Source organism: Chiloscyllium plagiosum, unplaced genomic scaffold, assembly GCF_037043375.1.
Source record: "Chiloscyllium plagiosum isolate Xiang-an unplaced genomic scaffold, Cpla_swu_hap1 HiC_scaffold_32, whole genome shotgun sequence".
NCBI classification, from domain to species: domain Eukaryota; kingdom Metazoa; phylum Chordata; class Chondrichthyes; order Orectolobiformes; family Hemiscylliidae; genus Chiloscyllium; species Chiloscyllium plagiosum.
In genome coordinates this window covers 2,457,221-2,601,399 of record NW_028270170.1, presented here as the reverse complement: position 1 = coordinate 2,601,399, position 144,179 = coordinate 2,457,221, and the positions used below count along the sequence as shown (strand labels likewise).

Genomic DNA, 144,179 nt, shown 5'->3' with positions numbered 1-144,179 from the left:
CAGAACAGTCCAAATTTGCTGGTGCTCCAGCCTCCATCACTGCCAAAGGCACATCAACTGGTTATTCATCTGGTACTGAATGTGGGATCTTGCTGTGTATTAAACAGCTGCCATATGTTCCTCAGAACAACATTCTGTGAGAAATTCTAAGGTTTTTCTGAGAAATTACAAAGTATGGGCATAAATGAAATAGTTCCAGCTAATTAAATAGCTGAAAAACCACCACGGCTTTAAATCACCTGATTTAAAAATAAAAGTAATCATGGGGTGTGGACAACACTAGTTCAAATTTCCTGCCCATCCCGAAGATATTTGTTTACTGCCGACCTGGCTGCTTCTCCCTGATACACAGACTAATCTTTGTTCCACTACAGAAGCATAGAAATAGGAGAAGTAGGCCAGTTGGCCCTTTGAGCTCACCCTGCCATTCAATACGATCATGATTGGTCATCCAACTCAGTCCCCTGTTGCTGCTTTCTCCCAAAACCCTTTGCTACCAGATGGCATACAGTGAAACCATGGGGTAATTAAATTCAGGGATTGTTGGGGTGGGGGTAGAAATAAGCGGGTTGGGGAATGCAGATGCATGGCTGAGGTTGGGATAGGGTTGTAGAGTGAGGGAGGTGGGAGGCTGGAGGGAACAGGGTTGCACAATGCGAGTGGAGAGGGTGGTGATGAGTACATTGGAATGTGGGCTATAGGGAGGTGGGGGGATGGTGATGAGCAGGTTTGGGTGGAGTTATGGAGGTGGGGGTGGTGCAGAGGTGATGATGAGTGAGTTTGAAGGTGGGGTTATGGGAGTGAGGGAGGTGGGGAGTTGGGGTTGCGGGCAGAGGTTGGGGTTACGGGTGTGGGGAGTTGGGGTCTGGGGAGTGGTGGGGTTATGGGGGTTGGGGTGGAGGGGGTGGTAATGAGTGGGTGGGAGGGTGGGGTGATGGGAGTGGTTGTAGTTGTATGGGGATGGGACTGGGCAGTAAGGGCATGTTTCTATGTGCAAGATGGACAGTCAGTGTGAATTCTTTTTCATTATAACATTAGGGCAGTGAAGAAGGCTTTGGCACACTGGCCTTCATCAGTCAGGGCACTGATCATAGAAGTTGAGAAGTTATGTTGCAATTGCACAGGACGTTGGTGAGGCTGCACTTGGAGGATTGTGTTCTGTTTTGGTCATGCTGCTATTGGAAGGATGTTATTAAACTGGAAAGGGTGCAGAAGAAATTTATAAGCATGTTGCCAGGGCTCAAGGGTCTGAATTATAAGGAGAGGTTGGACAAGCAGGAGACTGAGAGGGGGATCTTATAGAAGTGTTTAACATCATGAGAGGCATGGATAGGGTGAGTGCACTCAGTCTTTTTTCCCAGGGTCAGGGAATAGTGGATTTGAGGGCATCAGTTTAAGGTTAGAGAGGAAAGAATGAAAAGCAACCTGAGGGGCAACTTTTTTACTCAGAGGGTGGTACGGATCTGGAATAAATTGCCAGCGGAAGTGGTACATTAACAACATTTAAAAGGAATTTGGACAAATACATGGATAGGAAAGGGTTAGAAGGAAAGGGGCTAAGTGCAGGGAAATGGGGTTAGTGTGGATGGACATTTTGGTCGGCATAGACCGGTTTGGGCCAAAGGGCCTGTCTCTGCGCTGTAGGACTCTATGACTCTATCAGAGGCTGATTAGCTCTCCATGGCAGTACGTATGGTCCTCCCTAGGTATAGCTCCATAGGAGACTGCAACTGCCTGCTATTTACAGCAGAAGACAGTCGTTCATGCAAGAGTCTGGACATTGAGGAATAAGAGACTAGTTGGCAATGAGAGCTATTGCATCCTTGGCACTGTCCTTCCTCTGTTGTTCAAACCTGCAGAATTCTAGAAGGGAGAGCACTTGGCAGCAATTAGAGCTGAGAACCTAAATCTGGAGCTAAATCATCTTCACTGAATTCTCATAGCAACAGTAGGAGGCTACTCAGCCCTTTTCATTAACCAATCAGATCATGGCTGGTGTGAATCCTAATTTCATCCACACACTTATGTTCCACAATATTTATTACCCCTAAAATATCTACAAATCTCTCTTTTATTGAAACTTCCAATTGATACCCAGCCTTAATAGTTTTTTGGACATGAGATTTCCAGATTTTATTTCCCATTGAACAATAAAAATGATTGCTCTGTGACAGTGTCCAGGCTCTGTGCAGATTGCAATGGCCTGATTTTTAACTTAGTGTAAGTTAGTGACTACACAATGGAGTGGTATCATACACAGTAACATGGCTGCAAGGCAAATACACAAATCGCTTTATGGTTCAGGACCAAGTAAAAGCAGGCTCCAGTGAGGTATTGCCACAAATCATCATTTCCAACATGAGGGAGTTTTAAACATGAATAAGAATTGGCTGGTAAATCAGATGCACCGAGAGGATGAATTTTGATCTGTGAAGCTTTTGATTCCACAGACTGTTAACATTCCCAGTCACATGCTGAGACTCAGGAATTGAGATAATTGATACAAATCCAAGACATGGACTACGCAGGAGCAAATTACTGCAGATGTTGGAATCTGTACCGAAAACAAAAAATGCTGGGGGTCATAGCAGGTCAGGCAGCATCCACGGAGAGAAAGGAAGCTTAACGTTTCAAGTCTAGATGACTCTTCAGAGCTTGCTCTCTCTCTCTGTGGATGCTGTGATCTCCAGCCTTTTTTGTTTTTAGTGTGGACTATGCATGTGGGTAAGTAAACTGTGTTAGACTGTTAGCTGTAGTTTGTTTCATTATATAACAAGATTTAATCATTGTCAGAATCATTTCCCAGTTGAAACAATTGCAAAACATGTCTATAATTAACTTTTTCCCTTTTGTTTTCTGTTCTCTGTGTCCAAGGGACTGAGGTAAGAATAGCTGTCCAGTGTCACGCCTGGATCACAAGTTCAGGGTAAATGGAAATGAAACAGAGAAAAGATTAATAGGATATCATAGACAGAGCTTTACTCTGTATCAATCCGTGTGCTGTCCCTTTCATGGGAGTATTTGATGGGGACAGATCTAGAGGTAGCTTTACTCTGTATCTAACTCTGTGCTGTCCCTGTTCCAAGAAAGTTTGATGGGAACAGTGTTGAGGGTGCTTTACTCTGTATCTAACCTGTGCTGTCTCTGTTTTGGGAATGTTTGATGGGGACACTGCAGAGGGAACTTCATTTTGTATCTAACTCTGTGCTATCCCTGTCCTGGCGGTGTCTGAGGGTGAATCGTATAGAAATTTACTGTGAAGTCAAACTAATCTGAGCGTTTGACATGGTCCTAGGATGACATTTGTGGCTTAATTTACTGTAACAAACACCAGATGGAGATGAATAAATCACAACCAGATTTCTCCTTTAGGAGCCAGACTCAGCCAATCAATGTGCATTTTGGAGAAAACTCAGAGGTGCTTCCTAATACAAAAGTGAATATTTCTCAATGAATCATGACCAGGATTGAAACCCTGTTTCCCATGGTCCCATTCAGCACAGCGTGAATCTCAGAGTGCTCTCACTGGGAACAGATCCTGAAAGGCTGTGACTGGAAGCTCCAGGATCAATCTTTGGGATGCTATTATTGTCCATCTGGTGGAACGGACATCCAGATTCTAACCTTGCTTTTCTTGCACATCTGCTTGCAATGGGTATAATGTAATGCAAATCTGAATTCTATTGTATTGTTCAATTGTAATGTCTTATTGTTATTGCAATGGAAATGAAATACAGTTGTTGAGATGTGGAATCTATATTTATTAATATAATGTTGAATTACAAAATAAAAGTTATATTGTTTCTATGGTTTCTTGTGACAATTCAACAATATTGGCTGTGAACATTCCTCTCGTTTCTCTGATTCTTATCCTCCTCCAGTGGAAATTAAGCACAGTTCTGGATGTAGGTTTGCTTGCTGAGATAGAAAGTTCATTTTCAGATGCTTCATCACCATACTTGGTAACATCTTCAGTGAGCCTCCAGATGGAGCACTGGTGGTATGGCCCACTTTTTATTTATGTGTAAATAAATAAATAACGGGCCATACCACCAGTGTTTCATCCAGAGGCTCACCTTTGATGTTACCCAGTATGGTGATGAAACATCTGGAAATGAACCTTCCAGCTCAGCGAGCAAACCTACATCCAGAACGTCAACCTGAGCTACAAATCTTCTCAAAACTCTTTGAACACGATGCCTGAATTGAGGATTGGGCTCAGTTCTGGTGCTCTCATGCCTTAGACTGGAAGCGAAGGGTTCAAACTCCATTTCAGTCAGTCTGGCAAGTGCAGACTTGAACATAGTTTTGAAAATAAACATTGATGTGGATGGCCACCTGGTTCAGACAGAGTAAGCACTGAACCAGAGGTGGCATTCCCAACATAACCCTGTCTGAACCCTAAGCTCAGACAGCGTGCGAGCGCAAAGCAAGCAGCTGCAAATGAATGCAGGATGGCACCATCAGGGCATCCAGGGTGGGGGTTAATTTTCAGTCTGATAGGTTTAGGTGCTCCTTCCCCACTCTCCTGCTGTAAATGGTGGAAATGCTCTTTAGCCTTGGTCACATCTCATGGAAAAGGCATATACCAGCAGCAAAGAAAGGCTCCATATGATCAGCTTTACAGAAAAGGTAGAAGTGGGTACAGCAGATGCTGGAGATTAGAGTCAAGATTAGAGTGGTGCTGGAAAAGCACAGCAGGTCCAGCAGCTTCAGAGCAAACAGTCTCATGATAGCCATGACATTGACTTCCAGAAAAACATTGTTTGAAATCTGATTTTCCAGTTATTACAGTCAGGATGAAATATCATTTTATTATGAGTCACATTAATCTCTTGCACGATCTTGTGATAGACAGCTATGTTCATTTAAGGAGTTAAGGAGGTGCCAAAGCCATTGACAAAAGGGCAAAGCTTGAAGAATATGTTTTATGAATTAGCATCTCAACACCTAGTGTGGACACAAAGAACTGTCAGGAAATTGCTACTGCTTGTGGAATTATGTCCTTTATCAAATTAATCACATGTGGAATTGGATTTGCTTTTCTCACAAGCTGTGTTAGGGGTTCGTGTTTTTAAAAGGACTTTAAATGTTTTTGAAGCATTGTTACTTTTCAAAGGCATGGAAAACACACAGGAAAATTTGAGCATAATTCCTAGCAGAAGTGAAATCATGACCAGATTGAGATGTTCCTAAAGTGTTGTTGGTTGAAGAATAAGGTTTGGTCAGGCCACTGGGAAGAACTCCCTAGTTTTTCTTTCATCACAGGAATGTTTACTTCTACTGGGAATTAAGACAAACTAGATTACACGGTCATAGCCGTATGGTTCACACGTAAGGAGGATATTGTGACTAACATGAAATTTACACTTCCGTTTCAACATAGCATTATGTTTTTGAATTTTCCAATCTTCAATCTGAAGCTAATGTTTAAGCATTTAATTCTAAACATTGAAGTGCTTTTTTTTGTTTCCCGAATTTAAGTATGCCAGCCTTCCTTACAAAATACTCTCCCTGAAGTAGTTTAAACAGCTGCTTTGGCGTTGACAATTGCCATTGAACTTTTAAAAGTCATCAGTTGCTTCAGTCTTGGTTAGAACTTGTTTAGTGACTACATTTGTTTAAGTGTCAGAGCCAAGAAATAATGTGTTTTTGCTAACTCTCTCACACTGGTTTCCCTGGAGGGAAATTGAGAGAGAACAAGAGAACTGAGACATAAGGGCACAGTATTACCACAATGAACGTAATCAAGACAGCTGCATAAGTTGCATAACTTTGTTTGATATTGTGCTAGTTAGTTTATTGTTGAACTCTCTGATATAATTCATTTGTAAACAGTGTAAAATCTCCATGAATGCGAGGGCAATGTAATACATGTTTTTAATTCTTTGTGTAAAAGAATATTTAAGGATGGAGCAATGAATACTAGTTAGCCAGTGACACCAATATCCAAATTAAAAATACAGCAGAAACTGAGCTTATCACAGAAACATCATTATTAAGACTGGCCCGATCCATCACCAGAGGCAAACCTGATTTAAAATCACTAAAAATGACTCAAAAATGATAAAGAACCATTTACTAGTTTTATTAGATCACAGTCAGTAGTGTCTCCTGATAGCCTGCAATGGTAGTCATGCTGCTAATCCCCAGAACTGTCCATTCTCTAATCTCTCCTCACCCCCAACCCTGAACAACGTGGATGACATCCCCATGTGATGACTGACCAGATACCCGACCACTCTCTGTGAAGATCCCTAACTGATGAACTGTGAATCTCTGACTGTTTTTACTGGAGCTGCAGGACTAACTATGGCGCACTCCCTGGACCGTAGTGAGACTGAACTCTGATCCTGACTGCCCCAGGGGTGACTGATTATGCTCAAGACCCTGGACTGAGATCATTCACTGCTCCTGGCTGATTGTACCAGGCCCCTGACTGACAACAACACCCCTCCACCCCCAACTCTACAGAGAGCTAATCCCCATCAGATTTGAGATATGGCCATTTGATTGAAGCACAAGCAGTGTGTTTGCTGGCACACACTATGGATATGAGACTGACATAGTACGGTGCAGCATTACAACAATCACAGCAAGGCAAGGCAGAAGTACCATGACCTTTAAAGCATGGCTGAAGGGACAAAGACTAAAAGACAAGGCAAAGTATAGTAAAGCAAGGCAAGGCAAAGCAGGGATTCTGTGAGCATCTGGGCAGGCTCTGAGTGAATGAGTGTGAAGAGAGCAATGGGGCAGTCTGCAGATGCAGCCTGATGCCATTCATGAGCCTGATGCCTAGATGGTCAATCTTAGTGTTAGTGTTGATAACTGATTGCAATCTCAGCTCCGAGTCAAAGATGGACCTATTTACAAAGACGGTGGTTCAGCTCTAGATAGTTCACATACTGATTGTAGCTAAGATCTAAGACAGTGCCCACAGCCTTTCCAAAACCATTCACACCACTTAAGCACCAAGCAATGACATTCTCCAACAAGACAGATTCCAAAAACCGCATTCAATGGCATTACCGTCACTAAATCCCCACTCATCCTGGGGTTACTATTGAGCAGAAATGGAACTGGACTAGTCATATAAATACTTTGGCTACAAGAGGAGATCGGAGGCTAGGAATCGTGCAGCAAGTAACTCACCTCTGGACTCCTATGCCTTCCATCACCTACAAGGCATAGTCAGGAGTGTGATGGAATACTCCACACTTGCCCAGACGAATGCAGTTTCAACAACACTCAAGAAGCTTGACACCACCCAGGACAAAGCAGCCATTTGACTGGCGCCCCATCTACCATCTCCAATATTCATTCCGTTTGCCAATGATACAATGGCTATCATTTACATTTACATCACATACTATCTACTAATGCACTGCACCAACTCATTTGTGGACGTGAATGTCACTGGCTGGTCAGATTTATTGCCCATCTCTAAAGTGGTGAGCTGCCTTCTTGAACTGCTGCAGTCCACCTGCTTTGGGTTGACGCACAATGTCCTCAGGATTTTGACCCCACACACTGAAGGAATGGCAATATACTTCCAAGTAGGATGGAATGTGGCTTTGAGGGGAAAGTAAGGGTCCTCTGACAGCGTCTTCCAAACCCACGCCTCTGCCATGCAGGACAATGGAGCAGATACATGGAAATATGTGCAGTGTTTTCTATAGACCCCTCAATAGCTGTAGAGAGATAGAATATAGAAAATAGCATGTTACAGCGCAGTACAGGCCCTTCGGCCCTTGATGTTGCGCCGATCTGTGAAAATAATCTGATGCCAATCTAACCTACACCGTTCCATTATTATCCATATGTATGTCTAATGCCCATTTAAATGCCCTTAATGTCGGCGAGTCTACTACTGCTACAGGCAGGCCATTCCACACCCTACTAATCTCTGAGTGAAGAAACTACCCCTAATATCTATCCTAAATCTATCACCCCTCAACTTAAAGCTATGTCCCCTTGTGTTAGCCTTCACCATCCGAGGAAAAAGGCTCTCATTATCCATCCTATCTAACCCTCTGATTATCTTATATGTCTCGATTAAGTCACCTCTCAAACTTCTTCTCTCCAACGAAAACAGCCTCAGTTCCCTCAGCATTTCCTTGTAAGACCTTCCTTCCATACCAGGCAATATCCTAGTAAGTCTCCTCTGAACTCTTTCCAAAGCTTCCACATCCTTCCTATAATGCGGTGACCAGAACTGCATGCAGTACTCCAGGTGCGGCCTTACCAATGACTTGTACAGCTGGAGCATGACCTCATGGCCCCTAAACTCAATGCCCATACCAGTAAACGCCAACGCACCGTATGCCTTTTTAACAACCTATCAACTTGGGTGGCCACTTTCAGGGATTTATGCACCTGGACACTGAGATCTCTCTGCTCGTCTACACTGCCAAGAATTTTACCATTAGCTCAGTAGTCTGCATTCCTGTTATTTCTTTTGAAGTGAACTACCTCACATTTTTCTGCATTACACTCCATTTGCCACTTCTCAGCCCAGCTCTGCATCTTATCTATGTCCCTCTGTAACCCACAACATCCTTCAGCACTATCCACAATTCCGCCTACCTTAGTGTCATCCGCAAATTTACTAACCCATTCTTCTATGCCCACATCCAGATCATTTATAAAAATGTCAAACAGCAGTGGCCCCAAAACAGATTCTTGTGGCACACCACTAGTAATTGAACTCCAGGATGAACATTTCCCATCAACCACCACCCGCTGTCTTCTTTCAGCTCGCCAATTTATTATCCAAACTGCTAAATCACCTTCAATCCAGAAACTGTATTTTCTGCAGAGCTTTAGCCATTGGAGACACCTAGTTAGGGGGACAGATAGGAAGTTTTGTGGGAATGAGAGAGACTCACGATTGGTTTGTTGCCTCCCAGGTGCCAGGGTTTGTGATGTCTGTGATCCTTGAGGGGCAGGGGGCGCAGTACCAAGTCGTGGTCCACATAGGCACCAATGACATAGGTAGGAAGAAAGGTGGGGATCTAAGGCAGAAATTCAGGGAGCGAGGGTGGAAGTTTAGAGCTAGAACAAACAGAGTTGTTATCTTTGGTTTGTTGCTGGAACCACGTGCTGGTGAAGCAAGGAACAGGGAGAGCGCGGACATGAACACGTGGCTGCAGGGGTGCTGTAGGAGGGAGGGCTTTGGATTCTTGGATAATTGGAGCTCTTTCTGGGCAAGGTGGGGCCTCTATAACCAGCACAGTCTTCACCTGTAGGGTGAAGACTCTGCACCAGAGACCTGTGGCAAAAGTGAGGAAATCAGAGTCTAGATTACAGTGGTGCTGTAAAAGCACAGCAGGTCAGGCGGCATCCAAGGAGCAGGAAAATCGACGTTTCGGGCAAAAGCCCTACCTCAGGAATGAAGTGCCCATTGCTTACCCCCGGTAAGCTCCTCCTCCCCCCCCCATACTATCCAAAATGGTCTACTTGTCGTTGAGGGGAGCCACCACAGGAGATCCCTGCACTGCCTGCCAGTTCCCTTTCCTACCCCTGAAGGTAACCCAGCTACCTTCTTCACGTGGCTGTGGAGTAACTATCTCCCTGTAACTCTTCTCAATAACCCCGTCTGCCTCCTCAATGATCCGAAGTTCATCCAGCTCCAACTCCAGATCCCTAACACGGTTCTCAAGGAGCTGGGGTTGGGTGCAATTCCCACAAATGAAGTCAGCAGGGATACTAGAGGTGACCGTTACATCCCACACACTGCAGGAGGAACATTCAACTGCCCTAACTTCCATTCTCACTATTCTAAATTCCCAAAGAGACCGCTGAAAAAATGAAACACAAAGGAAAACACTTATCACTTACCAACCGACGCACAGAACTTTTGTTTAGTTAGAGAAGGAGGATGGGTGAGAGACCCGAGTAGTGTTTCGGTTAAAGCAACCATCCAAATATGTGAATTCATGGCCTCTCGACAGCCTCCTGCGCGACACTCCCACACTTCCTGCTGCTGAAACAACAGATTGGACAGCAGATCTTGAAAAGGTGCAGATGTAGCAGAGTTGTTGTTATGGGTGACTCCAACTTTCCCAGCTTGATTGGAATCTCTTTAGCGCAAATGGTCTAGATGGAGCCGATTTTGTCAGGTATGTCCAGGAGGGATTTCTGACTCAGTATGTAGATAGGCCAACTAGGGCTGAGGCCATACTGGGTTTCCTGCTAGACAACGAGCCAGGCCAGGTGTCAGATCTCTCGGCGGGAGAGCATTTCGTAACAATGACCATAACTGCCTCACCTTTACCATAGCCACGGAGAGGGATAGGAGCAGACAGTATGGGAAGGTATTTAATTGGGGGAGGGGAAATTATACTGCTATTAGACAGGAACTGTGGAGGAGAAACTGGGAACAATCATTCTACGGGAAATGCACAACAGAAATGTGGAGGCTGTTTAAGGAGCACTTGTTGCAAGTGTTGGATAACATTGTCCCACTAAGACAGGCAAGGAATGGGAAGGTGAAGGAACCTCGGATGACAAGAGGAGCTTCTCGTCAACAGGAAGAAGGAAACTGACTTCAGGTTGAGGAAGCAAGGATCTGGCACAGCTTTAGAGGATTACAGGGTAGGTCGGAAATAGACTGAGGGGAGCTCGGACGGGGCAGACAAAAACCTTGTCGAGAAGGATTAGGGAAAACCCAAAGGTGTGCTGCATTTACGTGAGGAATAAGAGAATGATCAGAGAGAGGATACAACCGATCAGGGATAGTGGAGGGAACTTGTGCCTGGAGTCTGAAGAGATAAGGGAGGGCCTAAATGAGTTTTTTGCTTCAGTATTCACTAGAGAGAGGGACCTTGTTCATAGTGAGAACACAGTGGACCAGGTTAATTAGCTTGAACAGATTGATATTAAAAAAGGAGGATGTGCTAGAAATTCTGGTAAGCATCAAGATAGATATAATCCTCTAAAGCTGTGCCAGATCCTTGCTTCCCCAGGGCCAGACCAGATATATCCAAGGTTACTACGGGAAGTGAGGAATGAGATTGCTGAGCCTCTGGCAATGATCTTTGCATCCTCACTCTCCGCGGGAGTAGTACCGGATGATTGGAGGGAGGCGAATGTTGTTCCTTTGTTCAAGAAAGGGAATAGGGAAATCCCTGGGAATTACAGACCAGTCAGTCTTATGTCTGTGGTAAGCATGGTACTGGAACGGATTCTGAGAGACAGGATCTATAACTATTTAGATAAACATAGTTTGATTAAAGATAGCATGGCTTTGTGAGGGGCAGGTCATGCCTCATAAGCCTTATTGAGTTCTTTGAGGATGTGACGAGACAAGTTGACAAAGGTCGACCAGTGGATGTGGTGTATATGGAGTCAGTAAGGCATTTGATAAGGGTCCCCATCATAGGCAAAAGTGAGGACTGCAGATGCTGGAAACCAGAGTTTAGATCAGAGGGGTACTGGAAAAGCACAGCAGGTCAGGCAGCATCTGAGGAGCAGGAAAATCGATGTTTCGGGAAAAAGACCTTCGTCGGGAATAAGTTAGAAGGTATGGGATACAGGGAAATTTGGCTGTCTAGATACAGAATCGGTTGGCTGAAAGAAGACAGCAAGTGGTAGTGGATGGGAAGTATTCCGCCTGGAGGCCGGTGACCAGTGGTGTCCTGCAGGGATCTCTTGTTGGGCCTCTGCTGTTTGTAGTTTTTATAAATGACTTGGATGAAGAAGTGGAAGGGTGGGTTGTAAATTTGCCGATGACACAAAGGTCGGTGGTGTAGCTAGTGTTAAGGGCTATTGCAGGATACAACAAGACATTGACAGGATGCAGAGCTGGGCTGAGATGAGGCAGATGGATTTCAACTTGGTTAAATATTATGTGATTCATTTTGGAAGGTTGAATTTGAATGCTGAATACAGGGTTAAAGACAGGATTCTTGGCAGTGTGGAGGAACAGCGGGATCTTGGAGTCCACGTACATAGATCCCTCAAAGTTGCCACCCAAGTTGATAAGGTTTTTAAGAAGGCGTATGGTGTTTTGGCTTTCATTAACGGGGGATTGAGTTTAAGAGCCGCAAGGTTTTGCTGCAGCTCTATAAAACCCTGGTTAGACCACATTTGGAATATTGTGTCCAGTTCTGGTCACCTCATTATAGGAAGGATGTAGATGTTTTAGAGAGGGTGCAGAGGAAATATACCAGGATGCTGCCTGAATTGGAGGGCTTGTCTTATGAAGAGAGGTTGAGTGAACTTGGGATTTTGACACTGGAGAGAAGAAAGAAGAGAAGTGACTTGATAAAGGTGTACAAGATAATGAGAGGCATAGAGAGAGTAGATAGCCAAGGACTTTTTCTCCAGGGCAGAAATGGCTGTCATGAGGGGTCATCATTTTAAGGTGATTGGAGGAAGGTATAGGAGAGATGTCAGAGGTAGGTTAGTACACAGAGAGTGGTGGGTGCGTGGAATGCACTGTCAGCCCTGATAGTACAGTCATTTAAGTAACTGCTGGACAAGCACATGTACGGTAGTAAATTGAGGGGTGTTTAGGTTAGGTTGATCTTAGATTAAGGTACTGTAAATGCTCGGCACAACATTGTGGACCAAAGGGCCTGTACTGTACTTTTCTATATCACTGTCCTTCAGGGTCACTGGGTCAAAAAACAGGAATTCCATCCTAAAGGGGATTGTGGGTGTATCCACAGCATATGGCTACAGCAGTTCAAGAAGGCAGCTCACCACGACCTTCTGTACTGAATTTAGAGAAGACTAATAAATGCTGACCCACCATTTAAAAGGATAAAATTTAACACTGTTACATCTTGTACAAAAAAAATGTCAAATTGTCTATCCTCTCTAGCCCCATCGTGCTCAGTGTTCCTGTTGCTATTCCACTGGAAAGCAAGGAGGAGATGCGTTGGGGGCTTATTCAGTGATAGCTCCCACAGTGCACTCGCCTATTGCACTCAGTACCCAGGTTAACTATGGAGATGGATGATTGGGGTGAGGTCTGTCACTGCAGGTGTTAATGCTGCAGGTGAAGAAATGAGAGAGAAACACAATACTGTAATCAAACTCCTGATGGAAAAGTAAGGTGTGTTTCCGTGGGTGGAATCTGGCAAAATGTAACTCCACTTTAGGAGATAAGATTAATTCGAGATGTACTGCCAACATGCTCAGGCAATGCTTTTCACATTCTTCACACAGCAATGCCCTTTAAAAAGGCACCTGATTTTTAGGTTCAGTATACAAACAAACAGTCCCCATTGAACCTGGGCATGTTGAAGATTCTTGTACAACTTTCCTGCTGTATAGCTTCAATCTGTTAATCTTGCAGCCAACAACAGGTTACATTTATACACTACTTTCCACCCCGGGAAACTTTACAGAAGCAATATCCAACCAAATTTGACAATGAGCCACGTAAGGAGGTATTAGTAGGTGATCAAAGGCTTGTTGAAAGAAGTAGGTTTTTTAAGCGGTGTCTTAAAAGGAGGAGAGAGAAGTAGAGAGCCCAAGAGCCTGGGGAAAGAATTCCAGAGCTAAGCACCCAGGCAGCTGAAGCCACGGCTGCCAATAGTGGAACAACTCAAAACAAGGATGCACTGGACTGGAGAAATGTCAGGGGGATTCATGGACATTGTTGTGGTAGGAAGGACAATGACATGGATGGATTTGATAATAAAGATAAGACTTCTAAACTCGAGGCCCAGGTGCCAATATAGAGTGTGTGACCACAGGATGGATGAATGAATGGGATGAGGTGCGAGCTATATGATAGATGTCAGGATTTTTCTGTTGGTTCATGAGACTTGAGTGTCAAAAGTGGGGCTAATGTTTGTTGCCTATTTCTAGTTGCCCTTGAGCATGTGGTGGTGAACTGCGTTGAGCCAGTAAATGCTGTATCATGGGTGGTTTAAGTATGCTCACGTACCATCAGGAAGAAAATTCCAGGATTTTGACCCAGTGAAACTGAAGGAACATTGATATATTTCTGAGTCAGTACGGTGAGTGACTTGAAGTGGAAGTTGTAGATGGTGGTGTTCCTATGTATGTGCTGCCCTTGTTTTTCTAGATAGTAGTGGTTGTGGACTTTGAAGTGAGTTTCTTAGCACAGAATTCCCAGTCTCTGACCTGCTCTTGTAACCACTATATTTATATGGCTGGTCCGGTCCGTTGTTGGTCAATGGTAATCCCAGATGGAAATGTGTTGCTGGAGAAGCGCAGCAGGTCAGGCAGCATCTAGGGAACAGGAGAATCGACGTTTCGGGCAAGGGCTAATGCCCGAAACGTCGATTCTCCTGTTCCCTAGATGCTGCCTGACCTGCTGCGCTTCTCCAGCAACACATTTCCATCTCTGATCTCCAGCATCTGCAGACCTCATTTTCTCTTCAATGGTAATCCCAGACTGTTGACAGTGGTGAGTTCAGAAATGGTAATGCCATTGAATTTAAAGGGGAGGTGGCTACATACTCTCTGATTGGAAAAGGTAATTGCCAGGCACTTGTGTGGCATGTTACTTGCTACTTATCAGCCCAAACCTGGATATTGTTTGGATGTTTGTGCAGTGGAGATGGACTGCTTCAGTATCTGAGGAGTAGCAAATGGTGCTGAACATTGTATAATCATCGGTGAACATCCCCACTTCTGACGTTATGATGAAGCAATTGGGCTTAGGACACCATCCTGACGAATGCCTACAGAGATGTTCTGGAGCTGAAATGACTGACCCCAAACAACTATAACCATCTTCTTTTGTTTCAGCAGAGAATTTTCACGCTGCTTCCCATTCTCTCCAGTTTTGCTCGGGCTCCTTTGCTCCTTAATGCAGCAGTCTGCAAACTGCTGCCTTGCTGTCAAAGGCAGTCCTTCTCCCTTCACTTTTTTTCCCAGATGAGTTCAGTAACATAGTGCTGATAGCTGCTGCTCAAATCTGGAAACTTCTTAAATATGCCAGCTTCAGTAAATCCTGTATCAACTCCCTAGTTATCAGTATAACAGAGAGTACTACTGCTCAGAGAGTTATTTTGTAAGAGAAGACTGGAGAAAGTTGATTTATTCAAACTACATCAACAATTGTTCTGAGGAAGAGTCATTGGACATGAAACATTAACTCTGATTTCACTTCTCAGGTGCTGTCACACATGCTGAGCAATTTCTGTTTTTATTTTCTAATTTCCAGTGTCCGCAATTCTTTCGATTTTTTTTCAACCTAAAGTGACATGATTGCCGTGACCCCACAGAAGTACATAAGATAGTAACTGTAGACACAGAAACCGACTTCAAACTAAATTGCCACGGCAACAACACAGTAAATTAATAAATGGCAATTTTTAAAACTATTATTAAAGAGGTTTTGGTAACATAATGAATATATGCGCCAATGATTCTTTCACAACAGATTTAACATCTGCAAAACAATCGAACAAAAGTCTTGTATAATTATGAGGCAAACTTTAATTGTCAGTAATTTATCAGTGTAAGCCTGCCAAAATCCAATCTACCTTTGGAATCTTTTTTAGATAGACTGGCCCTCTGAGGTTCTGAGCCATTAATGATAGCTTATTCCCAGCTGGAGTCAGGAGAATTTGGAGCACAAAACAGGCCATCCAACCCAACAAGTTAATGCCCCAGGGGACAATGAGCATAATATGATTGAATTCACACTGCAGTTTAAGAGGGAGAACCTGGAATCAGATGTAACAGCATTACAATTGAGTAAAGGTCACTACAAAAACATGTGGGAAGAGCTGGTCTGAGTTGATTGGAAAGGAAGCCTACAGGGAGGATGGTGAAGCAGCAATGGCAAAACTTTCTGGGGGTAATTTGGGAGGCACAGCAGAAATTTATCCCTAGGAAGAATGGGAAAATGAGGCAACATGACTGACAAGAGAAGTCAGGTCAGCATAAAAGCAAAAGAAAACAAACACAAATGTGGTGAAGATTAATGGGAAGCCTTTAAAAACCATCACAGGTTAACTAAAAAAGCAATAAGAGGGGAGAAGATGAAATATGAGGGTAAGCTAGCTTGTAATATAAAAAACAATTATAAGAGTTATTTTAGATATGTAAAAGGTAAGGGAGAGGCAAAGCATATAGGACCACTGGAAAATGAGGCTGGAGAAGTAGTAATGGGGAACAAAGAAATGGCAGAGGAACTGAATAGGTACTTTGTATTAGTTTTCACAGAGGCAAGCACCAGCAGCATATCAGAACTTCAAGAGAGTCGGGGGCAGAGTGTAGTGGCCATCATGAAGGAGAAGATGCTGGGGAAGATGAAAGCTCTGAAGGTGGTTAGAACACCTGGACCAGATGGACTACACCCCAAAGTTCTGAAGGAAATAAGTGAGGAGATTGTGGAGGCATTGGTGGTGATTTTTCAGGAATCACTGCAGTCAGGAAGGATGCCAGAGCACTGGAAAATGGCTAATGTAACACCCCTGTTTAAGAAGGGAGGGAAGCAGAAGACATGGAACTACAGGCTGATTATATTGACCTCAGTCATTGGTACAATTTTAGAGTCCATTATTAAGGATGAGACTGCGGAGTACTTGCAGGAAGTACATGGTAAAATAGGGCTGAGTCAGCACAACTTCATCAAGGGGACCACATGTCTTGCAAATCAGTCAGAATTTTTGAAGAGGTAACAAATGAGTTTGATAAAGCAGAGTCAGTGCATGTGATTTAATTGGATTTTCAGAAGACCTTAGAAATATGCCACACAGAAGACTGCTAAATAAGATAAGATTCTATGGTGTTAGGGGCAAGGTACTGCTATGAATAGAGGACTGGCTGACTGGCAGAAGGCAGAGAGTGGGGATAAAGGGGTCATTTTCAGGATGGCAGCTGCTGACTAGTGGAGCTCCACATGGTCAGTGGTAGGCACACAACTACTCTTGTTGTACATTAATGATCTGGATGAAGGAACTGAGGGCATTGTTGTCAAATTTACAGATGACACAAAGATAGGTGGAGGTAATCCTGAGGAAAAGGGAAGGCTGCAGAAAGACTTGGACAAGTTAGGAGAGTAGGCTAGGAAGCAAAGAATATGGTGTACGTAAGTGTGAGGTTATGCACTTTTGTAGGAAGAATAGGAGACTTTTTTTTAATGGGAAACCCTTTGGAAATCTGTAGCTCAAAGGGACTTAGGAGTCTGAGTTCAGGATTCTCTTAAGGTTAACATACTGTTTTAGATGGTAGTTAGGAAGACAAATGCAATGCTAGAATTCATTTTGATAGGCTCAGAATACAACAGCAGGGATCTACTGTTGAGGCTGAATAATATTGTGGGCAAGAGTGTGGTGCTGGAAAAGCACAGCAGGTCAGGCAGCATCCGAGAACCAGGAGAATCGGCGTTTTGGGCATAAGCCCTTCGCCAGCCCTGACCTGCCGTGCTTTTCCAGCACTACACTCTCAACTCTGATCTCCAGAATCTGCAGTCCTCATTTTCTCCTAATAGTGTGTGCAGACTGCATTTGCAACACTGTGAGCAGTCCTGGGCCCTGCATCTAAATAAGGATGTGCTGGCCTTGGAAAGAGTTCAGAGGAGATTTACAAGAATGATGCCAGGAATGAAAGGCTTGTCATATGGGCAGCAGTTGAGGACTACAGTATCACTACAGGGTCAGTACTCAATGGAGTTTAGATGAGGGGGGTATCTGATTGAAAATTGTAGAATACTGACAGGCCTGGATAGAGTGGACATGGAAAACACGTTTCCATTCGCTAGGATCCAAGGACACATCCTCAGAATGAGGGGACAACGCTTTAGAACTGAAATGTCGGGGAATTTCTTCAGCCAGTGGGTGGTTAATCTGTGAAACTCAATGCATAGAAGGCGGTGGAGGCCAAGTCATTCAGCGTATTTAAGAGAGTTAGTTAAAGTCTTGATTTGTGAGGGGTTTAAGGGTTATGAGGAGAAGACAGAAGAATAGGGTTGAGAAACATATCAGCAATGATCAAACGGTGGAACAGATTTGATGGGCCGAATGACTAAGTTCTGCTCCTATATCTTCTGGTCTTATGAGTATTGGAGGGGGAGGAGGGGGATACAGTAGCTGTGATCTATGTTTGTGACCTGTGTTGGAACTAAGATCTTATGGAGCAGTAAGCAGGAGGTATTGTTTGGAAACTTCCAGGAACCTTAAGCATAAAACTAACAAAGTAGATGTCAATGATTATTATCTCAGGATCATACCTGAGACATATATAAATTGCTGTTGGACTGATAAGGGTGGTGAGCACATGTCTGAACAAGGATTCTGTTTCACAGTTGGAAGGAACTATATGGGCTCCATTTGCACTAGGCTGGTGCAATACCTTAACACAATTTAGAAATAAAACAGCTGCAAAACAACCAAAAACTGGTAAATATAGGGAAAGCCTCCAGCATAAATAATAGTTCGACAAGAAATGGAAAGGAAAAGAGTTGACAGAAAATGTGCTGAATTGGGGAAAAAGAAAAAAAACTAGAAGTGTAAATAATTAAGAGAATTATGGAAATGTGTAACATTGTGACAAAGACTGGTTGAGGTATTTGAATCTTTGGAAGTTCTGCTCAGGAAACTGTATAAACTGAATGATTGAATATGTGCTAGGCTGAGATAGATTTTAGGAAGTCAAGACTTGTGGAGATTAGGCTGGAAAGCGAAATTGAGGCCAAGGTCAAGTTGACTGTAATCGTGTTGAATGGCAGAGTAGTCTTGAGAGTCTGTATGCAAAGAACCTTTAATTGGCATTGGTAACAATACTGCCAAAAATGAACTGAGTTTCAACAGTATAGGGTTACCAATTGTGATACATGTGAACACAAGAACTAGGAGCAGGGGCAGGAGCAGGCCATCTGGCCCTTCGGGCCTGCTCTACCACTCAATAAGGTCTTAGCTAATCTTTTCGGGGACTCAGCTCCACTTACCCGTGTTTTCAGCATTTCCCTTAATTCCTTTATTTTTCAAAAAAGTATCCAGCCTAGCTTTTAAAGTGATTACTGAAGTAGCATCAACTCCTTCCCTGGGCAAGGAATTCCATAGATTAACAACCCTCTGGGTGAAGAAGTTCCTTAAACCTGCTTCCTCTAATCTTGAGACCATGCCCTCTTGTCCTAGTCTCACCTACCTTGGAAACATCCTATCTGCTTCTATGTTATTGATTCCCTTCATAATTTTATATGTTTCTATAAGATCCCTCCTCATTCTTCTGAATTCCAATGAATATAATCCCAATCTACTCAGTCTCTCTTCATAATCCAACCCCCTCAACTCCAGAATCAATCTAGTGAACCTCCTCTGCACCCCCTCCAGTGCCAGTACATCCTTTCTCAAGTAAGGAGACCAAATCTGCACACAGTACTCCAGATGTGGCCTCACCAGTGCCTTGTACAGCTTTAATATTACCTCCCTGCATTTAAACTCAACCCCTTTAGCAATGAAGAACAAAATTCCATTTGCCTTCCTAATTACCTGTTGAACCTGCTGACCAACCTCCTGTGATTCATGCACAAGGACACCCAGGTCCCTCTGCATAGCAGCATGCTGCAACTTTTTACCATTCAATTAATAATCTATTTTGTTGTTACTCCGACCAAAATATATTACTTCACATTAGCTAACATTGTACTCCATCTGCCAGACCTTTGCCCATTCACTCAATGTACCTATGTTCCTCTGCAAAGTTTCACAGTCCTCTGCACACATTGCTCTGTCACTCATCTTAGTGTCATCGGCAAACTTTGACACACCACACGTGGTCTCCAACTCCAAATCATCTGTATAAATTGTAAATAATTGTGGTGCCAACAACCGATCCCGGAGGCACACCGCTAGTCACTGATTTCCAACCAGTATAGCACTCATTTATCCCCACTCTTTGTTTCCTGTCAGTCAACCAAACCTCTATCCACGCTAATACTCTACCCCTAACACCATGTATCCTTATCTTATGCAGCAGCCTCATGTGCGGCATCTTGTCAAAAGCCTTTTGGAAGTCTAGGTACACCACATCCACCGGGTCCCCATTGTCCACCTTGCTTGAAATGTCTTCATTAATTCCAAATGATTTGTGAAGCACGACCTGCCCTTCATGAACCCATGCTGTGTCTGTACAATGGGACAATTTCTTTCGTGATGGCCTGCTATTTCTTCTTTGATAATTGACTCAGCATCTTCCCCACTACAGAGGTGAAGCTCACTGGTCTATAATTCCCCCGCTTTTGTCTACTTTCCTTTTTAAACAGTGACATCATATTTGCTATTTTCCAATCTGCTGGGACTGCCCCAGAAATCAATGAGTTTTGGAAACTAATCACCAGTCCATCTGCTATTTCTCCCGCCATTTCTTTTAGTACTCTGGGATGCATTCCATCAGGGCCAGGAGACTTATCTATCCTTAGCTCTATTACCTTATCCAACATTAGCTCTTCCATAATAATAATTGATTCCAGGTCCTCACCTACCTTCATCTCTTCGTCACTTACTGGCGTGTTATTAGTACCTCCACTGTGAACATCGATGCAAAGTACCTGTTCAGTACCTCAGCCATTTCATCATGTCCCATAACTAACTGTTCCTTCTCATCCTCTGAAGGACCAACATTTACTTGAGACACTCTTCTTTGTTTTATGTATTTATAGAAACCTTTGCTATCTGTCTTTATATTCTGTGCTAGTTTTTTTCTCATACTCGATCTTACTTTCCTTTGTTGCTCTTTTTGTGGCTTTCTGTTGCCCTTTAAGGTTTTCCCAATCTCTAGATTCCTGCTGTTTTTGGCCACTTTGTATGTCTTCTCTTTTACTTTGACAGCCTGCCTTATTTCCTTAGACAGGAGAAAGTGAGGTCTGCAGATGCTGGAGATCAGAGATGGAAATGTGTTGCTGGAAAAGCGCAGCAGGTCAGGCAGCATCTAGGGAACAGGAGAATCGACATTTCGGGCATTAGCCCTTCTTCAGGAAGGGCTAATGCCCGAAACGTCGATTCTCCTGTTCCCTAGATGCTGCCTGACCTGCTGCGCTTTTCCAGCAACACATTTCCATCTCTTATTTCCTTAGACACCCATGGCAGATTACCCCTCCTCTTCCAGTCCTTCCTTCTCACTGGAATATACTTTTGCTGAGCACTTTGAAAAATTGCTTTGAAGGTCCTCCACTCATCATCAACTGTTCCACCATAAAGTCTCTGTTTCCAGTCGACTTTAACCAGGTCCTCCTTCATTCTATCATAGTCCCCTTTATTCAAGCATAGGACCCTGGGATTGGATTTTATCTTCACATTCTCCATCTGTATTCTAAATTCAACCAAACTGTGATCACTCCTTCCAAGACGATCCCTGACTATGAAGTCATTAATTATTACTGTCTCATTACACAGGACCAGATCTAGGATAGCTTGCTCCCCCGTTGGTTCCATTAGATACTGTTCAAGAAAACTTTCACAGGTACACTCAATGAACTCCTCCGCAAGGCTACCCTGACCAAGCTGGATTGACAAATCTACATGCAGATTAAAATTCCCCATAATAGCCGTACCATTTTTGCAGGCATTAGTCATTTCTGCCTGAACTACTGTGCTCTTCCAGCACCACTAATCCAGAACTTAGTCATTTCCTTGTTTATTACTCGCCCCAATGTGATGTTATTATTTGGTGGTCTATAGATTACGCCATCAGTGACATTTTCTTCTTGGAATTCCTCATTTCCACTCAAATGGATTTGACCTCATTCTCCATAGAACCTGTATCATCTCTCAGCACTGCCCTGATGTCATCCTTGAATATCGGAGCTACACCACCTCCCTTGTATTCCTGTCTGTCCTTCTGAATAGTCTGGTATCCCTGGATATTTAATTCCCAGTCATGACCATCCTGTGACCATGTCTCCGTGATGGCTATCAACTCATTTTATTTGCGATGATTTGGGCTGTTAACTCATTAACCTTGTTACAAATGCTGCGAGCATTGAGGTAAAGCGCCTTCATACTAACTTTCTTACTGTCATGATTCACAACATCTCTAATATTTCCTGAGTTATGCTTCATTTTTGCTTCTTTCATAGTCTGCCTTGAACTTAAACCTTTTCATTTATCACCATACTTCCTGTTGCTTTCCCTTTCCCTTCCCCCCCAACAATTCAAGGGATGTACCATACTTTGGTTGTCTGTCTCCTTAAGGGTGCCTTTTGGCTGTTGTACCAAGTGCAGTAGTCCATGTGCTATAGATAGACCCAAAATGCCCTTAGTGAGGGAGTTTCAGGATTTTGACCCAGTGACAGTGAAGGAATGGCTATATATTTCCAAGTCAGGATGGTGACTGGCTAGGAGGGAAACTTGCTGATGGTGTTCCCATGTATCAGCTGTCCTTGTCCTTCTAGAAGGAAGTGGTCGTGGGTTTGGAAGGTGCTATCTAAGGACCCTTGGTGAATTTCTGTTGTGCATCTTGTAGATAGTACACACTGCTGCTACTGAGGTTGGTGGTGGAGCAAGTGAATATTTGTGGGTGTGGTGTTAACCAAGTGAGGTGCTTTGTACTGGTTGGTGTCAAGCTTCTTGTTGTTGGAGCTACTCTCATCTAGCCATGTGGGAGTATTCCATCACACTCCAGGACATCCCAGATGGCCTCCTATTTTAAGGACCACAATTTCTCCTCCCACATGATCATAATGCCCTCCTGTGCATCTCCTCCACTTCCTGCACCTCTGCCCTTGAATCCCCAACCCTCGAACCGCAACAAGGATAGAACTACGATGCTCCTCACCTTCCACCCCACTAATCTCCGGATACAGTGCATTATCCTCCACCATCTCTGCCACCTACAGTCAGACTCCACCCCAAAGATAAATTTTCATCCCCACCCCTATCTGCTTTCCACAGAGACTATTCCCCCCGTGACACCCTCCTTAGGTCCACGCACCCCACCAACCCACCTCCCCTCTCAGCATCTTTCCTTGCTGCAACATGAGGTGTAAAACCTGTACCCACACCACCCCCCTCACCTGCCTCCAAGGGCCCAAAGGATCCTTCTACATCTGGCAGAGATTTGCCTGCACACCCACCTATCTCATCTACTGCGCCCATTGCTCCCGATGTGGTCTGCTCTACATCTGGGAGACAGGACTTCAACTCACAGAATGTTTCAGGGAACATCTCTGGACACATGCATTAAACAAGTCCACCGCCCTGTGGCCAACTACTTCAACTCCCCCTCCCCACTCCCACAAGGACATGCAAGTCCTGGGCTTCCTCCACCGCCAAATATAAGCCACCTGCCAACTGGAGGAAAAACACCTCTTCTTCCGCCTTGGGACCCTTCAACCACACAGCATCAACAATTAACTTCGCTAGTTTCCAAATCTCCCTTCCCCCCACCTCATCCTAGATTCAACCCTCCAACTTGGCACCGCCTTCTTGAAGTGTCCTACCTGTCCATCTTCCTTTCCACCTATCCACTCCACCCATCCCACCAACCTATCACAATTACCCCCCACTTGCACCTACCTATTGCCTTCCCAGCTATTTTCCCCCCAGTCTCACCCATACCCCCCATTTATCTCTCAGCCTCCTTCCCCCTCCATATTCTTGATGAAGGGTTTATGCCTGAAATGCCAACTCTCCTGCGCTTTTCCAGCGCCACATATTTCAACTCTGTTTGTGCCTTGTAAATGCTGGACAGGCTTTGGGGAGTCAGGAAGTGAGCTATATGCTACAGGATTCTTAGCCTCTGGGTCTGCTCAGGAATGAAGGGCTTTTGCCCAAAAAGTTGATTTTTCCTGCTCCTCAGATGCTGCCTGATCTGCTGTGCTTTTCCAGCATCACTCTGATCTCCAGCATCTGCAGTCCTCACTTTCGCCCTGCTCTTGTAGGAGTCTATTTATACGGTCAGTCCAGTTCAGATTGTGGTCAATGGTATCCCCAGATTGTTGATAGTGGGGGCTGTCAAGAGCGATGGTTAGATTGTCTCTTATTGGAGATGTTCATTTCCTGACATTTATGTGGTGTGAATGTTAGTTGCTACTTGTCAGCCCAAGCTTGAATGTTGTTTAGATCTTGCATTTGGACAAGAACTGCATCAGTATCTGAGGAGTCACAAATGGTTTGGAACATTATGCAAACATCAGTGAACTTCTGACCTGATGATGGATAGAAGATCATTGATGAAGTAGCTGAAGATGTTTGGGTCTAGGACAATATTATGAGGAACTCCTGCGGAGATGAACTGGAGCTGAGGTGACTCACCTTCAATAAGCATTTTTCTTTGTGCCAGGTATGACACCAGACAGCAGAGAGTCTTCCAGCTGATTCCCATTGACTCAGACTTTTCTAGGGCTCCTTGTTACCACACTTGGTCAAATATGGTCTTGATGTCAACAACTGTCCCTCTGGAATCCAGCTCTTTTGTCCATGTTTGAGCCAAGGCTGTAATGAGGTCAGGAGCTGAGTGGCCCTGGGGGAACCCAAACTGGGTGTCACTGAGCAGGTGATTGCTGAGCAGGTACTGATTGATAGCTCTGTACTGACACCGTCCATCACTTTATTGATGATTGAGACTGATGAGGCAGTAATTGGCCAAATTTGATTTGTCCTGCTTTTAGTACACAGAACATAACTGGGCAATTATCCACATTGTCAAATCAATTTCAGTGTTGTAGACAAACTAGAAAAGCTTGGCTGCGGTGTGACAAGTTCATGCTGCTTCTACATCAGCTCAGGGGGTGGGACCACTTGGTGGTAATCAGCAGGAGGTTTCCTTGCCCATATATGGCCTGATACCATGAGACTCTATGGGCTCTAGAATCAATGTTGAGGATTCTCAAGACAGCTTCTCCTTGATGGTGGATGTTCTGCTGGATGACCCAGAAGATAGTATACCTGGGACACTGTATGCAAGTTACGATCACATGAGTGTGACTCTGTGATACTATTGCTTATCATGTTTGTGAGACAGCTCTCCCAATTTTGGTACCACCCCCAGATCTTGGTAAGCAGGATATTGCAGGGTTGACAGAATTGTTTTAGCTGTTGTTCTTTCCTGTGCTGAGGTCAATGCCAGGTGATTGACCTAGTTTCATTCCTTTTGCACTGCATTTTACTATTTGACAGAACAGAATGGCTTTTGTGGCCAGCATAGAGGCAGTTATTTATCAATTTTTAGTCTGTCTCAGGCTGTGGACACTGCTGACTGGACCAGAATTTCAGTGTTGAGAGTGTGTTGCTGGAAAAGCACAGCAGCTCAGGCAGCACCCGAGGAGCAGGAAAATCAACATTTCAGGCCGGAGCCCTTCATTAGGAATTTCAACCATTGCTATGGGTCTATAGTTGTATATTAGCCAGCCTAGGTAAGGGAGGCAGATTTCCAACACTAAAAAGGCATTAATGAAACAGATGGATTTTTAAACAACATTAATTTCCATTAGATGAGCTTTTAGAGTCATAGAAATGTACAGCACAAACAGCCTTCCATCCAACCTGTCCATGCCAACCAGATATTGCAACCTAATCCAGTCCCATTTGTCAGCACCTGGCCCATATCCCTTCAAACCCTTCTTATTCATATACCCATCCAGATGCCTTTTAAATGTTGCAATTGTACCAGCCTACACCATTTCTTCTGGCAGTTCATTCCATACATGTACCACCCTCTGCATGAAGATATTGTCCCTTAAGTCCCTTTTATATCTTTCCCCTCTTCCCCCTAAACCTATGCCCTCTTAGTTTTGAATTCCCCCACCCCAGGGGAAAAGACCTTATCTATTTATCCTATCCATGCCCCTCATAATTTTATAAACCTCTATGAGGTACCCATCAGCCTCCAATACCCCCGTGAAAACAGCCCCAGACTATTCAGCCTCTCCCCAGAGCTCCAACCCATGGAAATCTTTTCTGAACCCTTTCAAGTTTCACAAAATCCTTCCGATAGGAAGGAGACCAGAATTGCATGCTATATTCCAGAAGTGGCCTAACCAATGTCCTGTACAGCCACAACATGACCTTCCAATTACTATACTCAGTTGCCTGATCAATAAAGGAAAGCATACCAAACGCCTTCTTCACTATCCTATCTACCTGCGACTCCACTTTCAAGGAACTATGAACCTGCACTCCAAGGTCTCTTTGTTCAGCAACACTCCCTAGGACCTTACCATTAAGTGTATAAGTCCTGCCTTGATTTGCTTTCCCAAAATGCAGCACCTCTCATTTATCTAAAGTAATCTCCATCTGCCACTCCTCAGCCCATTAGCCCATCTGGTCCAGATCCTGTTGTAATCTGAGGTAACCTTCTTTGCTGTCCACTATACCTCTAATTTTTGTGCCAACTACAAATTTACTAACTTTACCTCCTATGTTCTCATCCAAATAATGAATGGGTAAGGTGTTGGAAAAGGTTACAAGAGATAGGATTTATAATAATCTCGAAAGGAATAATTTGATTAGGGACAGTCAACACGGTTTTGTGAAGGGTAGGTCATGCCTCACTAACCTTATTGAGTTCTTCGAGAAGGTGACTAAACAGATGGATGAAGGTAAGGCAGTTGATGTGGTGTATATGGCCTTCAGCAAGGTGTTTGATAAGGTTCCACACAGTAAGCTATTGCACACATCAGAGTTTCGGGATTGAAGGTGATTTAGCGGTTTGGATCACAAATTGGCGAGCTGAAAGAAGACAACGGGTGGTGGTAGATGGGAAATGTTCATCCTGGAATTCAGTTACTAGTGGTGTGCCACAAGGATCTGTTTTGGGGCCACTGCTGTTTGACATTTTTATAAAGGATCTGGATGTGGGCATAGAAGGATGGGTTAGTAAATTTGCAGATGACACTAAGATAGGCAGAATTGTGGATAGTGCTGAAAGGTGTTGTGGGTTAGAGGGACATAGATAAGATGCAGAGCTGGGCTGAGAAGAGGCAAATAGAGTTTAATGCAGAAAAGTGTGGAAGAAGTAACAGGAATGCAAAGTACTGGGCTAATGATAAAATTCTTAGTAGCGTCGATGAACAGAGAGATCTCTGTGTCCGGTTGCATAAATCCCTGAAGGTGCCATCCAGGTTGACAGGGTTGTTAAGGAGGCATATAGGGTGTTGCCATTTATTGGTGGGGGTGTGAGTTTCAGAGCCAGGAGGTCATGCTTCACGATACAAGACCTGGTAAAGCTGCACCTGGAGTACTGCGTGCAGTTCTGGTCACCGCATTATAGGAAGGGTGTGTCCCTTAGGATTCCCTTCAACAACTTGCTCATCACCGATGTCAAGCTCACTGGTCTATAATTCCCTGGCTTGTCCTTACCACCTTTCTTAAACAGTGGCACCAAGTTAGCCAACCTCCAGTCTTCTGGCACCTATCCTGTGACTACCGATGATACAAATACCTCAGCAAAAGACCCAGCAATCACTTCTCTAGCTTCCCACAAAATGTTTGGGTACACCTGTCAGGTCATGGGGATTTATCCACATATTAAAAAACTCTACATTATATTGAATTCAAATATCAACGTCTGCTGTGGGGGGATTCAAATGTGGGAGTGTTTTGAATTATGAGCCCAGCTTTATTACCACGATGCCATTGCCTCCCCAATTAAGAGTCCACCACATTCCTTTTGATATATATGTGGCCCAACTGGTAAGGATAGTAGTTATTTTACCTGAATGAGCATGACCAAACTCGATGAATTTCTACAACAATGGTTACATGGTCATCATCAGACTTTTAATTACAGATTTTGTTTTTAATTTTGAACATGAGTCCCTGGGACATGAAAATAAAAGCAACATCCTGAAGTAATCATACTGGACCCAAAACGTTAATTCTTGTTTCTCTCTCCACAGATGCTGCCAGACCTGCTGAGTCTCTCCAGCAGTTTTCATTTTTATCCATCACCTTACTTTGTCTCTGGATTGCTTAACCAGCAACAGTAGCACTACGTTAAAAATCACACAACACCAGGTTATAGTCCAACAGGTTTAATTGGAATCACACTAGCTTTCGGAGTGTTGCTCCTTCATCAGGTGGTAGTGGAGGGCTCAATCCTAACACACAGAATTTATAGCAAAAATTAAGTGTGATGTAACTGAAATTATACATTGAAAAATTGATTGTCTGTTAAGCATTTCATCAGTTAGAATACCATGACAGTTTCACTTCTTTCATGTGTAAATCACAAAACCTTTTTTTAAAAAGTTGCATTCTTAGGTTAGCTGTTAACAATGGTGATAGCTAGACAATATGTTGAAGGTGTAGGCCCCCTGTGTTCTGTCTTTGCCATGATGGTTAGATTGATTCTAATCTAAAAAGTGAGGTAATGGAGTTCTACATGAATGTATGCAGTTTTTGAGCAAAGTACAATGTAACCCTGAAAGTACAAATTCACCCCACAAAATATGTGTGCATGTGGGTCTTTGTCTGTGTGTGAGTGTGTGTGTGTGTGTCTGTCTGGGTTGGGGGTTGTGAGTGTGAGAAAGTGTGTGTGTAGTGAGTGCAGAGTGTCTGAAGTCTGAGGGGGTGCATATGGGAGTGTGTGTGTCTGCCTGTGTGCACGTCTGTGTGTATATATATGTGTGTGTGTAAAGTGCAATGGTGGTCACCCGTAATGTGACATGAACCCAAGGTCCCGGTTGAGGCCCTCCCTTTGGGTATGGAACTTAGCTATCAGCCTCTGCACGGCCACTTTTCACTGCTGCCTGTCCCAAAGTCTGCCTTGGAGGATGGTCACCCGAAGGATCATCAGTAGCACTACAGTATTGAGAAATAATTACCAACTAAATTTTAAGTTTTAGTTTCATGTAACCTCACTCCCTTGCTAATTTGGCGTGGAGACAATCTTCATTCACCCCACAGGCTCTGATAGCAATCCCTAACCCCATTTCGTGGCCATGTTCATGGGGTTTCACAGTCACCAGTAACTGCCTGCCCAGACTGTTATTTGACAGGAGTTGGGTACATTGAAATGTTTGAATATTGTCCCTTACCTGTTGAATTTCAGTGACTATGTGTCACGTTCCCAGTTCTGCAGCAAATTGGAATTAACATTTCTCAGGATAAGGAGGTTTCTCAGTGAGAGAGGAGATAAAATAAATCAGTGTGAAGGAAACAATACAGTAAATGAACCTTAGATCAGACAGTTCTATTCAAAGAACCACAGTAGATTTACAGTCTCTAGCAGCACATTCTTATGAAATGTTTTCTATTAAAAAGGAAATTGATTTTATAACATCCACACAACGATCTATAATAATCGAAATTGTAACAGCGTCACATTAGGGTTTGTTTAATTTATAGAACTGAACTTTATTTGGAGGCTCGAATGTACGGTTGGGAATTACATTGATATTTGGCCTTCAGTCGGGACTTTTGAAAAGTGCTTTGCAGATTCGGCGGAGTTGTTTATAATTTTATAAAATTCCGGCGGGCCCAGCGTGGAGGTTTAGTGGTACAGATCGGGTCAGTCCGAGGCGGCGGCTGTCTCTCGGCTATCGGGAGAGTTTTCTCCGGCCGCTATGGCCGGGTTTGATTTGTGTGGAATGTGCGGGCTCGGTGCCCCCGGACCATAGGAGCCGCTCGCGCTCCATCCGCGCGCCTCCCGCCCCCGCCCCCGGCCCCGGGGCTCCAGACCCTGACCCCAACCTCCCGGACACCGGCCACCCATCCACACCTCACCCCGCCACCGGTGACACCGGACAGAGAACACGGCCCCCGGCCCCTGTGGTACCCCCCCCCCCCGGTACCGGACGTCCATTCCCCCGGAATCGGTGACAGCGGACAGAGTGCAGCCTGCGGCTCCAGCTGGACACAGGACTCCCGCCCCCGGGATAGGCCCGAGACTCCCCGCGCTCTCCGTGAGTCCAAGTTTGGTCTGTGGGGGAGGGGTACTCGGGATGGGGTGATAAGGGAGTTTTTGAGGTTCACTATGGGGGCTGCAGCATACAGTCATGGGTAATATTCTGGAACTGATGGGGTGACTGATTCAATGAATTAAATTAGGGACAAAGTTTTTTTTTCCATAGAATCCCTACAGCGAGGAAACTGGCCATTCGACTCTACAATCCACACTGACCCTCTGAAGAGTATCCCACCCAAACTCATCCCTCTACATTTACCCCCAACCTACACATCCCTGAACACTATGGGCAATTTAGCATAGTTAATTCACCTAACATGCATATCTTTGGAATGTGGGAGCAAACCCATGCAGACATAGACAGTCGCCTGAGGCTGGAATCAAACCCAGGTCCCTGGTGCTGTGAGGCCACACTGCTAACCACTAGGTCAATGTGCTGCTCCAAATTTAGATTAGATTCCCCTACAGATTTATCTCTCCACCCTGCAGGCACTCTGCCTCTCTTCCTGATGAAGGGCTTTTGCCCGAAACGTCGATTTTCCTGCTCCTCGGATGCTGCCTGAACTGCTGTGCTTTTCCAGCACCACTCTAATCTAGAATCTGGTTTCCAGCATCTGCAGTCCTTGTTTTTACCTAGATTCCCCTACAGTGTAGAAACAAGTCCTTCGGCTCAACAAATCTACATCAACCCTCCAAAGAGTAACCCACCCAGATCCATTTCCCTCTTACTAATGCACCTAACACTATGGGCAATTTAGCATGGCCAATCCATCTGACCTGCACATCTTTGGGCTGTGGAAGGAAACCAGAGCACCCACAGAATGTATAAACTCCACACAGATTGTCACCTGAGGCTGGAATTGAACCTGGGTCCGTGCTGCTGTGAGGCAGCAGTGCTAACCACTGAACCACCATGCCACCCCTTGCGAATCTTGGGAAGATAGAAGGGAATGAATGGAGAGTGACCCAGCTAAGATATTTGGAACTGTAAATGGTGTATACACACAAGATGCTTCTACTGTAGGACAGGAGGATCAGGATGTTATCAGTATAATAAGAGAAAGTGAGGACTGCAGATGCTGGAGAAGTAAGAGTCGAAAAGACTGGCGTTGGAAAAGTACAGCACATCAGGCAGCATCCAAGGAGCAGGAGAATCGACACTTTGGGCAGAAGCTCTTCATCATTCCTGGTGAAGGGCTTATGCTGAAACATCAACTGTCTCTCCTTGGATGCTGCTTGACCTGCTTTTCTAATGCCTCTCTTTTGGACTCTGTGTTTTTGTCTTCGACTATTATACTGATAACAGAAATTGTTGGAGAACTTAAGCAGGTTAGGCAGAATCTGTTGGGAGAAAGAGTTAACGTTTCAAGACTGATGATTCTTCAGAACCTGGGTGGTTTGGGATTGGTTAGCTTAGTTGGCTGGACAGCTGGTTTGTGATGCAGAGTGACAACGTCACCCCTCACTTGAGGTATGATAGTCCCAAAGTCTGATGGTTATGTCTGGTCTAGAGGACTCATTTTCACTTTATATCTCTTTTGCTGTTTCTCCACCATTTTCAACCCCTTTTCCTTTAGTCTGTCAAAAGTATAACCAATATTAAAAGAAATTTCCAACATCTTTTTAATTCAAATGAAGAGTCCTATTGGACTCAAAATGTTAACTCTTTTTTTTCTCTAGAGATGCCAGAATTGCTGAGTTTCTCCAGAATTCTTTGTTATACTAGCCTTAGAATCCCTACAGTGTGGAAACAGGCCTTTTAGCCCAACCAGTCCACACTAACCCTTTGAAGAGGAACCCACCCAGACTCATTCCCCTACTCTATTGTTTTACATTCACCCCCTAACTAATGCACCTAACCTATACATACCTGAAAGCTATGGGCAATTTAGCATGGCAAATTTACTTAACCTGCACATCTTTGGATTGTGGGAGGAAACCAGAGCACCTGGATGAAACCCACTCAGACATGGGGAGAACATGCAAACTCCACATAGACAGTCGCCCAAGGCTGGAATTGAACCACGGTCTCTGGTGCTGTGAGGCAGTAATGTTAACCACTGTGCCACAATGTTAAGGGTGTTTTAGCTTTATAAGATAGTCACTTGTACATCCATTTGGGAAAAATGTCTACCCAGGAAGCAGTGAGAATCTGGGACTTAGTGAGCAATGCCAACCTGTCATGAGCATATAGTGCATTTAGGACAGGCAATGAGTTTTTACTTAGATAGCACCTTTAAAATTGTGGAACATCACAGTTGTTTTATAGCCGATCAGGTAGATTTTGCTATGCAGTTACTGCTGTTGCATAGGTAGTATGGTAGCCACTTTGTACACAGTGAGATGATAATGGCCAAGTTATCAGTTTTATTCTTGTTGGTTAAGGGGTACATATTGGTCAGAAAATTGAGCATAACTTTCCTGATTTCCTCAGAACAATTACATTCACCTGGGAGGCTAGATGGGGCCTTAATTTAATATTTCATTGGAAAGTAATTGACATTAGAGTCCCATCGACACTCCTTCAGTCTTGCACTGGAGCATTAACATTGCTGAAATCAAGGGAGTAGGATTTGAACACAGAATTTTCCATGTTCAAAAGTGGCCGTATTACCTATTGAGCCATAGCTAACATGTGGTGTTCACTTGTGATCTTGGGGCTTTCTCAGCTTGAGGCAGAGTATAGTGCAACCACAGCAATTTCCCAAATGTCTTCACTGTTAAAGCAGAAGATTTTAAATGAAAATGCAAACATTCTCCCTAATGTCTTGCTGAAAAATTACAGCTGATGAAAAGCATGGGTACTGTATTTTCTGTCAAGACTTTTTGTTCTTCCCTTTGTTCAGTTCACATGGCACTGTACCACCTCATTGGTCAGAGTTGAAGTCCTTTTCTCTCCCCCTGTCCCCTCTGAACGTTTTTACACTCTACCCATGTCTCTCTTTGTAGTACCTCCTTGCTTCACTGGCTGATTGCACTGCAAATCTTGGTCTAGATCCTCGTGTGTCTGGATTGGGATGTGACCCAATACCTCAGATTACACGAGTGTTGCTGAACAAAAAGACATGGTATTGAAAATTTCTATCTTTGACTCCGTCAATACAGACGTAAGAATACCCCAATTTTGAAGGGAACACCATTTATATTGCATGAGAAACAGAGTGCTGATTGGTTGCCAGGTAGACTCTGACTGATCAAGATGGTGCCATGGAGAATGCACCAGGGAATCGGGTTGTAAATTTGCTCGCTGAGCTGGTATATTTGTTCTCTAATGTTTGAGCACAACGCTAGGTAACATCATCAGTGAATCTCCGCTGAAGCGTTGGTGATCTGCCCCACTTGCTATTTATCTGTCTCGGTTTGTTGTGCTAGGGGACATCATTTCCGGTTCTGTTTCTAAGAGGTTGGTAAACTGGGTCCAAATCAATCTGTTTGTTAATGGATTTCCAGTTTGAATGCCAGGCCTCGAGGAATTCCCGTGTGTGTCTTTGTTTAGTTTGTCCAGGATGGATATGTTATCCCATACGAACTGGTGTCCCTCTTTGTCTGTGCGTATGGATACCAGTGATAGCTCGTCATGTCTTTTTGTGGCTAGTTGGTGCTCATGTACCCTTGTAGCTTGCTTCCTGTTCATTTATCCAGTGTAGTGTTTGTTGATGTCCTTTCAGGGTATTTTTGTATATGACCTTTGTTCTGCTGGTTTTTGGTATGGGGTCCTTTAAATTTAATCAGGAGCTATTTCAGTGTGGTGGTAGGTTTGTGGGCTACCATGATGCTGAGAGGCTGGAGTAGTCTGGTCACCATCTCCGCGATGTCCTTGAGTACAGTAGGGTGGATAGGGTCTCTGGGTGTGTTGTGTCTTCCTGTTTATGTCTGTTGTGCAGGAATCGGTGTACTGCGCTTATCAGGTACCTGTTGTTCCTGAATGTGTCGTACGGGTGTTTTTCCTCAGCTTCTCATAGCTCCTGGGTGCTGCATTGTTTTGTGGCTCATTTAAATAATGTCCTAATGCAGCTCCATTTGTGGGTGTTTGGATGATTGCTCCAGTAGTTGAGTATCTGGTCAGTGTGTGGCTTTCCTGTAGATGCTGGTTTGCAGCTCCCCATTGGCTTTTTATTCTACTGTGCTATCTAGGAAAGGGAGTCTGTTATTGTTCTCTTCTTCTTTGGTGAACTTTATTCTGGTAAGAATGCTGTTTATGGGTTTCTTCTAATTTGTTGTGTTTTGTGATGACAAAAGTGTCATCCACATAGCGGACCCAAAGCTTGGGCAGAATCACGGGAAGGGCTGTTTGTGCTAACCTCTGCATTACTGCTTCTGCCAGAAGACCGACCAGTCTCACTGGGACAATACATCCATCCTGGGACAGGCTAAACAAAGACATGCACGGGAATTCCTAGAGACCTGGCATTCAAACCGGAACTCCATTAACAAACGTATAGATGTGGACCCCATTTACCAACCTCTCAGAAACTGAACTGGAAATGATATCACCTACCATAACAAGCCGTGACAGATAAATAGTAAACGGGGCAGATCGCTAAACGCTTCAGTGGAGGTTCACTGATGATGTTACCGAGCATGGTGACAAAATATCTGAGAACAAATCTACCAGCTCAGTGAGCAAATTTACAACCTGATCTACAACCTGCACTACCAATCTTCTCCAAAATCTCAAGCACCATGGAATGGTGACCCCAGAACTCTTTGGGCAGCACGGTGGCACAGTGGTTAGTACTGTTGCCTCACAGCGCCAGAGACCCGGGTTCAATTCCCGCCTCAGGCGACTGACTGTGTGGAGTTTGCAAGTTCTCCCCGTGTCTGCGTGAGTTTCCTCCGGGTGCTCCGGTTTCCTCCCACAATCCAAAAAATGTGCAGGTTAGGCAAATTGGCCATGCTAAATTGCCCGTAGTGTTAGGTGTAGGGGTAATGGGTTTGGGTGGGTTACGCTTCGGTGGGTCGGTGTGGACTTGTTGGGCCGAAGGGCCTGTTTCCACACTGTAAGTAATCTAATCTAATCTAATCTAATCTAATCTAAAAACTCTTGTTTAACTGAATACATGCAGTGTGTGGACAAGTTAATGTTGTTTGCAAGGAACCAAATATATATGTAGGTTTCAGCAAGTTTAAGTGAACCACATTGAGAGTTTGGTAATCTTAAATTGGTTGTTAGTGTAATTCTTTTCATACTCAGGATCATAGGGTAAATCCGGCCCCATTGAATAATTATTTGATGTTGGAAACTGTACTGAGTTTTGCAAGCACTGGGTGGTTGAGTGTGATCAGTACTGTCGAGAGTGTAGCACTGGAAAAGCACAGCTGGACAGCAGCATCCGAAGCCTCATTTCTAATGAAGGGCTTGTGCCCGAAACATTGACTCTCCTGCTCTTTGGATGTTGCTTGACTAGCTGTGATTTTGCAGCACCACACTCTCAACTCTGATCTCCAGCATCTGCAGTCCTCACCTTCCCTATGATCAATACTGTGTCTTTTGTTTACAGCTGAAGGAATATGCCAATTACGCTTTACATTTTTCATGATAATTTGAGTACTTTTCAAGACTGAAATTAGTAGCCTTAGACTCATTTATGACTTTGAAGATTTTATCATACAGTGGAGAATGATCATTAGTTGGGCTTAAAATGAGACTCCAATATTTGCTAGGAGCCATGTATATTTCTGCATAGGCATTGGTCCTCTGCAGGTAAAGGTATTCATGTCGCCATTGTACCTTTTTTAAAATTAAATCAATAACTTTCAGGGGTCTGGTCCATTTCTTATGGCAGATCTTGATCAATCAGAGTGGACCTTCCTTCCTTGAATTAATCAAAACCTTGGGGTAACTGCTCCCCAATGTGTTCTCGATGAAAACGCTTCACCTAACCAAACAGCACCTTGTTCCGCTTACAGTGTAAATTGTAAGTAAACCCCTTTAGGATTTAATTATCTGACCTATGAGTGCATGATGAAAGCTTCATCATGGCCTGTTTTAGCAATACTCCTTACTTTTTGACTGCTCTTCTGAGTCAGGATGAGTATAATTCCCTGTAAAATTGTTCTTCAAAGTTACTGATGCATATAGAGCTGCGAGACGGTGGTACTCATTCCCAATCTATGCTGGTCATCAAAGCTCTATATAAATGCAAGCTGTTCTTTATGTAGAAAATAAATGGACTAAATGTACAGTTTTTGAAAGATTTTGCTTTGCTAATGTTTCTTTCTTTCTATTTCAGATTGTAAGAGGCTGGTGGCATCATCATGTCAAGTAAGCAAAACACAATTGTGATTTTGCATATGGTTTTGAATGCAATTGCAAATGTTAGCTGTAACATTTAGAAAATACAGATTTTGTCAAAGTGACTTGGAGCTTTATTTACTTTGGGATGGTGAAGGTTTCATGAAGTCCGGATTCAGGACTGTTCTTTCTTCCACCTGCACCCTGCAATCTAGTTTATGTTGATGTTGAACCTGTGATGGCAGCTGAAGATTGTTACTGTGTTAATCTTCATTAATTTTGTGAAACAAAATTTTCTCCTTCACAGTTGAAACAATTTTTCACTCCTTGTTTTCTCAGCATGGATCCAGGGCTTTTTCTCAGTGTTTTAATTAAATCACTCTCCTCCATGCTGACATGTTTTCCATAGTGCTTGCTGCATTTACTGATTGGCAGAGATAGTGGAAGTGTGATTGGTTTGATGGCCTACTAAGTGCACTATAATGTATATAAACTGTGTTCTGCACTGAGATGCAGTATATTCTTTTACAAACCAACAGAGTGCATGCTCCAATTAATGCAAACTTGCTGAACTGCTAATAAAAGATCAGTCACTTTTGATTGGGTATCCCATCTACTTGCTGTGCAACATTTCTGTGGAGTTTCATCATTTGTTGTTCAAATCCATTTTCTTAGGAAATGTCTCTCTTTATGTCTTGCATTTTTAAATCTAATGCTTTATACATAAAACTGACTTTAACAATGTTATGAATTTTGCTTCTAGTAACCACTAACCCTTTCAACATAGTTTAGTATGATTAGAGGGCTGATTACTGAAGCCAAACTATGACCAGGAAGGTTCTTTGTTCTCTGGCCTATAAGTACTGGAATCAAATATAACCCTTTGTTGCCCTACTCAAAGCCAGTTAACTAAAAGTCCCACTGCTTTGGACACTGGATCTTCCTGGTGTAAATGGCTCTGTGCCATATTATGTAATTTAATTTTCAATCACTGAGCTATCAATCTTTGTATTTTTTAACTATAATTTAAACACCAACTTTTTCCAATAGTTCTTTAGATTTTAAAAAAGTCATATATTGAATGCAAAGTGTTGCCAATCTTAAATTATTAAATAATTATGGTTGTGTCATTGTTATCTCTGTTTATGTTAGTCGTTAATTGCTCATTCTTTCTGTGGGCAATCTGTATTCATTTTGGTGGCAAAATGATGTAGTTTGTTTGTTCTGGTGGTTGAAGAGGGAAGGCAGGAAGTAATAATAACCTGAGCATGTCTGTAATTATATGCAGGAGTGGTCCAGTGCAGGGAAGATGTGTGTTTGAATATTATACTTACGAAATGTTAAAATATTCCAAAAGTATGATTTTAACTTTGTTCAATAAACTGATGTATTACAAACAAATACACAAAACCAGTTCAAAAAACAAATCTTTTTGGGTAAAATGTTAAATTGCCCCAGGTGGGTGTAAAAGATCCCCATGGCACTAGTACAAATAAAAACAGGGAAGTTCTTCTTAGTTGATATTTATTCTTCAACCAGGATCATTTGATGGAATATCTGCCTGTCATGTGGGATTCTGATCTGTGCAAGTTAACTAAGATTTCCTACATTACGACAGTGACTATGCTTCTTAAGGCCTGCTGAAGTACTGCAGAGCCAAATGTTCTAAAAGTTGTTGCAGAAATGTAATTCTATATTTTCTTTCGTAATTTTACAATAAGGGAGATCATTATAATTCCTTATCCAACAAAAACTTCTCTTCCTGTCACCAAATACAACTTCTCTCTAACTTTTCCATTTCTTTAGTCCATTTACTCTGTGTTGCTAGGCACTTTTAAATCTGTAAGATTGAAAGGGAAATTCTTTCATCTCAGTTCTGCTCCCAGTGCTGATATTAAACTCCTCTATTTCTGCTGGCTTCTCTCCTCCTCAGTATACAATTGTTATGTTTCTCATTCCAAATGGGAAGTTGGGAGGAAAATAAGCTTTTTAAATGTCATACATCTGGAAAGGGATGGAGCCATATCTGGTAGAAATATGCAGCTGCTGCTTGATCCGATATCTGAGAAGGAAAACAAATCTCCAGAGGTTTGTGACACGGCCTGTTCCTTAACCATGTATTGCAAGATGTGTAAGGTCTCTTCAGTTTGTCCTCCCCTTGGGAAAGTTCCTTTCTGAGCTGAACATGTTTTGCTGGAAAAGCATAGCAGGTCAGGCAGCATCCAGGGAACAGGAGAATCGACGTTTCGGGCATAAGCCCTTCTTCAGGAAAGTTCCTTTCTGCCTATTGAAATTTTCTCCTGAAGTGACAGCTCAGACCAGGAATTCTCCCTGGTTAATCAAACTTAAATAAATAAAAAGGAAATTCTTCCAATATGAAGATTTGTTAGGGATCAGGAAATCCCTGCAGAAACTGTACTTATTGAATGAGTTACACTGGAAGCTTGGACTCTTGGTTAAGATACTAAAATGTACTTGTCACCAATGAAATTGTATTTGATGGGAGGCACTGCCTTCAGGAAGATTAGTGAAGAGATTTAAGACATCTTGTGAGACAGAATAGTAAAAATTAGGATTTTCCTATTAATGTGATCGATGTGATGTGCCCATAAAACAAAATTAAACGTTTTATTATTTTCTTCTGTTACAGAAAGACCATCTTATGCACCACCCCCTGCTCCTGCTCCCACCACTGTAAGTCTTATGTTTTTGTGAATTAATTAAAAATACATTTGTAAGTTGAATGACTATTGTAGAAATTTTAACTGGTTTACACAACTAATTCTTGAATCATGAAATGCAGTGATAGCATGTACTGGTGGGTTAAACATTTAGCCAGACCTTGGCCAGAACCTGACACAAGTGTTGTCATTGCCAATGGTTTAACCTTTTCTGTACAAAAAGTGGAAATTAACGCATGACATAATGTCACATCCATTCTACAATAGTTTCCAGAATGTCTTGATTGTGGAGTGAATGTGTGTGTAAGACTGGGGACTTAGGAAGTTTTGACTGTATTCTTTTACAGTTAAGCAGGTAAACTACTAATGTTGCAAAAAAAAAATTAATGCGCAAGTATGGTTAAAGACTGTCAAAGAAGAAAGATGCATTGGTAGATTGCATAATTTCAAGCCTTTGTGAGACAACACTAGTGAGTGTCATTTTGCAGTCTGACTTGGCTGAATGTTTTGTTCTAGTGTTATGTATAGTTATTTTTCAAAGTAACAGTGAGACATGTTTGTATAATGTTAGTTGAGGCAGTTGGGGGAATAGCCTGATTATGTGTCATTTGGGGGCTGGAATAGTGTGAATTATGTATAAGTGGCTATGTAGTCTATAGAATTGATAAGTATAAGATTTTTGCTTTGTAGTATTGCAAAAACAGCTGATACCAGATGTTGGGTTTGACCAATAAATGAAACAAAATAATAAGACAATAAGATAAAGGAGGGAATTAGGCCTTTCGGTCCATAAAATCTGCTCTGCCAGTTAATCATGGCTGATATGTTTCTCAATCCCGTTTTCCTGATGTCTTCACATAACCTTTGATCTCCTTACTCATCAAGAAGCTATCTATCTCTGACTTAAATATGCTGTGACTTGACCTCCACAGACTTCAACAGCATTGAGTTCCACAGATTCACCACCCTATAGCTGAAGAAATTCCTTCACATCTCAGTTCTGAAGGTTGTCCTGAGATGGTGCCTTGGTTCTTAGTCTCTCCTACTTCTCCATGTCGCCGTGTCCAGGTCTCTGTTTTTTGTAAGTTTCAGTGAGATCCCCTCTCCTTATTCTTCTAAACTCCCATCAACTACAGACCCAGAATCCTCAACCGCTCCTCATATGACAAACCCCTCAATCTTGGAATCATTCTCGTGTAGCTCCCCTGGACTCACTTCAAGGCCTGTGTATCCTTTCTTAGATGCAGAATCCAAAACTACTCTCAATATGTGATCTGACCAGTGGGTTATACAGCCTCCGCAGTAATCACTGCCCTTGTTTTCGAGCATTGGAAGGAATGCTGATATTGTATTTGCCTTCCTAACTGCCAGTTAAACCTGCATGTTAACCGTAAGAGAATCCCAATTCCCTTTGTGCTTCACATTTTCAAAGCCTTCCCCCATTTGGAAAATAGTCAAGCTTCTATTCTTCCAACCAAAATGCATAACCTTACACTTTGCCACATTGTGTTCCATATGTTAATTCTTTACCTGTTCAAGTCCTTCTGCAGCCTCCCTGCCTTCTCCATATTACCTGTTGTCCACCTATCTTTGTCATCTCAAAACCTAGCAACAATGCCCTCAGTTCCTTCATCCAGATCATTAATGAATAATGTGAATAATTATGGTCCCAACACTGATCCACTAGTTACTGGCTGTTGTCCTGAAGAAGACCCCTATGTGTCCACTCTCTGCTTTCTGTCAGTCAACTAATCCTCTCCCCATGCCAGTACCTTGCTTCTAAAGCCATGGGCTCCTATTTATTTAGCAACCTCCTGTGCAGCACATTGTCAAAGACATTCTGAAAAGGAAGTGTTATGTTCTTTAAATGGTGTGACCTATTACATTGGCCATACCTAAAGAGAATTTTGGAATCCTGCTTCCACTATTTTTAAAGTTGTCAGACGTTTTCTAAAACCACTAGCTTAAAGAAATTTTCATGTAACAACAGAAAATCCACCGTCTCTTCAAGCCAGTAAAGAAGGCTTTGCAAATGAAAACTGCATTGGATGAATACATATTGAAGGTTAAATATGCCTGTTGGTTAGTCTAACCTTTGATGCTGTGGTTCTTGGATATTTCAACATTGTCATGATGTTTCAGTGTAGCATATGCTGTACTGCTTTTTGAAGTATTGGCGTCTTGACCACGATATTTCGAGTGTGGCTATATTTAGAAAGGGGAGAAGTTCAAGTTTGCTTGGCTTTTATATATTTGCCATTTGCAGTGAATGAGGTCTGTTCTTGCCTTCATTTTACTTGTGCAGTGATCCAACTCTCAAAGTAATTTTATGCATAGAGAATTTGGGATTTAAATTTTTTACAGTTTTGTTTTGGTTTAAGTCCTTGAACTTAAAAGTTTATGGGGTAAAAACCATCTTGTGCAGTGCATATCAGATTGACTACTAGTTGTACATGGTGATTGATACTTCGGTTCCATTGCAGTTTGTGGAATTAAATCTCAGGTGTTATAATCAGTCAAATATCTTCCATTTTGTGCCACCCTTCTACTGTCGCGCTCTCTGAGGGATAAATTTATATTCTTGCGTATGTTGATGTCTGAATGGTATTGTTTTCAGTTTCTTGATCAAAATGTGATAGACAACCTAATCTCAGACTAATTTAAGTACGGAACTGACATTGGTTTGTTGAAGATACTGATTGGGTGATTTGGTGCCATCCCCACTCAATTTGCTATCAGAGCTGATGATATATGTATATGCTTATTGAAAATAATTATAAGCACATTTAAATTCTGATTCTCCAGCAGTACTATAGTCTTGGCTTTTGGAAAGCATTTCAGGATGGATATCAAACTGTGCTTTTAACTTTTCAAGATTTTCTTGAGTATTAAACTGAAAACGATTTTGGAAATGTTGTGTGTCACAGGGAAATGAGGTGCCATGCTGAAGCAAGAAGTTTAGTTAATCTGTGATATTTAAGTTGCTGAGCACTCCGTAGAGATTTTACACATGTAAATACTGGAAGCCCACTGCTGCATCATTGGTGTCTACAGAAAGCACAGTGAGTTTGTTTTAAGTGGGAATCATAAATGTTCTGATATGAACATGCAAACAGTGCTTTTCTCTCGGATGCTGATGAATCTGTATATTTCTAACATTGTCAGTTATTACTGTTTCTTTTTCAGAATAAGCTGTGGTCCCTGTATTGTGAGTCGTAATATTGAGCCTTCTTTCCCACCCAGCATTTTCATAGAACGTAGAACATAGAAAAGTACAGCCAGAACAGGCCCTTTGGCCCACAACGTTGTGCCGAGGTTTAATCCTAATGTAAAATATAGTAACTTAACCTACACACCCCTCAACTCACTGCTATCCATTTGCATGTCTAGCAGTCACTTAAATGTCCTCAATGACTCTGCTTCCACCATCACAGCTGGCAACATATTCCATACATTCACAACTGTCTGCGTAAAGAACTTACCTCTGATGTCTCCTTTATACCTTCCTCCTAATGTCTTCAAACTATGACTCCTCGAACCAGTCATTCCTGCCCTGGGGAAAAGTCTCTGGCTACTGACTCTTATCTATTCCACTCATTATTTTGTACATCTCGATCAGGTCTCCTCTCTTCCTCCTACTCTCCAGACAAAAAAGTCCGAGCTTATTTAACCTTTCGTCGTAAGGCAAGCCCTTCAGTCCAGGCAGCGTCCTGGTAAACCTTCTTTGCACTCTCTCCAAAACCTCTGTATCTTTCCTATAGTAAGACGACCAGAACTGGACCAGCAGCTTAGCAACTTCCTTTTTCACTTCCCGGAGCAGCCTAGGATAAATCTGGTCTGGCCCTGGGGATTTTTCAGTCTTAATGTTTTCCAAAATTTCTAGCACATCAACTTCATCAGTCTTGATCTGATCAAGACTGTGTCCCAGCTCCTTTAAGTTTTCATTTACAACAAGTTCCCTTTCCTTGGTGAAAACCGAAGCAGAAAACTCATTTAGGGCTTCCCCTATCTGCTCAGACCCCACGCGCAAGTTCCCTCCGCTATCCCTGATCGGCCCTACATTCTCCCTGAGCATTCTTTTATTCCTCACATATGAGTAAAATGCCTTTGGTTCTCCCAATCCTTCTTGCCAAGCCTTTGTGCCCCCTCCTGGCTCTCCTCAGTCCATTTCTGAGCTTTCTAGCAAGGCTGTAATCCTCTAAACCTGTGCTAGATCCTTGCTTCCTCCACTTTGCGTTTGCTGCCTCCTTCTTTTTGACAAGAAGTTCCTCTGTTCTCGTCATCCAAGGTTCCTTAATCTTACCCCTTCTTACCTGTCTCAGGGGAACAAATTCGTGCATCACTCGCAACAACCTAACCTTAAAGAGTCTCCACATGTCTGCTGTGCCCTTTCTGTGGAACAATTGCTCCCAGTCTATACTTCCCAACTTCTGTCTGATAGCGTCACAATTTCCTTTTCCCCAAATGAATATCTTCCCTTGGTAACTGTTCCTTTCCCACTCCAGTGCTATGCTAAATGTGAGGTAGTTGTGATCTCTTTCACCAAAGTGCTCTCCCACTGCAAGATCTGACACCTGTCCTGGCTCATTGCCGAGCACCAAATCCAAAATGACCTCTCCCCTCTCCCAAAGGTCATTTGACTTACTTTTCCTGGTTCCTATGCATCAGTATTTAGGCTGAGGTGATTGGGCTGGAAGGGATCTTCCATCCTGACGAATGTGATTTAACTTCTGTCATACTCCCTTAGTGTAAACAGAGATTATCTGATCCACACCTTGTAGCAAAGTTCTAAAACAGAAATTGCTGGAAAAGCTCAGCAGGTCTGGCAGCATTTGGGGAGAGAAATCAGAGTTAATGTTTCAGGTTCAGTGATCTTTCTTCAGAAGTGTAGCAAAATTGTTCTCTGTGTAGAATTGAGAGTGCCAATCCCCATGCTATTGCTATGTGTCATGATACAGTGATCACTGAACGGCAACTGAGTGCATGTTGTGAAGAGTTGAATACTTTTTCTCCTGGAGGCTGTGTAAACAGTCCACATTAAAACTTTGTGTCAGAATTCATCACTCGAGCAGTTTGAGGGAGGGAGCATAGCAGTTGAAAGCACCAATGCAATACCCCTACTGTTGTTACGTGCACTCCTTCTTTTACAAATGACAGCCATGTAAGTAAAAAGAGTGTGATTCAAGTTTAGTTACAAAAGAGTAATTATACCCTGTCATTTTTATTTCAATTGACCCTGCACAAGACAGGATTAAAATTTCCAACAGGTGTAGCTCATTTTTTTGCAACATGTGGAAGTTTATATTGAGTCAGTGCTCTGGCTATTTAAATAAAATGGGGTGTGCAGTGAAAGAGGGAAGGTTTAATCCTGAGGGATTATTGCCCTGCTTGTGAATATATTATAGTCTTGAATTTCTGAATTTGTGTTTTTGTATCATTGACTGTAACCCATTTAAAATGAGATGTTCACAGTTGGTGTTAAAATCACAGTGATGGGAAAATCTAGGGCTAGTTGTCCCTTTGCTTGCACTTGCTTATTGTTTTTCTTCTCAGCTTAAGTGACTCCGAGCACTTTGCTTCTAAGTGAGTGTTTTGATTGGGAAGAATATTCTGGGAAGCACTTTATTCTTTAAAAGGCAGTCTCTAGAAAGCTCAGTCTCTTAGTTTTCTGAAATCCTGCCCCCTGAAACATGACCCACAAGAGAGTGATACATGAAGAGGTTTTGGAAGATAAATAGCCTTCTGCTCACTGAGCTCCTCTTTCAAATACTTTAGCTTCTGTTAGCATCTGGCTATATTTTGACTATTCTAGATAGAATCATAGAATCCCTGCAGTGTGGAAATAGGGCCCTCGGCTCAAAAAGTCCACACCGACCCTCCAAAGAGTAACCCACCCAGACCGATTTCCCCTCCACTATTATCCAATGTTTACCCCTGACCAATACACCTAACCTATACATCCCTGAACTCTATGGGCAATTTAGCATGGCCAATTTGCCTAACCTGCACATCTTTGAACTGTGGGAGGAAACCCAGGCAGAGACAGAGATAATGTGCAAACTCCACACAGTCGCCCTAGGCTGGAATCGAACCCGGGTCTCTGGCGCTGTGAGGCCTTGACATCTATTACATTATCTTTTTCAGTGTTCTCGTTCTTATCAAGGTTAAACTAACACTTTCACTCATTTCCGTTTTGTCCCTTGATTCTACTTATATGCAGTGTTTTTGAAATGATATTATAGATTTGCTTGGTTTATAAATTTAACTAATTGTATGTTTAATTGTATTCAGATAGTGGATTTTAATTGACGACTCTTGTGTGCTTGTACATTTGTAGATATTTTGTGATTCACTTGTTCAGAGATATTATTACATACCTCTGGAGTAGGTGGGACTTGAATGTAAGAACAGATTCCAGGTTATTGTGGCCCTTACCTCTGAGCCAGAAGATCTAGGTTCAAGTTCCACCTATCGAGCAGGTATATTCTAACATGCTTGAATAGGTTTATTAAAACTAATTTTGGCAGTGGAATGATTGGCTCAGTTGGTTTGATGATTGATGGCGATCATTTTGGTGTTGACAGCATTGGGTTTGGTCTCTGTTCAGGTGGGGTGGACACAGGGCCTGTTTCTGACTTTTGGAGCTTCTGTGTCAAGCTTCCTTAACTTGCATGTCTTGTGGTGCAGCAGTGCTGTCCTTATCTCTGGATCAGAAGATTCAGTCTCGCCCCTTCTGGATGTGTGTAATCACATGTCTGAACAGATTGATTAAAAATTTTTCTTTAGGAGCAGGTAAGGGGTCTTGTAGTGTGGTAGCAGTGTCCCTACCGTTAATGAAATGTCCAGTTCCACCAAAGGCATGAATACTTGAGAGATGTGTCATAACATCTCTGAATAGGTTGCTTATTTTTATATTAGAATATATTGAAAGACTTGCAGTGCAAGACTTTGTAAACAAAAGATTACAAGCAATATTCCTTCAACTGTGTCTGTGTGCGCACGCACGCGCATGTCGCTATGCAGCAATTGGGTATGTGCAGTGTTGGAAACAAATAGACCACAAATAAGCAATGCTCCTTTGGAAATGCATGCATCAATCTTAGACACTACTCAGTACAATGAGTCGAAGTTAGAAGAAATATTGCTTGCTGGATGACATTAGGTTCTTTGCTTTTTAACCTTTCTCCCACAATCTTGTATAACTATACAAGGTATGGTGGTTCAGTGGTTAGCACTTCCATCTCACAGCGCCAGGGACCCGGGTTTTATTCCAGTCTTTGGCGACTGTGCAAATTCCACACAGACAATCTCACCATGTCTTCGTGGGGTTCCTCCAGATGTTCAAGTTTCCTCCCACAATCCAAAGATGTGCTGGTTAGGTGATTAGCTAAACTGTAGGATTCTGAGTTTGACTTTGATATCCAGGCAGTTTGATGTCTTGTCAGCCTAGCATGTGAAGAATAATCATGAAGGGCATGGATAGGGTGAACAGCCAAGGTCTTTTTTCTAGGATGGGATGTCCAAAACTAGAGAGCATAGGTTTAAGGTGAAGAGAGAAAAGATTTGAAAAGGACTTGAGGGGTAACTTTTTCACACCCAGGGTGGTGCATGTATGGAGCGAGTTGCCAGAGGAAGTGGTGAAGGCAAGTATAATTACAACATTTAAGAGGCATCTGGATGGGCAAATGATTAGAAAGCGGTTAGAGGGATATGGGCCAAAAGCTGGCAAATGGGACTAGGTCAGATTTGGATGTCTGGTTGGCACAGATGAGTTGAATGGAAGAGTCTGTTTCTCTGTTGTATGACTCTAATTGCCTCTTGTGTATGGTCTTAAATTGCTGAAGGATCTGTAGTGTCAGCACTACAGATGGGAGAAACTTGGCAAAAATGAAGCATTTACTTACCACATATAGAACCAACTGCAACATTTATAGATGTGAATTTATGTTTTGAAGTATCGGCAAAATGAATAGACCATTAAACAAAATCCATTTAAGTCGATTTGATCCAGGCCACAGATTAAAGCAAGAGGTACCTAGAGATTTTCATACTTTGCACAACTCCTTGCTTTTTGCATTTTCCAACTTAGCGAGGGTTGCATCCCTCACCACCTGAAGCAGAACCAGTCAAAGAGCTATATCCTTTAGGAGTTGACCAGCCCGTTCAGTAGTGGTGCTGCCTGAGCCACACTTGATGGATGTTGAAATAATCCACTCAGTATATTTTTTGCCCTTGGCAGCCTCCAGGCTTCCTCCAATGTGATGGAGCACTGATTATTCAGCCAAATTGGGTGTGATAGGTTTAAATCATCAGGATATTTCCTTGACTTGGTGTAGTCAAATTACAGGGGTCCAAAGTCAATGTTGAGGACTCCCAAGCCAACTCTGTCATGACTGTATACCTTTGTGATATCACTCTGCTAGGTCTGACCTGCTAGTGGGACAAGGGAATGCTGGATGACAAAAGAAATTGAGGTTTTGGTTAAGAAAAAGAAGGAAGCAATATCGGGTATAGACAGGATAGATCAACTGAATCCTTAGAGTATAAAGACAGTAGGAGTATACTTAAGAGGGAAATCAGAAGAGCAAAAAGGGGACGTGAGATAGCTTTGGCAAATAGAGTTAAGGAGAATCCAGAGGGTTTTTACAAATACATTAAGGACAAAAATGTAACTAGGGAGAGATTAGGGTCCCTCAAAGATCAGCAGGAGTCACAGGAGATGGGGGAGATACTAAACGAGTATTTTGCATCAGTATTTACTGTGGAAAAGGATATGGAAGATAGAGAATGTAGGGAAATAGATGATGACATCTTGAAAAATATCCATATTACAGAGGAGGAAGTGCGAGATGTCTTGAAATCTTTAAAAGTGGATAAACCCCCAGGACCTGGTCAAGTGTACCGTAGAACTCTGTGGGAAGCTAGAGAAGTGATTGCTGGGCCTCTTGCTGAGATATTTGTATCATCGATAGTCACAGGTGAGGTGCCGGAAGACTGGACGTTGGCTAGCGTGGTGTCATTATTAAGAAAGGTGGTAAGGGCAAGCCAGGGAACTATAGACCAGTGAGCCTGACCTCGGTGGTGGGCAAGTTGTTGGAGGGAATCCTGAGGGACAGGATGTACATGTAATTGGAAAGGCAAGGACTGATTAGGGATAGTCAACATGGCTTTGTGCGTGGGAAATCATGTCTCTCAAACTTGATTGAGTTTTTTGAATTTGGAGATGCCGGTGATGGACTTGGGTGTACAAAGTTAAAAATCACACAACACCAGATTATAGTCCAACAGGTTTAATTGGAAGCACTAGCTTTCAGAGCGCCACTCCTTCATCAGGTGGTTGTGGAGTATTTTGAAGTAACAAAGTGGATTGATGAGGGCAGAGCGGTAGATGTGATCTATATGGACTTCAGTAAGGCGTTCGACAAGGTTCAACTGATTAGCAAGGTTAGATCTCATGGAATACAGGGAGAACTAGCCATTTGGATACAGAACTGGCTCAAAGGTAGGAGACAGAGGGTGGTGGTGGTGGAGGGTTGCTTTTCAGACTGGAGGTCTGAGACCAGTGGAGTGCCACAAGGATTGGTGCTGGGTCCACTACTTTACATCATTTATATAAATGCTTTGGATGTGAGCATAAGAGGTATAGTTAGTAAGTTTGCAGATGACATCAAAATTGGAGGTGTAGTGGATGATGAAGAAGGTTACCTAAGATTTCAATGGGATCTTGATCAAATGGGCCAATCGACTGAGAAGTGGCAGATGGAGTTTAATTTAGATAAATGCGAGGTACTGCATTTTGGGAAAACAAATGTTAGCAGGACTTATACACTTAATGTAAGGTTCTAGGGAGTGCTGCTGAACAAAGAGACCTTGGAGTGCAGGTTCATAGCTCCTTGAAAGTGGAATTGCAGGTAGGTAGGATAGTGAAGAGGGCGTATGGTATGGTTTCCTTTATTGGACAGAGTATTGAGTTGGGAGGCAATGTTGCGGCTGTACAGGACATTGGTTAGGCCACTGTTGGAATATTGTGTGCAATTCTAGTCTCCTTCCTATGGAAAGATGTTGTGAAACTTGAAAGGATTTACAAGGATGCTGCCACGGTTGGAAGATTTGAGCTATAGGGAGAGGTTGAATAGGCGAGGGCTGGTTTCCCTGGAGCTGGGGGGTGACCTTAGAGGTTTATAAAATCATGAGGTAAATAGACAAAGTCTTTTCCCTGGGGTGGGGGAGTCCAGAACTAGAGGGCATAGGTTTAGGATGAGAGGAGAAAGATATAAAAGAGACCTAAGGGGCAATCTTTTCATGCAGAGTGTGGTACATATATGGAATGAGCTACCAGAGGAAGTGGTGGAGGCTGGTACAATTGCAATATTTAAAAGACATCTGCATGGGTATATGAATAGGAAGGGTTTGGAGGGATATGGGCCAGGTGCTGGCAAATGGGATTAGATTAGGCTGGGATATCTGGTTGACATGGACGAGTCATTTTCCCTGCTGTACATCTCTATGACTATATGACTCTAAAAGGTATCCAGGGATGGTGGTTGTGTTTGGGACATTGTCTCTTAGATTTGATTCTGTAAGCAAGACTACATCAGGTTGTGGGATTGCCTTCCCACTATTGCTGCAAGCCCCCAGATGTTGGTAAAGATGCCAAGTTGCCTTTCTTTCCTTTGTTTGTTTTTTTTTATAGTGTTTTGATATAACCGAGTAGCTCTCTGGACCAATTCAGAGGATGGTTAGGAGTTGACTACATTGTTGAATCACATATAAGCTAGACAATGTAAGGATGACAGATTTCCTTCCCTGAAGGTCATTACTGAACCAGATGGGTTTTATGATAGTTGACAATGGTTACACAGTTGCTATCAAGCAAGCTCTTTATTTTAAATTGGTAATACAATTCAAAGTTCACCATCTGCGACAGTTGGATTTGAGCCAGTGTCCCCAGAACATCGAATAAATGTAAACTGCAGGAAAAACTCAGCATTTGTGGAAAGTGATTTGAAACATTAACTTTGCTTCATCCTCCAGAGGTTGTGCCAAACTTGCTGAATTTCTCCAGCACTTTCTGACTTTATTTTCAGATCTCTAGCATCTGCAGTACTTTGCTTTCCCAGAACATTAGCCCACATCTCGGGCTTACTAGTCCAGTGTCATTACCACTATGCACTAGTATGGGCAGAAGACAGCAGCAAAGTATATGCTATTTAGGATTTGAGATGTTATTATACTAAAATTATTTTAATCTTGCAATCATTTTGTTTATAAGAAAGTAAGATAACTTGTTTTTGAGACAAGAATGGACTTTTTGAAACTGCAAAAGTATTGTTGAATACAGCGGTTGTTATCTAGCTGTGACTGGTGTACATATTGTGCATTGTCGAATTTTTGATTTTGTGACAAGCTTGTAGCATTTTTAAGTATTAAGTTTGGAATTGAATATTACGCGATGTCTGTAGCAGGTACAACATTGGTTAGTATTAGTGAATATATTTTCTATAATGTAAACTTTTGGAAAATGCAAATGATGTTCACTGCAAGCCATCTGTGTTCATGGCAGTTGCTCATTGACATACCCAAAGAACAAAGCACAATAAGATGGCGTTGCTATTCACAACTGGTGGGATAGAAATTGAACTCCAGTTTCATTTATGTGAGGAATGTTAGACTGTGGAACACTGGAAGCTTGGAGTGAATGTGTCTTATTATTGAATGCAAAATGACCATGGGTCTGAATTGATGAAAATGAATAACCTATTGAGAAGGATTGTGCATGTATATATTGATAATTGGCTAGATATTCAGAGCAGTTTCTGAGTAATATATAATGTAATGACGGTGCACTGCTTTGCTAAATGAATGTGCCTTGGGCTGCAAGCCAGTGACAGCATTGAGTTAATCATCCTTCATTGGGTGTTGTGCGGACATGCAGAGTAGGAGCAAAAACCATTCAGTTCCTTGAATCTGTTCTGTTACTTAATAAGATCATGGCTGTTCAATTTGTGTTTCAAATCTAATTTTCCCATCTACCCACAAACCCTTTGATTCCTTATCTGAAGAGGAATTTTTCTGTTTTTGTCCTAACAATATTTGATGACCCTGCCTTTATCCCCTACTGAGGTAGAGTCTTCCAAACTTGCACAACTCTCAGAAGAATTCTCATCTCTATCCTGAATAACCCTTAATTGTGAAATTGTGCCCGCTATTTGTGGAATGAGCCGCAAGAGAAAATATACTTGACATCTTGTTAAGACATTTCAATCAAGTCATCCCCTCACTCTTCTAATCTCCAGTGGAAACAAATCCAGCTTATTCAATCTACTGAAAGAAAGCAAATGGAATGTTGGCATTTATAGTTAAAGGAATAGAATATAAAGGTATGGAAGTATTGTTGCAGCTATACAAGGTATTGGTGAGACTGCACCTGAAATATTGTGCACAGTTTTGGTCCCCTTATTTGAGGAACAACATAGTGGCATTGGAGGCAGTTGAGAGGAGGTTCATTTAATTGATCCGAGAGATGCGAGGTTTGTCGTATGAAGAGAGATTGAACAGTTTAGGCCTATACTCTGGAATTTAGAAGAATGAGTGGAGATCACATTGAGGTATGACAAAAGATGTGGATAAAACAGTTGTGGAGCGGATGCTTCCTCTTGTGGGGCATTCTAGGATGAAAGGTCATAGTCTTAGGATAAGGGGCAGCAAATCTAACACAGAGTTAATGAGAAACTACTTCTCACAAAGAGTTGTGAATCTATGGAATTCGCTCCCCTAAATGCTGGGACAGTGAGTAAATTTAAAGAGGAGTTAGACAGATTTTTAATTGATAAATGGGTTGAAGGGATATGGAGAGAAGACAGGAAAATGGGGGTGAGAAACATGTCAGCCATGATTGAATGATGGAGCAGACTTAATGGGCTGAATGGCCTAACTCTGCTCCTGTATTTTCTGAACTTATGAACCATTCCTCAGAAGACCAAACTTTCACATCATATTTAAGACATCATATTACCAATGTCCTGTACAACTGAAGCATAACATCCTGACTTGTAATTTCAGCCGCCTTGTAATAAAAGACCTCATCCCATTAAGCTTGTTGAGTACATCTTGTACTTGTATATTAACTTTTTGTGACTCTTACTAGAGCACCTAAATTCCTCTGTAGTTGGAATTCCACAGTCATTCACACTAAAGTCATACTTCACTTAGGAAGAATGAAAAAGTTATCAGCTTCACACTTGCCCTCATTATACTCCATCTGCCAGATGTTTGGCTCCTTGTTCAACCTTGTCCATATCTGTCTGCATTCTTCTTGTGTCTTTTTCACAACATACTTTATCTTGATATTATCTGAAAATGTAACTACTCTGCCTTTGTTCCACCCATCTAAGTGATTGATGTAAATTGTAAAACGTTGAGGCTCAAGCATGGAGACCTGCAGGACTCCACTTGTCACATCCTGCCAATTATTTGTGCATACTCTGTTTTTTGCCAACAGCCAATCTTCTATCTATGCTAATGTGCTATCCCCTATACCAGAGCTTTTATTTTCTGCAATAACTGTTGTGAGGCTTCTTATGAAATGCTTTCTGGAAATCGAAGTACAGTATGTTTACAGGATCTTTATTAACTAAAGCACATGTCACTCCTTCAAAGAACTCAATAATTGGGTTAAACATTATTTCCTTTTGATACCATGCTGACTTTTCCGATTACCTCATTTTCTAAGTACATTATGATTTGTTTAATGATTGGTTCTAGAACCATCCCCACGACAGAAATCAAGCAAACTGGGCTAACAGTTTACTGCCACCTTCCCTTCTTTAATAGAGGGTTATATTTGCTCCTGTATGATGCGACCTTCACTGAATCAAAACACTTTGTTTTGTTTTTACAACTTTTGGGTTAAGATTTGGTGTTGGAAATCTCAACTTACTAGCACTCAGAAACCAAGCATACATACAACAGGAAACCAGAGCTTGCAATGTGACCTAAAATGACTGACAGTGTTAGGATATGTAATTTTTACTAAATGATTTGGCACGAGCTTAACTCGGAATATCTACTGTGCTAATCCACGGCTTTAGTTGATTTATCTTTTGTTCCCTTTTGAAATCTAGCTCTAATGGAATATTGCTGCAGAAAAAAATATTATCTTTTGTTAAGAATGTTTTTACAGTAGCTATTGATTTCTGTAAAGCCTAACTTTAGAATAAGGTTCACTGATCTGTCCAGAAGTTCTGAAGAAAATGCCATTATGTGAGAGCTGGGAACCCTCATAGTTTAACTCCTCAAAAATCACTGTGGAAAGTGTGATAGGTGTACATCCAGAGTGTGTTTGAACTCACTCAACATGACCATTGCGAAAACCTCTTGCATTTCCTCAGTTCAGTAACTTGTGGAGCTGGGGGTTGCAGCTTCAAATTGTTCCTTTTGGGCAATTACAGAGTCTCATCCATTCGTTGGAAGCCACACACCGGAATACACTTCACCAGTGAAATAGATATTAGATTTGCTGCGTTATGGTCAATTCGGTCCCTGTAACTTTGTAACAGTTGTTCAATACAATTTGATTTCTCTTTTGTTGTACATTGCCTGCATGACTGAAAACAATTTAAACTGTCCCACCTTTTTATCAAGAATATTTTAAGAAATGCTTTTCTGGCGTACATAAATCTCCGTTCTATCACACAGGTGGTCTTTTTATGAGGAACAGTATTGACTGAAAAATAGCATTAGTTCTTCGTGATATTTTGGATTGGGTTTCTCCACATTCAGGCCCATCTCAGTTCCTCGGGTCCAACGTTGTTGTACCAGACCTGTAATGATTTCTTGTACTGAAATGTTGGAACAACACTCAGTTCATCTTGATTTTTACTTTTTGAATAAAACATCTATCATATCCAAGTGGAGCAATTAAATGTACTCCCCACCATTATAAAACATTTGTTAAGCATTATCATTCATTATAATACCAATTTCAAAGTTGCGAGCTATAGCGTCTTAACTGTTCTGGTTGATTTTTAACTAATTGTGCTGTTTCCTGGCTGACAGTATCCAGTTGGGATTCTTCTCCATTATCGATATGGGTTTTCACTTTTGATTGTGTTGTTGTGCATGACGCTGTGTAGAAAAAAGAGGTGGCAATCCTAGAAATAGAAAAGATAGTATTTTTACCAGAGGTCCAAGGGTCATTGTGCTTTATGAAAAACCTTCTCTTGACTGGAGGGGATGTTGCCAGAAAGGTGATGGATATATCTTGTGGGCATGCTGTGTATTCAGAGGAGACTGCGCCGACATTAGTTTTAGTGTAGTTGGTAGAACTGTGCTTTTCCATGCGCAACCATGACTTGTTTAAATTTTTGCCACATTTTTTGTATGCTGACCATTTCATTTCTGTGTTTCTTGTTTGAACTCATTCTCATTCGTGTTTTGTCTCATTTGTTCCATCAGCAAATGCCCAGCACCCCAGGGTTTGTGGGATACAATCCATACAGTCATCTGGCCTACAACAACTACAGGCTGGGAGGGAACCCAGGCACCAACAGCCGGGTCACGGTAGGAGCATTAACTATTGAACTGCAACAAAATCTAAAGGCTAGGCCAGGATTGCGTACATGCAGAAAGTGAGGTCTGCAGATGCTGGAGATCAAAGTTGAAACTTTATTGCTGGAACAGCACAGCAGGTCAGGCAGCATCCAGGGAACAGGAGATTCGACGTTTCGGGCACAGGCCTGTTCCTGAAGAAGGGCCTGTGCCCGAAACGTCGAATCTCCTGTTCCCTGGATGCTGCCTGACCTGCTGTGCTGTTCCAGCAATAAAGTTTCAACCAGGATTGCGTACATGCCGAGTCTCTGTACCTGATTATTTAGGAAGGTGATGGTCGGCACCCACTTCTCACAATGCATTGCTCATTTGGGAACATTGCCTCAGGAGGTTCATTTTGGCCACTTTAATAATTTAATGTAGGGCTAATTCTAACACTTTAAGAAAGATAAATGAAAATGTCAGAATGTTGGAAATCTAAATTAGAAATTGAAAGACCTGGAACTCTTGGGCATGTCAGTCAGCATCTGGAAAGGTGAAGCAAACATTAGCTGTTTCAATGGATCCCTTATATGGGCTGAATGGCCTTCTGTTTTGTCATAAGTTACCATAAAAGATCAGTTGCTGAATTGATAATGTGGGCTCTTCGGTTTTCAGATGTTGATAGACATGCTGTGCATTTCCAGATTTTCTGCATTTATTTTGGACCTGTAAAGGTGGAAGTGGGAAAAGTTGGCCACGTTTCAAAAAGAATATTTGAAAAATGCAGTAAAGTCAGTGTGTGGCCATTTCAGTGAAACAGTCTTGATTGTAACCCTGTGTGCACAGCATTTGTGACTTTTAAAACCTATTAGTTTTGTCCAAATAAATCTTGTGCAGAGCTACTACTTTGGGAATCATGATTGCTGAATGTTATGAACAAGACTTCAAAAAGATTACAGTCTCTGGCAATGCTTATGTTTTGCTTTTATTTTCCCTTCATGTTTATCGCACTGGGAAGTGAAGGAAATGTCAGTATTGGGGATTAGTAATTTTTTTGCAACTTGTGTGAGCGTTAATTGAATACAACATCAATCAAGTGACCATTAGAAATGGGAGTTTAGAATGTTAAATTGCACTGAATGTTCATCCCAGCATCTGCAGTGAAATGTGACCACCTGTCATACCCAGTCATTTTTGTTGTGAAATATACAATTGTTTTGGTTCAGATCGCTTTTTTAGCCTGCAGCGTCTGTGTCTCAATCTGTCATTTTCAGTTTTCAGATCTTTGAATTCAACAGGTCTGGAGATGTTGAGCAGAAAATTTGTTAACACAATTGTTTCATATAGTGCATATGATGTTACCTGTCATTTCCCTCCCCTCCATATATTTGTTCAATTTCCTTTGCTCCCTAACTAAGATCTATCTGCATCTTTTGCATTCTGCTGTTTGGAAACCATTGCTGCTTTACTGAGGGTCTTTAGGAGGTTGTTTAACCATCATAAAAAAAATGCTGCTCAAATCCTGTCTCTCATGGTCTTTTAGTCTGTCATGTGATAGACCGCAAAAACAGACAATAGGTCCCTCACACAAACAGTTGGTTCTGATTCTAATTGTGACTGAGATTGAGATCAAAATATGAAGCAATATGCGTTCAGTAGGGGATGCTGCTCTAATTACTCAAAGCAGCTTTCACTTTATACCTGACCACTAATGTGAAGAGACCTTGTTCAAAATAACAAACCAACATTACGAGGCTTTAGAAGCTAACTTGTGTAAACTTTAAAAATCATTTTGAATAGTTTCAGATGCATTGCAGAAATTTACCAAAGATCCTCAGACAGCACCTTCCAAATCCACAACCACTTCCATCTAGAAGGACAATGGCTACAGATTAATGGGAACACCACCACCTTCACGTTCGCTTCCAAGCCACTCACTATCCTGACTTGGAAATATATTGTCATTCCTTCACTGATAAAAATCCTGGCATTTCCTCCCTAAGACCATGTGGGTCAACTCACAGCAGGTGGACTGCAGAGGTTCAAGAAAGCAGCTCAAGGGCAACTAGGGACGGGCAGTAAATGCTGGCCAGCCAGTGACATCCATACCCCACATCCCACAAATGAATATTAAAAACAAATTGGATAACAAGGCACCAATCTTAAATAGTTTATATTTGCTTAGGAAGCAGTGTAACAAAAGGCATGTACTGTAGGCCTGTAGAACTACAAACAGTTCTGTAAATGAAGAATCTGAAGTAACTTTCAGCAGCTTTTTGTTACTGAACATGGTGCTAGAAAGGGTGAGCTGCAAGTTCAATTTTGTATTAAGTTATTACTGAAGTTAACTTAAGGACGTTTTGTTTGGAATGGAGAGTGGAAAGTTTCTGATTTCTACAAGTAATTGAATTCTTTTTAAATCTTTCATGGATCAAAGGACTGCCATTCATAAACAGACTATCAGACAGTGGAGGACCTTGTAGCTGACACTATTCTCACTGCACCCAGAGCTTCACCTTCCTAAAAACGCACTTTCCACCAACAATTACCCATTAAGATAGGGGCATGAAGACAATTACAGCACTTGTTCCTACAGGTTGAATTTAGATAGCTGAGGTAAATGAGCTTTGTGCATTTGGAAAATATAACAATTGCATCCTTCAATTAGGCGGTTTTCAGGTACACTTAGAATGTTTCCTATTGCAATCTGATGTCATCTCACCTCCCCCCTTCAGTTTTGATTACAACATAATATATCATAAATATGCGATATCCTGTTGAAATCTATTGCTTTTGATATATGTTACAATTGAATTTCTTGTCACAAAATGGAATGTTACTCTTGGATAGGTTTCCCATAATGTCTAAAAATGACAGACCAATTGAATTAGAAAGGCAAGTAGAGAGCATTTGCAGCAGTGTTAGTTTTAATAGTGTTGGGCAGGGTGTTTGTGTCTGCTCTGCTATATTGCAGAACAGAGTCAAGATTAGAGTGGTGCTGGAAAAGCACAACAGGTCAGGCAGAATTTTCCAGCACCACTCTAACCTTGACTCTGATCTCCAGCATCTGCAGTCCTCGCTTTCACCTATATTGCAGAACATAAATTTCATTGCTATTGGAATTTACAGGTATGGTGAAAATGAGTTGAGAAGTCTGTCTTTCTTTTACTTATATTGTCAAGTATGGAAATGGAATCAGTCTGCTGATAATCGTTTTATGGATGCTGTTTTCTACAAAGAGCATAATCCTGTGTAAAAAGTCTCATTTTAGTTTTTTAAAAAATATCTAATCAATTTCAGCTTAAAATAAAATCACTCATTAGAAATAGCTTATTAAGTCTGGACACATGAGACAGAGTGGTTGTTGCTGCTGCAGTCTGCCTTGCCAATATTGATTTAATTGCATTGGAAATTCATACTGATTTGCCCTAGTTTTGCTGTGTTGCACTGGGCTCTGTGTTTATCTGTCAGCTTTTAAGCATTGTTTCCAGTAATACCTATTGATCCAGCAAAGGCTGAAATAAAATTTTAGGCCATGGGCTTAGTGGAAAAGTTTCTTTTTCCTCTGAGATTTTTGGTGTGGGGTGGTGGTGAAGGATGGCATTGTAATTTGGGAGTGGGGGGATGTGAATACAGATTCTTTCTTGTTTTTCTGAGCTGGATTTCTACAGTCATTTAACAAATGAGGAGTCCAAAGGATTACGTTTAATGCTGTAAATGAGGCCCTGCTTGAGTGACAGATTTGCACAAATTCAGTTACTTCATTCTTGGAGTTGTAGTCTTAGAGTAACAAATAATGATTGTAAAGGGTAACCCATCCTGTTTTAAACTGCATTTGAAATTCTAACTGTTTCTTTATTAATGTTGGCTTCTCCTTCTCCTAACACCTAGGTCCATTTGTCAGCTATCTCTATGTTGAATGTTGAAGCTTCCATCTTGAATCTGAAGGTGTCACCTTTCATTGATGCTTGTAATTTCACAATGAAAGTTGGGAGGGGGTTCAAGAGCTTAGCGCTGTTGAAAGCACAGCCACCAATTGTGGAACTGTTAAAATCAGAGTCTCCCTCGGATCCTAATTGGAGGTGTGCCAAAATCTGAAGGTTGTCGGTTTGAAGAAGGTTACCAAGATGGGTATTCTGGGTAATCCAAGATGGAGGATGGGAAAAATATCTGGCTGTAACAGCTGCTCCTTTTTTTTGAGGTATTTTAGGTGCTGGAGGTGATTTCCTCGAATTCCAGGAGCAGAAATTACTGTTTCATATGCTGTTGCATTGTTTTGGAACTTTGGAGAAAAAAAGTCAAAACAGCAGCAGTTTTAAAAGGGAGAAGAACAGACAAAAGAAGCACATGGTGAGGACAGTGCAGGAGAGAGAGAACCTGCACAGTTACTGCCTTTGCTGTTTGAGTTCATGTATCGTTGGAAAATTATGAGGGGCATGGATAGGGTAAGTAGGCAAAGTCTTTTCCCTGGGGTGGGCGAGTCCAGAACTAGAGGGCATTGGTTTAGGGTGAGAGGGGAAAGATATAAAAGAGACCTATGGGGCAGAGAGGGTGTTACGTGTATGGAATGAGCTGCCAGAGGAATTGTACCAGCCAGAGGAGGCAGGTACAAATGCAACATTTAAGAGGTATTTGGATGGGTATATGAATATGAAGGGTTTTGAGGGATATGGGCTGGGTGCTGGCAGGTGGGACTAGATTGGGTTGGGATATCTGGTTGGGATGGACGCGTTGGACCGAAGGGTTTTTTTCCATGCTGTACATCTCTATGACTCTATGGGAAGGTGTGAGACAAAGAAGGGGTTCAAAAACAAGATTGAGACAAAGTAGGTCATAGGCGATAGGTAAATAGGACTTAATGTGAGTGAGTTTTAGGTGAGCTGAAATTTATAGAGAGTGCAAGATGTGAGGCTATCCTTGAAAGTATTGGCGTCAAGTCTGGAGTTAACAAAGACATGGGTGAGCAGTTGTTTTGAGTAAGGGTAGAATACAAAGATAGAAATAACAATCTGGCTAATAGCAAGATGATGTGAATGTGTGGCTGGAAATTGCTTCTCCAGTCACATGTAACACCAAGTTTGCATGTGATCAGGTTCAGCTTCAAAACACTTGTCTGGACGGGATGGAATCTGTAGTTGGAGTGGAGCTTGTGATGAGAATCCTAAACGTTCCAATTCTATAATTACCAATTCTCCTAAAGAGAAGCCTCTTTTGTTTTCTTCTCTCCGATTCCAATTTTAATGAACTTGCTGCAGAGTTGCTTCTCTTCATTCTATTTGAATATTCTGCCCAACATCAAGTTTTATATCGGCCTAATTTGTCAGAATATTCCTGCAGTCCAGTGACTTCGCTGATTTTGATAGTGTCCTGTCACCTTCAAAATGTCTTGCTTAAGAATATCCTTTCATTTTACATGATTTATCCTCTTGCCCTTCTGTCCACCACATTATTGCGAATTGATACTTCAGTTTACATATTATCCATGCTTTGAATGTTTCCATTTAATCTATGAGTGGCTTTTACGGTTTTGGAAAAGTGTGTTGCGTTTTTGATTGCTAACAAACTCTTCTTTGTGGGTGGTTCAGACATAGGAATCTTTAAAATCTTTTATCTGGCTCTGGGATCGTGTACTTCTACAGATGTGCTCCTTTTTTACTTTTCTGTTTGTGTCATTCAATTCTTTCTTAAAATTACTTTGTTGAGCTTAGACTTCATCTGATGAAGGAACAGCGCTCCAAAAGCTTGTGATTCCCAATAAACCTGTTGGACTATAACCTGGCTTCATGCGACTCTCACCCCAGACCATCACTGGCACCTCCATATCATTAATAATTTTGTTCTTTATGATTATGTCATTCTTTTAATTTGGGGTGGTGTTTCTTAGTGGCTAGATTGTCTTGTTTACATTTTTTTATACTAAGACATTTGGAAAGGGTGATGTTAGTTTGAATAAAAATACTTAACATAATTTTAAATCTGATATGGATTTTTTTTTAAGCAAAGTCTTTAAGGGACATGGGACAAAGACTGAGTTAGGCCTCAGGTCAGTTGTAATTTCTTTGAATGGCGAAACGGACTTCAGGGACTGAATGGCTGACTCCCTTTTCCTATTTGAAAATAATTTATAGTAATAGCTATCACTTTCAGTTTGTATCAGTAAGCTTCAGTTTGGATTTAAACTTTCCGTACCATTGCACCTCAGGGATTAATTAAGCAATTATAACACAGAAGCGGGCCTCCTACCCTATCCTGCACCTGCCTATTCATCTGACCCATCAAAATCTCCTAGCCTTTGTCCCCTCCAATGTTTGTCCAGTTTCCCTTTGAATGTATTTACCTAAATGCCTCAGCCACTTCATATGATAGCAAGTTCATGTTCCAGTCAGAAATAAAAACAAATTGCTGGAAAATCTCAGCAGGTCTGGCAGCATCTGTGGAGAGAAATCAGAGTTAGTGTTTTGGGTCCAGTGACCCTTTGTTTTTATTTTTGATTTTCAGCATCTGCAGTTCTTTTGTTTTTTTTTATTCGCGTTCCAATCATACTTACTTGATGCACCAAGATAAAATGCTTCTGCACACCCTGCTGTAGTTAATGGTTTGCTCTCTGACTTTGTCTAAGTGTGGAATTCAACTTGAGTAATAAAGGCCCCAGATTGAGAGTCCCCCACTTTCTTCTGGGTGAATAACAGCAGTGATGGGATGAGGCCCTTAATTGAGCATTAATGGCACACTTAAAGGCTTCAGTTGGTGGCTGGGGCTCAAAAGCTATCCATGAGCCATCCTGCCATCATCGCAGTTGGTGTAGAGGCAGAAGATGTCGGAATCCCCACCTTTCCACCTGAGTAAATCTCCTCCCCCTCCAATCAGGACACAGATGGGTATTACATTCTGTCCTTAGTCCCTTAAGTTTGGAGCTGTATTCTTTTTTCTGTTTCCTGTTCTTATCGTCACAATTTGTGTTTCCCTTCACTCAACATTTCACCCTTTCTAATTTTATCTGACCAAAATGAAGTTAAACAATTTATGACCATTCATATGGCAATAGTGGAATCATTGTTTTTATATTCTTATATCTATTTAGTGCTGTAAATCATATGTTTTTCCTCTATGCCTTTAAAGTCACGGGTGGTTTTTCACCTGGAACAGGTGTGAAGTTGGTGGAGCAGGTGTGGACCCAGTGCAGCTCACTAATTGTGAGAATCAGAAATTGGTCCAGTCTTGCTAAACTGGGCAAACAGGTTGGTCCAGTGGAGGGTTGAACCCCAGCCTCGAGAGGCTAGGATATTTTAGTGAGCCTATTCTTTTTTTTGGCAGCCCCTCTTCTCATTGTCTGCACTCCTTGGCTGTCAATTTAGGCTCAGTGGTCACGCTCACCTTGGACTCAGAATGTTGCTAAAGGTGACACAAATTGATGTGTCAGAGAGATTAAAAGAGGTGCCTATTTTATATCAAGCCTAAATTGGATGTTGCTGTCTGCAATAGTTTTCCCACTTTCATCACATGCATGTCAAGCATAGTGAGTGCCAAATTCCCCCCTCTGCTCTCTCTTGCTTCTTATTTTACAATGTATAAAGTTAGTTCCCACTTTAACAACCATTGGACTGGTTCAGAATCTCCCTTTTTCTCTTTAAGATTGCCATTAGCCAGATAAGTGAATACCTGCTTAAATAATTCATTTGAAACCATGGTTTATTACTATTTCTGCTCTTTTGATTCAACTTTGCAAGGCTAAAATGTAAAGACATTTTCATAATGAAAGCCTGATGGTACATGAGAAATGAATAACTAGCAATGTTTACTTCAGCATGATTATTCCTCACTCTGCCAAAACAAACTCCCAATATGACTACTGTGGGTACCTGACAACACCAGTAACAATCTAACAGTTACCGAAAGCTGGTACTTTCAAATAAACTTGTTAGACTATAATCTGGTATTGTGTGATTTTTAACTTTATTCACCCAGTTCAACACTGGTCCCTCCACATCAATCTAACAGTAAACATTGGAATTTCAGCTGGAATCTAGTTGTAATGTGTGAATAAAACTTATGATTTGCAAAAAAGGGATGATTTCTTAAATGATTTGGCTCTCATACATTCCTGAAATTATTCAACCATTTTTCATTTCACTCCAGACAAATAAGTTTTAACTGACCAACCTTTTGAACTAATTTTGGTGAGCTTTCTTTTTCAAATATTGAGATTGAAATTCACTTATTCTTTACTGTCAGATAAAAGTGTTTGAGAGAACTGAGAACTATCTTTTCACTGAGCTTGTAATTGTTGGTAATTTATTTTCAATGGGAGAAGAAAGTATGGTGCAGATTCTCACATTATGCATGTCAAAAAATATTCAGCATTGTATTTGAGGCTACATTATTTCTGCATTTTGTAACCAATTACAAAAACCAATTAGTGCTGCAGTGAAAAGCAAATCTCATTTGAAGTGTGTTCTTAAATATGCCAAATGATTCCTGAAATGGCTGGATACTTAAATTCCAAATATTAACTAACTAGTTTCATAGGTTTGGTGAGGATGAACAGAAAAGTATGTTTAAACTTTGACAATCTATTGTGTTATTCCACACTACCTAAGAGCACCATCTTGTGGCATCTCTTGCCAGCTATATATCCCTAAAAATAATTTGAAATGCAGTTAGAAACAACATTTAAATTACAAAAGTGATACAACTAGATTTATTTGGTATTGTTAACAAGTGCTTTTTTATCAACTTGATTTACTGTCCATGTCCAATCTGTGTAACAAATTACATGGCTTGTGTTTATAAATAGGATTCTTGTGGCCCTACGGCCCCATTCCACAATGGAACTCCACGTGCTTCCAGTATAATCGGCAGGGAGAAGGTAACTATCAAACTTCTGAACCTATGGAATTGTAATTTCAAGAATGAAAAAGCAGCTGTAACAGTCCCTTAATTTGGAGTGTCTTTCTCAAAACAAATTAGAGGTGGATGGGTTTCACCTAACCGAGAAACGAATTAGCTGCTACATGGGATTTGTTGCTCCCTTGAATGAAATAAATTTAGTCCTTAGAAATGAGAAGTGCATTGTTTTTAAAGTGGGCACCAGACAGCTGGCAGTAGGGCAGCAGGGACTTCAGCAGAGATTGCTGCTGGACCGACTGTAGTGATGTGGAATTGCGAAATCGAAAGTGTCACTTCAAGAGTTGCAGTTGATGCCGAATGTATATTTAAACAAAAGAGGGCAACACATCTAAATGATTTGAATGTGAACATAAGAGGTATAGTTAGTAAGTAGTGAAGAAGGTTACCTCAGATTACAATGGAATCTTGATCAGCTAAGCCAATGGGCTGAAAAGTGGCAGATGGAGTTTAATTCAGGTAAATGCAAGGTGCTGCATTTTGGGAAAACAAATCTTAGCAGGACTTATACACTTAATGGTCAGGTCCTCGGCAGTGTTGCTGAGCAAAGAGACCTTGGAGTGCAGGTTCGTAGCGCATGAAAGTGGAGTTGCAGGTAGATAGGATAGTGAAGAAGGCGTTTGGTATGCTTTCCTTTATTGGTCAGAGCATTGAGCACAGGAGTTGGGAGGTCATGTTGTGGCTGTACAGGATGTTTGTTAGGCCACTGTTGGAATATTGTGTGCAGTTCTGGTCTCCTTCCAATTAGAACGATGTTGTGAAACATGGAAGGGTTCAAAAATAATTTACAAGGATGATGCCAGGGTTGGAGGATTTGAACTATAGGGACAGGCTGGGGCTGTTTTCCCTGGAGCGTCGGAGGCTGAGGGGTGACCTTATAGAGGTTTATAAAATCATGAGGGCCATGGATAGGATAAATAGGCAAAGTCTTTTCCCTGGGGTGGGGGAGTCCAGAACTAGAGGGCATAAGTTTAGGGTGAGAGGGGAAAGATATAAAAGAGGCCTAAGGGGCAACGTTTTCATGCAGAGGGTGGTGGATGTATGGAATGAGCTGGAGGCTGGTACAATTGCAGCATTAAAAGGCATCTATATGGGTATCTGAATAGGAAGGGTTTGGAGGGTTATGGGCCAAGTGCTGGCAATTGGGACTAGATTAGATTGGGAAATCTGGTTGGCACGGACGAGTTGGACGGAAGGGTCTGTTTCCATGCTCTGCATCTCTATGACATAAATGTCTTCTTGCATTTTGTTAAGTGGTAAATACATTTTAAGGTTATCAGGGTAGGCAGAAATGGTGGGTAGAGATATCAAGTCAACCATGATCTTATTGAATGACAGTGGAACTAAATAGCCTACTACTCTGTTACCTGTTTGAGGTGAATGAAGGGCCAAAGAAAGTTTGGAAATGCCTTTAAATGACTTTGAAGGATCAGAGGGGAGAGATCTATCATGAGGTCAGATACCAGAAGTGGGACTGGGAGGGACAGTAGAACAAGCATTGAAGAGGCATGCATGGAACTTATTGGCAATGGTTATGTGATTGCTGCAAAGGGAGCCATGAGGCCATAACGTTTAAAGGGATGTTTGTTCACATAAGTGGAGTACTGATCTGGAGGCAGTAATTGACATGGGTGGGAAGTTAGTGAATGCAGAGCAGTTAGAGAATGAATTGGAGTGCAGGTTGAAATTGTAGACTACGCGAAGTTGTTCGCTATAGATGCTATGAAAGGAAAATAGTGCAGACATCTCTGAAAAATTACACTGAGAGTAGAAAGGTGTTGCTTCAGATACACAAGACATTGGTGAGGCCACACTTGGAGTATTATATACAGCACCCGTCACCATATTTACAAAATGATATTAATACATTAGAAACAGTTCAAGGAAGATTTACTAGACTAATACCTGGAATGATTGGCTTACCTTATGAGGAAAGGCTAGACAAGTTAGGCCTCTATTATTTGGAATTTAGAAGAGTCAGAAGTGACTTAATTAAAATACTATAAGATCGTGAGGGGATTTGACCAGGTTAAATGTATTTCCTCTTGTGGAAGAACCTGGACTCAGTAAGAGGGTACCCATTTAAGAGAGCTGAGGAAACACTTTTTTTTAAGTGTTGAGAGAATTTGGAATTCCTTTCTTGAAAAGGTCGTGGATGCAGAATCTTTAAATGTGTTTAAGGCAGAGCTAAGTAGATTGTTGATTGCCAAGAGGCTGAAAAGTTACCAGGATATGCAGTAATATAGAGTTGAGATTAAAGCCAGATCAGCCAGGATCTTATTGAATTGTGCGGCAGGCCTGATGAGCCAAATGGCCAACTCTTGTTCAGGTGCAGGTTAGTAGATGGCATTGGCCTTGTATCGGGGAATAGATATTGTGAAGGATAGTACAGAGTTGGGTAGTGATGGGCAGATTTCACAGGTTTAGCAGTGCAAGGAATGATTTGTGTGGGAAGTGATCAGGAAGAATTAGCTGCCCAGCTTGTTCACGAGGAGCTGGTCATTGAAAGAGTAGAATGGGAGAAGTTCAAGTCGCTACTTGGAAGCAAGCAGGGTAAGTGCACAATGGAGCCTTCCGAAGACACTAGGAGAAGCATTGAGGGAGGTTTTAGCTCCTGTTTAGGTCATTGAGCTAGGATGGAGGTAAAAGCATTGGACAGTCAAGGAATGCTAAAAGATTGAGGTAATAATTGGGGGTTAGAGATGAAGAGGCATGCTAAAGAGAAATGAATAAAAAGGGAAAATGGAAGATATAAGCTGGGGGTCTTGACAGCTAAAATGTGCAGAAAAGTTGTTATAGAAATTCAAGAGAAAAAGAATGGTAAGAGTGTGAAACATATAACTCAATGGTTCTTTTTGGGCAAATTGTAGAACACACATCTGGATGAAAGGACTGGAAGAATTTGCACCTGGGATTGGATGACATATTTAAAGGATTAGGGCAAGGTTTATTGGAGACTAAATGAAGGCATTAACTAATTGTGACCGATTTTATAACATTGAGAACGTTTACATGCTTGCATTGATATCTCTTTACCACAATCCCCACACTTTCAAATGAAAATATTCAGGTCTTAAAATGCTTTACATCTTGCAGTATATTTATTTGATGTAGATTCTGAAAACTTCATTCTGCTAAACTGTTGGAACTCTGTTTAAACAATATTTTCAGGAGCCGAGGGGAAACCCAGATTGGCAAAGTAGAAATTGTTCTAGTCTGGAACTCCAGTCCGTGAAGATATTTGGGTCTGAGCTGTGGCAAAGTCTTGCTTCATAACTCAGTACCATAAAAATTTTCTAGTTTGGTGATGGAACATAGCAGCACTTATTCTATTTCAAGCATTGTTCTCTGGAATAATGTGAATAAACTTTTTTTTGTAATAATGTAAAATGGTGTGTGTATCCCCACTGGAGCTGATAGAGGCCATTCAGTCCCTCCAACCTGTTCTGCCATTCGGTTTGTATCCTATTTACATTCACTTTCTCATGTTCTGTGAAGTCTTGGCCAGCAAAAACGTGTCAGATTTCAATTCTGAGTTTGACTTCCCAAGCTTATATTTCCAATGATCTTCATATTTGAACATTTGACAATTGCCTTGTCTGCAGCTTTACTACAGTGATGCGACAGATGCAGAGAAAGGAAAAACAGCTTCCACACCGATTGAACCTTGTTTCAATAAGGTCACTTCCTCATTCTCCTAAACTCCAATGAGTGCAGGCTGAACTACTTCACCTCTCCTCGTCAGAAGGTCCCTCCAGATCTGAGACTTTTTCTTGACTTCCTCCAATGCCAGATTAGATTCCCTTTGGCCATTTGGCCCAACAAATCCACACCGACCCTCCGAAGAATAACCCACCCAGACCTGTTCCCCTACCCTATATTTACCCCTGACTAATGCACCTAATACTATGTGCAATTTAGCTTGGCCAATTCACCTGACCTGTACATCTTTAGATTGTGGGAGGAAACCGGAGCACCCGGAGAAAACCCACGTAGACATGGGGAGAATGTGCAAACTCCACACGGAGAGTCGCCAGAGGTGGGAATTGAACCTGGGTCCCTGGCACTGTGAGGCAGCAGTGCTGACCACTGAGCCACCATGCTGCCCAAAATATCTTCCCTTAGTTCAGGGAATCAAAATTTTTCCTCACATTTGGGTGTGATCTGACTATGTCTTGTTTAGCAAGACTTCCCTATATTTGTACTTCATTCCTTTTGAAACATTCCGTTTGCCTTCCCTAGTATCTTGTGAATATGGGTACCAGCTTTGTGTAATTCATGAATGAAGACCCCTCCAAAACCCTCTGTGCTCTTTCCCAATCTCCAGAGAGCATAGTCTCAAGTAAGGGGTTGCACATTTAAGACCGATGAAGTGGAGTTTCTTCTCTGAATGTAATGAATCTTTGAAATTAACTACCTCAGAGCACTGTTGAGTATTTAGTTGTTAAGCATAGTCAAGGCTAAGAAAGATATTTTTAATCAATAAAAGAAATCAAGAATTATGGAGGGCAAAGGCAGAAAAGTGGAGTTGAGGATTATCAGATCGGCCATGATCATCTTGAATGGCAGAGCAGGCTGGGTGGGCTGAACGGCCTACTTCTAGGCTAATGTCTTACAGCCCTGACAAACAGAAAACTACTTTATTAAAGCTCCAATCAGTGATGGGAAATATTTATTTGACCATTATTGTTTTCCCAGCAGACCCTTCCCAATATGACTTTGTATAAAAGAACTTCAATTTGTAAACTTCATTGATGTTCAAAGTTTAACTTTTAAATGATATGTTTCAAATCTCTCAGTACCACCTGGATGCAAATAGAATTTCTAATTTTAGATTTTATTTTATGCTACTAATTGACAAATTGAGTGTTTGCTGTCCCTCTTGAAATGCAAGATAACTTGACAAGTTTCTGTCTCCCACAGACATCCTCAGGCATCACTATTCCAAAGCCCCCAAAGCCTCCAGACAAGCCTCTGATGCCCTATATGCGCTACAGCAGAAAGGTACAGTAGTTGCAGGATAGTATCCCAGCATACACTGCAACATGCGTTCGCCAGGCTGTGCCCACTCCGATTCCACAGGCCACCTGAGGAAAGAAGCTCACTGTTGTGTCATCAGCCTTTCACTTCCTAGAGTTTCTAGCAACAATTGGGATTGCTTTGCAGTTTATACTTCCTGTTGGATCTTCATTCTCATTGATGTAAACATCTGACATCTTGTACTAGGTGGAGGCTGTAAACATTCTTAAAGGAAAATCTTTTTGTATAAATATCTGGATGTCATTAAATCCAGGTCTGTAATTCTGTCCCACCTGAGTCTTCCCATAGGTGCAACCATGCAAGAATAACATCCTTAAATGTGATCTGCTTTAACAGGTGTTCGCTTTTCCTCTTACTGTTCTTATTCAAAGACGGTGTGCTAGTTATTAATTTGGATGAGTTGCTGAGTCTGATAATGTGATTGGCTGAATGTACATTACCGGTGTTTGACCTGCTGCCACTCTCAGCATTTATTTGTTATTTCGTTTGCATAATGTGAGACTTCAGCTCCTTCACATTCTCAGACGTACTAACTCCCAGCCAGCTTCCACCGATGATGTCACCAAGAGCTGCAGCTTAAGTTTAAATTTTTTAAAAACTGAGAAAGAGATTTGTAGGAGTACTAATCACAGGACTCCCTCATAAATGCCTCACTATAGTAAGTACATTCGGGTGTTGGTCGTACTATACCCAAAAACTGTCTGGTTGACAGTATGATAATTCTATTACTGTATTAGTTCTGTAAATAAGTCTCCTTATTACATTTTAGGTATGGGACCAGGTTAAGGCCTCCAATCCTGATCTGAAGCTGTGGGAAATAGGGAAAATCATCGGTGGAATGTGGCGGGATCTCACAGATGAGGAAAAGCAGGAATATCTGAATGACTATGAAGCAGAAAAGGTAAAACAGCAGGAACAGGATTCCTTTCAGTAAATGAGTTTCAGTGACCATAAAATGCATCTGGTTGGGAGTGTTAACTATCTAGGTTTGTTTTCCTTTCCTGTTTTCATTTGGTGGGGATGCTGTTTTTGACTTGAGGAATGTCTGCATTTAGGAACCAAGCATTCATTTGCCTCATTGCTACAGCTCAGATACAGCATAAGTACAGTTCAGGTACATCATCAAGCCATATCCACTACTGGATGGATACAGAGTAAATCTGCCCCAAACAATGAGCCTTAATTTTACTCTGAAATTAAAACAACATTTCAGCTATGCCTTTTGGCATTTCAATTCCTCAGCGGTCATTTTGATGAAATTGTCAGCCTTAGCTAATTCCTGCAGAGATTTGTTCTGTGCATCCATTTTGTTTTTGGAAACAGAGTTAAGACTATCAATCACTCTGGGATTTGAACACTTCTGTTTTGGTGAAGGACCTGCTTGGTTATTTCATGACAAATCCAGCCAATACTTGTATTTAGTCTTTGTAAAAGCATGGTTTGTTATAAACACATGGATGGAAAATAGGTCATTGTTGATTGAAAGTTTAAAATCTGTGAGCACAATAGGCTAGATTTGTGTCAAGTCCTTGGACAGAAGAGAAAGAAACCTTTGTGAAGCAGTTAATTAATTTAGAGAATAAATTGTATGAAAACATTATGATATTGTTTCTCTTCAAACAAACTTTCTTCGAGAGTATTCATTTGATCCATCTTGATCTTTGTCCAGGAAATCTTGTAGCACAACATATCATAAAGGATGAGTTTATGTTGTCTGTGGTTTATGCTAATCTCACAACATTTTGAATTTTCCTTCATGTATTTTTTTGCTTCAGAACCAAGCTGTTTGACCTGTTTGAAGTGAGGGTAGGCTGTTTGAAGTCTAAGGGAAATCATTTTGCTAGTTCTAATTGAATTGGTTTAATCCAAGCAACAAAACACTAAGCTTTAAACTTTTACACATTTTGGCAGAATTTCACAAACGTCAATAGAGAATATTAATGAACAGCACCTTGCAAACCCTGTCAAACTTTTTCTGATCTGAATAGCAAAGCGTCATGTTCTTTTACCACTTCAGTTTTCACTCTAATGCTTCTCCATATGTGATCACGTCTGATTTAATCTGTGAAACTATTCAGGAATTCAATGGAAAGAGGGGACTGTTGGGAGAGTTACTGATATGTTCCTCCCAGAGATGAATCCAAAGCAGACAAGTTAACAAGTAGTTTCCTCTCCTTCAAGTTTGGTACATACCCTTAGAAGAAAATATATGTTGGAGTTGCTGCATTTGGTTGTCCCCACTTCATGGAATTTGCTTTGATTTTTAGGTTGAATATAATGAAGCCATGAAAGCATATCACAATTCTCCTGCCTATCTCGCTTACATTAATGCAAAAAGTCGAGCTGAGGCAGCACTTGAGGAAGAGAGTCGCCAACGGCAATCACGGATGGAGAAAGGAGAACCTTACATGAGTATACAGCCAGCTGAGGATCCTGATGGTAAGCACTGCTAATACACACTGCCATAACTTCTGGGTATAGATCGACTTCAGTTCTGCCCTGTCGACTTTCACCATTCATGTCATCAAATATATGCACTTGTCCTCAGTCAGTAGTGTGAACATCTTTCTGTTGCCCCTGTTTCACAGACCATGTCTCTCTTGTTACATTTCCTGGCATTACTGCCTAGCTTGACATCAGTAGTGGTATAATGCTAGAGTCCATTGTAAAAGATTTATTAGCAAAGCATTTGGAAAACAGTGACAGGGTCGACATAGATTTATAAAAGGGAAATCATGCTTTTCAAATTTACTGGATTTTCTTTTGGAGGATGTAGCTAGTAGAGTTGTTAAGGGAGGTGCCAGTGAATGCGGTTTTCTTGAATTTTCGGAAGGCTTTTGATAAGGTCTAACATAAAATATGAACATGTAAGATCAGAGTCCATGGGATTTGGGGTAGTGTACTGAAACTGGTTGGCTGACAGGAAATAAAGGGTAGAAGTAAACAGGTCTCTTTCCTAGTGACAGGCAGTAACGAGTAAGGTACCATTGGGATCAGTGCTAGAATACCAACAATTCACAATATATATCAGTGACTTGATGAGACAACTAAATACAATATCTCCAGTTTTGCAGATGACACAAAGCTGAGTGGGAGGGTGAACTGTGAGGAGGACTCAGAGATGCTTCACTGTGATTTGGACAAGTTGAGTGAGTGAGCGAGCAGATGCATGGCCGAAGAATTGTTATTGTGATAAATGTGAGGTATCCACTTTTGGAGCAAAAGCAGGAAGGCAGATTATCTGAATGGTGATAGATTGGGAAAGGGGGAAGGTGCAATGAGACCTGGCCATCCTTGTACCCCAGTTGTTGAAAGTAAGCATGCAGGCTCAGCAGGCAAATAGTGCAATGGCCAGCATAGCAAGAGGGTTCAAGTACAGGAGCAGGGATGTCTTGCTGCAGTCGGACATTGGTAAGACCACACCTGGACTATTGGTCCCCTTGTCTGAGGAAAGGTGTTCTAGTTATGGAGAGACTGCAAAAAAAGGTTTATCAATCTGATACTTGGAATGGCAGGACTGACAAGAGAGACCAGATTAGTTAGGACCGTTTTCAGTGGAGTTTAGAAGAATTGGAATAGATGGTGATTTCAAAACTGTTAGACAGGCTAATAGAGGAAGGACATTCCTGATGACTGGAAAGTCCAGAATCAGGGGTCTCAGACTAACGATACTGGGTAGGTCATTAGGACTGAGATGAAGAGAAATTTCTTCATCCAAAGAGTGGTGAGCCTGTACAGTTCTCTGCCACAGAAAGTGATTGAGGCCAAATCATTGATTTCAAGGAGGAGTTAGACATGGCTTTGTGCTAATGGGATCAAATAGTTTTGGGAGAGAGTAGGAAGAGGGTACTGAGTTGGATGATCAGCCACAATCACATTGGCAGAGCAGGCTCAAAGGGCCCCTCCTCTCCCTATTTTCTGTTTGTGCTTATGCTTATTTTTCTAACTGTTTGCTACAACCTCGTGTTAGAGATAGTCTGGCTTCTCTGAATTGTGGCTCAGCTGATTCCTCACAACCCGTTCAATATTGAACAGCTTCACATAAGGTATGATGGAATTGTTTTGATGTCTGATCTTGTCTTGATGTAAATAAACACAGTGACATTTAAAAGAAGTTGAATACTATCAAGAATTGAGCTTTTTGCAATAGAAAAAACCCTGAATTGATCTTTCGCTTGTGACTGATATCCTCTGAAAGTAGCATCTTCTAAAGTAGCCTTTAGCGGTCTTGGGCAGGGTTTCCTTTTTCTGATCATCTAAACCCCTCTGTTAGAAAAGCGAAAGTAAACTTGATACTGGTTATCTGTGAATTCCTGTTTGGGCAAATAAACATAACTAACCAGAATGAGGGACTTGATGAAAAGTGTCACGGGTAGGATGCGGAATGTTCTTTTACACACACCTTTTCAGATTTGAATGATACAACTAGAGTGAAAAATAAGGGAATCACTTATGACGAGGGACTGGGGATGTTTTGCTTGGAGGAGTCACGTTTAAAAGTATTTTGATGTGAATGTGGGATGCCAGACCAATGGCCAAGTGCTGGAAAATGGGATTAGAATAGTTAGCTGGTTGTTTTTGAACTGACAGACTCAAAGAGCCAAAGAATATTTTTCTGCGTTATAGACTACAATGATTCTGTGACTTCAGAAAATGCTGAAAATACACATGCTGCATCTGTGGAGATGGAAACAGACTTTGCATCAATGGAGAGAAAAGTGAAGTCTGATCTTGTGTAGTTCCAGGATTTTCTATTTTGATACCCGATTTTTAGCGGTCTTTTGGTTTGCTTTGGAATTATTTCATAGCACCTAGCCTTTTGCTCGAACTATAGAAGAGTAAAATCCAGCTCTACGTTACATTTTGGACTGATACCTGAAAATGTGATGGCTTTGGGCAGTTTGATAGCTCGATAGCATCAATTCGCTGCAGTAGAATGGTTGAAGATTTCTGCATTTATGACATGTAAAATGCATGAGTACTGTTAGCTGTGTTAATCTGAACTTCAGTTGTGTCAGGAACTCAAAAACCTCCACAATTAATTAATGTAGTTTCTATTATGTCTGCATTTTGCTGATTTTCTTCTTTCCTGATCCTTTCAGATTACGATGATGGCTTTTCAATGAAGCACATCTCTGCAGCGCGTTTCCAGAGAAACCACCGTTTGATTAGTGAGATTCTGAGTGAGAGTGTAGTCCCAGATGTCCGATCTGTGGTGACAACAGCACGAATGCAGGTTTTAAAAAGACAGGTGCAGTCACTGATGGTTCATCAGGTATGTAGTCAATACTGATCATATTCTTTATTCTTTGCAATTTGAGTTTTAATGAAACTAACTACTAATTAATTACTATATTTTAGTCTCTCGTTATAGAGTCAAAGAGTCATAGAGATGTACAGCATGGAAACAGACCCTTCGGTCCAACCTGTCCATATCGACCAGATATCTCAACCCAATCTAGTCCCACCTGCCAGCACCCGGCCCATATCCCTCCAAACCCTTCCTATTCATATACCCATCCAAAGGCCTCTTAAATGTTGCAATTGTACCAGCCTCCACCACATCCTCTGGCAGCTCATTCCATACACGTACCACCCTCTGTGTGAAAACGTTGCCCTGTAGGTCTCTTTTATATCTTTGCCCTCTCACCCTAAACCTATGCCCTCTAGTTCTGGACTCCCCGACCCCAGAGAAAAGACTTTGTCTATTTACCCTATCCATGCCCCTCATAACTTTGTAAACCTCTATAAGGTCACCCCCTCAGCCTCCGACGGTCCAGGGAAAACAGCCCCACCCTGTTCAGCTTCTCCCTATAGCTCAAATCCTCCAACCCTGTCAACATCCTTATAAATCTTTTCTGAACCCTTTCACAAAATCCTTCCGATAGGAAGGAGACCAGAATTGCACACAATGTTCCAACAGTGGCCTAACCAATGTCCTGTACAGCCGCAACATGACCTCTCAACTCCTGTACTCAATACTCTGACCAATAAAGGAAAGCATACCAAATGCCGCCTTCACTATCCTATCTACCTGCGACTCCACTTTCAAGGAGCTATGAACCTGCACTCCAAGGTCTCTTCATTAGCAACATTCCCTAGGACCTTCTCATTAAATGTATAAGTCCTGCTAAGATTTGCTTTCCCAAAATGCAGCACCTTGCATTTATCTGAATTAAACTCCATCTGCCATTTCTCAGCTCATTGGCCCATTACTTCCTATTAACGTATTTTTAAAATCATGTGTCTGTTCTATAAGAGAAGTTGGCAATGGAAGTTTTTGCTCTTGATCCTTCCATAAAATCATTTGCTTTATTCTTGTAAGTAGACCCTTTGAACTGCAGCTAATAAAAACTAGCATATTCAGGTTTAATAAAAGGTTATGGTGTTAAAAATCCTTGACAAACTTATTCTAAACTGTCCAGTTCTAAGCTTGGTGGATATTGGACAGTTAACCTATGGTTATTCTGCTCCAAGGTGGCAGATGGGCACTTCATATATTAGAATGAGCCGATACCAAAGAACTCGAATTGCTCGAAAAACTCGGCAGGTTGGGCAACAACTTTAGAGAGAAAGCAGAGTTAACATTTTGGGTTCAGTGACCCACCTTCAGAACGGAGGGATCTTAATGGGGTGAATGTGGGAAGATGTTTCATTTTGGGGGAAAATCTAGAACTCTTGGTTACTGTTTCGAAATAGTTGTCTATTTAAGGCAGATTGGGTGAACTTTTTTTTTCTCTGAGGATCGTGACACTTTGGAACTCTTCCAGAAAAAGTGGGAAAAGCTAGAGTTTTGAATGTTTTTAAGACTGAGGTGGATAGATTCTTAGTAATCAAGCTGGTGAAAGGTTTTTAGGGGTGGACTGGAATGTGGGTTTGAGGTTATGTTTTTTAATGAACAAAGCAACACAAAAAAGAAACCATTGAAGATATTTGGAAATAATTCTTCAAATCCCTGAACACTTTGTTGATTTTCAGTCACATCATTCAATTTGACCGCTCTTTAAAAATAATTTTGAAATTGTGTTTTCCTTTAGCGGAAGTTGGAAGCTGAGCTCCTTCAGATCGAGGAACGCCACCAAGACAAGAAACGGAAATTCCTGGAAACTACAGAGTTATTTAATAATGAACTAAAGCGGGTAAGAATTTGATTTGGAGATTGAGTTGTAACTATCCAACAATTGGAATGTTCATCGCATAAACTTTAAGATTATCTGCTGGGTGTGTAGTCAATTACTCATGTATCAGTGTTGTGCAAGTGATTGGCAGTTGGAAGAGCAAGTTCTAAATATTCAAAGAAGCCTTTTAGTATTTTGTATAGTAATCTCTGTCATACCAAATTCTTATTCCATGAGGTTTAATTTTCTTCATGGCTGTAGTTGCAGAGGCAGACTAGACTGTCTCTACATTATCTACATAGTCTTGGTCACCATTTGGTGCTCTGAGTTGGTTGATTTTGAAAAGGTCACAGACTGGGGAAAGGGAAAATTGATTGGTGTTCTTCAATCTGATGGTGATCTAACCACCTTCTTTAAAAATGCTAAACAATAGGATAGGGTCAGGCTGTAATGTGATGTCTTCTGTGGACTGATAACCTGATGAACACCTATGAGGAAAGGTATCAGAGAGCACCTGGATCCAGTTGGGTTCAGTATTTTCAGGAGATTGGGGGGGGGGCCCTCTTTTGGCTCAGTGGTAGTGTCCCTACCACTGGATTAGCAATTCTGGGTTCAAGTTCCACCTACTCCAAAGATACTTAACAGCATTTCTGAACAGGTTGTTTTGAAAAGTCATGGGAAAAGTGAAAAAATGGTACATTATAGGTCCCAGAAGAATTGAAGCCATGGCCTGGAATCTGTCCTGCTATATGTCCCAAAACAGCAGCATCTCTGGTGTAAAAGCAAACTGCTGTGGATACTGGAAATCTGAAGCAAAACAAGAAAGTGCTGGAGAAGTTCAGCAGACCTAGCAACATACGTTAACAGAGAGAAAGCACTTAATAACTCTCTGTCTTCGAAGTCGGTAAAATGAGGAGTTGGAAAAAGCAGAGCAGGTCAAGCAGCATCAGAAGAGCAGGAGAGTCGATGTTTCAGGCAGGGCCCTTCATCAGGATAACTCTGTTTTACCCCATAAACTCGTGTTCAGATGCAAGTGTCACTTTAGTTGAATTTTGCAGTTGGCTTGTAATGCTGCTTTGTGGACATTTTGTTTCTCATTCTGTTGAATACTGAGGTTGTTGTCTTTGACCTGATCTCTCTCAGAGACCAGGTTGTGTCTTGTCCAATTGCTGGCAGAATGTAAACCCATAACCTGTAAAATCAAACATGGACTCCCCAAACGGCACAAAAAAAGCTTGTGTGGTTACATGGAGTCCTGGAATCCTTGATTTCTTTTGCTTTTATATTGGTGATCATGTTTTAAGTCACCTAAGCCCTAACTACTGACATTAACTCAATAATCACCTTCATGTCTCTCTCCTTTTTAAATTGCTCCTTTAAAATCAATCTCTTTGACTAAACTATTGGCTAGCCGTTATTATACGTTTGACTCCGATAACTCTCCCTAAAAACAGCTTTGGATTTTTACTATGTTAAAGCTGTTATATAAATACAAGATATTGTTGGACATATTTGTTCAACTGACGTTTGTTTAAATGAGCAATGATGTTGACATCTTTGAGTTCTTGCAGATTTTTATTTTAACCTCCTTTTGCATATTTAGTTGTGCAATTTGAAGGTGGAGGTTGACATGGAAAAAATTGCAGCTGAAATTGCTCAGGCTGAAGAGCAAGCCCGCAAACGTCAGGAAGAAAGGGAAAAGGAGGCTGACCATGTCGAACCACCCCAGAGTAATATACCTGAGGAACCTCCTAGCAGCATTGAGGCTGACGAATCCAAAGTGGAGGAGACCCCCATGGACACAGGTAACAGAGTGGGTGGGCTGGAGTGTTGCACTAGCGTTTTTCTTTTACTTGTACGTCTTGGCAAAGTTAATGTCTGTTGCCCATCTGGGCTGTCCTTGAGGTTGTCATTTTGACCTGCTGCAGTCTATAGTAAACGTGCTGTTGTGCAGTTAGATGGGGAGTTCCAGCATTTTGAACAAGAAAGAATGAAGGATCAGGGACATACCTCTAAATTGGAATGGTGTGAGTGGCTCTGAGTTGATGGTGTTCCCGGTGAACATGCTCCCCTTTACCTTCAAGCTGCTGGAGGTAGTGGATTTGGGCGATGCTATTGAAGCCTGGAAAAATTGCTACAATGCAGTACAGGCGAAGCACATCAAAGGTGAGAGATGATGATTTAGTAGGAATGTTGCAGGATTATTCCTGAGACCCAGGCTAATGCTCTGGTTGACTGGATTCTAATCCCACCATGGCCATTGGTGGAATGTAAAACTTTAATAGATAAACAATCTGGAAAACTGAGAGTATGCATTGACCCAAAGGATCTAAATAAAGATCCGAGGAATTCTCACTACCTAATCAAACCATCAAAGGAATTTTGTCACAATTTGAAAAGGCAAAATTTTTCACCACGCTAGATGGTGAAGATGGGTTATTCGTAAGTGAAGCTGAATTAGTACTATAGCTTTCTAATGGGAGAGGGGTAAGTTAAAATTGTTTAACCTCTATCGTAAGTGGAATAGATTAATTTCCTAGAAAATTGGAAAACTGTCAGTTGTTTCATTCTTCTTCAAAAAGAGAGAGAGACAAAATACAGGTAACTCTAAATCATTAGTTTAACATCTGTCATTGGAAAATGTTGATGCCTATTAAAAAGGATGTAATAACAGAGCATTTAACAGTGCAAAATATCATCAAGCAGAGTCAGCATGGCTTCATGAAGGGGAAACATTGCCTAGCAAATTTATTAGAATTTTTTGAGAAGGTAACAAGCACTGTAGGTACAAAGGAATCAGAACATGTAATATATTTGAATTTCCTAAAGGGATTCCATAAAATACCATACACATAGCTACTTAAGATAAAAGCCCATTAATTTGAAGCTTTTGGCATGGATAGAGAATTGGCTGACTAATAGAAATGGAGTAGGGACATGGGTACGTTTTCTGGAATGGCAACGTGGAACTAGCGGAATGCCACAGGGATCAGTGCTGGGGCCACAATTATTTACAATATAAATAACTTGATCAGGAAGATGAATCTACTATCACCAGGTTTTGTAGATGAAACATGGAAAGGTAAGTGATGAGGATGAAACAAAAGGCTGCAGCATGATATAGCTAGGTTAAGTGTGTGGGCAAGAGCCCAGCAGATGGAATATAATGTGGGAAAATGTGCGATTTTGCTGTTGTCAGGAAAAATGTAGGAACTAAATATTGTTTAAATGATGCAAGACTGCAGAAAGCTGCAGAGGGATTTGGGGATCCACGTGCATAAATTTGCAGAAAGCTAACACACATGCTCACCAGGTAATGGGGAAGGCAAATGGAATGTTGGTCTTTATTTCAAAGGAAATCTCACTAAAAGTATGCAAGATATGAGTCAGACCACTCCTGGAATATTGTAAACTGCTTTGGTTCTGCATTGAGGGAGTTCAGAGAAGGTTCATTGGGTTGATTCTGGGTATGGAGGGATCACATTATGAGGAGACGTTGAGTAGTTTGAGCTTGTGTTCATTGACGTCTCAAAGAATGAGAAGCAACCATACCGAAATATATAAGATTCTTGGGCAGCTTCGCTGGCTAGATGTGGAGGGATGAGGGGAGGGGGGGGTGTTTCTTGATGAGGTTACATGATTGAGTTTTATAAAATTATGGGGAGTTGAAGGAACATCCCTTTGAAGGAGGGATCAGACAACAGGGACATAGATTTAAGGTAAGGAGCAGGATGTTTATAGGAAATGAGAAGAAATGTGTTGTCACCCAGAGGGTGGTGGGAATCTGGAACTCACTTTCTATATTGGGGGAGAGGCAGAAACGCTCATAACATTCAAAGGTATTTTGTGCATTTGTGAGGCCAAGGCATGCAAGGCTATGGGCCAGGTGCTGAAGAATGGGTCTAGAGTAGTTAGCTATAGTGATGTTAACAACATACCCTCTTGCCAAACCTCTGGAGTTCCCTTTTTTTTTGGCCATGGTTGAACCAAGCTTGTACTGAGGCTGTTGACATAGGCCTGAGGTTTAACAGTGTCGGGTTAGTGCTACATTGCTGGTTTCATACCTCTTAACATCAGAGTGGAATGCCTGTCAGTTTAGTGTTTTGATCCTCAGCTCCAAGTGCTTATAAAGCCTTTGAAATGGAGCATCACTACAAAAATTTATTTTTATAATGTATTAAAGGTTCTTAAATGTAGTGAATGGGGTTTGTCAGTGATGTTTCCTAAATGATGAATCCATCAACAGACACTTAAGAACCTGGTCGTTGAACTTGTCATCTCTGGTATTTAGATTATCTGACTTCAGGTATTGGCTGTCATGCAAATTGAAGTTGTTTGACCACATTCTGTGGGCAACTGTACAGGTACAACTTTCAGGTACAGCTGTATGCTTTTGGCAGTTTTATTCTCGTATAAAAAGAGTGATTATTTTTGTTTTGACTGCACTGAATACCTTTATGAATATTTAAACTATTGTTTCTCACAGGAATTATCTTTTAATCTCTTCAGGCTGAAAGGAAATTCCAGCTTGACCAGCCTAGTTTCCAAGTCTGAGTCACATTTCTGTTCGATGTTGTAACTTTATAAATTAAGCAAAGCAGTTTATAGTTTTGTAGCAAAGAGCTACCATTGAGGCAATTGGCTTTTTTTCACTGCTGTAATCTTTAATGAAAAGTTCACAATTGGTTACAGTGACCAGAAAATGATTTAATTCAAATAGAACAGAAGGGGAACAGTAATAAATCAGGACTAAAGCACCTCCAAAGTAAAGGGTGATTGAAGAAAGTGACTGGAAAGGAGCAGCCACAGGGGTTGAAAATGCCACTAATTCAATTCAGCTTGAATCTTGCAAGTCTCGTCCAAACTAGAAGTGCACTCTTCTTATTTCAAGAATTTATTTGAACTCTGTCATCAATGGACAGAATGGATTTTATGGCATTGTTTTTGAATCATTGCCTCCACCTGGAAAGTGAATGACCTTTATTGAATGGGCAAGTTAAAAATCACACAACACCAGGTTATAGTCCAACAGGTTTATTTGGAATCACTACCTTTCAGACCGCTGCTCCTTCGTCAGGTAGCTGTCTATTGTTTAAGTAGTTGGAGTCTGGAGTGCTCTGCCTGGAAGTGTGGTGGACAACTGTCGCATTCCAAAGCGATGGTTATTTAAATTGAAACCACATTGAGTTAGGGGAAAAGGCAGGAGATTTTCACAAAGTTAACATTTTCTGAGGTACATTGCAAACATGATGGGCTGAAGGACCTCCTTCTGCACTGTGATAACTGTGATTCTAAGGGATAAGAGCACTTCCAGAAAAAATGTTTAAGGGCAAGAGAAAAAATATGTGAAACACATTCTAAAGTTGTGAGGGAACAATGGAAATGCTGAAAAACTGTAGATGGGCAAATTTCCCATTGTTGGAAACATTAATTATTTGTAAATAAGTAATTCTCGTTTGATATGACTGTCCTTTTGGAGCTTCATCTGCCTCAAAGGCAGTTTGCTTCAGTATAGATTGGGTTAATTTATCATCGGGAATCTAAAGTTTGCAACTAGTTCATTATTATTGAAGAACCATCATTGTTATTAGAGAATGGTCTTGGACCTCTATTCAATGACTATCTCCGAAAAGACATTCAAGCCATCTTAGTTTTAATGTTCAATGGCATTACCATTGGTGCATACCCCACTATCATCATACATTGAGTTACTATTGACAGAAAAACTGAACTAAATTTGCCATATAAATACTGTGGCTACAGTACAGCTTAGAGACTAGGAGTATGTGTAACTCAACTCATCTCCTGATCCCAGAGGCTATCCACTGTGAATAAGGCACAATTTAGGAACGTGATAGAATACAACCCATTTGGCTGGATAAGCACAGCTTCAACAACAATTCAGAAGCTTGACACTATCTGGGGAAAAAAACAGCCTGCTCGATTGGCACTACATCATAGAGTCCCTAGGCTATTTGGCCCATCGAGTCTGAACCAACCCTCCGAAGAACATCCCACCCTACTCCTATGAAGTTCATGGTATTTGAGTGCAATATTAGAGATATTGTTAGTCAACCTATTCAGACATTGAGAGATGGGACTCCAACCTAGGCCGTCTGGCTCAGAGGTAGGGACATTACCATACTTCTACTTAAAGCTGTCAAGTAGATCTCACCTTTTCAGCAATGTCGAAACTTGTTGAATTGCACAAACACAAGGACTGTATAGATAAGAGAGAGAGTTCTTGTCACTGGCTAAGTGAGTTGCTTTGAGTGCTTAGAAGCTTAGTAAATAAACAATTATTTGCATAATTCTCAGGCACTTTTAATGGGTTACAGAAGCTCCCTGTAGAATGGGATAAAATGCCATGTTGTCAGTGAGTCACTTGTTGATTTTCTGAGGATGGTACAGATAGCAGATTTGGTGTCCTAAATTGGTCTTTGGAATTATGTCAAAAAGGAGTTAAAAGTTCTTTTGTCCTCTTCAGGTTTGATTACCTCAAGGCCAGGAGCACGGTGACTGGACTGTGTTGTTGGTGTTGGTGTTGTATGTTGACTTTTTTTTTAACAAAGAATTCATGTTACATAACAGCTCATTCCCAAAGTCTCTGCCACTATAAATCCAACCTGGAAGGTTTCAGAAATACTGACAACCCTTCAGTGATTTTTTCTCACTATCCATACTTCAGTCCTTCTAACTTAATTACATGGAGAAATACTGAGCTGACGTGTTAGAATTTTCTTAAATGTTGGTAAAAGACGGTTTGCACGTTTCTCCAGGATTTCCGCCTTCTTTGCTAAAGTCATGGTAATTAGAAGAGGCTATACAATAATTCTTGGCCCTGATCTTTAACCTTTATTTTTTAGAAATAATGTAAATCTGGATGATACTAACTTTGCATTCTAGAGCTCTTGCAGTTGAATTAGGCAATTGTATATTCAAACCTCACTTAGGGGCTTGAGTCAGGAGCCAAGTGTGCTATTTTAGTACAAGACCAAGAACCAGTACACTTGATGACTTTGATAGCCTGTTAAGGGGTGTGGAGAATCACAGCCAATCAGACCCAATCCTTTTTATTTTAAGATTTACAGTTACATGGGTCTTTTCAAATCCTCAGGACAAGCCAAAGGGCTTTACAGTCAAGGGATTATTTTTGAAGGATACTTGCTGTTTTGCAGACAAATGCAGCTGCTGGTTTATTCTAAATGAGGTATCTCGGGCAGCTTCAAGATGAAAGACCAGTTAAAAAGCCACCATAAGAACACCCCTGCTTTGTTTTGAAGTGAGCCATACAATTTTTGCAACCACCTCAGTGGATTATATGATAGGGGTCTGAAGTTGGTGACTTTGGGCTTTCCTCTGTTTAACTGAAGGAAATTGTGACTAAAATCTGCATTCTTATTTACAGATGAGCCACGTAATGATGAAACACCAGAAACCCAACAGAGTAGTGAGGAGAGCACAGCAACTCCAGAAGACAAAGAAGGATGTCAAGACATGACAGACAGCAGCGTGGAGCAAGGAGCGAGTGAGAGCACCTCTGGTACAGAGAGTAATAGTGCCATGGCAGAGGAAACCATGCCAGAGCCTACACCTGAGAGTGAAGACAAGAAAGAATGAATTCAACAAATACAAAAACTTTCCATTCCAGTTAGTTGTACTACTTGATTAGTATCGTACTCGTTTTTTATTCTACCTGTTTATATAAGTTAGAAGGATTTTCTTTTTACACATTTGTAGAGGTGCCAGCGTAATGGACTCTTTTAGCCCAACCTACAGCCCCATGGCCAGTTTGAGATTCACTGCTACGAAGTTGAAATTATGAAGGGGTGGAAGTAAAGGTACAGAAATTTAAAAGTGCTGTATGCTGTACTTAATCCAGCCTGCTCTTGGTCCCTCTTAAGGGATATTTATTTTTATTCATTAAATAAATATGACTTAATGCCTGAGTTGCAAGGTCAAAGTGCAGCGGTCCATTTCAATATATGTACATCTTTATCTCTCACTTTCTGTATATTTAATTTCCATGGATTTAGATTGATGTATTGAAGAACTGTGAACGTGCTTTCTGAAAACTGAAAAAGTTAGTGTTTCTGGTGAAGCTGGCTCCTAAACCCACTCTTTACAAATGCTTTGTGAACCATAGAAAAGTTTCCCACAATCACTGGTGTTTTGTCACCTTGAATTTAGTTGGTGTCTATCTTCCTGGAATTGCTTCTGTGGCAATTGAGAAGACTCGTTGTCCCAGAGATTACTGTAAGTTCACTTGTTGCATTTATTTCATTATTACCCATTTTTATTACAGTTTCTAAATTGAAAAAAGTCATCATACAATGCCCTATAATAAAGTAGTCACAGAGGTGATCGAACTGCAGAATCCCATCTCCCTGGTAAATCGACAAAAGAATTTAACAAGACCACAAATATCTAGTCAAATCCACAGTGCTGGCAAGCCCTAGTTTGGTGCTAAGTGTTTTGTGAAGAGGATCATTCATTTAGTGATCAGATGAATTGAATTGTAGTTGAGATTGTGTTGTGCTTCAGGAAGGTGGGATGTGCCAGCAAGGATAACATCACATGTGGCGTCCCAGTGTGATTGGCACCACTGTTTGTGTCTTCTGTAGTATGCTGAGTTTCCTATTTTTAAAAGATTTCCCTGCCACAATAAAGGAAAAAGTTAATCTAATGGTTGTTATGTGTGCTTTATGATCCTGTGCTAGTCACCATTTTGTTGTGCAGAATACAGAAGCTGCACTGGTTTAATCTCAGCCTAGTGGTGAGAAACAGCAGACTTGCATTTATGTAGCACCTTTCGCATCCCCAGGTCATCTCAAAGAGTATCACAGTTAGTTAGTTCTGTCATGAAGTCATTGTTGCTTTGTAAGCCAATACATGGATTATTCTTTTGCATGCAAGATCCCACAAGTATGAAATAATTGACTAGTTAATTGCATTTGATGGCGTAGCTGAATTGTTAGTCAAGACAATAGGAATAGTGCCATAGTTTTTTGCATTCACCTGGAAATCAATAATTTTAAAGAAGCAACGAGCAGAACTGTTGAACAGGTTTTTTTTTGTCTTCATTCTAGATGATACAAATAACATTTTAGAAATTCTTGTAAATCAAACAAGAGGTGAAAGGGACAGAGGAACTTAAAACAGTCGCAATCACCAGGGAAAGGGTGCTGAGAACACTACCACAACTAAAGAGTGACATGTTACTAGAACATAATGGTCTTTGTCCTAGGATCCTAAAGAAAACGCAATGAAGATGATAGATGCATTGGTTTTAATTTTCCAAAGTTCTGTTAGTTCTGGAAAGGTTACATAAGATTGGAAGATGGAAAATGCAACTCCTCAAGAAAGGGAGAACGATTGTGAAAGGTCTAACAAGCCATCTATTGTCAAATGCTAGAATCTATTATTAATAGGGTTACACCAAAGTACTTAGAAAATCTGAATGAAATTAGGCAGTTTGCGAAGAGGAATCATGTTGGACTAATTTGAATTCTTCGAGGGACAGGTAATGTGGATAAAGGGGAATCCAAAGGCACCATGTGCTTGAATTTTTAAAAGCAAATTTGATTCTGTGCAATATTAAAGGTTACCACTCAAAATGAGTTCATTTGCTCCAGAGGTGTTTATTAACATTCTGAACAAATTGGTTAAAAAATGTGTCTGATGACACAAAGATAGGAAAGTAAACTGGTGAATAAGACAGAGTTTACTGAAGGATTTCGATAGCTGAAGTGAGTGGGCAAAAAATTGGCAGATGAAGAATAATGTGGGAAAATTTATTACAAACCCACAGACTCCCTTAACTACACCTCCCACCCAGTATCCTGCAAAAACCTCCATCCCGAACTCTCAGTCCCTACGCCTCTGCCACATCTGATCGGACAAGGAGACATTCCACAAGCGTCCTAGATGTCCACCTATTTTGAACAATGTGCTTTTCCTCCCTCTGTCATCCAGACAGCCCTCAACTGCACCAACTCCATTCCCCATTCCACTGCTCTAAAACCCCCTCCACAATAAATACAAAGTCCCCCTTTTCCTCACCTACCACCCCTGTAGTCTTTGCGTCTAACACATCATCGTTAAACACTTCCACCAACTCCAACTAGACCCCACCACCAAGAACATCTTCCCCTCCCCACCCATTTCTGTCTTCTGCAAGAACTGTTCCCTTCAACAGTCCTTGGTTTGCACCACCAATTCCCCCACCCACCCCACCCCACCCCAGCACCTTCCCCTGCAACCGGGAAAGATGCAAAACTCGCCAGTACACCACCTTCCTCCCCTCCATCCAGGGCCCCAAAGAGTCATTCCAGGTGAGACACAGGTTCACCTGCCTTTCTTGCAACCTAGTTTACTGCATCAGGTGCTCCTGATGTGGTCTTCTCTACATTGGGGAGACCAAATGTAAACTTGGGGAACTGTTCGCCAAGCATCTGCAGGGGCTGACGAGACCTCTCAGTCACCGCCCATTTCAATTCCCCTTCCCCCTCCCTTTCCGACATGACCAACCTTGGCCTCCTCCATTGCCACAACAAACCACAGCGCCTAGTGGAGGAACAACACCTCATCTTCCACCTGGGCAGCCTACAGCGCGAAGGACTCAACATCGAGTTCTCCAATTTCAAATAACCTCCCTTTCCATCCCCTGAATCCCTTCCCAAACTCCCCCCATTCCACTGCTCCCTGACACCAATCGGATTCATTCCTCCCATTAACCAACCAGGTTGTACCCTCTACCTGTCTTCACCTATCCCCACTTCACTACCCTGTCCTCCCCACCCTCTTTATCTGCAGCTCCCCCTACACCCACCCCCAGTCCTGAAGAAGGGTTAGACCTGAAATGTTGACTTCTCCACCTGATGCTGCCTGGCTTGCTGTGTTCTTCCAGCCCCCTGCCTGTCTAACTTTCCACTTTGGCAACAGGAGGAAAAGCAGTGAATTATATAAGTAGGGAGAAATTGCAGAACTCTGTAGTTAAGGTGGATCTGAATGTCCTAGCACATGAAAAGTAAATGGCTAGCAAAAGAAATTAAATGGAACATTGGTGTTTATTGCAAGAAGAATGCAATATTAACATAAGGAGGTTTCGCTACAATTGTAGAGGACATTGATAAGATCACTTTGGAATATGGGTGCAGATTTGGTTTCTTTCAAAAAGGATAAAAATGCTTTAAGAGTAGTTTAGATAAGATAAATTCAGTGGATTTGGGGATGAAGGGGTTGTATTACAAGGAATGGACAGACAAGCTGGGCTTGTGTCCAGTGGAGTTTAGAAGAATGAGAGATTGTCCTTTTGGAACAGGATGATTATTGAGAGAATGGTTCCTTTGTGGAAAAGGCTGAAACTAAGGAACATGGCTTTCAAGTTGACGTCTGTCTTTTAAAATGGAGGGAAGGAGAATTTTTTCTTTCAAAAGGTTGTTTCTCTGGAATTCTTTTCCCCAGTGCGCAGCGAGGGCAGGGTCATTAACATTTTTCAAAGCTGAGCTAGATGATTGACAAGAAGCTCTGAATATAAGGGACAGAGACAAAGTACAGATCAGCCATTATCTTATCAAATGGCACAGGAATGATAAGTTATCTGAGATCTCAGCAACATCATCACTAATTTTCCCTCAAACACTAATGAACCTTGGTTCTACCTTCCCAGCACTACTCCTCCACTGTTACAGAGTGTTCAGGCTGCTTCGCCAGCATCCAGTACCGGATTAGTAGAAAATTCTCAGTTCCGTATGGGGAAGATTGGAGCCATTTTTTACAGTTGCTGCTCCAAACTTTATTCCATTGTAAATGAATCCATCCCTCTCCCAGGCAATGGTCTGTATTTCAACTTAGTGAACCCTGTTATCCTATCACCCCTATGTCACTGACCTTTGTGGATTGCTGGTCAGGCAATGACATTAGAATTGTTATCGATCAGAGTCATTTTCAACTCAAAGCCTTGATTCTGTTTTCATAGATGCTGAATTTTTCCAATTGTTATGAAAAATGTGGATGTACTGTCCCTTTTAAGAAAGTTAAAAGCTAGCAGAATTACCTGATGGCACCAAGCTTTTGAGTAATTCTCTTCCAATTTCAGCTTTACTTTTGTCCTTGTTTATACCCATATCTAACTTATTTGCTAATTCTAAAAGTATCATCTTTTTCCTTCTAAACTTCCTTGGCAAACTTGAGAATCATATTCAAGTCCCAGAACCTCTTCAGCAATTTTAAGAGCCATTTCTCTCTCTTGTTTTAATCAACACAAGTCACTGAAATTAAACAAATTGACTCATCTACATTGTATTTAAAGATCTAGGGCACTAACCTGCAAGTGTTTAAATCTGCTGGCGTGTTTCGTACCTTCAAATCTGTCTAAACCAGTTCAAGTCACAAATCCAAGACCCAAACTGTTCAAATTGTGGACAAAAGCCCCCTAAATCCCAAATGAGCCCCTAAACTGCTACAACACAGGGTAAACCCCCTCTGTTAATTTTAAATCAATAACATAAAAGATTTACCCCATGCAGTAATCTGAAAATTTGAGAGGCCAAGAACTAGTTAAAGTAAAAGACTAACAGAATAATTCACTAACAACTATTTACAACTCATTTATCTAAACCCATCTTTTACCTTCCCCGCTACAATACTAGCTGTATAAAACTCCTGACTAAGATTTACCAAAATTCAAATTTCAAACCCAGGCAGCTGTTGAATCGTTGCTTTGTATCTTCCTCTGCAAATTTTCTTCTTAGGATTTCTCTTTCACAGGTGGTTAATAGATAATTGTACCTTTTAAGAGAGTAAATTTTCAGACAGTCTGTACATGCTGGCGGCTTGGCAATTCTCTCTCAACTGTCCAAGTTTTCCTGGTCTTATACCCCAAAACATCGGATTGTGTCATTCGCTTTTAATATTATCAATATACTAAATTCAAACTTGATTGGAGTTTGGTTTCTTTTGGGGGTATAATTTAAACGGATTGGCCTAATTTAAATTTGTTTTTGTCTCCAGGCAACCAGTTACCCTAGCTTCTGGACCAAAAGGTTACATTGTATCTTGATCAGAACGCTTGGTGCCATCAGGTAGTTCTGCTAGCTTTTATCTTTCTTAAAGATACAGTACACCCACATCTTTATATTAATGTTCTTTTATTAACCTTGCTGTTGGTGGAAACTTAGTGTGTGCAAATCAGCTTCAATGGTTTTTGCGTTGCTATAGTGACTACTATTCAAAAATATTCCACTAGTTGGGGAACACTTTCGAGGTCAAAAATCAAACTTTACAAATTCAAGTGTTTTATTTTGGTTTTGATACATGTCACAGATAAATGCCAGTTACTGGCCAAAATGTTTTCTCTCCCAGAATTGTAGGTCTTAATCTGGCTGTAGCTTTGATTGAAACAATCAATGTCCGTGAGACATAGGAGTAGAAGCAGGTCATTCCTTCCAAGAAAATATTTATATTATGTAGCTACTGTTGAGCTGTGCACCTGACAGAATTCCCAGTTATATAGATTCATCGGAGGCATCCGTAAAGAGCCTATCCCTTGCGATAAAGAGGAAATGAAGAAGCTAGAATGGGGAACAGAAGTCTTCAAGGGGAAGATTCTGAAGCTGTTGTGAAAGCAGTAAGAGGCAAGGAGGAAACTGGATAGTATATTCCAGAAGATGTATGGACTGCAGATCAGAGGTGAGAGTGTGATTAAATTAGATTCCCTACAGTGTGGAAACAGGCCCTTTGGCCCAACAAGTCCACACCGACCCTCCAAAGAGTAACCTACCCAGACCCATTTTCCTCTGACTAATGTACACCTGACCTGCACATCTTTGTACTGTGGGAGGAAACCCATGCAGACATGGGGAGGATGTGCAAACTCCACACAGACAGTTGCCCGAGGCTGGAATTGAACCTGGGTCCCTGGTGCTGTGAGGCAGCAGTGCTAACCACTGAGCTACCGTGCTGCCCCAGGGGAATCAATGTTTCAGGCATAAGTCTTTCATCAGGAAGGCTGATTCCTGATGTTAGGCTTATGCCTGAAATGTCAATTCTCCTGCTCATCGGATGCTGCCTGACCTGCTGTGCTTTTCCAGTGCCACACTCTTGACAGTGTATTCTCGAAGACAGGAGTGCAGTGCTTACCCTCCATGGAAAGAACAATGGTGTTCACCTGGACAGGACAGCATAGTTGTGGCCTTGATATGAAAAGCACAATATTGGAAAGCAACAGCAATGTTTGGGTGGATGAAAGACTCAGTAACAGACAGTGGGGAAAAACTATTTTGTTTAAATTTTCTATCCAAGGTGAAATAATTGTTATGTAGATGTGAAACCAGTATAGAGTTAAGTTTCATATCAGCCGTAGTCATTGTTATACAGCATAGAAACACACCCTTTGGTCTATTCATCTGCATCGACTAGATATCCTAAATTGATCCAGTCCCATTTTCCCGAATTTGGTCCATATTCCTCCAAACCCCTGCAATTCATATACAAATCCAGATTGTTTTTAAATGTTGTAATTGTACCCACCTCCACCAACTCCTCTGGCAGCTTGTTCCATATACGCACCACGCTTTGTGTGAAAAGGTTGCCTCTTGGGTCTCTTTTATATCTTTCCCCTCTCACCTTAAACCTATGCCCTCTAGTTTTGGTCTCCACTACGATGGGGAAAAAGACCTTGGATATTCACCCAATCCATGCCCCTGATGGTTTTATAAACTTCTATAAGGTCACCCCTAAGCCTCAAACACTCCAGGGGATAAAAACCCCAGACTATTCAGCCTATAGCTGAAACCCTCCATTCTGACAACATCTTGTAAACCTTTTCTGAATCCTTCCAAATTTAACAATATCTTTCCTCTAGCAAGGTGACCAGAATTGAGCACCGTACTGTAAACGTGGCCTCACCAGTGTCCTGTACAGTCACAACATGACTTTCCAATCTTATGCACTGAGCATTAGCTACATATGTTCTGCCCTGGTTTGCCTTACCATACCTGAACACCTCACATTTATCTAAATTACATTGCAGTTGCCAAACTTAGGCTCATTGGCCCATCTGATCAAGATCCCCTTGTACTCCGAGATAACCTTTACTATCCACTACACCACTAATTTTGGTGCCATTGGCAAACTTACTAACCATAACCATATTTGAAATTTTGGAGAAGATTTGTAGCTCAGGTTGTGGTTCAGGTTATAAATTTGCTCGCTGAGCTGGTAGATTTGTTCTCAGATGTTTTGTCAACATGCTCGGTAACATCATCAGTGAGCCTCCGCTGAAGCATTGGTGATCTGTCCCACTTGCTTTATCAGTCTTGGTTTGTTGTGGTGATATCGATTTCTGGTTCTGCTTCTGACAGGTTAGTAAACAGGATCCAAATCTATATGTTTGTTAATACTAGGATACATGAACATGAACTAGCTACAAAAAGACATGAAGAAGGGCCTGTGCCCGAAACGTCGAATCTCCTGTTCCCTGGATGCTGCCTGACCTGCTGTGCTGTTCCAGCAATAAAGTTTCAACAAAAAGACATGACCAACTATCACTGGTATCCATACACACAGATGAAGAGGGACATCAGTTTGACTGGGACAATACATCCATCCTGAGACAGATTAAACAAAGACACACACAGGAGTTCCTCGAGGCCTGGCATTCAAACCAGAACTCCATTAACAAACATAGATTTGGACCCCATTTACTGATCTCTCAGAAACAGAACCGGAAATGATATCGCCCACCACAACAAACCGAGACTGATAAATAGCAAGTGGGACAGAACACCAATGCTTTACAGGAGGCTCACTGATGATGTTACCTTGCGTGGTGATGAAATGTCAGAGAAAAAAATCTACCAGCTCAGTGAGCAAACTTACAATCATACTTCCTATATTCGCATCCAAATAATTTTATATAAAATGGACCTAGCGTGGATCTTTGTGGCACAATGATGGTCATCGGCCTCCAGTCTGAAAAGCAGCCCTCTGCCACCACCCACTGTCTCTTACCTTGAAACCAATTTTGTATCTATTTGGCTAGCTCCCACTGGATTCCACGTGATCTAAGGTTGCTAACCAGTCTGCCATGGGGAACCTTGTTGAATGCCTGGCTGAAGTTCATATGGACAGCGTCTACTGCTCTGCTGCCTTCAATCTTCTTTGTTACCTCTTCTAAAAACTCAGTCAAGTTAGTAGTCAGACCAGAAAATACCTTTTGCCCAATCTTTAGAGTACTGAGCCACCTTGACCTAGTCTAGTAATGGAAAGACAATTGGAGAAAATACAGGATACCCACCCCAACATAAATCTTGGAGAGTACAGTTGGAAGTCATCAACAGGTCTATCAAATTTGATTAAATAGCGATGGCAAAAATCTGACTTCATCCAACTGTAGAGAATATCATTTTTTTTCTTATCATTTGAAGACTAAGTAATCTACTTGTCAGTTAATCCCTTTTGCTGTCAATACTAATGCGAGGCTGGCCATTACAAAAGGTTGTAGTTTCAATGCCCTGCCTCTTAGTTGAAATAACAATGAAGGTTTTACCATTATCCTTCAGTGAAGGAAATCGGCCATCCTTACCTGGTCTGTCTGGTGTGTGCCTCCAGACCCACAACAGTATTGTTGACTCTAAATCAGGGATGGGCAAAAAATGGGAGCCTAGCCAGTGAAACCTACCTCCCATGAATGAATAAAGAAAAAAATCGGATTTGTCTCGCTAAATAAAAGAAATACCCGCCCCGTTTGTTGTCTTGATGTAATATTTGTATTTGTGCAGGATCAGTAATTATAGTATATGCCATTGTTAAATAGCGAGAGGCAATTAAAGGGCTGTCTCTCCCCCCCCCACTCCCCCACCCCAACCACCACCACCACCCAGGGAAGCACACCCAAGCAAAGGAGAATTTCTGACTCTCACTCCTGGAGCAGGACCACAGCGAGGTGACAAATGAACTAAAAGACAGATGATATCTCACCTCACCCACACATCTCCAGGCTTTTCATTCTGGTACCTGAGGATCAGATAAGCATTCAGTTGATTGAACCATTAAGTATCTGATCTGAGAGAGATTATTTTCAGTATCTCATGCACAAGAATGTAGTTTCTACAGATCCTTTGGGTGAATACAGATTGTTTCAGAACAGGTCCTGACTCAACAAATGTTGAAAACAATGTGGATGCTTGATTGATATGGAATGTTTCTTTTTAAGAAACGTCTATTCCTGAGGGTAGTACAATAATCTACCACAAGATATGCAAAATAGGTTAGTAAGTGGTTATAAATTCTGTGCATTAAGGTTCATGGTTAACTTTAGATGTCAAATTTCATATCGAGTCACGATTAGAAACTCCACAGTTTTTGCTGCCTCCTGACTCAGTGTGAGGAATGTATGTTCCCAGTAGAGCCTCACTCTATTTCAAACTATTTTGTGCTCTTAAAAAAAATTACCTGGTTAGGATTCCACTGCAAGCATTAAAGTGACATATCCAACACAGCCCCATCTCATTAACTTTCACCACAAGAACCCCTCATGCAGCACAGCTTTTAATTTGAAATTTTTGTTTGTTTGTGCAAGCGTAGAGCTTGAGACTTTAGAGGAGAGTTCGAGTGAGAAATGTGGCTGAACCTCTGCACTAAGATTTGAGTTGGTTAGGTTATCTGCAGTTTGCTTCTTTCCAACAGCTCTATGGAGGTTGATTTGATGTGATTAGAAGGGGGTTGCTTGAGGCACCCTGAGGAGTAGCTGAGCTATGTAACCAGAGCTTTGATTCAATTTCAACTCAGTCTGCTGAGTTAGCTGATATCAGCAGGCATACCACTGTTGACCTCAGCATCCCATGGATTAGGGTGTACTAGAAATCCCTCAGATATAATACAAAAGGGAGGACAGATGGTTCAGCTGTGATGCCAACTCTGGGAAATTGCTAACAATGATTTTAAACAGATCACTTGCATTGATCACACATGATCTCGGGATGTCTTAAATACCTTCATAGAGTCATACACCCTTCAGTCCAACCCGTCCACGCCGACCAGACATCCCAACTTAATCTAGTCCCACCTGCCTGCACCCGGCCCATATCCCTCCAAACCCTTCCTACTCATATACCCATCCAGATGCCTTTTAAATGTTGTAATTGTACCAGCCTCAACAATTTCCTCCGGCATTCCAGACACACCCCATTCTCTGTGTGTAAAAGTTGCCCCTTAGGTCCCTCTTATATCTTTTCCCTCTGACCCTAAACTATGCCCTCCAGTCCTGGACCCCCCCCCCCACCCCAGAGAAAAGACCTTGTCTATTTATCCTATCCATACCCCTCATGATTTTATAAATCTCTATAAGGTCATCCCTCAGCCTCCGACACTCCAGGGAAAACAGCCCCAGCCTATTCAGCCTCTCCCTGTAGCTCAAATCCTCCAACCCTGGCAACATCCTTGTAAATCTTTTCTGACCCTTTCAAGTTTCACAAAATCCTTCCGATAGGAAAGAAACCAGAATTGCATGCAATATTCCAAAAGTGGCCTAACTAATGTCCTATACAGTTGCAACATGACCTCCCAACTCCTGTACTCAATACTCTGACCAATTAAGGAAAGCATACCAAACACCTTCTTCACTATCCTATCCACCAACGCTCTCATCTTTAGTCACTTTAAGTGTTGAAAAATGGCAGCTGATTTGTGCACACTTCCTTCAGGCAGCAATGTGATAATGACCAGCTAAATTGATTTTTTGATGGTTAAGGGATAAATATTGGCCCTTCCTTTTCTTGGGAAATGTGCTGTAGGATCTTTGTTTGCTTGAGAAGGCCTTGGTTCAGCATGATTTGGAGTCGCTGATGTTGGACTGGGGTGTACAAGGTTAAAAATCACACAACACCAGGTTATAGTCCAACAGGTTTATTTGGAAGACCATCTCTCCATGACCACCTGATGAAGGAGCAGCGCTCCGAAAGCTAGTGCTTCCAAATAAACCTGTTGGAGTATAACCTGGTGTTGTGTGATTTTTAACTTGGTTCAGCATCTCATTGAAAAAAATGGCACTTCTAACAATGCCTAGCTAACTCAGTTGGTAGAGTGTGCAGCTCTTTGGTTCAGCTGGATGCTGTTGTTTTTGACTAACAGGGAGTCAAAGGCTTAGGAAAGAAAGGAAATTAGAGGTTGCATTCCAGTCAGCCACAATCTAATTGGCCTGTTCCTGTTCCCAATGTGTATGTTCGTATATAAAGATGAAGTTGCCATAGTCTAAATAATTCAAATGTTCTTCAGTAAAATTAGTTGCAGTAAATTTGAATTTTGCAATTTGTTTAATGTCAGCACCACACCCTTTCAGAAAATGTTAGGATGGGCTGCAACAAATCTTGATAAGGGAATAAATGTCTAGTAGTCAACAATTGCATACAATGCTAGACAAAACTGGTTTTTAGGAATGTTGCAGTTTAGCCAAGGGCAGATATTTCTCAAGGCTAATAGCGTGTGAGAGCACCATGGGTGTGTAAGTAATATCATCAAAGAATAAGGTAAATTCACAGCACTCCCATACGTACAAACACAGTACTCAAACTCTCAGAGTATAAATTGCAGAGTTATGAGGTCGTGCAGCACAGGAGAATGTCATTTGAGCCCATCATATTCAGCTTTTCGAAAGAGTTATAAATGAGTTCCACTGCCCAACTCCTTATTTTTCCATCTGCCTTCTCAAAGTTACCATTGAATCTGCTTTCAGCACCATCTCAGGCAGCATATTCCAGATCATCATAACTCACTGCAAGGAGTTCCAAATGCTGGTGTCATTTCTGATTCTTTATGCAGTTGTCTTAAATCTGTCTCCTCCGTGTACTGACCTTATTGGTGCTAATTAAAATCCCTTAAGACCTTAATCAGGTTTCCCTTTAACTTATTCTGCTTTAACAATAAATTTGGCTTCTCTCAATAAGTGAAGTCTCGCATTCCTAGTGTTACTCTGATAAATTTCCTTCACACCCACTCTAAGACCTTACTGTCTTTTGTGAAGTATGGTCCAGAATTGGACATACAGCACTGTCTTTAGACCACCTGGAGTTTTGTACAGGTTTGATATAATTGCCTTACCTTCGTACTCTTTTATTTATAAACCCAAGGGTCTCATAGTGTTTTTGATTGCCTATTTTAAAATCTGAGCAGAATTGGATCTTAATTGAGCATCCCTGAATTTGATGAATTCTCACTTCTAAAATAAATTAGAAAAATGTTAAATTCCATTTCATTTAATACTGCCATTTCTCCTGTAGCAACAGGGGCTTTGCCTTTTGATTTGGACTTGATGTCAATGACAAATAAGGGCCATGCATCCTGACTGATTCCTTTTATTAAATAAATACTAATTTGCCTACAAAAACATTGGTTCACTTTGCAAGCATTCACTACGTGAAACAATAAAGCTCCATATCAATGTCAGTTCCTCTCTTGCCATGAGAATCCAGCATTAGGATTTATTGGTGTGGTGACTGAGCTATGTGATGTAGTGGTAATGGGAAAGCAAGTTCTGTGGAGTATTAGAAACATAGAAAATATGAGCGGGAGTAGTCTTTTTGGCCCTTTGCACTTAGTCCCCCATTCAGTATCATCGTGGTTTATTACCCAACTCAGTTCCCTGTTCCAGCTTCTCCCCACATCCTTTGAACCCTTTAGTCCTAAAACTCAATACACATCTTTAGTGTTTCAACACCAGCAGTTTCCTGTGTCTGAGAATTCCACAGACTTTCTTCTCATCTCATTCTGGACTCCCTGGTCATTGAGAACATCCTTCCTGCATCCACCTTGTCAATCCTGTTAGAATTGTATAGGTTTCTATGTACCCCCACCCCACTTACTCTTTTAAACTGCATGAATATCGTTCTAACCAATCCAGTCACTCCCCATACATCAGTCCTGCCATCCCAGGAATTAGTCTGGTAAATTGTCTTTGCATTCTCTTCATAGCCAGAATATCCTTCCTCAGATAAGGAGACCAAAACTGCATACCATACTCAATTGCAGCATGACATCCTTGCTCCTGTTCGCTAGTTCTCTAGCAATGCAAGTCAATGTATTATTTGTTACCTTCACTACTTGCTGTACCTGTGTGCTTACTTTGTCACTAATACACAAGAACACCCAGGTCTCATTGCACCTCCCAGTTTTCTAATCTGTCAGCATTCAGACAATAATCTATTTACCTATTTTTATTACCAAAGTGAAAAACCTCCAGTATACTGCCATATTTTTGCCCACATACTTTATAGTTCAGATTGAACTGCAGTATCATTGCATCCTTCTCACTGCTTACCCTCCCTCCCAGCTTTCGGGCATCTGCAAACTTGGGGATATGACACAAAGTTTCCTTATCTAAATCACTGTGAATAGCTTAGAGTCCAAACACTGTCGTACCCCAACAGTCAGTGCCTGCCACTGGGTAACCATTTCCTGTTGACCAACTAATTCTCAATCCATTTTATTGCACCACCTCCACTCCCATGTGCTTTAATTTTATGAGTTAACCTCTTATGTGTGACTTTACCAAAAGCCCTCTGAAAATCCCAGTATACTACAACCACTGGCTTCCCCCTTATCACTCTACTGGTGGTGACATCCTCAAAACACTTTTGGTATTTTTGGTGTAGTGAGCCTGGGGGTTTGATCAACTGTCCATGCCACTGATATAGTAATTAAAAAGTATGTACTGCCCGGGAATAGGCCATTCAGTCCAACTGAAATTTATTCTCACATCTATCCCTCTGGTCTAGCCCTATCAATATCTCCTGCTATTTCTTCTCCCACGTGTTTATTGGCTTCCCTTGAATATATTATTGCTGTTTTCCTCATCCGTTTATTGCGTTAGCAATTTCTACATTTATACCATTCTGTTTTCTTGAACCACTGCAGTCCATGTGCTGTGGGCTGACCCACAATACTAAATTAGATTCCAGACAATATGAAAACAGGCCCTTTGGCCCAACATGTCCACACTGACCCTCCGAAGAGTAAACCACCCAGACTCATTCCCCTATCTGATATTTACGCCTGACTAATGCACCTAACACTATGGGTAAATTAGCATGGTCAATTCACTGGACCTGCACATCTTTGGATTGTGGGAGGAAACTGGAGCACCCAGAGGAAACCTACACAGACACGGGGAGAATATGCAAACTCCACACAGAGCATTGCCCGAGCTGGGAATCAAACCCGGGTCCATGGGCAGCAGTGCTAACCACTGAGCCACTGTGTCGCCCCAAATGCTATTAGGGAGGGAGTTCCATGATTTTGACCCAGCAACACTGAAGGAACAGTGATATATTTCCAAATCAGGATGGTGTGTGGCTTGGAAGGAAACTTGAAGGGGTGGTGTTCTCTTGTCCTTCTCAATGAAATTGTTGTGTATTTGGAAGGTGTTGTCTGAGGATCGTGGTAAATGTCTGCAGTGTATCTTGTATACTGCTGTTACTAAGCGTCAGTGGTTGAGAGAGTGGATGTTTGAGGTTACAGTACCAATCAAATGGATTACTTTGTCCTGGATGGTTTGAGTGTTGTTAGCGTTGCTTTTATCCAGGCAGCTGGGGTGTGTTCCATTACACTATGGACCTGTGGCTTGTACATGGTGACTAGGCTTTGGGAAGGTGGGAGAATGATTCCAAGGCTGTGACCAGTTCTTGTAGCCACAGTATTTACATGACTGAAGAAGGGCTTATGCCCGAAACGTCGATTCTCCTGTTCCTTGGATGCTGCCTGACCTGCTGCGCTTTTCCAGCAACACATTTTCAGCTATTTACATGACTAGTCCAGTTCAGTTTCTGGTCAATGATGACCCTCAGGAGGTGATAGTGGGGGATTCAGCGATGATAATTCTATTCAATATCATGGGGGCAATGGTTAAATTTTGTCTTTTTGCAGTTGGTCATTTCCTAGCATTTGTATGACACTGATGTCACTTGCCACGTCTCAGCCGAATCAAGCAGATTGTCTAAGTCTTGCTGCAACTAAACATGAGTTGTTTCAGTGTCTGAGGAGTTGCAAATGGTGCTGAACATTGTTGCACTATCATTGGGAAGGTCATTGATGAAGCAGCTGAAGACGGTTTGGCTAAGGACACTACCCTGAGGAACGTCTGCAGAGAAATACTGCAGCTGAGGAAATTTGTTTCTGTGTCTTTTATTGAGAATATAAATTAACATTTGAAGGTGGAGAAGCTGGGAATGGGAATTGAGATTTTAATAGGTTGAGCTGAAGCAGAACCATGAACAGATGAACACATCACACAATGTTGTCAATGAGTGCTGGAGTTTGAATATTTTGGCCTTGGCTTATCACTGAGATTGTGAGAATAGTTTTAAACTGACAAAAACTAGCAAGTTGCTTAAATTGTTGTAGGATTGGCTCTTCGGTATTTCTTTCAAGTGATCCTGAGGATTGCAGGATGAAAATAAAAGCTATCATTCCCTGATTTTCAATCTGTGCCTCTGAATTAGATTAGATTACTTACAGTGTGGAAACAGGCCCTTCGGCCCAACAAGTCCACATCGACCCACCGAAGCGCAACCCACCCAGACCCATTCCCCACATTTACCCCTTCACCTAACACTACGGGCAATTTAGCATGGCCAATTCACCTGAGCTGCACATCTTTGGACTGTGGGAGGAAACCGGAGCATCCGGAGGAAACCCACACAGATACGGGGAGAATGTGCAAACTCCACACAGTCAGTCGCCTGAGGCGGGAATTGAACCCAGGTCTCTGGCGCTGTGAGGCAGCAGTGCTAACCACTGTGCCACCCATGGGATATGGGTAGGGGTATGGGTAGGTTGCGCTTTGGCGGGTCGGTGTGGACTTGTTGGGCCGAAGGGCCTGTTTCCACACTGTAATGTAAAAAAAAATGTAATGTAATGTAATCCATAAATGAGCCCCAGTACTTTGTTATAAATACATAAGAATCTTGACGGGTATGACAGTGTCTGGAGAGAGAAACAGAGTTTGTTTCAAGTTCGGTATGACACTTTGGAACAGTTAGACTTTGGACTCTTTCTCTCTCTGTCGATGCTGACAGACCTGCTGAGGTTATCCAGGATTTTGTGTTGCTTTGACAGATTTCTAGAATCCACAAAACTTGCTTTTATTATCTCAATGATTTGTTCTTTTATCACCTCACTGACATAACCTTTTGAAAACCTTTGTAGGTATGTTCCATTGAATTTTCTTGTTGAACATGGTCAAATAAATGCTGACTTTGACAGATAGGATTTGCTGCTGACCAGGCCCTGGTATTTTCTGAATGAGCATTAATTTACTCCTCTGCTATTGTCTCTAAAACAGGCTGCTTCTGCAGTCTGCTCTGTTCGCTCCAAAATTGCTAGACTGGTTCCTTTGTGAACAAACATGTCATATCATTGACCCTGCGGTTCTCAGACTCTATATCTAGATCAATGCACAGTGATAGCCTCTGAACATAAATTTGTCCTCGACGTGGAATTATTTCGTAAAGATGCGTTCATTGCTGATCCCAGTTGCTTTGAGAGTGTGATATTTCCTTTCAGTCTCCCCAAGGTTGTCCCACTTATTCAGTGCTTTCAAGTTTAGCATCTGGATACTTTAAGCTTGAGGTTAAGACAGAAGCTTCGGAATTAGGAACCAGCCAAGGCCACCTTAGCTCTCTGGGCATGTTCTGTCGTTCAATGAGATTGTGGTTGCTCTGCTTGTGGTTTCATCTCCCTTGTTCCCCCCCCCCCACCCCGTCTATCAAAAATCTCCCTAACTCACCAGTTTTTTAAATTCACTCATGAATCTCTGGCTAGGTCCAGCATTTATTACCCATTCCTAAATGTCCAGAGGATAGCTAAGGGTCAAGTACATTGATGTAGGTCTGGGATCACATGTTGGCCAGATTGGGTAAGGATGGCCGTTTCCTTTCCTAAAGGACATGGTGCACCAGGTGGGTTTTTTCTGACAATTGACAATAGTTTCACAATCATCATTAGATCTTTAATTCCAGATTCTTTGTTGAATTCAAATGCCACCATCTGTCATGGTAGGTGCTCAGAGCTTTAGCTGAGTTTCGTTAGCTGAAATAAATTGTCCAGCGATAATACAACTAGGTCATTTCCTCCCCTTCAACAGGCTAGCCTTCACTGCTTTCAGGGGAAGAGAATACCACAGAGGGGTTGAATGGCCTCCTCTGTGCCGTAACAATTCTGAGAAACTAATCAAGAAATTTCTCCTCCGCCCAGTCAGAAAAGGGCAATCTCTTATTCTTAGTTTTAGTCTTCCCCTCAAGGAGAAACACCCTCCAAGTACAGCCCTCAGGATCTTGCACACTTTAAAGAGATTTGTTTGGGTCAGGATGGCAGAAATGCAGAGGATGGTCTTTTGAATATAGAGAATAATAGGGAACCTGAGGGTTGTCCTGGGAGGGCAGAAGTGGGGCAATAAATTGGACACAGCTGGGGAGCCTTGCCCAAGGTAGCCAAGATACCCATAGAATCATCTACATTGTAGAAATAGGCCATTCAACCCATTGAGTCCACACTGACTCTCTGAAGCACAGCCCACCCAGACCCTTCCCATCCTGTATTCCTGCATTTCCCATGGCTAATCCATCTAGCCTGCACATCGACATTTCGGGCAAAAGCCCTTTGTCAGGAATACAGATGTTACCGAGATTGGAGGGTTTGAGTTAAGAGGAGTTGGATAGGCTGTGGTGTCAGAGGCTGGGGGGACGGTGGGGGTGACTTTATAGAGGTTTATAAAGTCATGAGGGGCATGGATAGGATAAATAGCAAAGGTCTTTTCTCCCAGGGTAGGGGAAATCCAAAACTAGAGGTTTAATGTGAAAGGGAAAATATATAAAAAAGAGACCTAAGAGGCAACTTTTTCACACAGAGGATTGTGGGTGTATGGAGCGAGGTGCCAGAGGAAGTGGTCAAGGCTGGGACAACTGCAACATTTAAAAGAGATTTGGACAAGCACTTAGATAGGAATGGTTTAGAGGGATATAGGCGAAATGCACGCAAATGAGACTAGTTCAGTTTAGGAATCCTGGTCTGTATGAACATGTTGGGCTGAAGGGCCTGTTTCCGTGCTGTATGACTCAATGGCTCACAGCAGACAGGAGGGACAGAATGGCCCCTTTTTCCCATGTGGCTGGTGGTACTCACGGTGCTGATGGAGACCAGTTACAGTGAAGGAACAGCGAGATAGTTCCAAGTCAGGATGGTGCGTGACTTGGAGAAAAGACAAGAGTTATGTTTCTGTCATTCCTTCCAGACCAGTGGACAGCCTATTGGATTTTGAAGTGTAGTTGCTGTTGTTTATGGGTGGAAGGGAGGAGTTTACCACGCTCGTCATATTGTTTTTTACAAGTTGAGAATTGAGATATGGATCAGTGTCTGGCACCTGGTGATGAACTGACAGCTTGTAACAGACAGAGATTCAGTAGCTGTTAGAACGAATCAAATGCTTTCTTGAGCATTTGTGAAGATGCTGGTTCTGGTTTCAATTGCTGCCAATTATTGATGATGTGCTATTTGAACATAGATCAAGGCACAAAAATCTGACTTGTTCCTTAAAACCCTGTCCATGACAGAGTTCATGTACCATCCCACATCACATTGAATACTTCCATTGAATGAGAGTCAGCTCCAGCCAGTCAGTTTCTAGATTAGAGTGGTTCTGGAAAAGCACAGCAGTTCAGGCAGCATCCGAGGAGCAGGAAAATCGACGTTTCGGGCAAAAGCCCTTCATCCAGCCAGTCAGTGCCGGGAGTGATTTTTAATCAGCTGGTTTGAATGTGTTAATACACACCTCTGGAGCAGGTGGGACTTGAACCTAGATTTCTGGACCAGAGGAAGGGACACTACCACTGCATCACAAGAGTCCTCCAAAGCCTACTGGACTTGGTATTCGCAGGCAGACGTGCAGAGAGATGGAAAGGTGTGCAAGAAACTTGTTGCACGATGCAGAAACTGTCAGTGTCATTAACTGGCACCTTTGGGCAATCAACATCGGAAATTAGTCAATGTGGGTTTACCAACTTTGTTTCTGAAGTAAGTATTTAATAGTGTATGCAACAGCCAGGAGTTCACTTCAGGAAGGGGCTTGCCAGCAATGTTAACATCAAACGAGCAAATTTAAAACAATTTCTTTCACAGTGCATTGAAAACGATTCTGAGTGTTTGAGTGAGAATTAAATAATTTGACAAAAGAATCAGTAAATGTGAGACAAATTCTACATAATTTTAAGGTGCTCTAAACTTCAAAAATTATAAGGATTATACAAAAAGGGAAGGAGACAACAAAGAAGTTAACTATAACCAGTTAGCTTAATATCTGTTATTGGTTTGGAAATGCCAGTGTTGGACTGGGGTGAACAAAGTTAAAAATCACACAACACCAGGTTATAGTCCAACAGGTTTATTCGGAAGCACTAGCTTTCAGAGCGTCACTCCTTCATCAGGTAGAACATGACCATACGACACAAGGTCACAGTGACATGGAGTTGTAACGATATATTAACTTTAGTTAAAAATCACACAACACCAGGTTATAGTTCTTAAACAAATTTAGATTAAGTCTCTCATCTTTTAGAATGGGATATGGTGGTTTATGTTCTTTAATATGTAAATCCCAGAATTCCATTCTCATGGTGGTGTCAGCTTATCTAATAATAGGTGTCATCTCAGCTCAGACAATGCATTAATTGTGTGAAGGTAAAGTCTGTGCCAAAGTTGAGTCAATTCTATTTCAAAAGTGGGGCTTACAGAATCTTACTCAAATTTATGCATTTTTTGAGGAAAATAAAGTGAAATTCTGCAATCATAGAACATAGAACAATACAGCACAGAACAGGCCCTTCGGCCCACGATGTTGTGCCGAACATTTGTCCTAGCTTAAGCACCCATCCATGTACCTATCCAATTGCCGCTTAAAGGTCACCAATGATTCTGACTCTGCCACTCCCACAGGCAGCGCATTCCATGCCCCCACCACTCTCTGGGTAAAGAACCTACCCCTGACATCCCCCCTATACCTTCCACCCTTCACCTTAAATTTATGTCCCCTTGTAACACTCTGTTGTACCCAGGGAAAAAGTTTCTGACTGTCTACTCTATCTATTCCTCTGATCATCTTATAAACCTCCATCAAGTCACCCCTCATCCTTCGCCGTTCCAACGAGAAAAGGCCTGGCACTCTCAACCTATCCTCGTACGACCTATTCTCCATTCCAGGCAACATCCTGGTAAATCCCCTCTGCACCCTCTCCAAAGCTTCCACATCTTTCCTAAAATGAGGCGACCAGAACTGCACACAGTACTCCAAATGTGGCCTTACCAAAGTCTTGTACAGCTGCAACATCACCTCACCATGAGAATGGAATTCTGGGATTTACATATTAAAGAACATAAACCACCATATCCCATTCTAAAAGATGAGAGACTTAATCTAAATTTGTTTAAGAACTATAACCTGGTGTTGTGTGATTTTTTAACTTTATCTGTTATTGGGACAATGTTAGAGTCTATTAAAATCCATGTAATAGGAGTTACTTAAAAAAACACAAACTATTCAGAGTCAGCATAGCTTCATAAAGGAGAAATCATGCCTGACAAATTTACTGGAATTCTTTTGGTACAGATAACAAGTATGACAGTTCGAGGGGAACAAGTAGGTGTAATATTTTCGGGTGTCCTGAAGATGGTACCACACATAAAGCTACTTAATAAGGTAAGAGCCCATGGAATTGAGGGTAGTATATTAGCATGGATAGAATCCCTACAGTGTGGAAACAGGCCATTCAAGTCCACACCAACCATCTGAATAACATCCCATCCAGACGTACCCCTTGCCCTATCTCTAGGGCCCTACATTTCCCTAACTTAGATGTCCTCTGGACATTATGAGCAAGTTAGCATAGCCAATCCACCTAACCTGCACATCTTTAGACTGTGGGAGGAAACCTGTACAGACACAGGGAGAATGCGCAAACTCCACACAGACAGTCACTTGAGCGTGGAATCGAAGCCGGGTCCCTGGTGCTGTGAGACAGCACAGCTAACCGCTAAGCCACCGTGCCACCCAGTGAAGGATAGAGGATTGGTTAACTAAGACTCCCCTCCAACAACTTACCCATAAATGGCAAAGGCTCACCGATCTATAATCCCTGGCTTTTCATTACCACGTTAGCCAACCTCCAGTCTCCCGGCACCTCACCTGTGACTATCGATGATACAAATATCTCAGCAAGGGGCACAGCAATCACTTCCCTAGCTTCCCATAAAGTTCTGGGAAACACCTGATTTGGTCACCTGAGGTAGGAATTGAACCCAGGTCCCTGGTGCTGTAAGGCAGCAGTGCGAACCACTGAGCCACTATGCCATCCCTAGAGCAGCCCAGTGTATAAGAGCATACTGTATCTCCAGTCCTGATACCTGTTTTTTCAAAGAGAATCACTCTGCTGGTGTTAGCCATGAGTTGATGGCTGCCTTTAAAATATGATAGCATTTGAATATAAAATCAAATTATTGTCACATGTACTTTCACATGAAAAATACAGTGAAGAGTTTTGTAAGTTGCACAACACCTACATCAATGACAGAAGTCATATGTAATCATAAAAAAAAGTAAAATTAAGACAAAATTCATCACATTTCAGTTAATGATTCCTGGACTTGAGAAAGCCAATTAAAGAATGATAAGATAGATTGATATTATAACTTACAGCCACAATGCTTCACTAGAAAACTCTAAACTTCCGCACTCCATCCCTCTCTGCATAGTCGCCAGTCACCAGTCTAGATATGGATAGAGACTGCCACCTGCTGTCATAATATGACATAGAACATCATCAACCAGTTTGGAAAGTTTTGAATTTCTCACAATCTATCTCTTAGCATGTGTAATGTGAGTGACAAATCAGGTCAAACATTGGCAAGTATTATCAGGAGCTGAAAATGTATTGCTGGAAAAGCGCAGCAGGTCAGGCAGCATCCAAGGAGCAGGAGATTCGACGTTTCAGGCATAAGCCCTTCTTCAGAAGAAGGGCTTATGCCCGAAACGTCGATTCTCCTGTTCCTTGGATGCTGCCTGACCTGCTGCGCTTTTCCAGCAAGACATTTCCAGCTCTGATCTCCAGCATCTGCAGACCTCACTTTCTCCTCGAAGTATTATCAGGAGTAATGGTCAACTCTGTTCTGCCTCACCCACATCCTCTGTAGATTCTTACGCTGTCTCTGATTTGTCACGATGTGGAGACACTGGTGTTGGACTGGGGTGGACAAAGTTAAAAATCACACAACACCAGGTTATAGTCCAACAGGTTTATTTGGAAGCGCTAACTTTTGGAGTTCTGCTCCCTCATCAGGTGATTGTGGAGAATAAGATTGTAAGACACAGAATTTATAGCAAATGTGTGATGTAACTGAAATTATGTATTGAAAAAAAGACCTGGATTGTTCGTTAAGTCTCTTAGCTTTTAAAATGGCCATGTTGGTTTCAGTTCTTTCAAATGTAAATTGCAAAACCTTTGTAGAAAGTTACATTCAGGGAACACTTCAGCAGTCTGGGACAATCAGCCTCGGACCTTCGGGTGACCGCCCTCCAAGATGGACTTCGGGACAGGCAACAACACAAAGTGGCCAAGCAGAGGCTGATAGTTAAGTTTGGTACCCATGGGGATGGCCTTGGGTTCATGTTACACTACAGGTGACCCCACTGCACTATACACACACACAGACAGACACACAAACACAGACAGATGCACGCGCACACATACACCCTCTCTCATACAGTTACACATACACTCCCACACACACCCTCTCACAGGCTTAAACCCCTTTACACTCACACACATACACACACCCCATCACAGACACTCATAACCCCCCCCCTCCCCCCCCCCCCCACCACACACACAGCCACATGCAAACATACACATATAAGTTTGTGGGGTGAATTTGTACTTGCAGAATTACATTTTATACTGCTCAAAAACTGCATAAATCCATGTAAGATTCTGTAAATCCGTTTTTAAAATTAGAATCAGTCTGAGCATTGTGGCACAGACAGCCTCACACAGGGAGCTAACACCTTCAATACATTATCTGGGCCGACATGACTCCAACTGTTAAAGTGCACTTGAGAACCAAGTATCTGTAATGGCCACAACATCATAGTACCATGTACAGATCCAGGCTCTAAGCTTATCTGCCTTACCTATAACATTCCTTATGTTGAAATAAACACACTTCGGCCCATTAGTACCATAAATATTAATTTACCTGTCTCTGCCCGTCCTTCCTTTCTGACTTACTGATCCTTAATCCTACCTATCCCTCAAGATCTCCACTTGCTGATCCACTGCTCTGGTTCCCAGCCGCATGTCACTATTTTAAACTGTTCCCTCCCCGAATAGCACTAGCGAACCTCCCTGTGCGGATATTGGTTCCCCTCCAGTTTAGGTAGAACCCGTCCCTCTTGTAGAGGTCATCCCTGCCCCAGAAGGTCCCAAGTCATCACAGATTAGACCCAAAGTAGTTTGAAAAGGGGATTGTGTTATTCTGTAAAACAATTCCAATTATTAATTTCCCCAATGCTAATGTTTTGAGGATTTTCAGTTAGAAACCAAGACTCTGCCAATGTAGCTTTGAAAATCTCATGACACTGTTTCAGAGAAAAGCAATTGTGTTCAACCTGGGTCCTGGCCACAATTTATCCCTCTTTTAGCATCATCAGGACAGATCATCTGGTTAATGCTATGTTGCTGATTGGGGCAACTTCAGAGACTTACCAAGTACTTTATTGGCTGTAATCTGCTTCAGGAAGCTTCTGAAGTTGTGAAAAGTGTTCTAGAAATGTGAGACTTTCTTTGAAACTGTTCAGCACATTTTCTAAACTTGAAAGGGGTCAGAAAAGATTTACAAGGATGTTGCCAGGGTTGGAGGATCTGAGCTACAGGGAGAGGCTGAACAGGCTGGGGCTGTTTTCCCTGGAGCGTCGGAGGCTGAGGGGTGACCTTATAGAGGTTTACAAAATTATGAGGGGCATTGATAGGATAAATAGACAAAGTCTTTTCCCTGGAGTTGGGGAGTCCAGAACTGGAGGGCATAGGTTTAGAGTGAGAGGGCAAAGATATAAAAGAGACCTCAGGGGCAACTTTTTCACTCAGAGGGTGGTACGTGTATGGAATGAGCTGCCAGAGGATGTGGTGGAGGCTGGTACAATTACAACATTTAAGCGGATTTGGATGGGTATATGATAGGAAGGGTTTGGAGGGATATGGGCTGGGTGCTGGCAAGTGGGACTAGATTGGGTTGGGATATCTGGTCGGCATGGACAGACAATAGACAATAGACAATAGGTGCAGGAGTAGGCCATTCTGCCCTTCGAGCCTGCACCACCATTCAATATGATCATGGCTGATCATTCCTAATCAGTATCCTGTTCCTGCCTTATCTCCATAACCCTTGATTCCACTATCCTTGAGAGCTCTATCCAACTCTTTCTTAAATGAATCCAGAGACTGGGCCTCCACTGCCCTCTGGGGCAGAGCATTCCACACGGCCACCACTCTCTGGGTGAAGAAGTTTCTCCTCACCTCTGTCCTAAATGGTCTTCCCCGTATTTTTAAGCTGTGTCCTCTGGTTTGGCACACATCCATCAGCGGAAACATGTTTCCTGCCTCCAGAGTGTCTAATCCTTTCATAATCTTATACGTCTCAATCAGATCCCCTCTCAGTCTTCGAAAGGGTATACAAGCCCAGTCGCTCCAGTCTTTCAGCGTAAGGTAATCCTGCCATTCCAGGAATTGACCTCGTGAATCTACGCTGCACTCCCTCAATAGCCAGAATGTCTTTCCTCAAATTTGGAGACCAGAACTGCACACAGTACTCCAGGTGTGGTCTCACCAGGGCCCTGTACAGCTGCAAAAGCACCTCTTTGCTTCTATACTCAATTCCTCTTGTTATGAAGGCCAGCATGCTATTAGCCTTCTTCACTACCTGCTGTACCTGCATGCTTGCCTTCATTGACTGGTGTACAAGAACACCCAGATCTCTCTGTACTGCCCCTTTACATAAATTGATTCCATTGAGGTAGTAATCTGCCTTCCTGTTCTTGCCACCAAAGTGGATAACCGTACATTTATCCACATTAAACTGTATCTGCCATGCATCTGCCCACTCACTTAACTTTCCAGGTCACCCTGTAATCTCCTAACATCCTCATCACATTTCACCCTGCCACCCAGCTTTGTATCATCAGCAAATTTGCTAATGTTATTACTAATACCATCTTCTATATCATTAACATATATTGTAAAAAGCTGCGGCCCCAGCACGGATCCCTGCGGTACCCCACTGGTCACTGCCTGCCATTCCGAAATGGAGCCGTTTATCACTACTCTTTGTTTCCTATTAGCCAACCAATTTTCAATCCAATCTAGTACTTTGCCACCAATACCATGCGCCCTAATTTTACTCGCTAACCTCCTGTGTGGGACTTTATCAAAAGCTTTCTGAAAGTCCAGGTACACTACATCTACTGGATCTCCCTCGTCCAACTTCAGAGTTACATCCTCAAAAAATTCAAGATTTGTCAAGCATGATTTCCCCTTCATAAATCCATGCTGACTCTGTCCTATCCTGTAACTACTATCCAGATGTGCAGTAATTTCATCCTTTATAATAGACTCCAGCATCTTTCCCACCACTGAGGTCAGACTAACTGGTCTATAATTTCCTGCTTTCTCTCGCCCACCTTTCTTAAAAAGTGGTACAACATTAGCCACCCTCCAATCCTCAGGAACCGACCCCGAATCTATTGAACTCTGGAAAATAATCACCAACGCATCCACGATTTCCCGAGCCACCTCCTTCAGTACCCTGGGATGCAGACCATCAGGCCCCGGAGACTTATCAACCTTCAGACCTAACAGTCTCTCCAACACCAAATCCTGGCAAATATAAATTCCCTTAAGTTCAGGTCCTTCAGCCACTGTTACCTCAGGGAGATTGCTTGTGTCTTCCCCAGTGAACACAGATCTGAAGTACCCATTTAATTCCTCTGCCATTTCTTTGTTCCTAGTAATATATTCCCCTGTTTCTGTCTTCAAGGGCCCAATTTTTGTCCTAACCATTTTTTTGCCTTGCACATACCTAAAAAAGCTTTTACTATCCTCCTTAATATTCTTGGCCAGTTTACCTTCGTACCTCATTTTTCCTCTGCGTATTTCCTTCTTAGTAATCCTCTGTTGCTCTTTAAAAGCTTCCCAGTCCTCAGTTTTCCCACTTATCTTTGCTATGTTATACTTTTTCTCTTTTAACTTTATATGTTTCTTTACTTCCCTCGTCAGCCACGGCCGCCCATGCCTCCTCCTGGGATCTTTCTTCCTTTTTGGAATGAACTGATCCTGTAACTTCTGCATTATACACAGAAATATCCGCCATTGTTCCTCCACGGTCATCCCTGCTAAGGTATTGCACCGTTGCACCATTGAACTTTGGCCAGCTCCTCCCTCCCACAGGTTGGACCGAAGGGTCTGTTTCCATGCTGTACATCTCTATGACTCTATGACTTTAGGATTGTGTTGCCCTCTGCTGAAATGTCCTGATGTTCAGTTTCTCATTTCTGTCTGCTGCTGGCTCTCACCGGTATACCATGTCATTGTCGACCAGTCATTCTGTTTTATCTTATCCATGTGACTCCCTTTCAAGTGAATATTGACAAGCGACTGAGGCCCAGAGTCATCCCACTCTTATTCAAAATCCATCCATCTCCCAGCTGTCAGAGATCGGCGGTAAATGTGACCATTGCCCACTTCTCTCACCCAGCAACACGGAACATGCATGCAGTTCCTTTACCACAAACCCACCAACTCAGCACAGACTGGGAAAACAAGTGGGTTTTCCCTGTCATGGGTCATTAAAAACTGAAACTAAACCATTTCTAATTTTGATCACAAATGACGTACCTGATCTCTATTTGCAGATAGAATTTGTTAATGTCTAACAGAAATGTGATGTTGCTTCTTCTGACTCGTGATTTCCTGTAAATATCAGAGTCTGCGGTGTGATTAATACTCCGTTTCTTCCTCCATCTTCAGTAACAATCAGGAGAGAACTGACACTAAAAACCAGCATCCTGTTGCTTACTCTCCGATTAAATCTGCTTTCTGATTAATTGTGTAGGAGGTCTTGTGGCACAAAAGGTAGTGTCCCTGCCTCTAAGCCTGAAACTCTGATCTTGAGTCCCACTCCAAGAGTTGGCGGCCAAACAAGGTGGAGCCTCCACCTTCCCTGTTCAGAGAGCCAGGCTACACTGGGTCTGCAAAAGGGCATGCTGACTGTGACCCACTGGAGAGCTGGTTGCTTGGAGAGTTGGTGCAGGGTTTGATTCCCTTTTCCAGCTGGGACGAACCTCTATGCCCGTACCGTGTGGAGCAGGACATGGCTCTGTGGGTGAGCCCTGTCTTCAGGCAGAGAACTGACAATTATTAAATGTACAAAATCCAAACCTCATTTACCTGAAATGATGCAGCTTGCATTAACTCTTTAAACTCTGTAATTTCTAATCCTTAATTTCCCCCACATTCATCAACAGAAGATGATTCCCACATACTGCTAACTCCAGCCCTCTCTGTCCTCCATTGACAATTTCTGAAATTACTGCGTTGGATTTTGATTTCTCCAGTTATTTTCACCTTAACAGTTCTGCCCAATCAACATTTAGTGGATTAGTTTCCAGCATGGTTGATTCCAGTGAAATTAGAACCTCTTTACAAATCTCTGCAAATCAGTGCTTTAGCATTTTGGTAAAACTTCTTTTTGCTCTGAATTTCTCCTAAGACTTTGACAGGTTCTGGAACCTTACACTTCCAAGCACGTTCTCATCATGTGGCCTCCCAGCAAAGCTCTGTTGAAGACTCCCACATCTCCTGACTCATTGGTCCATTGGGTCAGTAGTTTGTGAGTGCCCTCCCATCAATATGAGTTCTGAGGGCTGTGTGCTCCAACTCTGTTCCCTCTCCAGATCAACCACCTTCCTCAGTCATCATCCACTGTTTGATACTTTGAGGTCATTGATGACTTTGTTACCCCCCAGACTGGACTATTTCAGTAGGTTGGCCATTCCTGATCTGTGCCCTCTATCAGCTCCAATTACATTTCTCTCTAACACCCAGAATCTCACAGCCTGCTCACTCATCACCTCAGGAGGTAGCTGATTCTACTCTACTGTCATCACTGAAAGTTTCAGTTCTATGGGGACCAACCGACTATAGGAAGGATGATATTGAATGGGAAAGGGTACAGGAAACATTTACAAGCATGTTACTGAGACTGGAGAGTTTGAGTTATGAGGAGAGGCTGAATAGGCTGGGAAGTTTTTTTCTCTGGAGTGTAGAAGGTTGAGGGGTGACCTTATAGGAGACAGTGAGGACTGCAGGTGCTGGAGATCAGAGTTGTGAGAGTGTTGCTGGAAAAGCACAGCAGGTCAGGCAGCATTTGAGGAGCAGGAGAATCGATGTTTTTGGGGTGGAGCCCTTTATCAGGAATCCTGATGAAGAGCTTTGGCCCGAAACGTCGGGTGACCTTATAGGCCAGGCTAAGTGGATTGACCATGGGGAATGCAGGGTTACAGGGATAGGGTAGAGGGGTGAGTCTGGGTGGGATGTTCTTCAGAGGGTCATATGGACTTGATGGGCTGAATGGCCTGTTTCCACACTGTGAGAATTCTATAGAGGTTTATAAAATCATGAGGGGCATAGATAACGTGATTAGCCAAGGTCTTTTCCCCAGGATAGGCATGTCAATTAGTAGAGGGCATAAGTTAAAGATGAGAGGGGAAAGATTTGAAAGGGACCTAAGGAGTAACTCTTATGGGGGTGGTGGTGTATGTATGGAATGAGCTGCCAGAGGAAGTGTTGGAGGTGGGTGCAATTACAACATGTAAAAGGCATCTGAACAGTTTTATGAGTAGGAAGGGTTTAGAGGGATTTGGGCTAAACGCAGGCAAACTGAACTAGGTCAGTTAACATAACCTGGCCAGCAGGTACAAGTTAGGCCAAAGGGTCTATTTCCGTGCTGTACGAGTCTATGACTCCACACTGACTGCTGGTCTCCCAATGCTTCCAAATTCTCAATCCTGTGTTTAAATCATTTTATTATTGCCTAATTCAACCTGTAAACTAAGTGATAAACTAACTCTCTCCAAAGTTTGTGCGAAGATTTGTAGCTCGGGTGCTCGTTGTTGTGGTTCTGTTCGCCGAGCTGGAAGTTTTTGTTGCAAACGTTTCGTCCCCTGGCTAGGCGACATCATCAGTGCTTGGGAGCCTCCTGCGAAGCGCTTCTTTGATGTTTCCTCCAGTGTTTATAGTGGTCTGTCCCTGCCGCTTCCAGTTGTCAGTTTCAGCTATCCGCTGTAGTGGTTGGTATATTGGGTCCAGGTCGATGTGTTTGTTGATGGAGTTTGTGGATGAATGGATCATCAAACTCAGAACCATTAGAGGTCTGGGTGACCCTCCCACACTGGCCTCCTGCCTGGAGGCTGTGGCTTAAGCCATCTAAACACATCTGTATGCCCCTCCCCTCTCCACATCAGCCTTCACTTTTGACACGACCAAAAACCCACCTCTTCCAACTTGGCTTCCATTTGTCTTTTAAACAAGTGTCTTGGACTGAGCTCTTCATTCACCCCACACCCCCATAGCCCCGCCCCCCCCCACACACACACCCATAGCCCCACACACCCACACCCCCCCCCACACACACACCCCCATAGCCCCCCCACACACACACACCCATAGCCCCGCCCGCCCACACACACCCATAGCCCCACCCCCCCACTCCCCCCACACACACACACTCATAGCCCCCCCCACACACACCCATAGCCCCACCCCCCCACTCCCCCCCACACACACACACCCATAGCCCCGCCCCCCCACACACACCCCTAGCCCCACCCCCCCACTCCCCCCCACACACACATACACACATACATCCCACAACCCCCCCACACACACACACACACACACACACACACACTGCCTGTCCCCACACCCACACACATACACACACCCACACACACACACACTCCCCACACACACACACACACCCACACCCATAGCCCCACACACACACACACACACACACTGCCCGCCACCACACACACACCCACACGCACACCCCTCCACACCCACACCCCCCACACACACACTGCCTGCCACCACACACACACCCACACACACACCCACCCACATACACACCCACACCCACACAGCCCCCCCACATCCACACACACACACCCCACGCCCACACACACACCCACACACACACACTGCCCCCCACACACCCCCACACAACCCCCACACACACACACCCACACACACACCCACACACATCCCCCCACATACACACACCCATACCCCGCCGCACACACACACACACACATCCACACACACACCCCAACACACACACACTGCCTGCCACCACACACACACACACCCACACGCACACACCCCCACACACACACCCACACCCACACCCCCCACACACACCCACACACACACACACTGCCCGCCATCACACACACACCCACAGACAGACCCCACACACACACCCACACCCCCCCCACACACACACACCCACACACACACCCACACATGCCCCCCACACACACACCCCACACACACACCCACACACCACCCCCACACCACCCCCACACACACACATCCCACACACACACCCAGACACACACCCCCACACACACACACACTGCCTGCCACCACACACACCCACACACACACCCCCCAAACACACACCCACACCCCTCCCACATACACACACCAACACACATACACCCCCCCACACACACACCCATACCCTCCCACACACACACACCCCCACACACACCCCCCAAACACACACCCACACCCCCCCCACATACACACACCAACACACATACACCCCCCCCCACACACACACACCCATACCCTCCCACACACACACACCCCCACACACACACCCCAACACACCCCCCCACACACACACACACGCCCACACATCCCCCCCCCACACACAGACTGCCCGCCACCACACACACCCCCCCATACACCTCCCCACACATAACCCACACACACCCCCCACACCCCTCCACACACACCCCCCCACACACACACCCCCACAAGCACCCCCCCACACACACACCCACACACACACACACACCCACACATCCCCCCACACACACACACCCACACAGACATCCCCCCACACACACCCCCACACACATACACACTGCCTGCCACCACACACACACACCCCCCAACACACACACGCACACACCCACACACACCCCACACACACACTGCCAGCCACCACACACACACACCCAAACACAGCCCCCCACACACACACACACTGCCAGCCACCACATACACCCCCCCCCCCACACAGCCCCCCCCACACACACACTCACACTGCCCACCACCACATACACACACCCCCACACACACCCTCCACGCACACACACACACTGCCCGTCACCACACACGCACACTCACACACACCCCCACACACACACACACACACTCTGCCCGCCCCCCCACACACACACACACTGCCTGCCCCCACACACACACCCCCATACCCCACTCCCACACCCACACTGCCCGCCCCCACACACACACACCTCCACACACATACACACACACTGCCCACCCCCTCTCACACACACCCCCCCACACACACAACCTACACATACACACACTCCCCTCCCCCCACACACACACCCACACCCACACACACACCCACACATACGCACACACACACAACGCTCCACACACACACACCCCGCACACACACCACCCCACTCACACACCGCCATCCACACCCCCACACCCCCACACACACACACCGCCCCACACACACACGCGCGTCACACACAGCCCCACACACACCCCACACACACACGCTACCCCACACACACACCCCTCCACACACACACACCCCAGACACACACACACCGCCCTCCATGCACACACCGCCCTCCACGCACACAGCGCATCACACACACACCCACACACACAGCCCCACACACACACACACCCCACACACACACACACTGCCCGCCCCCACGCACACCCCCACACACACCCCCACACACACACCTCCCAAACGCACAGACACACTGCCCACCCCCACACACACACACCTCCACGCACACACCCCCCCACACACACACACACTGCCCGCCCCCACACACACCCACACACACCCCCACACACTGCCCGCCCCCACACACACACACACACACACCCACACACACACACTGCCCACCCCCACACACACACACCTCCACGCACACACACACCCCCCACACACACACACTGCCCGCCCCCACACACACACCCACACACACCCCCACACACTGCCCGCCCACACACACACCCCCCCACATACACACACTGCCCGCCCCCCCCACACACACACCCCCACACATACGCGCACACACACACACCCTGCACACACACCGCCCTCCGCACACACAGCCCCACACACCCTCACCGCACCCCACACACCACCCTCTACACACACATACATCGCTCCATATACAGCCCCACATACACACCCCCACACACACACCGCCCCACACACACACCCCCAGACACACACACACCGCCCTCCACACACACACCCACACACACACCGCCCCACACACACACCGCCCTCCACTCACACACACAAACACACATCACCCATCACACACACCCCCACACACACACACCACCCCACACACACTCCCACACACATACCGCCCCACACACTCACACCGCCCCACACACACATACACCCCCCACACACACACACCGCCCCACACACACCCCCCACACACACGCACAAACACACACCGCCCAACACACACACCCCCACACACACACCGCTCCACACACACCCACACCCACACACCCACACACTCACACCGCCCCACACACACACACAAACACACACCGTCCCACACACACACACACCGCCCCACACACACACAGACCGCCCCACATACCCACACACTGCCCCACACACACACACACACACCGCCCCCCCACACACACACCGCCCCCCACACACACACCGCCCCCCACACACACACAACGCCCCCCACACACACATCGGCCCCCCACACACACACCGCCCCCCACACACACACACCGCCCCCCACACATACACCGCCCCCCCCACACACACCGCTCCCCCCACACACACACCGCCCCCCCACACACACACCGCCCCCCCACACACACACCGCCCCCCACACACACACCGCCCCCCACACACACACAACGCCACCCACACACACATCGGCCCCCCACACACACACTGCCCCCCACACACACACACCGCCCCCCCCACACACACCGCTCCCCCACACACACCGCCCCCCCACACACACACCGCCCCTGCCACACACACCGCCCCCACACACACACACCGCCCCCCACACACACACCGTCCCCCACACACACACCGCTCCCCCCCGCCACACACACACCGCTCCCCCCCGCCACACACACCGCCCCCCCCACACACACCGCTCCCCCCCCACACACACACCGCCCCCCCCACACACACCGCTCCCCCCACACACACACACCGCTCCCCCACACACACCGCTCCCCCCACACACACACACCGCCCCCCCCACACACACCGCTCCCCCCACACACACACACCGCTCCCCCACACACACCGCTCCCCCCCCACACACACACCGCCCCCCACACACACACCGCTCCCCCCACACACACACACCGCTCCCCCACACACACCGCTCCCCCCACACACACACCGCCCCCCCCACACACACCGCTCCCCCCACACACACACACCGCTCCCCCACACACACCGCTCCCCCCCCACACACACACCGCCCCCCACACACACACCGCCCCCACACACACACACCGCCCCCCACACACACACCGCCCCCCACACACACACCGCCCCCCACACACACACCGCCCCCCCACACACACACCGCCCCCCACACACACACCGCCCCCCACACACACCGCCCCCCACACACACACCGCCCCCCCACACACACACCGCCCCCCACACACACACCGCCCCCCACACACACACCGCCCCCCACACACACATCGGCCCCCCACACACACACACCGCCCCCCACACACACACCGCCCCCCACACACACACCGCCCCCCCACACACACACCGCCCCCCACACACACACCGCCCCCACACACACACACCGCTCCCCCACACACACACCGCTCCCCCACACACACCGCTCCCCCCACACACACACACCGCTCCCCACACACACACACACCGCCCCCCCACACACACATCGCCCCCCACACACACACCGCCCGCCACACACACATCACCCCCCCCACGCACAAACAAAGCCCCCCCCACACACACATCGCCCCCCCCACACACACCGCTCCCCCCACACACACACACCGCTCCCCACACACACACACACCCCTCCCCACACACACACACCGCCCCCCCACACACACACACCGCCCCCACACACACACACACCGCCCCCACACACACACACCGCGCCCCCACACACACCGCCCCCCCCACACACACACCACCCCACCCCACACATACACACTGCCCCACACACACACAGCCCCTCACACACACACACACACACACACCACCCCTCCCACACACACACACTCACACACAGCGCCCCACACACACATACCGTCCCCCCCACACACACACTGCCCACACACACACACTGCCCCCCACACACACATCGCCTCCCTACACACATACAAAGCCCCCCACACACACATCGCCTCCCTACACACACACAAAGCCCCCCACACGCACACACCGCCCCGCACACACACACAGCCCCCACACACACATCGCCCCCCTACACAGACACAAAGCCCCCCCACACACACACAGCGCCCCACACACACACAGCGCCCCACACACACACACTGCCCCCACACACACACATCGCCCCAACCACACACATCGACCACCCCACACACACATCGCTCCCCACATACAAATCGCCCCCCCACACGCACATCGCCCCCCCCACACACACTGCCCCCGCCACACACACACCGCCCCCCACACACACCGCCCCCCACACACACATCACCCTCCCACACACACATCACCCTCCCACACACACATCACCCCCCCACACACACATCACTGCCCCCACACACACATCACTGCCCCCACAAACGAAACCCCCCACACACACATACACATCGCCCCCTCACACACACACACACCGTCCCACACACACGCACACAGCTCCACACACACACCGCTCCCCCACACGCACATCGCCCCCCACACACACCGCTCCCCCCCCACACACACACCGCCCCCCACACACACACCGCCCCCACACACACACACCGCCCCCCACACACACACCGCCCCCCACACACACACCGCCCCCCCACACACACACCGCCCCCCACACACACACCGCCCCCCACACACACACCGCCCCCCCACACACACACCGCCCCCCACACACACATCGGCCCCCCACACACACACACCGCCCCCCACACACACACCGCCCCCCACACACACACCGCCCCCCCCCACACACACCGCCCCCCACACACACACCGCCCCCCACACACACACCGCCCCCACACACACACACCGCTCCCCCACACACACACCGCTCCCCCACACACACCGCTCCCCCCACACACACACACCGCTCCCCACACACACACACACCCCTCCCCACACACACACACCGCCCCCCCACACACACATCGCCCCCCACACACACACCGCCCGCCACACACACATCACCCCCCCCACGCACAAACAAAGCCCCCCCCACACACACATCGCCCCCCCCACACACACCGCTCCCCCCACACACACACACCGCTCCCCACACACACACACACCCCTCCCCACACACACACACCGCCCCCCCACACACACACACCGCCCCCACACACACACACCGCGCCCCCACACACACCGCCCCCCCCACACACACACCACCCCACCCCACACATACACACTGCCCCACACACACACAGCCCCTCACACACACACACACACCGCCCCCCCCCACACACACACTCACACACAGCGCCCCACACACACATACCATCCCCCCCACACACACACTGCCCACACACACACACTGCCCCCCACACACACATCGCCTCCCTACACACATACAAAGCCCCCCACACACACATCGCCTCCCTACACACACACAAAGCCCCCCACACACACGCACCGACCCGCACACACACACAGCCCCCACACACACATCGCCCCCCTACACAGACACAAAGCCCCCCCACACACACACAGCGCCCCACACACACACAGCGCCCCACACACACACACTGCCCCCACACACACACATCGCCCCACCCACACACATCGACCACCCCACACACACATCGCTCCCCACATACAAATCGCCCCCCCACACGCACATCGCCCCCCCTACACACACTGCCCCCGCCACACACACACCGCCCCCCACACACACCGCCCCCCACACACACATCACCCTCCCACACACACATCACCCTCCCACACACACATCACCCCCCCACACACACATCACTGCCCCCACACACACATCACTGCCCCCACAAACGAAACCCCCCACACACATCGCCCCCTCACACACACACACACCGTCCCACACACACACGCACACAGCTCCACACACACACCGCTCCCCCACACGCACATCGCCCCCCACACGCACATCGCCCCCTCCACACACACCGCCCCCCACACACACACCGCCCCCCACACACACACCGCCCCCCACACACACACCGCCCCCCCCACACACACCGCCCCCCACACACACATCACCCTCCCACACACACATCACCCTCCCACACACACATCACCCCCCCACACACACATTACTGCCCCCACAAACGAAACCCCCCACACACATCGCCCCCTCACACACACACACACCGTCCCACACACACACGCACACAGCTCCACACACACACCGCTCCCCCACACGCACATCGCCCCCCCCACACACACCGTCCCCCCCCCACACACACACACATCGCCCCCCCCCACACACACACACACCGTCCCCGCCACACACACATCGTCCCCCACACACACTGCTCCCCACACAGACACACACCGCCCCCCACACACACACACCACCCCACACACACACACTGCCCCCCCATACACACACAGCCCCCCCCACACACACAGCCCCCCCACACACATACTACTTCCCCACACACACACATTCAATCCACGCCCCCCACACACACCGCCCCCCCACACACACCGCTCCCCCCACACACACACACCGCCCCCCCACACACACACCGCCCCCCCCACACACACACACCGCGCCCCCCACACACACCGCCCCCCCCACACACACACACCGCACCCCCACACACACTGCTCCCCCCACACACACACACCGCCCCCCCCACACACACCGCCCCCCACACACATACACCGCCCCCCACACACACACACCGCCCCCCCCACACACACACCACCCCCCCACACACACACACCGCCCCCCCCACACACACACCGCCTCCCCACACACACACCGCCCCCCCCCACACACACCGCCCCCCCACACACACATCGCCCCCCCCACACACACCGCCCCCCCCACACACACACCGCCCCCCCACACACACACCGCCCCCCCACACACACACCGCCCCCCCACACACACACCGCCCCCCCACACACACACACCGCCCCCCCACACACACCGCTCCCCCCCACACACACACACACTGCCCCCCCCCACACACACACATACATAATCCGGCCCCCCCAACACACACAATCTGCCCCCACACACACACACCACCCCACCCCACACATACACACTGCCCCACACACACACAGCCCCTCACACACACACGCACACACATCGCCCCCCCCCACACACACACACTCACACACAGCGCCCCACACACACATACCGTCCCCCCCACACACACACTGCCCACACACACACACTGCCCCCCATACACACATTGCCTCCCTACACACATACAAAGCCCCCCACACACACGCACCGCACCCCACACACACATCGCCTCCCTACACACACACAAAGCCCCCCACACACACGCACCGCCCCGCACACACACAGCCCCCACACACACATCGCCCCCCTACACAGACACAAAGCCCCCCCACACACACACAGCGCCCCACACACACACAGCACCCCACACACACACACTCACAGCCCCCACACACACATCGCCCCCCTACACAGACACAAAGCCCCCACACACACACACAGCGCCCCACACACACACAGCGCCCCACACACACACACAGCCCCCACACACACATCAGCCCCCCTACACAGACACAAAGCCCCCCCTCACACACAGCGCCCCTCACACACACATCGACCACCCCACACACACATCGCTCCCCACATACAAATCGCCCCCCCCACACGCACATCACCCCCCCCACACACACTGCCCCCGCCACACACACACCGCCCCCCACACACACCGCCCCCCACACACACATCACCCTCCCACACACACATCACCCTCCCACACACACATCACCCCCCCACACACACATCACTGCCCCCACACACACATCACTGCCCCCACAAACGAAACCCCCCACACACACATACACATCGCCCCCTCACACACACACACACCGTCCCACACACACACGCACACAGCTCCACACACACACCGCTCCCCCACACGCACATCGCCCCCCACACGCACATCGCCCCCTCCACACACACTGCCCCCCACACACACACTGCCCCGCCACACATACACCGCCCCCCACACACACACCGCCCCCCACACACACACCGCCCCCCACACACACATCACCCTCCCACACACACATCACCCTCCCACACACACATCACCCCCCCACACACACATTACTGCCCCCACAAACGAAACCCCCCACACACATCGCCCCCTCACACACACACACCGTCCCACACACACACGCACACAGCTCCACACACACACCGCTCCCCCACACGCACATCGCCCCCCCCACACACACCGTCCCCCCCACACACACACACACACACATCGCCCCCCCCCACACACACACACACCGTCCCCGCCACACACACATCGTCCCCCACACACACTGCTCCCCACACAGACACACACTGCCCCCCCATACACACACAGCCCCCCCCACACACACAGCCCCCCACACACATACCACTTCCCCACACACACACATTCAATCCACGCCCCACACACACACCGCCCCCCCATACACACACACACTGCCCCCCACACACATACACACCGCCTCCCCACACACATACACACCGCCTCCCCACACACACACACACCGCCCCCCACACACATACACACCGCCTCCCCACACACATACACACCGCCTCCCCACACACATACACACCGCCTCCCCACACACATACACACCGCCTCCCCACACACATACACACCGCCCCCCCACACACATACACACCGCACCCCCACACACATACACACCGCCCCCACACACATACACACCGCCTCCCCACACACATACACACCGCCCCCCACACACATACACACCGTCCCCACACACACATACACACCGCCTCCCCACACACATACACACCGCCCCCCCACACACATACACACCGCCCCCCCACACACATACACACCGCCCCCCACACACATACACACCGCTTCCCCACACACATACACACCGCCTCCCCACACACATACACACCGCCTCCCCACACACACACACACTGCCCCCCACACACATACACACCGCCCCCCCACACACATACACACCGCCTCCCCACACACATACACACCGCCTCCCCACACACATACACACCGCCTCCCCACACACATACACACCGTCCCCACACACACATACACACTGCCCCCCCACACACATACACACCGCCTCCCCACACACATACACACCGCCTCCCCACACACATACACACCGTCCCCACACACACATACACACTGCCTCCCCACACATATACACACCGCCCCCCCACACACATACACACCGCCCCCCCACACACATACACACCGCCCCCCATACACATACACACCCCCTCCCCACACACATACACAACGCCTCCCCACACACATACACACCGCCCCCCACACACATACACACCGTCCCCACACACACATACTTCACCCCACACACATACACACACACACCACCCCCACACAAATACACGCACACACACACCGCCCACACACACACCGCCTCCACACGCACACACCACCCACACACATACACACACACCACCCACACACACACCCACAAACACACACACACACACACCCACAAACACACACTCACACATACACACCCACAAACCCACACTCTCACATAACCACAAACACACACACACCACCTTCCCCCCACACATTCATTCACACCCGCCCACAAACACACACTCACACACACCCACAAACACACACTCACACCCACCCACAAACACACACACACCACGCTCTCACACCCACCCACAAACACACACTCACCACGCGCACACACTCACACCGGCCACACACTCACACCTACCCACAAACACACACACACACCGCCCACACACACACACACCGCGCTCCCCCCCCCACACACACTGCCCACACACACACACTCACACTGCCCACACACACACACTCACCCACGAACACACACACCCACAAACACACACTCACACATAACCACAAACACACACACACCACCTTCCCCCCACACATTCATTCACACCCGCCCACAAACACACTCACACAAACACACACACACACACACACACACCGCCCACACACACACACACACACACATACACTCACACCCACCCACAAACACACACACACACTCACACACATACACACACACACCCCGGCCACACACACACACACACACACCGCTCCCCCACACACACACTGCCCACACACACCCACTCACACCGCCCACACACACACACACACCCACTCACACCGCCCACACCCACAAACCCACACTCACACCCATCACAAACACACACACACCGCCCACCCCCACACATTCACTCACACCCACCCACAAACACATACCCACACCACCCACACACACACTCACACCCACCCACAAACACACACACACATTTTCACACACATACACCGCCCCCCCCCACACACCGCTCCCACACACACACAGACCGCCCCCACACACATACACACACACACATACATACACACACCCCGGCCACACATACATACACGCCACCCACACACACCTCCACACACACCACCCACACACACATACACACATACACACACACACCTCCACACACACCACCCACACACACGTACACACACACACCTCCACACACACCACACACACACACATACACACACACACCTCCACACACACCACCCACACACACATACACACACACACACACACACTCTCACACCCACCCACAAACACACACACATCGTGCACACACACACCACCCTCCCCCCCACACACACACACTGCCCACACACACACTCACACCGCCCACACACACTCACCCACAAACACACACACCCACAAACCCACACTCACACCCACCCACAAACACACTCACACACACACATCACCAACATGCACACACTCACACCCACACACACACTCACACCCACCCACAAACACACACACACATACTCCCACATACATACACTGCCCCCCCCCACACACTCACACACACACCGCCCCCACACACATGCACACACACACCAGCCACACATTCGCACACACATACCAGCCACATACACATACACACATCGGCCACACACACACCCCCTACACACACATACACACACCACCCCCACACACACACACACACACCACCCACACACACACCACCAACCCACACACACACACACCACCCCCACACACACACACACCACCCACACACACACACACCACTCACACACACACACACACACCACCCACACACACACCACCCACACACACACACCACCCACACACACACCACCCACACACACACCACCCACACACACACACCACCCACACACACACACCACCCACACACACACCACCCACACACACCACCCACACACACCACCACACACACACACCACCCACACACACACCCAGACACACCACCACACACACACCACCCACACACACACCCAGACACACACCACCCACACACCACCCACACACATACCACCCACACACGCACCCACACACACACACCACCAACACACACACACCACCCACACCACCCACACATATACACACACACACCGCCCACACACACACACACACACCGCCCACACACACACCGCCCCCACAAACACACACTCTCACACACACACACCGCTACCACACACACTCTCTCACACACACACCGCCCTCACACACACTCTCTGACACACACACCGCCCCCATAAACACACACACACCGCCCTCACACACACTCTCTCACACACACACCGCCCCCATAAACACACACACACACCGCCCTCACACACACTCTCTCACACACACACCGCCCCCATAAACACACACACACACCGCCACCACACACACTCTCTCACACACACATCGCCCCCACAAACACACACACACCGCCCTCACACACACACACACACTCACACTCACACACACACACACTCACACTCACACACACACACACCGCCCCCACAAACACACCCACACACACACACACACCCACACACACACACACACAAACACACACACACACACAAACACACACACACACACAAACACACACACACACCACCCCCACACACTCATACACACACACACACACACACACACACCGCCCCCACACACACACACACACACACTCTCAAACACACACACACCGCCCCCCCACACACACACACACATTCACACACACACACACACACCGCCCCCACACACACACACACACCGCCCCCACACACACACACCCCCGCCCCCCCCACACACACACACACACACCGCCCCCCCACACACACACACACACACACACACTCTCACACACACACACACACACCGCCCCCACACACACACACCCCGCCCCCCCCACACACACACACACACCGCCCCCCCCCACACACACACACACACACTCTCACACACACACACACACACCGCCCCCACACACACACACACCGCCCCCACACACACACACCCCGCCCCCCCCCACACACACACACACACCGCCCCCCCCCACACACACACACACACACACACCGCCCCCACACACACACACACACACCGCCCCCACACACACACACACACACTCAAACACACACACACCGCCCCCACACACACACACACACACTCTCTCAAACACACACACACCGCCCCCACACACACACACACACACACACTCAAACACACACACACCGCCCCCACACTCACACACACACACACACACACACTCTCAAACACACACACACCGCCCCCCCACACACACACACACACACACTCTCAAACACACACACACCGCCCACACACACACACTCTCAAACACACACACACCGCCCCCACACACACACACACCGCCCCCACACACACACTCACCGCTCCCCACACACACACCGCCCCCCACACACACACACACAGACACACCGCCCCCCCCACACACACACACACACCGCCCCCCCACACACACACACACCGCCCCCTCCACACACACACACTGCCCCCACACACACACACACACACCGCCCCCCCCACACACACACACACACACACTCTCACACACACACACACACACACCGCCCCCACACACACACACACCGCCCCCACACACACACACACACACACTCTCAAACACACACACACCGCCCCCACACACACACACTGCCCCCACACACACACACTGCCCCCACACACACACACACACCGCCGCCCCACACACATACACACACACCGCCCCCACACACACACACACACACCGCCCCCACACACACACACACACCGCCGCCCCACACACATACACACACACCGCCCCCACACACACACACACACACACCGCCCCCACACACACACACACACCGCCCCCACACACACACCACCCCCACACACACACACACACACACCGCCCCCCCCACACACACACACACACCGCCCCCCCACACACACACACACACCGCCCCCCCACACACACACACACACTCACCGCTCCCCACACACACACACACCGCCCCCACACACACACACCACCCCCACACACACACCGCCCCCCCAAACACACACACACACACCGCCCCCCCACACACACACACACTCACCGCCCCCCCACAAACACACACACACACTCACCGCCCCCCCCCACAAACACACACACACACTCACCGCCCCCCCCACACACACACACACACCACCCCCACACACACACACTCACCGCCCCCCCCACACACACACACACTGCCCCCACACACTGCCCCCACACACACACCACCCCCACACACACACACACACACACCGCCCCCCCCCACACACACACACACACCGCCCCCCCACACACACACACACACTCACCGCTCCCCACACACACACACACCGCCCCCACACACACACACCACCCCCACACACACACACACACACCGCCCCCACACACACACACCACCCCCACACACACACCGCCCCCCCACACACACACACACACCGCCCCCCCACACACACACACACTCACCGCCCCCCCCACAAACTCACACACACACTCACCGCCCCCCCCACACACACACACACACCACCCCCACACACACACACACTCACCGCCCCCCCCACACACACACACTGCCCCCACACACTGCCCCCACACACACACCACCCCCACACACACACACACACACACCGCCCCCCCCCACACACACACACACACCGCCCCCCCACACACACACACACACTCACCGCTCCCCACACACACACACACCGCCCCCACACACACACACCACCCCCACACACACACACACACACCGCCCCCACACACACACACCACCCCCACACACACACCGCCCCCCCACACACACACACACACCGCCCCCCCACACACACACACACTCACCGCCCCCCCCACAAACTCACACACACACTCACCGCCCCCCCCACACACACACACACACCACCCCCACACACACACACACTCACCGCCCCCCCCACAAACACACACACACACTCACCGCCCCCCCCCACACACACACACACACCACCCCCACACACACACACACTCACCGCCCCCCCCCACACACACACACACACACCGCCCCCCCACACACACACACACTCACCGCCCCCCCCACAAACACACACACACACTCACCGCCCCCCCACACACACACACACACACACCACCCCCACACACACACACACTCACCGCCCCCCCCACAAACACACACACACACTCACCGCCCCCCCCCCACACACACACACACCACCCCCACACACACACACACTCACCGCCCCCCCCCACACACACACACACACCACCCCCACACACACACACACACACACACCGCCCCCCCCCACACACAGACACTCTCACACACACACACACTCACACACACACACCGCCCCCACACACACACACACACTCACACACACACACCGCCCCCACACACACACTCTCACACACACACAGTATGTAAATAGACGCTTATATGATGTAAACTGTTGACAACTCTCTTCAGGCTTTCCACCTGACTGCCTTTGACTTTCAGTTCAGACTGTAATAGTGTCTAGACACAGTGGAGGAGGCGATCTCTGTTTTTCGTCTGACCTCACCTCTCACATCCAATGCAAAACTGCATTTCCTGTCCTTTACGATTTTTCCACTTCCTCTGATCTGCAAACAAGCTCATCTCCCTCTCAAATGTTTGCTTTCCCTCTTCAGGTCAGTTGCTCCTACGTTTCTCATTAGCTCCCAATTAATTTGGAAACTGCCCGAGAGGTAATCATGTTCCTGAGTCAGTAGGTCTCTGCTGGCGTATTTCCTGGACACAATAAGAGAGAAAGTAAACAAACTAAGAGATAGCTGGAGAAACTCAGTAGGTCTGGCAGCATCTATGAAAACAGAGTTAAAGTTTTGAGTCCAGTGACCCTTCTTCAGAACGCTAAATTCAAAAAGTTAACTCTGATTTCTTTCCACAGATGCTGTCAGACCTGCTGAGCTTCTGCAGCGATTTCAGTTTTATTTCTGATCCCCAGCACCTGCAGTTCTGTGTCTAATGGCAGGGAAAGCATGTTCTATAACTGCCAGGAAATTCCCAGCTCTGAGTTCATTTGCACATGTCCCTAAACTACTGCAGAGAGGAAAGGAGTAGGGAAAATCCTAAAAATATTGAAACTCCTGAGCCCGAGCACCCTTGCCCACACTATGTAACATCCTGACTCAGTCCCTCTAATGGTTATGATGTTCGAGCAATGATCTGCTGGCTGGAAAGACTCAGCCCACTGCCAAACCAAAGGAAAGAGATCGACTCAAAGTTAAAAATCACACAACATCAGGTTATAGTCCAACAGGTTTGATTGGAAGCACACTAGCTTTCGGATGACAACCACCTGATGAAGGAGCGTCACTCCGAAAGCTAGTGCTTCCAATCAAACCTGTTGGACTATAACCTGGTGTTGTGTGATTTTTAACTTTGTACACCCCAGTCCAACACCGGCATCTTCAGATCGACTCAAGTTCAGTAAAACTTCCTTGTTTTTGTACATGATGCCTTTACTTACAAATCCTAAGATTCCAAATGTTTTGCTAACCACATGCTCATTGGGCAGAGTCTCCCCAGGCCCTGGAAACTGTGGGAAATGCCAAACCCTTTGGGAAAAACTACAGAGATTGAGAGAAAGGGATTCTTGAAATCAAGTCAAAAAAGGTCAGAGTCCACAGCCAGGTTTTGAATGGACAGGACTTCCCAAGGTCAGCAGCGTTTTCTTTATTGGAGTCCCCTGTACCCAGCTCTTGTTATGTCCAACTCTCACTCACCCTGTGCCCTTGTCTTTGCTGATCTCTCTGGACCAGATTTGTAACTTTAGTGACAATGAAAACTACCTTTTAATAAAATTGGTCAAGAATACAACACCTGATTGTCCACAACGCTGTCCCTTGCATGTTCGAAATAATGAAAAGGGGAATGGGAATTTGTAGAAATTTACATAAAATAGGTAGAATATAAAATAGAAAGTGAACAAGAATGAATTTTGTTTTCAGTGCGATGTTAACGTTTGATTACCTTTGGAGAGTTGTTCAGTACCTGGCAGGGTTAAGGGTTACACAGGAGCTCCTCAACTACAGGTTACTGAGCTGATTCATAGCCCCATGATCTCCAACCACTTAAACCAGGCGACTTTAAACTTTGAAGTTTTGTTTTTAGCACAGGAAATTCAGGAACAAGCCTGTGTTGTTATATAGAGAGCTGCTGTTCTCATGTTGCAGGATGTGGTGGTACGGCATGTTCCAATATAATACCTTCACTTCGCTTTGGGAGACAGGTAAAGAGCAGGTACAAAGTAACCACTTCCTGTTGTGATGTGTATATTGTGTGTGGCCAGTGAAAGCAGTTGTATTTTAGGTGAGCACTGAAATGGCTCCACAGCGAGGGCCCTTGCTTTACTCCGGTAGGATCATTTTCAACTTCCCACTCGGTGTTTTCCCGGAGTCTCCGGTTCACATGAAGCTCCTGCCACATCAGACCCTGGCTGCGGTGTCCCTGGGGTCAGTGTGAGGACGGCTGCTCTTCAGGACCTGCATTTGGATATGGAGGGCACCAACTCCAAACCTGCAGGTGACAAAACTTTGGTATTCACGAGTAGCAATTGTTGAGGGTGACAGAACATGTCAGGAATCAAACAGAATCACAAAATGGTTACAGCATGGACAGAGGCCATTTGACCCATTGTGTCTGTGATGGTCCTCTGAAGGAACACTCCACCCAGTGCCGCTTGCAGCCTTTCCCTGTAATCCTGCACATTCTTCCTTTTCAGATAATAACAGTTTCCTCTTGATTCGGAGATGCTGGTGTTGGACTGGGGTGGACAAAGTTAAAAATCACACAACACCAGGTTATAGTCCAACAGGTTTATTTGGATGCACCAGCTTTCAGAGCGCTGCTCCTTCACCTGATACAGGATCAGTGCTCCGAGAGCGAGTGCTTCCAAGTAATCCAGTTGGACTATAACCTGGTGTTGTGTGATTTTAAACTGAGTTTCCTCTTGAGTGTCTGAGTTGACTGGCCTCCAGTCTCCAGCACACTCTCAGACACCATACTCCAGATCCTGCGCACTCACTGACTGAAAATGTTTCTCGTCGTGCCTGCATCGCTGCTTTTGAGAAGCCTGTTAATAAACCATCCAGGATGCTTGGCTTTAGAAAGAGAGACGGAGTACAAAGGCCCATTGCTGACCCAGTGTGGCCTGCTGCAGGCAGCACACAGCAGCAGGGCTGTGAGTGAGCAGTGGTCACTGGCTGGAGAGTTGATAATGAGAGGGACACATGGAGAGATGAAGAGAGAGTTTGTTACACAGAAAATTGTTATGTTTTGAAACACACTGCCTGAAAGGAAGCAGGGAATCTCAAAGGGCAATTGGAGAATTATTATTAAAGGAACTATTTACAACAAGGAAGGGTCACTGGACCTGAAAGGTTAACTCTGCTTTCTCTCCAGCTTTCTCTGCCAGACCTGCTGAGGTTCCCCAGCAATGTCTGTTTCTGTAACCACTTTCAATGCTGTGGGAAGGGGCAGGGAAGGGACAACAATTCAGTAGATCCTTCAGCGAGCACGCACAACAAGAATGGGCTGAAGGGCCTCCTCCTGTATATCGTCGAGATCACTGCAAGACAGGACTACCTTTACACAATCCATAATGGAGCAGGTCAGATGTTCAGGGGTTCAAGAAACGGCACCAAGAGGGAGCTCAACAAACAAAAGGGAGAGAAAGGAACAGGAAGGAGATGGTGACAGGGTGAGATGACGAGGTGGGTGGAAAAGGCTGGTGTGGAACATGAGTACCACTAACTACTCCAGTTCCTCAGACACAGTCTCTCTCCACGCCACATCCTCTCTGTGGTGAAGTCAGGTTACTGCGCCACCTACTCTAACCCTGATTCTCTCAGTCTGTTAAATCTGTTTAACTCATGGTTTTACAGAGTCTAGCTTCCTTAGTCTCCGTGCTGCCTAGATTCCATCTTGCCTGTTTTCATTTGAGAACTTCCAGAGTTTCAGTCGGAAAATTGTAAACATGTTCCATCTCTAAGCTAAACGGACTTGAATTTCAACTCAACTACTTGTTCAAACACTTACATTTCATCCAAACTGCCGTATAGCTGAACACAGATTGTAGATGACTTGTGCCTTTAGTCATCTCTGGGAGACATCACCTGGTGTAGGTTAGGGGCCCTCACTCTCTGATACATTGGCTGCAGTTGGAGACACCAACCTGAGGAGAACATAATCCCCTGGCCCTTGCTTTTTCTCGGCCATTTTCACAACCAGCTGAGCTGTTCGTTTCTGCTTTATCTCTTCCTGTGTTGTCCCAGGCAGTCAGCTTCCAGACCTCACACACGTCACTGGCTATCTCCTCATTTTCAGTGACAGTGTCCACCCTCTCCAGATCTCACAGCAATACCCCACAGATAGCAACATGCCAGCGATATAAAGTTCTAGTCTTATGTTGATTGAGGGATAAATATTGGTTCCAGGACACTGTGGGCAATCCTGCCTGCTCATTCAAAATACTTTTTATTCAGATTCTTATGCATTCCTGGGAATGTGGGCGTCACTGGCTGGGCCCAGTATTTATTACCCGTCCCTAGTTGCCCCTTGAGAAGGTGGGGGTGAGCTGCCTTCTTGAACCGCTGCAGTCCACGTGCTGTGAGTGGACCCACAATGTCCCTGAGGGAGAGAATTCCAGGGTTCTGACCCAGCGACAGTGAGAAAACATAAGACTGGGAGGTGGCCATTCAGCCCCTCAGGCCTGCTCCCCCATTTAATACAATCCTGGCTGATCTCATCTCGGCCTCAACTTCATTCTCCTGTCGACATCCCATAATCCTTTGAGGAGATGGACAGCTTTTTAATGAGTAACAGGTTAAATGTCCCAGCATTCACCACACTATGTGGGAGTGAATTCCACAGGCTCATGACCCTTGAGGGAAGTAACTTTTCCTTATCTCTGTTTTAAATCTGTTACCCTTTATCCTAAAATGACGACTTGTTCTAGATTATCCCACATGAAGAAACATTCTCTCTACGTCTACTTTACAAATCCCCTTTAGCATTTTATATTCCTCAATTAGATTTCTTTTGGTTAGATTCCCTATAGTGTTGAAACGAACCTGGGTCCCTGGCGCTGTGAGGCAGCAGTGCCACATTGTCTTTCATTCTTCTAGACCCCGGATCATGTATCGGCTTTAACCGCTCTGTCGCTGTTTATAAGACAAACCCTTCGTCTCTGGAATCAATCCAGTGACCCTCCTCTGAACTGCCTCCAATACAACTCTATCCTTCCTTAAGTAAGGGGATCAACATTGTACACAATGCCCCAGATGCTGTCTCTCTAATGCCTTAACAGTTACAACAACTCTTTCCTTTCTTTTACACACCATTCTCTCAGTAAATAATGCCCAGATTCGACTTGCCTTCCTTATTACCTGCTGTACCTGCACACTGGCTTTCTGTGCACAAGGAGACCCAGATCCCTCTGCACCGAAACACTCCGAAGTTTCTCTCCATTTCGATAATAAGTTGCCTTTCTATTCGGCGGAAGTGGGTACTGCAGACACTGGAGATCAGAGTCTAGATTAGAGTGTTGCTGGGAAAGCACAGCAGGTCAGGCAGCATCTGAGGAACAGGAAAATCGATGTTTTGGGCAAACGTCCTTCATTAGGAGGGTTTTCTATTCTTCCAGCCAAAATGAATAACCTCGCAATTATCCTCAATAAACTCCATCTGACAGAATTGTGGAATATTGTAACCAATGGATGCACTGTGGCTGCTGCCTCTTGCTTTAAGATCCCAGGATGTAAGCCATCGGGTTCTGGAGACTTATCTACCTTCAATCCCAATAGTTTGCTCAGTGTTTTTTTTTCCTTGTGATGATTGTTCTACTTTCCTACATTTCTATAACCTCTGCCTTGCCTGTTACTGCTGGGACAGTACTCATGACCTTCACCATGAAAACTGAGGCAAAATATTGATTTGGTGATGTTCACCATCACTAACTCCTCAGTCTCATCCGACAATGCGGCACTCCCTCAGCACTGACCCTCCGACAGTGCGGCACTCCCTCAGCACTGACCCTCCGACAGTGCGGCACTCCCTCAGTGCTGACCCTCCGACAGTGCAGCACTCCCTCAGTGCTGACCCTCCGACAGTGCGCCGCTCTCTCAGCGCTGATCCTCCGACAGTACGGCACTCCCTCAGCATTGACCCTCCGACAGTGCGGCACTCCCTCAGTGCTGACCCTCCGACAGTGAGGCACTCCCTCAGCACTGACCCACCGACAGTGCGGCGCTCCCTCAGCACTGACCCTCCGACAGTGCGGCACTCCTTCAGCACTGACTCTCCGACAGTGCGGCACTCCCTCAGTGTTGACCCTCCGACAGTGCAGCACTCCCTCAGTGCTGACCCTCCGACAGTGCAGCGCTCTCTCAGCGCTGATCCTCCGACAGTATGGCACTCCCTCAGCATTGACCCTCCGACAGTGCGGCACTCTCTCAGCGCTGATCCTCCGACAGTGCAGCACTCTCTCAGCGCTGACCCTCCGACAGTGAGGCACTCCCTCGGCGCTGACCCTCCCACAGTGCGGCACTCCCTCAGCACTGACCCTCCGACAGTGTGGCACTCCCTCAGCACTGATCCTCTGACTGTGAGGCACTCCCCCAGCGCTAACCCTCTGACAGTGCGGCACTCCCTCATCACTGACCCTCCGACAGTGTGGCACCTCCTCAGCACTGACCCTCCGACAGTGCGGCACTCCCTCAGCACTGACCCTCTGACAGTGCAGCGCTCCCTCAGCACTGACCCTCCGACAGTGCGGCACTCCCTCATCACTGACCCTCCGACAGTACGGCACCTCATCAGCACTGACCCTCCGACAGTGCGGCACTCCCTCAGCACTGACCCTCTGACAGTGCAGCGCTCCCTCAGCACTGACCCTCCGACAGTGTGGCACTCCCCCAGCGCTAACCCTCCGGCAGTGCGGCATTCCCTCAACACTGACTCTGCGACAGTGCGGCACTCTCTCAGCACTGACCCTCCAACAGTGCGGCGCTCCCTCAGCACTGACCCTCCGACAGTGCGGTGCTCCCTCAGCACTGACCCTCCGACAGTGCGGCGCTCCCTCAGCACTGACCCTCCGACAGTGCGGCACTCCCTAAGCACTGACCCTTCGACATTGCGGTGCTCCCTCAGCACTGACCCTCCGACAGTGCGGCCCTCCCTCAGCACTGACCCTCCGACAGTGCGGCACTCCCTCAGCACTGACCCTCCGACAGTGCGGTGCTCCCTCAGCACTGACCCTCCGACAGTGTGGCGCTCCCTCAGCACTGACCCTCCGACAGTGCGGCCCTCCCTCAGCACTGACCCTCCGACAGTGCCTACTCCCTCAGCACTGACGTTCTGACAGTGTGACACTCCCTCAGCACTGACCCTCCCACAGTGCCCACTCCCTCAGCACTGACCCTCCGACAGTGCGGCGCTCCCTCAGCACTGACCCTCCGACAGTGCCCACTCCCTCAGCACTGACCCTCCGACAGTGCGGCACTCCCTCAGCACTGACCCTCCGACAGTGTGACACTCCCTCAGCACTGACCCTCCGACAGTGTGACACTCCCTCAGCACTGACCCTCCGACAGTGTGGCACTCCCTCAGTACTGACCCTCCGACAGTGCCCACTCCCTCAGCACTGACCCTCCGACAGTGCGGCACTCCCTCAGCACTGACCCTCCGACAGTGTGGCACTCCCTCAGCACTGACCCTCCGACAGTGCGGCACTCCCTCAGCACTGACCCTCCGACAGTGCGGCACTCCCTCAGCACTGACCCTCCGACAGTGTGACACTCCCTCAGCACTGACCCTCCAACAGTGCGGCACTCCCCCAGCACTGACCCTCCGACAGTGCGGCGCTCCCCCAGCACTGACCCTCCGACAGTGTGACACTCCCTCAGCTCTACATAGAAATATTGACATTAATATTTTGTCTCAAGTGTTGAATGGGTCTTAAATCAAAAGCCTTCTGTGTTTTGAAACAAGAATGCTATTCACAGAGTCACAGCTGAAACAAAAGTTTGTCAACACTCACACTCAATCAAATCTTCATCCTACACATGACGAACACTGCAGAATGTGTCAACTAAAGCTCTCTGGCAGACTGTGCTTTCCTGTCTCTACTGACCAATAGGATTCATTGCATTTTGTGTTAACACAAAATTTATCCAATGTAATGTCAGCCTGTCTTGTGATTAAACTGCACTAACACAAATCCTTTTAGCAAGAGGTGAAAGTGAATATGAGGAGAGGTCACTAGCATTGTCAAGCGAGACTCCAGTTTAACCCTTCCTTGACAATGGTCATCACATCATTCCTTGTTCTTCTTCAGTTTTGTCTTCTTGTCTTTCATTCCTCAGCTTGGTGAATCTTCACCACCCACCCTCATATTTTATTTCTACAACATGTCTTTGTGTGTCCTTGTTTGTGTAATATGGCAGTGGTAAGAACTTTACAGGAACAGCCTGATAAATACAGCTGTGATAGTTCCAGTGCAACAAGGTGGGTGAGTGGTGATCTTGAGGTTAAAATCAGACCTGGAGTTGTGTAACATGTGGTGCACATGTGGTTCATTCATTTCAAATATCGTGTCATCTGCAGCTTGACATTTACAGACTGCTTATAGAATTTTATTCTGCCACAAAATATCTTAACTCGAGAGTATTGTGTCAGACTTGTTATTTTGTGTTTCTGAAGCAGCTGCTTCTGCAACAAGCACCAGGTCTGTGTTTGAATTAATACTGGACTCTTGTTCTGACATTGATTCAGAATTTAGAGAGCAGGACAGGACTGACTGTACGCTGGTCCTATCTCTTCAGCTGGCCATCATTATTCTGATCCCTGTCCACTTCCTGCCTCTCAATGAATTCCCTCCGAAATGATGTTTTTAGAAACTTCGGTAACCTCTTGAGGCACATCTTGTTTGTTCCAAATTATTCTTGTTATCTTATCTAGCAATTTCTGTTTTCGTTTGTTTGTAGTTTGTGAACCATCAGAATGAGTTTCATTATCAATCCTCCAAAAGCTTGTCTTATTTTGGAAATCCTTTGATTGATCCCATTGTCATTAGCTGTTGCTGTAGTGAAGAAAACATTTTTCAAATCTTTCAAGCCCTAACCTCAAGTATTGTGCAACATCACAAATAATATTCCAAAAACAGCATCTCCTAGACTGCAGGAAAGAATTCAAACAGTAACCTAACGAAACAGTTGCATGATTTCAACATCCTTGCTTTAGTTTCAGTCTTTTCTCTCTGTCTGTATTTGGATCAATTATCCTTCAACTTGCCTTTTGTGATCTTTCCTTCCCAAAATCTCTCAGCTCCCAATTCTGTTTGCCCCAGAATATCCAATTTGATATTTCACTATTTTGAACGGTTTCTGGTTTCTGTGTGCCCTGATCCTCCAAACAGTTTCATGAGAGAAGGTCTCGGGGACCATCAACATTGTCAAAACATCCTCATTGCGTGAGAAATTCACATGTTTGGGGTAAATCTTTTGAAAAACAGAAACCACATCATGTGGTAAGAAAACGTTAGTTATTAGCTGAGCTCTTGCTGTCATTCCATTGCAACATTTGATGGGAAAGAGACGCCCATTGCACATTAAACTGGTTGTTTGTTCACAATCCATTGAAGCCAATGTGCCCCCACCCCAAGACACTGCAGCTTAGACAAACATCTGTAAACCAGTCTCACAGCGGCTCCTGCTGTGAGATACAACCAAAAAATACAAAACTGGTTTGTAGTTTGACACAACAACTTGCAGAAGGGTGAAATGGCAGGTTGGAGGTTGAAACCATACGTGCCACCTCTGACGTAAATTGTAAATATGTTACAGGAACAAAGCTCCCCTCGGCTCAAAAGAGGAAAACCATCAAGGAAGAAGGAAAGAAAGCACTTGTGATTATCTGACACCTTTGATAATATCAGCTCGGTTATGTGTTTTACAGCCGGTGCAGTGCCTTCCAACGTGTGGTCGCTATCGTAGCGTAGGATATAATGTGGGACAGCCAATGTGTTTGCAGCAAACTCTCCCTAACAACAACATCAAAACAAACAACGGTCTGGCAGCTCATTCCATACACGTACCACCCTCTGTGTGAAAAAGTTACCCCTTATGTCTCTTTTATACCTTTCCCCTCTCACCCTAAACCTATGCCCTCTAGTTCTGGACACCCCGACCCCAGGGAAAAGACCTTGTCTATTTATCCTATCCATGCCCCTCATAATTTTGTAAACCTCTATAAGGTCACCTCTCAGCCTCCCACGCTCCAGAGAAAACAGCCCCAGCCTGTTCAGCCTCTCCCTGTAGCTCAAATCCTCCAACCCTGGCAACATCCTTGTAAATATTTTCTGAATCCTTTCAAGTTTCACAACATCTTTCCGATAGGAAGGAGACCAGAATTGCACGCAATATTCCAACAGTGGCCTAACCAATGTCCTGTACAGCCGCAACATGACCTCCCAACTCCTGTACTCAATACTCTGACCAATAAAGGAAAGCATACCAAACGCCTTCTTCACTATCCTATCTATCTGCAACTCTACTTTCAAGGAGCTATGAACCTGCACTCCAAGGTCTCTTTGTTCAGCAACATTCCCTAGGATCTTACCATTAAGTATATAAGTCCTGCTAAGATTTGCTTTCCCAAAATGCAGCACCTCGCATTTAGCTGAATTAAACTCCATCTGCCACTTCTCAGCCCATTGACCCATCTGGTCAAGATCCTGTTGTAATCTGAGGTAACCCTCATCATTGTCCACTACACCTCCAATTTTGGTGTCATCTGCAAACTTACTAACTGTACCTCTTATGCTCGCTTGCAAATCAGTTATGTAAATTACAAAAAGTAGAGGGCTCAGCACCGATCCTTGTGGCACTCCACTGGTCACAGGCTTCCAGTCTGAAAAACAACCCTCCACCACCACCCTCTGTCTTCTACCTTTAGGCCAGTTCTGTATCCAAATGGCTAGTTCTCCCTGTATTCCATGAGATCTAACCTTGCTAATCAGTCTCCATGGGGAACCTTGTTGAACGCCTTACTGAAGTCCATATAGATCACATCTACCGCTCTGCCCTCATCACTCCTCTTTGTTACTTTTTCAAAAAACTGAATCAAGTTTGTGATACATGATTTCCCACACACAAAACCATGTTTACTATCCCTAATTAGTCCTTGCCTTTCCAAATACATGTACATCCTGTCCCTCAGGATTCCCTCCAACAACTTGCCCACCACTGAGGTCAGGTTCACCGGTCTATAGTTCCCTGGCTTGTCTTTACCGCCCTTCTTAAACAGTGGCACTACGTTTGCCAACCTCCAGTCTTCCGGCACCTCACCTGTGACTATCGATGATACAAATATCTCAGCAAGAGGCCCAGCAATCACTTCTCTAGCTTCCCACAGAGTTCTCGGGTACACCTGATCAGGTCCTGGGGATTTATCCACCTTTAAACGTTTCAAGACATCCAGCACTTCCTCCTCTGTAATCTGGACATTTTGCAAGATGTCACCATCTATTTCCCTACAGTCTATATCTTCCATATCCTTTTCCACAGTAAATACTGATGCAAAATATTCATTTAGTATCTCCTCCATTTTCTGTGGCTCCACACAAAGGCCGCCTTGCTGATCTTTGAGGGGCCCTATTCTCTCCCGAGTTACCCTTTTGTCCTTAATATATTTGTAAAAACCCTTTGGATTCTCCTTAATTCTATTTGCCAAAGCTATCTCATGTCCCCTTTTTGCCCTCCTGATTTCCCTCTTAAGTATACTCCAACTTCCTTTGTACTCTTCTAAGGATTCACTCGATCTATCCTGTCTATACCTGACATATGCTTCCTTCTTTTTCTTAACCAAACCCTCAATTTCTTTAGTTATCCAGCATTCCCTATATCTACCAGCCTTTCCTTTCACCCTGACAGGAATATACTTTCTCTGGATTCTTGTTATCTCATTTATGAAGGCTTCCCATTTTTTAGCCATCCCTTTACTTGCGAACATCTGCCTCCAATTAGCTTTCAAAAGTTCTTGCCTAATAACGTCAAAATTGGCCTTTCTCCAATTTAGAACTTCAACTTTTAGATCTGGTCTATCCTTTTCCATCACTATTTTAAAACGAATAGAATTATGGTTGCTGGCCCCAAAGTGCTCCCCCACTGACACCTCAGTCACCTGCCCTGCCTTATTTCCCAAGAGTAGGTCAGGTTTTGCACCTTCTCTAGTAGGTACATCCACACACTGAATCAGAAAATTGTCTTGTACACACTTAAGAGCAATTAACATGAGTATTTTGGGACTGAAAGATACAATAATTCAACTTAATGTGGAAACTTTAAGTATCTTCTCTTGACAAGCAGATAAAATTTTTTAATGCACACGAGCTTCAAATGTTTGCATCCACAGTTGTACCAAGCCAAAACTAAACTTCTTTTGTGATGTTTCAACTGGAAACCTGTTTTAAAATTTGCTACATATCAGGACGAGCATCATCTTTGATATATGTTGCTATAAGCATCTGCAGCCATTTTTAATAAAGTATGATCAATGGTTTTAGTGACATATCATGTGTAATTCCTTAAATGAAATATAACATATCGATTGCATTTATTGGTTGTAATGTTCACCATATATTTCCTGTGGTTCTTGCTCTCAGGAACAATAAGACACTTACTCAGGTTATTATACTGAATAGTAATTAGATGAGCAGGAAGACATGTATGTGGCTTCAAGAGCAGTGTTGTGTGAGCATTGATTTCAACTACGCTGAGATATTTCATGTAAAATGTATTAACAACCAAATGTTTAAGATACTAATTAAAGCCATTTTTAAAAAAGAATACTGGAATTACTGTGTGAAATGAACTTAAAAGCAACATTTGGTAAGTGAGATATGTGCAAATTGATTTTCAAGTGAACACCCTCCCAATATTTTCAAAGGACTTTAATTTTACATTCAAGATGAGTAGGCGATTTTAAAACTAAATTGAACTCTCAGACAGTTCATCAATTGAACAATTAGTAGAAATTCCACTTGATTAAAAAACATGGCAATAATGTGATGAATTATTTTGTTGTATAATAAAATTAATCAACATACTGAAGGACAATATGAAGCGGCACAGGTTTCATTTTACTGAAGAAGGATTATTTTTCTTCTTGTTCAGACAAATGAATAAGGATTGATGTATGTGAGGTGATGAAATGTGTTAAATGTTTATTGAAACTCTTTTGCAGACCTACATTCAAAGAATAAATAATATTTGGATATTCATGAGCTCATTGGAAATAAAATCCTTTTGCCTAAAACTTTGGATGAAATAAATGATAAATAAATAAATGAATGTGTTGGTAAAGTTGATGAATTGCTCAACCTCCTCGCGGGAGCACGAGGTGGCGCCAATGCAGTCATCAATGTAGCGGAGGAAGAGGTGGGGAGTGGGGAGAAGATCAACTGCTCTACGTAGCCATCAAAGAGACAGGCGATAGGCTCAGTAATTCATCAACTTCACCAACACATTCCACCCTGACCTTAAAATTTACCTGGACCATCTCTGACACCTCCCTCCCCTTCCTGGACCTCTCCATCTCCATTAATGACGACCGACTTGACACTGACATTTTTTACAAACCCACTGACTCCCACAGCTACCTGGATTACACCTCTTCCCACCCTACCTCTTGCAAAAATGCCATCCCGTATTCCCAATTCCTCCGCCTCCACCGTATCTGCTCCCAGGAGGACCAGTTCCACCACAGAACACACCAGATGGCCTCCTTCTTTAGAGACCGCAATTTCCCTTCTCACGTGGTTAAAGATGCCCTCCAACGCATCTCGTCCACATCCCGCACCTCCACCCTCAGACCCCACCCCTCCAACCGTAACAAGGACAGAACACCCCTGGTGCTCACCTTCCACCCTACCAACCTTTGCATAAACCAAATCATCCGCCGACATTTCCGCCACCTCCAAACAGACCCCACCACCAGGAATATATTTCCCTCCCCACCCCTTTCCACCTTCCGCAAAGACCGTTCCCTCCGTGACTACCTGGTCAGGTCCACGCCCCCCCTACAACCCACCCTCCCATCCTGGCACTTTCCCTTGCCACCGCAGGAACTGTAAAACCTGTGCCCACACCTCCTCCCTCACCTCTGTCCAAGGCCCTAAAGGAGCCTTCCACATCCATCAAAGTTTTACTTGCACATCCACTCATATCATTTATTGTATCCGTTGCTCCCGATGCGGTCTCCTCTACATTGGGGAGACTGGGCGCCTCCTAGCAGAGCGCTTTAGGGAACATCTCCGAGACACCCGCACCAATCAACCAAACCGCCCTGTGGCCTAACATTTCAACTCCCCCTCCCACTCTGCCGAGGACATGGAGGTCTTGGGCCTCCTTCACCGCCGCTCCCTCACCACCAGACGCCTGGAGGAAGAACGCCTCATCTTCCGCCTCAGAACACTTCAACCCCAGGGCATCAATGTGGACTTCAACAGCTTCCTCATTTCCCCTTCCCCCACCTCATCCTAGTTCCAACTTCCAGCTCAGCACTGTCCCCTTGACTTGTCCGGACATGTCCTACCTGCCTATCTCCTTTTCCACCTATCCACTCCACCCTCTCCTCCCTGACCTATCACCTTCATCCCCCCCCCCCCACTCACCCATTGTACTCTATGCTACTCTCTCCCCACCCCCACCCTCCTCTAGCTTATCTCTCCACACTTCAGGCTCTCTGCCTTTATTCCTGATGAAGGGCTCTTGCCCGAAACATCGATTTCGCTGCTCCTTGGATGCCGCCTGAACTGCTGTGCTCTTCCAGCAACACTGATCCAATTCTGTATGTTGACCATCCAGCTTTTTGGCATTTAGCTGTGACATCAGCGGAGCCCAATTACTGAATTGCCCTCCTGTTACTCTTCGGCATAAGGGCCTTACACAGTGGTCTTTTCCCACTGCGCCTTGGCAGCAGCTGCCCCAAGCCTCAGCGCATCTCTCAAAGTCCTGGACCTTGGAATGTGTCAGACTGCAACACTCAGTCAGGGTCAACTCGGTCAGCTGGAAGACCAGCAATGTTAGGGCAGACCAAAGAGCGTCGTTCACAGAGTTGATGATCCTCCAGGCATAGTTGATGTTTGCCTCAGTGTGCATCCTGGGGAACAGACCGTAGAACGCCAGGTCCCGTGTCACAGAGCTGCTCAAGCTGCACCGGGACAAACCCCACTGCATTCCTCCCCAGACTTCTTTTGCATAGGCACTACCAGAAGGAGGTGGGTGACAGTCTTGTCCCCCCACAGCTGCTTCAAGGTGCATTTACCGCTGACTAATGCATCTAACCTACACATCCCTGAATGCGATGGTCAATTGAGCATGGCCATTTCACCGAACCTGCACCATTTGGATTGTCAGAGGAAAAAAGAGCAAACCCACACAGACACGGGAAGAACGTGCAAACTCCACACAGACAGTCACCTGAGGAGGGAACTGGACCCAGGCTGCTGGCGCTGTGAGACAGGAATGCCAACCACTGAGCCACCGTGCCAACTTATGCACGAAGTAAGATC

The 144,179-nt window shown here is 44.8% G+C and overlaps 1 protein-coding gene and 1 long non-coding RNA gene across 4 annotated transcripts; one reads left to right on the top strand and one right to left on the bottom strand.

The window, feature by feature from the left end:
• The first annotated feature begins 29,567 nt into the window (after positions 1-29,567).
• On the top strand, positions 29,568-83,976 carry smarce1 (SWI/SNF related BAF chromatin remodeling complex subunit E1). 3 transcript variants are annotated; one of them, XM_043674714.2, is made up of 12 exons: positions 29,568-29,779; positions 36,015-36,046; positions 38,667-38,710; positions 54,154-54,258; positions 63,023-63,094; positions 68,056-68,136; positions 68,942-69,073; positions 70,440-70,611; positions 73,275-73,447; positions 75,210-75,311; positions 76,894-77,095; positions 82,699-83,976. In XM_043674714.2, exons 2-12 carry the CDS (start codon positions 36,040-36,042, stop codon positions 82,908-82,910), a joined length of 1,302 nt encoding a protein of 433 aa, XP_043530649.1. In that variant the 5' UTR covers positions 29,568-29,779; positions 36,015-36,039; the 3' UTR covers positions 82,911-83,976. The 3 variants fall into 3 exon arrangements, with proteins under 3 accessions (XP_043530649.1, XP_087833832.1, XP_043530652.1); XM_087977706.1 differs by lacking the exon at positions 54,154-54,258; XM_043674717.2 differs by lacking the exon at positions 68,942-69,073.
• Positions 51,950-110,429, bottom strand: LOC148141530 (uncharacterized). Its single transcript, XR_015752462.1, has 3 exons — positions 110,273-110,429; positions 105,026-105,125; positions 51,950-53,849 (listed from the first exon to the last, which is right to left on the bottom strand). It is a non-coding gene; the product is annotated as an uncharacterized LOC148141530 (long non-coding RNA).
• Between the last annotated feature and the right edge of the window lie 33,750 nt (positions 110,430-144,179).

Coding starts and splice junctions, on each gene's coding strand:
- smarce1 (XM_043674714.2), top strand. Junction 38,711..54,153: donor CTGCTCCTGCTCCCACCACT/GTAAGTCTTATG, acceptor TTGTTCCATCAG/CAAATGCCCAGCACCCCAGG. Junction 75,312..76,893: donor TTAATAATGAACTAAAGCGG/GTAAGAATTTGA, acceptor TTGCATATTTAG/TTGTGCAATTTGAAGGTGGA.